At 36.1% G+C, this 144,179-nt stretch overlaps 1 protein-coding gene and 1 long non-coding RNA gene across 2 annotated transcripts; one reads left to right on the top strand and one right to left on the bottom strand.

Moving 5' to 3' along the window:
- The first annotated feature begins 37,087 nt into the window (after nt 1-37,087).
- LOC134742398 (G-protein coupled receptor dmsr-1-like) lies at nt 37,088-103,546 on the top strand. Its single transcript, XM_063675525.1, has 4 exons — nt 37,088-37,557; nt 84,168-85,039; nt 85,638-85,818; nt 100,248-103,546. The coding sequence occupies exons 2-4, from the start codon at nt 84,245-84,247 to the stop codon at nt 100,415-100,417; spliced, it is 1,146 nt and encodes a 381-aa protein (XP_063531595.1). The 5' UTR covers nt 37,088-37,557; nt 84,168-84,244; the 3' UTR covers nt 100,418-103,546.
- On the bottom strand, nt 68,686-68,978 carry LOC134742546 (uncharacterized). The gene is made up of 2 exons (XR_010127944.1): nt 68,862-68,978; nt 68,686-68,815 (listed from the first exon to the last, which is right to left on the bottom strand). It is a non-coding gene; the product is annotated as an uncharacterized LOC134742546 (long non-coding RNA).
- Nucleotides 103,547-144,179: the final 40,633 nt, after the last annotated feature.

The following is a 144,179-nucleotide window of genomic DNA, read 5'->3' as shown; positions in this document are numbered from 1 at the left end:
CATACACAACCAGCTAGAACAACATCACAGACAACTGCACAACAAGTACTGGAATGAAATGAAGACATGCAGGCAAACCAAAGAAATTCTACCGAAACTGAACCACAAGCTTACCAAAATATTACTGAAAACACCAAGAATTCAACTACGTAAAAAAGTAGGATTAATAACAGGACATAACACACTAAGCAAACACCTACATAATATGGGTAAAACTGACAGCCCCATGTGCAGAGCGTGCATGGCAGAAAAAGAAACAACAAAACATATTCTCCTAGACTGTAAACAGGTAGAAGTATATAGGAGCAAATACCTAGGGAATCCATGCACACTAAAGGAGGCAACTAGCAACCTGAAGACTGCTCGGCTTCGTGGAGGAGCTGGGGTGGTTAGAGTAGCGCTACCTCGTTTCACGCAAAATAGGCACATTGGATGTCGAGTTGCGGAAAATGCCCAGCAATACTAACTAACTAAAACGTAAGTTTCAGTTTGGCTATATTTGTTTTTAATCTAGCTAACCACTGGTTTTTTTATTAAGCTGGGCTAAAATTTGTACAATTTACCTCTTATTAGTAGTTCACATTCAACATAAAAAAAATATCAGAAGTCGTATCCATACTAATGTAGCCCTGGTAAAAAAGTGTTAGTAATAATTTTTTCGATTTTTGTCACAGTGTTATGCAGTTTTCTAATAAAAAAAGGCATTGTGTTTATAAATTTTTGTAATGTTATTTATTGTAGTTGTAAAACCTACAAATTGTAATTTGAACAACTTTAGGAACTTGGTATTATGAAACAATGTACGAAGGTCATCTTTCTACTTTAGCTTTCAAGTGCCATATTAATCGACTCATTTTTTTTTGAAATTGGAAGTTTTGTTACTAAAGTCGATGAAAAATACATATTTTATGAGGCATTCTGCAAAATAAATATATAATTTGAAACGCTTGATTAATAAATGATAACAAAACAAGATTTGAAAGATTACTCAGTTTTTGACTGATGTTTTACGTGACAGATTTCAGATCCAACTTTGACATGCTTGTAATGTATAAAAGATTTATGCAAAGGTATAATTTTATTACCTTTCCTTGTATATACATGTGTAATACTGTCAATAAAATTATTTTTCTTTGAAATACTGCTTTTATTTTGTAATTCTAGACTCTTCTATATAAAAATCCGGAAAACTTTTGCTCGGCCTAAGTTAAATGAGGACTAGCGAATTGCACATATATCGAAAATATATGTTTGTCAACGTAATCAATAGCCTATCTAATTCTTATTATAGCGCCATGCGTTTTATGTGTAACCTTCATACAAAAATAAACAATAATCGTCAAATTTGTAACACCCGCCAATTTCTTATTGACCACCCGTCAGACTACGTCAGACCCTCTGACACTTAAGCATGAATCTAGTATAACTGGATCGGTCATGAGGAGTGGGGGAAAATGACCGAACGGGATAGTCTTATGTATCTTTCAGTAGGAGTAGCAGAGAAAGCGCTGTTATTGTTTGTCCTTGTCATAGTTTCACTTTTCCACCGCTGCCACAACCGAGGTTGTGGCAAACAAATAAGTACGTGACATGTCATGTTTGTTCGTTGCTTGTTTAATTATCGTTGTTTTGTATGAAATTGTGCTTTCTTTTATGAAATATAGTGATGGTTAGCGTTTTGAATGCTTGAACTTTGATAAAATACTGGTGAATTGTTCTGTAATCGGCTGTAATAGCCGCTCTGAGCAAAAATATGAGATCATAACCTTTCACACGTAAGTACGGTATTTTACACCTTCCTCTTAACGCAATATGTGAGAATAACATCGTAAAATTACGTTACACTCAAAGCAATGTAGAATCAAACGATTTCAATAAAAATATCACAATTATTTACGCAAATTAACAAAACATTATTTGTTAAATTATCCGCCCAAATTACGTAGGTAGGTAGGAGTCTGAGGTCAGCCATTTTTAAACTTCTTCTTAATTTAGCTGCATAACAATCATGTTAGGGATACCAGATGAAAATATCATAATTTTATGGGTAATTTTGACCTCGAAGTTTTTTCGTACTTCTAATTCCAAAAAATAAATAAACAAATGTTGTGAAGATTAAATGTGGTGTACATTAATTGGTGTGATTGCGATTTGTGATTTCTTTAAATTAAAACCCATAATACATTTTATTTTACGTTTTATTTACTAAACATGTTTAGTTTTGTACCACCTGCGCGAATTATAGGAGGTATTTCATTATTTATACGCCTAAAAAGGTCGGCCCATTGACATTTTATTTAACAATTTTTTAATACCGTCAAACAAGCTAACTTTGCCTCCAGGGTAATCGCCCCAACGTGATATCAAATATTGGGGTAATTTTTACCAATATGGTATCCCCACGTTTATGACGTCATCTATGTCTATCCCTTACGGGCGCACGCGTATAGCTGGTCTATATAATGCTAGGTCTATGCACTTAAGCATTTTCGCGCAAAATGGCGCCGCCACTTGACAGCTTTTTGATGTAACAGTGCTGCCACCCGAAGGGATAAATCTCGGGGGATAATTGAGAAAAAAAAAGTTTTTTTTTTCAAATGATCGTGTTACATATTAAATGAAAGAGCTCATTTTGAGAATCTCAAATATATATATTTTTTAATTGTAAAAATAAATAGTTAAGAAGTTATATAAGAAAAAAGACAAAACATTACCACCCTTCCTTTATCTCCAAAACTACTGGGTCTGAAATTTTGAAAAAAATACACAAAATAGTTCTTTACCTATAGATAGATGACAGGAAAACCTATTAGAAACCTGCAGTCAAGCGTGAGTCGGACTTAATTACTTAGTATTTGATCGTACCCCCACCGGGGTGTTTAAAGACATTTCACTTACGTTTCACACGAAAAAAATACATTTTTTTTATATATATACGGAACCCTTAGAACGCGAGTCCGACTCGCACTTGGCCGGTTTTTTATTGTAGTCCATTTGGTAAGAATTTTTAAACAACGTCGCAAATAAACACCAATTTAGTTATTATTTACTCAATTTTTCTTACCTAGTGCTTATGCCGATTCTTGGGATTAATTATCAAGCGGATTAATTAGCAAGGAATTAATTAGCCGGGCCGGAACAAACGCTAGAGGAAGAAGAAGAAGAATCGTCTACCAATTATAGGTAACATAACATTTCTAACAGTTAACTATAGGTATGTATATTCCTATGTATTAATACTTCCTTAGTGTAATTACTAATCACACCTGGCTACAATTATAACATTGTAAACTTATCCATCCATAATCCATAATATCCATAATCCATAATATCCATAATCCATACTAATATTATAAATGCGAAAGTTTGTCTGTCTGTCTGTCTGTTACCTCTTCACGTTTAAACCACTGGACCGATTAAGTTGAAATTTGGTATAGAGTTAGTTAGTAGTTAGTAGTAGTCCCGGGGAAGGACATAGGGTAGTTTTTATCCCAGAAGTAATCCTTTAAGGGGGTGAAATGGGGAATGGGGGTGAAAGTTTGTATGGGATATCGATAAAAGGCAGATTGGATAAAAAATAAACTACCCAAATTACTAACTCCACGCAGACGAAGTCGCGGGCAAAAGCTAGTATTATATATGTATAGGTATATGCACGTTGTATATGTATTATGTAAGTAGTATGTAGTACTCGTATGTATTGTCATATTGTTGTAAATTTAATATTTAAAAGTAGGTATTTACTTTACTGCTAGGTATTTAGTTTCCAATTTAAATAGTTTTCCAATTTAAGTAGTCTTAGATTACGTGCGCAAAATATAAATATACCAAAATTACGTATTACTAAGTATGTAAGTACATATTTTAGTATCTGTTCTAATTGTAACAGGGAGCACATGGCGAGAGAGTGGATATGGATATCGATGCAGTAAGCTTGCGTGATTGCTAGACTAGAAATTCAATTTTCGGTGCCAATCCAGGTGTTATTGAATTTGAGCGACATACCACATGCGTGTGCGTGACGCTGACGCTGCTTCCACGGATGTGCTGGATAAATATTAAATACATATTATAATCTATTTATACCGTAGGTAATATTATGTACTAAGTTTTTTTTAAGATTAGAGTTTTTCAAACCTCAAAAGTAGTGGTAGAGTGCAAGTGTTATTTATACGTCATAATTTCATACAAGGTTGACGTTTAAAATAACACTTGCACTGCGTGTGCTATCAAAATCGTTGCAGACTTATCTTGGTGTAACTCTTATTAACTTTTTCTTCCGAAATGCTATTATTAGGGTTCCTATGATATCTACAAAAAAGTTACCAAGACTTTTCAGGTTATTAAATTTGTAATCTGAAAAAAAAAACCGGCCATGTGCGAGTCGGACTCGCGCACCTAGGGTTCCGTACTTTTTAGTATTTGTTGTTATAGCGGCAACAGAAATACAACATCTGTGAAAATTTCAATTGCCTGGTGACAGACAGACAGACGGACAGACGGACAGACGGACAGACGGCCAGACGGACAGACTGACAGCGGAGTCTTAGTAATAGGGTCCCGTTTTTACCCTTTGGTTACGGAACCCTAAAAACGGACTATAGCCAAAGAAGATGCACTAACGTACTTAACTAGGTACCGTCAAATTGGCTCTAATCTATCTAGAAATCTAGATGTTCAATCAACAAATAAAAAATTTGATAGTAGGCGATCGACTTGGCATTGTCGTTAAGGGGCCCACTGATTATCAGTGCGCCGGACGATATCAGCCTGTCAGTTAGAACAAAAATTTGACAGTACCGAACAACAACTGACAGGCCGATATCGTCCGGCGGACTGGTAATCAGTGGGCCCCGTTAGTTATCAATTTGCTCGTAGGCATAGCTTCTATACAGGTTGGCTAAAAAAGGGCAAAAATGCATGAAACAAGCATTATTAAAACATTATAATCATACCAAATAGGATATAATAAGATAGAGCGGTACTGTCATAGTAAATTTTGTAACCACAGTAAATTCTTTGCCATCTATCGACACACTTCAAAACTAAATATGAAGATGTATAAAAATACCATAAAATGTATTTATATATGGATAAATGATTTTTTTATTTGCATTAATAATTTTATATGATTTTGACCCATGTTCTTTCACTGATATGCGTTAAAATTGTTAAATAACAAACGAAACCGTCAACGCCCTCTATACGAGAGTAGGCCAAAGGTAGTGGCGTCATCTGATCGAGAATCAAATTTTCGTGAAATTCGAGGCACGTTTTTTCCTTAGACCGTATCCATCTATTACGGAGTTATATCTATCTTTAATCATATTTTAAAAACGCCAAATTTAGTGTTTTTGTAAACATTTTTAATCTTTGACTTTGGCCATAGTTTCATTTGTATGAAAATCGTCACCGCCGCGCGTTATAAATGATTTTTTTCCTACAAAAAATGTATTACTGCCTCCTTGGAAATGATATTTCCAGAATGAAGAATAAATGGGCTACATTGTCCAATTTTTTATTTAGTGCAAATCTTCACACTGTGATTGTAATAGCCAAAATCGTCACATTACATTTTCATTTTTTGTACAAATATCACTTTTTTTGTATGGAAAGATAATTATTATTTCATAAATGAATTCCTCGTCCCTAAATTCTTCTGGAGTTGCAGGCGTACATAGGCTACGGAGACTGCTTAACATCAGGCGGGCCGTATGCTTGTTTGCCACCGAGGTAGTATAAAAAAAATATATATACGAAAATGATATATAACTTGCCCTAGTTGCTAAGAGCAGGAAGAAATATAACATAGATTGGACCTGAGGAGACGACCCTTTCATCCTCCCTTTTTGGGGGGTATGCACGGTAGGATATCGTGGCTACCGGGCCAAATCAGTTTTGTTTGACCTGAGGAACAATCGTGCCCAGCGGCATCGCCTGAGACAAAAGTGCATACTCAAGACGCATTTACCCTACTATGTATAATCGGTAGGAATGTGTAAGGATAGAAGAGTGTGATAGCCCAGTACTAATATTAACTGCGGATTTTTTTGTGCTTATTGGATACGAAACGTAATAATATGAGCCCCGATGCGTATGGTCTTGTCTAGTCAGACTTTTTTTGAGGTTCTCCGTTCGTACAAAAATAATGTTTTAGTTAAAAAATCACTAACGTTTAATGGTAATTTTATAATTTTATATGGAAATATTCTACAATAACTAAATCTAACTAGTGGCTCTGTGAGCTGTAGACCTCAGAAACCCCTGCGAATTAAATCTGCGCACAAAATTTCACGAGAACTGGTTCAGAAATGCGACCTGTAGAGGAGAACATTCGGATATATGAAAGCACTAGCTGTTGCCCGCGACTTCGTACGCGCTGATTTGTATGTTGGTGGTTATATATTCTACATGAGCATAACATAGAACATTATGCAGCAAAAGATATCAGTAGGGACGGTTAATCATTTGTTAATAATTATACAACGCATGAAATTTGTCTTTCACAAACCACGAAGATTCAAGACCCTAACTGAAAAAAATTGTACCCGATATAATCCCTCTCGCTCTCGACCCTCTTAGAAGATTTACAAGTACACTATTTAAAAAAATATAAACTTCAAAAACGGTGTCAGTAATCAGTTTTCGTCTATTTGAATATAATGCCCTTTTTAAAATATTTAGATCAGTACGGTTTTTTCTCACTATTATTTTTAGTCGCTTTTAGCGACATGTTTCGGATCTAAATATTTTGAAATATGTCTCACGATAGTTTAAGTTCGATTAATGCCCTTTTTACCAAGTTTCAAGTTACTAGCTTAAAAGAAAATTTGTACCACATATAAACTTACATCCCCTTTTTAACCCCATTAGAATTTTTAAGAACGTTGAAATAACTTTTTTGGAATCTTATACAATGCCTTTCTAAGAAGTTTCAAAGCATTTGTAATAGATTCAATTTCAACCCCTTTTTAACCCTTTTAGGGGATGAATATTTAAAAACGCTTAAATTACTTTTCTTGTATTCTAATAATATGCCTTTATACAAAGATTCAATTCCCGCACTCAAAAAAATATTAGATCTCCATACAAACTTTCAACTCCATTTTTACCACCTTGGGGGATGAATTTTCAATAATGCTGAAATAAGTTTTTTTCTCTTTTAATTATATATCTTTCTATGAATTAGCTTAAAATAAAATTAGGACCACGACAAACTTTTAACCCCTTTTTAACCACTTTAGGGGATGAATTTTTAAAAACGCTGAAATCACTTTTCTTGTATTCTAATAACATGCCTTTATGCAATGATTCAAGTCGCGCACTTACAAAAAATGTTTGACCTCCATACAAACTTTCTACCCCTTTTTCACCACCTTAAGGGATGAATTTTCAAAAACGCTGAAATTAGCTTTCTTCTCTTTTAATGAAATACCTTTTTACGAAGTTTCAAACTCTTAGCTTAAAATATAATTTGGACCCTATACAAACTTTCAACCCCTTTTTAACCATTTTAAGGAATGAATTTTTGAAAACGCTGAAATCACTTTTCTTGTATTCTAATAATATGCCTTTATACAAAGATTCAAGTTCCACACCCACAAAAATATTTGACCTCCATACAAACGTTCAACCCCTTTTTCACCACCTTGGGGGATGAACTTTTAAAAACGCAGAAATAAGTTTTCTTGTTTTTTTATTATAATTAATAAACATTTATATTATAAAATTTGAACCCCAAGACAAACTTTCATCCCCTTTTTAACCCCCTTAGGGGTTGAATTTCCAAAAACGTCAATATTAATTTTTTTTGGAATCGGCTATTATGCCTTTCTAGGAAGTTTCAAGTATTTTTAATGGATTCAAACTTTTAACCCTTTTTTAACCCATTTAGGGGATGAATTTTTAAAAACGCTGAAATCACTTTTCTAGTATTTTAATAATTACGAAGTTTCAAGTCCCGCACTCAAAAAAATTTATGATCTCCATACAAACTTTCAACCCCTTTTTCACCACCTTAGGGGATGAATTTTGAAAAACCCCTTCTTAGTGGATACTAGCGTCATAAAAGCTACCTAATGTGAAAAATTCAGCTCTCTAGGTTCAACGGTTTGGGCTGGGCGTTGATTTAAGTGAGTCAGTCAGTCAGTCAGGACTTTTACGTTTATATATATAGATTTTTGTTTAAGCTGAAACGGAGACCTTAGCTAACGCTCGGTCAATTACAATAAATACCATTTGTACTGAGAGAAAAAAAAAATAAAGATTTTTATTTTTTCTGGTAGGAATATCTGCCAATCAGTGGCGTAGCTAGGCGTGGGCGAAGTGGCCCGTCGTCCACGGCCTCACGCCGCAAAGGGGGCCACGCGCGAGGCCCCTTCGGGCACAGTGAAAGAAAAGGGCCTCGCAGATGCGATTTCGCCCACGGTTAGATTAGTTCACGCTACGCCACTGCTGCCAATGTACATGCGGACATGATTTGGACAACTTTTAACAATTAAAATCTCATGCAATTTTATTATATGATCAAAATAAACTAGATTAAACATTACACTACACATCAAAGTAGATTATTGATCGCAATTTGTAATTGTATTATTTGTTTGTACCTGATTGTTATTTGTAATAATGTGTATGTACTTGCTCGTTATATATATTAATTTCAAGTTTCATGGCGCATCGGAACTGTCTGTAAGGTAATGAAAACATATTTTCAAATATAATAAATTAAATAAAAATAAATATATTATTATTATGGTTCCTATTACTGATCCGTTTGATCTACATATGTAAAAATTATAAGAATAACTAAACTATTTGTGTATAACTAGACGAACTCCACTGCATCAGGGCTCGTAATATTTTTTAACCCTTCGTATAAATAAAATAAATAAAAAAATATTATAGGACATTTTTTACACAAATTGTCTAACCCCACGGTAAGCTCAAGAAGGCTTGTGTTGCGGGTACTCAGACAACGATATATATAATATGTATATAAATACTTAAATAGATAGAAAACAACCATGACTCAGGAACAAATATCTGTGTCATCGTCACTAGGCCAAACCGGTCGTCAAACCGTCGCATGTCTAAGCACTGATCAGTGCGCAACTGCGCACGAATTCAAGTGCACGAAATCAGTGCTTATACAATACATACGAAGGGTTAAGTCTATTTATAAAGCTATCCCTCGTTATCGAACCACGTTTTGAGCAATTACTAAACAAAGCTTTGTCGTAAAGATAATTTAAAGTGACATGTTGCCCACGCATTTATATTAGGTAACGGAAATTTGTTAATATAAATAATAGAAATTCACAGTGATCAGTGAACCGCGCGCGGTATTTACAACAATTAATAAATGGATATTTTTTTTGTTGAAATTGTAAGTAAGTAATATTAATTATAATATAACGCACAATAAAGTAAAAAACATACAGAAAATGCAATACATAGGTAACAACAGACAATTTTATTGAAATCACGAGTTCTTAAGTAAATACCTTTGGGATCTGGCTACATTAAATTAATGTATATATCTACCTGTAAATTAAAAAAAATCTATTCGAGTGAGAAAAAACTCATTTCCGTTCTTACACCAAATACCACGGTAAAAATAGCCGCATTAATATGCCTTCCTTTCTTCCTTCCTTTTAAATTTTCAAGAAGCCAATGGATGTAATCGTTTTATTACAGGTACAAAATGAACTTAATAGCAAATTATAATGATACATTGAAATAGTACACAACTACCTATTCTAAGATCTCTGTTAGCTACACATTCAATGTTTATTTATATGAAATTTTATCAAGGTATCAAGATGAACAAGAAAACTAAGACATGTCAAAGTTGGCCCAAATGCCCTTCAAAATCCAAGGACTTATACTTAAAATAGAAGTTTTATAGTTATGTATATAAATATTTTGAACCCCGTTTCCGTGACATTCGAGTGTGGGGAGGTGATAAACAACGGCCTGTGGATAACGAGAGACGGTCAGGGATTTGGCGGCACTCGTACCTTTCACTGTCTCCCCGAGATTGCTTATAAATCATGTTTCGGATTCATCCAATCACAGTACCGAATACCGAAGCCAGAGAGCCTACAGAGCATATCGAAAATGGAAATTTTGTTATCTGCCTCTCTATCTTTCAAATAAGCAAGAGCGAGAGAGAGGCAGATATCGATATTTCGATTTTCGATGTTCCCAGTAGATACTCAGTTCAGATACTAACTACGGGTTGTTGTTTGCTAATTTGACACTGCGATGATTGAGAAGGATGGTCGTATGCTACGTTAAATATACCTGATCCATCAAAATAATATTACGAATGTACTCAGCAGAGCCACCTGCTAACGGAATCATAATACCGGATTTAAAGGAAAATAGAAAAATTCGTCTCCTTTGGCGAGTTTCGATTTCTCCCCAGTTGTTTGGTTATTCCAGAGCCGCGCTTTCAAGATTTTCGAGTCTCGCTACATTACAAAAACCTACCTTACTCAAAGGATAAATTAAACCATTATGAAAGAAAAATGCATAGGAATTTTCTAATACTGCAAGTATGGCTGCTATTTCTGCTACCTATATGTATTTCATTAGGATTACAAAGAACTCCAGCAATAATAATATCCTCATTTTTACTTCTGCGCAGTTCTTATTAAGGTCAGAAAACACCATAAATACTAGCTAACTAGGTGATAACTAATTATCTAAGTAGAAAAAAATAGTAGATTGTACAACAAGGGCACAAAGCGATTCATTTCCATACGAGGCAATTTATTGGTCCGAGCGGCAGCGAGGACCAATATAGCCGAGGATATAAATAGGCGTTTGTGCCTGAGTTATACACAATGCTTTTCACTTCGATTGTGAGTAAAATAAAACAATGGCAAACAAATAAAATACATTTACAGTACATATGGTGCTACTTTCTCGCACTAGTGCGGAAAAGAGCACTTTTCGTGCATATGTCGAAAGTTTAAAGGGCCATATGTACTGTAAAACGTTGTACGATACACGTGCGAATAGGTAATTCGCAACTCGTGTCGATTTAAAACACTCCCTGCGGTCGTGTTTTAATTTATCGCCACTCGTTACGAATTTCCTCTTTTCCGCACTTGTATCGTAAATAACTATTTTTTTCTTTTTTTTTTAATTTTTAACACGTCATATTTACCTTAAGCGCACTGCACAATCGTGCGCGAATCGCGGCGCAAAGCCGCGAACGCGAGTGTGGTGTCGATTTCGCTGATTAGCGAACTGTCCACACTCGCGTTCACGGCTTCGCGCCACAATTCGTGTGGAGGGAGCTTTAAGTCTTTATTCATACTGCCAAATTATAACTACATTTTGTAGTTTATTTCTATAATAACTATGCTGTATTGTACGATTTTAATGATTTAGTAATATATAAAACACGGAATATTAAAAAAACGGGCCAAATTAAGTGGAATAACAATATTATCCGATTATGTTTTATTGTGTACTATGGCAGTGATTTGATTGTTAGTCTTTAAAAAAAAATTACTTTGTGCACTAGAGCATAAAAGTAGCATTTTGTGCAGCCTACATCTAGCACAAAGGAGAACTTTACGAGCATGAGAAGTGAAAACGCTTTTTTATTATCTGAGCATCAAGTGCTATTGATAGTGATAGAAACCAAAAGCAAACTCGTACTTTAGTCTATTTATTTATTTAATTTTATTTGAGTGAGTTATTTAGGAGTGAACACGACCCGGCGGCAGTAGTTTGTAATTAAATTGAAATATACTTGACGCGCTTGTTTCCAAGCCATTCCGCTCATTACAAGGGTTGTCTGCTATACGTCGTTAAGGAGAAATTTTGAAGTTAACTTGAATTAGCACCTAAAGAGGAAAATGCAGATAAGCAATTCAGATAAAAGAGCGAGAGCGTTTAACGGATTGATTGTTTCAGTTTGGAGCAATTATTAGATTCACAATCCTATCAAGGTGCGTCTCATGAGTCATGACTCATTAATTACAACTCGACACACAAAAAAATTTAAAGAGTGAGTGCGTTTAATCTTTACGCGCGATTGAAGTAAAACTTCTTTGACTATGACGTTTATCGCTATGTTGGCACTTTGAGGTGTGTACTATTGTGCGTGTATCACTATACTGAGCGTTAGTTACTTTCATCAGTAAAAAATCTGAGTTACCCTCTAGTCGCGCCTAAAGAAGTTTTACTTCAAAAATCGGTATACCTTCGAAATCAGAGGCCAGGATTTCTTACTTTGGGGCGTCTGTTGCCGAGTGGTCGGGTCGGTAAGCGGAATAAAAGACAGCCTGTCAGGTGGTTGTCACGCGCGGGCCAGCTCTCCGATACCGAAGCCGCGATAGGTACGAAAACCGGGACCAACAAAATGTTATGAAATATGCCAGCCAAATTTAGCAAAATTTATGGTACGACATTTCAACGTCAGTTAGATTGATGCTTTGGTATTTGTATTCGTACTTCCCTACATGACTATAATATCTGTTGGTGTTTGTATATCCTGAACATTTGATTCCTCCATTAAGAAACATCATGTGCGAGCGAAAGACGGCTAACGACAAGCTTCTCGGGCAGCTTAATATTAATAGCGAACTGGGTTAGGTTACTCCTTGAAGCGATCTCACTCCTGAAGATATGATATAGATGGCATAATATAGTCGAGAAATTGGGACTGGTATTACGTGACGGAGTGGGCTCTAGGGGTTCATGGCGTTAGCCGCGATTGCTAAAGACGCCGGTTCGAATACGGCCTCCATCAATGGCTTCGTCACTTTTTTTTAGTAAATCACATCTATTTCAGTTGGTTTATAATTTATGTATACATAATATACATATACTTATATTTGATAAAATTGATTTTCATATCTCATGCTCTGAAAGTGGGTCGTTGTTGTTCTAAAAAGTGCGCAGAAAGTGATACGTTTCTGCTCTAGTGCAGAAAAGTGGTGTGCTCCTTGCGTCCCCTTCCCACGAGCAACTGGGTGGAAACAAAATAAAAAAAAATGTGTCTTTATTTCCCCGCCTGGAACAATTGGTAATTGTTCTAATTTTCAAATCCCGCATTGAATCGTTTTTTATCAAAAATGATGTAAGTAAATTGTTAAAATAAATTATTCTTGATTTCTTTTGTTGAATTGTATTTACTCGATTTCATAAGGAGGGAACCAAAAGGACTAGGTACACAAAAATATTTTTTTCCCCTCACTAGCTCGGAAAGTTGTCTTTTAACCTTCAAAACAAGCGGGGAAAACGCGTTTTATCCACTAGTGGGGAAAGTAATTTGACCTTGGATGGAGCGTGTTTAAGTAGCTTGACAGATAACAAAACATAAAACGCTCATGATAATGGTTCGTTCAATATTAATTATCATTAAATAAATGGTTTGAGAATCTAATAAAAAATATTAAAATTAGCTTTATTTAATGATTTTAAGTCATAAACCTTAAAATTCCATAAGAAACGTTTGTTTTTTTATAATGATGTTAAATATAATTCTGAACGCACAAGTTGAGTCGATGCAATTTCAAAATGCATCGTTGACATTTCATACGTCAGAAATGTCAACATTGTCAACAAATTTTTTACTTAAAAACTTTTCTCACCGACCCCGTAAAAATACACAACTTCCAGTTTTCTGTTATAATATCGTAAAAAAATGAGTGATTCCAGTGATGAAGATGATCTAACGCCTGTGGATGTTGCACTTTCCTCGCTATAGTGAGGGGAAAAGTTTTGTGTTACACACGGGTGCAAATGTATTTTACTTCTCGTGTGTTGAAGCACTCGCTACGCTCAGGATTCTATTTTAGAACCACTCGCTTCGCTCGTGGTTCAACTATAGAATCCTTTCGCTTGCTCGTGTTTCAATTCTACACTCGCGGGTAAAATACAACTTTGCACCCTTGTATAACAAATAACTATTTTTAACCTTACACTTGCGTAAATGAGCAAAGACAGAATCTTATACATTGAAGTATAATGTACTACGTACGTAGTAATAATAGCTCAATGATCTTATACAGCCATGGTTAAACGTTTGTACGATATTAAATAGGTTTTAGTTATTTAGCACTATATTCATAAAAATAAAATAAAATATAAGATAAATTGCTTATTATACATATTCATTAAATTGTAATTTAATATTTTCATTTTTTTTAAATACTTTTGTTATGTTGGCTAAATGACTGGGATGCCATTGACTATTTGACAGTTTTAAAACAAAAAAGTAAAAAATTAAAAAGTAAGAGGCAATTTTATATAATGAACCTCTAATGAACAAATCATTTTAAATTACTGCAGTTTGTTAAAATATGTGTGTTTTCGTAAATATTGCAATCTAAATGTTTTTGGCTAGGGGTTATTTATCTTCACACATGAAAAGTCTCCGATTGCAAGTCCTAAGAAAAAAAAACATGGCCGTAGGTTTATTAGGTACTTTAATTACTGATTTTGCAAAATTTCCTTGTCTTGTTTGGTTTCCTCACATTCGATATGAAAAGTAGAGTGAAAGGCACCATTTCCGTCTCACACTATGGCGCTCTCACTGCGTTCGAGCGCCAAACTACCTCGACAGAAATGGGTACCATTTAACCCTTGGTTAGCAATCTACTATTGTTACCAAAGTTATATGGGTGGTAGCACCATCTCTTTCGCTATATCGTAATCCCGTAAGAGATTCGTATAGGAGGTGCAAGCATGTACTGCTCGCCCTTAGAGTTGGTCAAAGACGCCTAGTGTTTCTAAGATGGCATATAGTCGAGAAATTGGGACGGGTACCGCCGTGGCGAGGTGGCCTAGGGGTTCATGGCGTTAGCCGCGATAGCTAAAGACGCCGGTTCGAATCCGGCCTTCACCACTGGAGGGCTTCGTCACTTTTTCTTTAATATATGACATCTACTACAGTTTTTAATTTATATATAGTAGTGTGACTACGTAAAAAACACAAATCAAAATATTTAATAAAATAATTTGATTTGTTCCCAAACTTGTTGAATTACTCGTTGTTATACATTTCTTCGTTATTTTTCAAGCTATTATTTGTTAGGTAAGCTTTGTTAATGAGCAATCTTTGTGATGCAAGTTGAGGAAACTAGTTTTTCCTTTAATTATAATATCTAGATCTAGAATAATGGTACAACTATAATTTAAGTTAGTGGTGTGTGTTTCTGAAAGCAGTTAAGCAATTTTTCTTAAGAGAAAACCTTCTCTACGTCTACCTTAACTAACATGAAGACACAACTAGATTTACATTAGGTACTTCGTCTCTTGTGGTAAAAACACCTTTTCTGAAACCTTTTATAATATATTATTAAAAATTGCGTTTCAGTGTGGCTTTAAAATTAAATTCGGCACACAATTCCAGGGGCCTGGTGCCGCGGCACAAGACCGATTACGTCCCATATATCTCGGAATGGGATACGTTACGTACAGCCGCATATTACATTTCTACGCAGGCCAACCCAAGCAACACAAGGCAGCTGAATATTGTTTGAATACTATATGCCGTACTGTAAGCTGAATAAGCTAGCTGAATAATGTCTGTAACAGCGCTGTTACAGACGTTATACAGAAGGTTTGGGCACAAATTAAACAGCTTACAACTGAATAACAGCAATATAATAGCTGTATAAGTGTGTTCATAGTGGTGAATCAGCTGAATAACACTTGTATAGAAGCTGTCAAACGCTTCTATACCGCTTTTCAACCAGTTATCCAGCTTTGTACACAATGAATCAGTTATTCACAAGTTATTCAGCTTTTGGTTCATAAGTACATCTTTACAGAAAATATATTCAGATATTTATTTATTAAATCAATGAACTGAATTTAATTAAGTCCTACTTACACGGTAGAATACAAAGGGTCGATGTGAATGGAAAACGATCACCGGGGTCATTGGTCTCTATGGGTGTACCGCAGGGATCAATATTGGGGCCGTTCCTGTTCCTTATCTACATTAATGACCTGCCATACCTTGTAAAGACCCACCATGATATAGTATTGTTTGCAGACGATACCTCACTTATTTTCAGTCAAACGACAGCAACAATCTTACAGTGATGTAAACGATGCTATTTCAGAAGTAGTAAATTGGTTCAATGTTAATAACTTATTCCGTTATCATCGGTTTGCCGCTGTCTCTGTCACATTTCGCAAGAAAGAACGGGAAAGATCATGCGCGCCAAGTGTCAATTTTGATCGAATTTTGTCGATTTTTATTAATTTTAAAAACGTTATCCTACAATATCGAAATTCGAAAGCTATGAAATTATTATTTGTTAAGATTGTTTTTTCTTCTTTTTTTGTTTATAGTATCACATAATAAATAACCGAGTAAAGTTGGATTAAAAGTCCGAGTTAGAGGTTACTTTGGGAATTAATTGTATCGAGCGAAGTATCATAATTCGTGTATCGGAAGCTATGATATTAAAGATAATATAGTCAAGAACTACATATATTTTTTCCACGTCTACGAATATCAACGCCTCTTAGAAAAACAGGATCATATAAGGAGATTTTTCGCCTTCTGGCTCAGGGAACCGCCTTAAATGAGAAAAAGACTAAATGTATTAAATTTGTCACTAGTAGTAACGTAAGGCATGTGCAAGTGTCATTGTGAAGGACGAGGAATTGGAATTGGTTGATAGTACAGTTTTTCTTGGTATAACTTTAGATTCTAAACTCTAATGGGGTCCCCATATTGATACTCTTTCGAATAGACTGAGTTCTGCAGCTTTTGCAGTGAGCAAAATCCGTCAGTTAACTGATGTGAAAACAGCTCGATTAGTATATTTTAGTTACTTCCATAGCGTTATGTCATATGGTATTTTACTGTGGGGTGGTGCTTCAGAGATAAATACCATTTTTGTTCTGCAGAAGAGGGCTATTCGAGCAATATATAAAATGAATCATAGAGACTCACTTAGAGATAAATTTAAGGAAATTGACATAAGATTAGATTCGATGATTAGATGATTTATTTCATGAAAGACAATTTTACATAATAAGTTTGCATTTAATGTCAAAAATATAAGAATTTCTATCATGATCGTCAAAATAAAAATAAAAATGACAATAATAACAATACTAATGAAAATAAAATTATAGCTCCAATAAGGATTGTCAACACAATTACAATAAGAGTAAGTAGATAAATACTTACAAATCCAAAATATAAGTAAATTTACTGTGTCAAAACTTACACTAAAACAATAAAAACACAACACACAAGAACAATGACAATGCACTGTCAATATATTTATACAGTTATTATCAATAGATTAAGGTAATATTTATAACTTGACAATTTAAAAGTGCTTGTTGCTAGGCCTATTTGAATAAAGAATATATTGACTATTGACTAATGTTTTTTGTCTTCCATTTTAATTTGTGAACTTGTGTCAAAGTTTTATAATAGTTTCTGAAGTGAATACAAAATGAGGAGGAGATTTAATGTTTACATAACTTTAATTTCATAACGCATGCCACTTTACTGTAAATACATATATATTTCAATGAAAATTTTAAAGCGCCGCGTAAATAGGTAATGCACTGTTTAAAAAAAATATAGACATTTTACTAGTCCACTTTTAAATTTGTAATTTTTTTGCGGTGTTCAGATGTTTTAGTGATAAAAAATGTACTTTAACAAGTTATGCTACGATAACATTCGTTTTATAAATGAATAAACGTTGGTTTTTCAGTTCAATTTGAATTCTTATTTAATTGTAGAGGTTATAATATGAGCAACCGTAATGGCGTCCGACCGTGCTGAATATAAGCTGCTGCCACAGCTATTATTGTGCTAAATTTCTGAATAAGCATTCACATTAGTCGCGTTACTGAGCTACATTTTAGATAATGATGGTTTTAGAACAGCAAGTTTTGAATAACATCAGTATAATACAAAATTGTTTTCTCAATATTAACGACCATTAGGGTTCTATACACAAATAGTAAATAATAATAAATCCATTGATCCTCTTACTAGTTTGATGAGAAACATTGTAGGTATGTAACACGGGCGATATTAAATCCTACTTCCTACTAATATTATAAACGCGATATAATATTTACAAATACAAATGAGTTTATTTCATTACTTTTTACAGCTTTTCTTAGTTATAGTATAAGGGTTAGGTAGGTAATTAGTCCATCTTAAGTGTAAAGAGTTAAGTTATTATATGAATAAATATCACAGAAATCACACAAGTCGGTACGGCACTGTTTTGATCATGCTTTTTAGGGTTCCGTAGTCAACTAGGAACCTTTATAGTTTTGCCATGTCCGTCCGTCCGTCTGTCTGTCTGTCTGTGTGTCCGAGGCTTTGCTCCGTGATCGTTAGTGCTATAAAATTGCAATTTAGCATGATTATATTAATCTGACAGTCATACAATAATAGTATTTTATACAATCGTGATATAATAGAGAGCTTTTCAGTCGAGTACCGTGTTTAAGCAACGAAGCTTGCTGAGTTGCTTAAGTTAAGGTACGAGATTGAAAAGCTTGATTATATCACATTTGGTAATTTCTACCGCTTATACACAAAATTATGCAATCTTAATTTGAATAAGATGATAATTGTACTGTATTATCCCGCTTGTGTGTTGCTTGGGAACTGTGTGGAAAATTCTTATACACAAAAGTACGCGTGTTTGGCAAGCATCTGGAATAATAAAAAGTGTTTGTGTAAAAAACGAGATTATTGGAAACACAGAAATGTACGCAAATATAAATACCTAAACCATAATACGCCAATTGTAAAAAAAACATAAGAACTTTTTACTCGATTTTGTAATTATTTTCCCTGAGAAAAACCGCACATGCCCACCGAGGGTTTTATTTATTTGTTATTTTATTACATGTCCATTTTTATCCTCGACTATATTGGTCCTTGCTGCGCTCGGACCAATAAATTGCCTCGTATAAAAATGGATCGCTTTATGCCCTTGCTGTACAATCTACTATTTTACGGTAACTTAAAAGTTCGATTTTTTCACAGCTTCAAGGGAAGGGAAGGGTATATGGTTTTAATTTCAACTCGATACCTCGATTTCCCGAGATAAAGGGTCTTATTGACAGACAGACTGACGGACAGACGGACGGACGGACAACAAAGTGATCCTGTTCTCCGCCATATTTCCACACTTCCGATGGTATGCCATCAATTCCTGGAGCTTTATTATTCTTAAGTCGCATGATAAGCTTGTCGAACCTCATCGAAAGATAGGGATCTACTTCCGTATGGTTATCATTTGTGGTGCGGGGGATTGTCTCATCCAGTTCAGGGCAGTTAAGCAGTTGCTGATAGTAGTTGTACGCCACGTGTTTTTTATCTCTACATGATCTGTGATGAGGTTGCCACGGTCATCTTCTAGCGACTGGGAAGTGGGTTGGTAGCCTTTCATAATAGTCCTCAACTCCTGGTGAAATTGTCTTAACTGGTTGGCCTTTATAAGCGTTTCTATTTCTCTGACTTTGTTGTCCATATACTGTCTTTGCACTATTACTAAGACTCCGCTGTCCGTCTGTCTGTCTGTCACCAGGCTGTATCTCATGAACCGTGATAGCTAGACAGTTGAAATTTTCACAGATGATGTATTTCTGTTGCCGCTATAACAAAAAAAAACCGGCCAAGTGCGAGCCGGACTCGCGCTTCAAGGGTTCCGTACATTACACAATTTTTAAAAATGCATTCTTTTATGTGAAACGTGAGTGTATTGTCTTTAAAAACCCGTAGGGGTCGGATCATAAACTAAGTAATTAAGTCCGACTCACGCTTGACTGCACATTTCTCATAGGTTTTCTTGTGATCTATACTCTATAGATGTCTATAGGTAAAGAGCTATTTTGTGTATTTTTTTTATTTTTTGACCAAGTAGTTTCGGAGATAAAGGGAGGGGGGAATGGTCATTTTATGTCTATTTTCTTGAATAACTTCCAAACTGTTTATCCTAAAATTATAAAAAATATATATATTTGAGATACTCACAATAAGATCTTTCATTTGACATGTAACACGATATAGTTTGGAAAACTTTATTATTTAATTTTCTTATTTACCCCCCCCCAAACCTGGCCCGCATGTTTAAAATTCGTTTGTTTACGTTACATGTCCATCTTTGGGTCACAAATTTACATATTAAATTATGTGTACCAAATTTCAACTTAATTGGTCCAGTAGTTTCGGATAAAATAGGCTGTGACCGACGGACAGATAGACAGACAGACGGACAGACGCACGAGTGATCCTATAAGGGTTCCGTTTTTTCCTTTTGAGGTACGGAACCCTAAAAACAATTTCGCTACGATGAATTTTAATTAATTAGAAATAAACGATGAGTGACAGGATAGTTAATGCTTCAACTCACTGTATTTAAAATGGAAAATAGTTTTGTTTCTGTAAATTGCTTACTTCTGTACTCAGTGGTTCAGTCCATTCCTATATTGAGCCATTAATAAACAGGGCACTCCAAAGCGTCATTGCTTTTTGACGTACGACAATTTGCCTGAGACAAAAGTCATTGTGCGGTTTTTTATTATTAGATAACTTAACGACAATAAAACGCACTTCCTTTGCAATCAAGGATTTTCCAGAATACAACAGAGAATATGTAACTACCATTACTTTTATATTTGTTTTTATTATTTTTATGACATGTGTAAAAACTGATTATGAGCCTTGCAGCTTGAAATAAATGATTTTTTTTTAATTTATTACTAGATTACTAGATATATAGTTCTGCACTTTAGGCTGCAACAATTTATTATTCTACGAACTAACGTACCTGTCTAACGAAGATAGTTGAAATAATGGTTGCTTGCAATTTGGGATTGTGCAATTGTGCATGTCTGCCGAGCGCATCAATCCCAGAGGATGTGAGCTCATTTGAAATCCAGACTCGCCGCTATATAATGCTAAATCCAAATTTTAAACGGCAAACGGAAGTCCATTGCACACCTAGGTACTTTATTTATTTCTTCCATCTTTAATTCATAGCTATCTTTAATTTCACTAGCTTTCATGAGAACTCTTTCGTGGAACATCCGTAGAACAGCACTGAAAAAAATTAACAGAATTGTAAAGTGTGACGATACGGCTCGAAGATTTTCTTTTCATTACGAGTAGCTAATACCGGCAAGATGATAAATAGCACGACACGTGAGAATTAAGCGGGTAATATAATGTGTCCTAAAACATTCTACTTAAAAGAACAAGCACTTCTAATTTTTTCATGGTGGCGTGGGCAGAAGTAAACAACTGATTGCGTTGCGAGTTTGCGAGTCGCTAGCCGGTCAAACATGCTATCTATCCTCTATTCGTAATTTGCTTGTTTTTCAACAAATGTTTCAAAATAAACTCCATACTTTTACAATATTGAAAATAAGAACTATTTATAAAATCGCATTTATAATTAATTCTTATTTTCAATATTATAAAAGTTGAGTTTTCCGGTAGGCGTCTCGGGATATGGATGCGATCTGGTATACCTAGTGATATATAGCGCCTACGGGCGTCGTGCTCCGAACGTCTGAGCCTGATCGGATGTGATAGCATCCCAGCCCAGCCTCATGAAATACGACGTAGGATTTTTAGTTTCTTCGATTGATCTCGCGGCCTTCATAAAGTAGACTCAAAACGTACGAAACATACATTTTGATAAAAGAAACAGAAAATAACCTCAGAATAAGAACGTCATGTCACATCATTTAAAGGCTTTGTTCGGATGGCGACTGCAGCATCGTTACTCCTGCAACGGTCATGTGGCCGATGTCACTGTCAATTTTCTTGATAAATTACGTTATTTCGTTGCCACTTTGTTGTCGCTATTAGAACATTCAATCCGTCACTCATTTTATCAAGGAAGTTGACACTGTTGACAGTGATATCGCTACATAAACGCAGCAGCAGTAACGCTGTAACAGCAACGCTGCTGCAGTTGCGATATGAATGTAACCTTAAGGCTGAAAGCATAAAAGGCATATAGGTAAGTAATTTGTTCACCCTGACGGATGAAGTTGTGTGTATTTATTCTGACAAGAGTGACAAGTTACAAGTTGAGATTAGTGTCAGTCATCTGGCTCCTAAATAAGGACCCCAAGAAACAACGGTTGCCGGTGGTTAACCAAGGCTGTAGATGGTAGATAGATGTCTAACTTCATTATGAGGCCAAGCAACTGGTTGCTAGTTTTGGTAATAATTATTCAATCAATCAATAATCAAAAAAGGGCCTATTAAATTATTTCATGTTATATTACATCATTTGTATCAATAAAATGCTTAACTCACTACACACACTACAGTCAGCCTTAAAAATAGATAATCATTATGTACCTACAATACTAGTAGCGAAGCTTATGAAAGCGGAAACTCGATCAAGAATATACGTAATCTCGGATCTAGTATAAGAGGAGAGTAAACTGACATGATATGAGCTAGCGTGTATTATATGAATTATACTTACCTACTATTTTACTTATAAAAATACTAGCTGTGCCCGCGGCTCCGCCCGCGTGGAATTCGGTCTGTGTCAGTAAGCGGCTAATTCACCCCTAATTTCTCTCCCTCTCCCCTGGAGGCGGAACTTGACATAAAGTAGACAGATGGATACGCTAGAGGACTGTAGTCCAGTTAAAATATTTTACAATTAGGTACCGCTAAATAAAACTACACTCCAAAATCAACAGTTTTTTTCGCCCTTATTCAAATTTTTGACGTGATTTAAACGACATAAAGAAGTAGGTGTATATCGGACGATACAGTACTTTTGTATTTTTACGTCCTTGACTGTACCTATCAAAATCAAGTCCATGGCAAATATCATCCAAATCGGTCCTCCAGTCAAATCAGTCTTAAGCATGAAGAGGTAAGAAATATACACATAAATATCCATACTTCGTAACAAACTTTCTAATTTAGGTCTAGCATTAGTTAGATCGGTTCAGCTGTTATTGATTCCCCATACAATATTACACCTTCCTTTTTAGTTTTAAGGGTTTTTTTTTCGGATAAAAACTATCCTATGTAGATTCAAGTTCCGCACTCAAAAAATTTTTGACCTCCATACAAACTTTCAACCCCTTTTTACCACCTTAAGGGATGAATTTTAAAAAGCGCAAAAGGTAGTTTTCTTGCCTTTTAATATAATAAAATTTGCACCCCAAGACAAACTTTCATCCCCTTTTCAACCCCCTGAGGGGTTAAATTTCCAAAAACGTTGAAGTTACTTTTTTTGTAATCGTCTATTATGCCTTTCTAAGAAGTTTTAAAGCATTTGTAATGGATTAAAAATTTCAACCCCTTTTTAACCCCGTTAGGGGATGAATTTTTAAAAACGCTGAAATCACTTTTCCTGTATTATAATAATATATATGCCCATATACAAAGTTTCAAGTAACGCACTCGAAAAAAATATTGAGTTCCATACAAACTTTCAACTTTTTGTTCACCTTAGGGGATGAATTTTCAAAAACGCTAAAATTATTTTTCTTGTATTTCAATAATATATCTTTTTACGAAGTTTTAAATTGTTAGCTTAAAATAAATCTTGAACCCCATACAAACTTTCATCTCCTTTTTAACCCCGTTAGGGGTGAAATTTCTCAATTTTTTTAGCCTATAACCTAGCCGTAAATTTTTTCGACAGATTAGTAAAGTTTGCATCCAAATCCGTTCAGCCGTTTTCACGTGATGCGCGGTCAAATAAACAGACAAACAGATAAACAGACAAACAGACAAAAATTCTAAAAACTGTTGGAACGTGTTCTGTTATCGATTCTAAGTATCCCCGGCTAATTTTTTTGGAATAGTTTCCATGTACAGAATTTTGACCCTCTTCCGCTTTATTACTCGTATAATGCTCGTATATGTATACATAGATAGATACTTTAGTCAAAACATTTCTTTAAACGTATTACTCTTTCTTATTTTGGACATAAGCTTAGGAATGCTTTTAAACTCGGAAAGATTCGGGCACTTTCAGCAAAGTTTGTTCATCCCCATATTATATTATACCCATGTTTTATTAATGTACCCGTTGAAATTTTATTCGCTCCATCATTTTTAAAACAATATGCCAGGGTGTTTAAATTATCATGCATTCGGCATTGACGCCCACGCTAAGAAATCAACGCCGGTCTGCCGATTCATGTAGCTATAAGAAAAATGTGTACAAGTGTCGCTGAAAATCATTTTCTGCTTCTCATTTAACGTATGCCAAGACAGAAATAATCGTAGGTACATTAATCTTTTTTATTTCCGAAAAAAATAATTTGTGTTTTGGATACACTCGTATCCAGAACTAGAAAGAGTAACTACAGCAGCGAGCGTGTATTTCATGAGATTACCGAATATAATAATCGTATACTTTATGTACTTTTTATGAAGTTAAATACTTTAATTTGGTTTAGGTTGAAGCGGTGATGGCCAAGTGCCAAGTGTATCTTGTTTTAAAGTATATAAGACACGATATGTCGGGTACATACATACACACACACATACACACATCATACATAGATACATAGATCATACATACATAGATCAAGTAAAGGAAAAACTCAACGTCGTGTCGTATCAGGCTGTCAAGGAGAAGGCAGAGGACCGACACTTATGGAAATCGCTCCACCGACAAGAGTATAACTCTTAAATATATGATAATGATGATGTCGGGTACACTACATAATTCCGAAAAATGTTATGCCGAATTTCAGAATGCCGAATTTTATTATTCCGATTTTTAAATGCTCGACCTATCAAAATTCCGACTGCCGTAATTACGAATGATGAAAATCACGAAGATTTATATTTCCGAAAAGCCGGAATGTCGAATTTTGTAAATTCCGAACCACATAATTCCGATTATAACAATTCCGATGGTGACAAACATCGAATTTAACAATTACGATTTTTGAAATCACGAATTCCGAATTGCCGATATTCCGAAATTTTAAATTCCGAACCACATAATTCCGATTATATCAATTCCGACAGTGAAAAACGCCGAATTTTTTTTTTCGTCAGAAAACGCTTTTACGCATACCCGGGCTTGTAGAGGGAGCCCGGGTTATGCAGGACTTGACGGGTGTATGTTGCCCGTAATACCTGCTAAAAACTGACGTTGGCCGCTTCGCTGGCTTTAGGTGGGAACACGGGTCCACTTGCGTATTCTCCGCGGACCCACCAGCAGCTGACTAGTAATGACTAGTACAATAAAGGGGGGAGAAATCACACTTCCCCCGGGCTGACCTAGCAGAAACGCGCTTTGCCGAGCTTCCACGCGCTTTCCGCTCGAGGGGATAAGCTTGGAGCGACGGAAACCCTCCATCTCCGCCGCCCGCATATGGAGTCAAGAGTATTTTGTGATTAATATTTAATAATTTACAAATTAATAATGAGAGAAATAGAGAAGACAAAAAATACTATGCGTCCAGATCTGATTGATTGATTCATAGAGAAATAAACCCTTTTGAAAAGACACTCCTCAACTGTAACACCGATTATCGTAGGATGGATAGATAAAATGGCTTAAATGTAAGTGACTGACTCACTTTTATTATTTTGGGGAGACTGAGATTCATTTTTTTTGCGGTCAGCTATTCCTGTTCTGAAACGATGGGAATCTATGCACCTAAGATCACGCGCAAAGTAGGGTATGAAAACGATAAAATCAAACTACTGAAATATAAGTATAAATCATCACGCTCTAAAATTAGACCTCATTAATTTATTTAATTCTTTTTAATTTTGCTGTCACTCGTTAAGAGCTCTGTTTTAAATGTATCCGCATTTAAGATTTTTATTTTGGTCGACTGTGCTTAAGGAAACCTGCAATATTTTATATTTAGTTGTTCTCTCGAACTTTCGCATTATCTAAAAAAGCGCTTACTGGATTTAATTCTAGTTTCCTATTTTTCTTACGTAAAAGTGTAGTTAAAATTAAAACTATTTTCATTAAATAGCGGACGGAATTTCCCGTAGCTATTGCTGTTAATTGTTCAAGTTAGTGATCGTTAACAAGTTCTGTTGTCGTATGCTTTGTTCCGGCTCGAAAGTGGATGACAGTTAAAAGAGCAGTTAATGGGTGTTAGTCCGATTGTTTTAACTTTGAGGGACTAGTAATATCAAACATCATTCAAACGGGACCCTATTACTAAGACTCCACTGTCCGTCCGTCCGTCTGTCTGTCTGTCACCAGCGGGCTTAGCACGGTATTATCATATTGCGCATGGAATCGACAGCTGTCTTCTAACGTTATCGTACATTTTGGTTAGCACGGTTAACGGGCTACGATAACAATATCACGTCGGTAATGAAAAAAGTTATCGACAATCATTCGAAAGTGACGCTCTTTTTCCTTAACAGCAGCCGCGAGTAGGTATAATAAAATTTGACTTTCCTCCAAAAAAAAACATTGACAATATTATATGTATACAGCGGAACATTGTCAATATTATCATAGATAATTTTTAAGAAAACAAAACCGACTTCAATGGGAGATGCCGCTGAAAGTTCACTTATTATTGATGGTGCACTCTTAGATTCCAGACAATGAAATGAAAAAGACAGCATCTTTTGCCTAATTATGTAGAAAAGGAGGTAAAACCACTCATTTTTCTAGTAGCATTTCGTTTTTGTAAGGGTCGCAGTTCTAACCTAACCTAACCTACTTTTCTGATAGCATTTCGTTTCTGTAAGGGTCACAGCTCTAACCTAACCTACCCTACTTTTCTGATAGCAGTTCTGTTCTGTGAGAATCGCAGTTCAAAACCCACCCATCCACCTAACCCACTTTTCTAGTAGCATTTCCGGGTCCGGGTCTGGGTCCGGATACGAGTCCGGGTCCGTGTCCGGCTGTCCGGGTCCAAGTTTGAGTCAGAGTTCGGTCCGGGTCCGGGTCCGAGTTGGGGTCCATGTCCAGACCCGGGTCCGGGTCCGAGTCCAGGTCCAAGTTTAGGTCTGGGTCCATAAGGAAGAGAACAAATCGCCAAACGTGAACTATGTGTCATTGAAGATTTCCATTCTGATCATCATCAGCAGTTCCACTTCATCAAATGTCACTTTTTTTTATGTAAATGCTGGATTTGTTGATGAAAATACAAAAATCACTATATGTATGCCTTTCACATTTGAGGAGTTCCCTCGTTGCCTCGTGGGTCTCATCATCAGAACTCGAGCTTGACAAAAATATGTCTTAAAAACTTAAGTTGCTTAACAAACATAAAGAAGAGGACAAATCGCCAAACGTAAACTATGCGTCATTAAAGAGTTCCATTCTGATCATCATCAGCAGTTCCACTTTATCATATGTCACTTTTTAAAATGGAAATGTTGGATTTGTTGATAAAAATACAAAAATCACTATATGTATGCCTTTCACAATTGAGGAGTTCCCTCGATTCCTCATGGATCCCATCATCAGAACTCGAGCTTGACAAAAATGTTTCTTGAAAACCTAACTTGCTTAACAAACATAACGAAGAGGACAAATCGCCAAACGTGAACTATGCGTCATTGAAGAGTTCCGTTCTGATCATCATCAGTTCCACTTCATCAAATGTCACTTTTTTAAATGTAAGTGCTTGATTTGTTGATGAAAATACTAAAATCACTATATGTATGCCTTTAACATTTGAGGAGTTCCTTCGATTCCTCATGGATCCCATCATCAGAACTGCTTTTTGACAAAAACGGGACCAATCTGTATATATATACTTACAATCAAAAAAAGAATTTTAAAAATCGGCCCAGAAATGACGGAGTTATGGAGTAACAAACATTAAAAAAAAAAAAAACAAAAAAAACATACAACCGAATTGAGAACCTCCTCCTTTGAAATCTTGAAGTCGGTTAAAAAACTGATTCAATAATTTTGCTTTCACGACAAAGCTTATCGTCACCTAAGGAAGCACTTAGATAGAATTAACGAATTTGAACTGCCAAAATGGGACAATGTGTCAAAATATCCAACGACCATGTTATGCAAATTGTCTTCTGTCAAGCTTCTGTCATCTACCGCTGTCAGATGTGGATAACTGTCATCTTATTAAGATGATTGTCACGATTTCGCGTTATCACCACGTTATCACGCTACCATGCTGAGCCCGCTGGCTGTATCTCATGAACCGTGATAGCTAGGCAGTTGAAATTTTCACAGATGATGTATTTCTGTTGCCGCTATAACAACAAATACTAAAAAGTTCGGAACCCTCGGTGGGCGAGTCCGACTCGCAATTGGTCGGTTTTTTAAAAGTCTAAGCGCGTTTTTTTTATTTACAGGCCATTTCGAGGAAAGTTGGTTAGATCACATTAAATATTTAATTAGGAAAATTTTATGTTATTTCTACCTAATCAGAACGAATCACGAGTTCTTTGATCCTTATAGCCATTTATCTTGTTAATCTTTATTTCATTTTTCCAACGGTTAAATAGGTCAAGTTTATCGGCCACCTCAGAGATATTACATAGCATCATTTATTTATAGATAGGTAGTTCGAAACAATCAGGAGCCGTACACAAGTTTCTTACACGATTTCCTTCAGCCGGACCCTTCGAAGTTTTGTGACGTTAACGCAAACTGTTATTGTTCTTAATGCTGCCCGCGCCCGAAGGCTACACTCTTGTTAATGTAGCTGGACTTGTGCGATTATCAGCCTCCTCTTCATTGCATCCCGAAGCCAGAGTTCTACTTTAGCTAACTTAATAGGTACCCTGAATCGGCAGTTTAAGGGTCCATGTATAAGATTTTTTTTGCTATGGGTCATGCTTTACGAATTATTTACGAAAACCTAAAAAAAGGAACCTTAGACTTGATTATAATTAACTTTCCCTCTTTAATATCTTTTGAAATATTGATCCCTGCGAAAAGTGTACCTACTTAATTATTTTGTAGAAAATTTCGTTTAACAACATTTTTTGCTATTAGCCATCGTTTACGAGTTAATAAAAAAAAAGAATTGATTTTAATTCTTTAAATATTAATCCTAGCGAAAAATTGTCCGGAATTTCTTGCAGGAAATTTTATGCAGATTACTTTTGTATCAGAAATTTTTTTGCTATGCCGTTTATGCCGTTTAAGTTATTTACGAAAAACTAAAAAAGGGACCTTTAAGCAGCTTCAGCTAATGTTGACAAATTTGCCTGGCTTATGAAAATAATGCAGTTACCTAACGTAACAAAAAGCAAAATGTTATATAGATTCTATGCATGTTATATGAATTATATGGGTTTTCTTGTTTGTTAAGATGCTGATATATTATTAACCAATATATTTAAGTTGTCTACAATTGTGCTATTGAAACCTATTTAGTTATTGAAAAAAAAAACAGCATGCAAAATGCAGACACTTACTATTATGATTTCATGCTAGAAACCGATCCCAAAATATATTCATATTATTCAGACCCACCAAATTGTACGGCTAGAACGTGTAACAAACTCAAGTAGGTAACATAAGGTGAGAACGAAATCTTTTTATACGAACACCCTTAATTTGCGTGCGTTGTCATGCTTATACGGGTGTGGCCGGGACGGGTCCTTTTCCGTTATCCTTCCTAAGTGACTCGTTGCCCTCTTTGAGTCTTTGGGTTAAGCCTTCTGTTTTCTTATTGCATTACAACAACTAATGGATTTATTATTTGTGGAAGCCCTCCCTACAGGGATAATAAATGTTACATTTTCTATTATAAATCAAAATCTCACTGTGGACATACTAGCATTTGTTTTTTAATAAACTATTATTAATATTTTATTAAAGGTTACATTTCGTGACATCTCTGTGACCTTGGATTTGGAACATGGACCCATACTTAGATGACTAATCTGGTGGTCTATGATGTGAATTTATAAAAAGTTATGCAGTACGTTAAGTTATACTGCAGGCTGGTGAAGTCACTGAAATTATCTGTCTTGAGTCTTGGGTTGGGTGGGGTATTGGGTGCTGATATTCATGAATTGTTTTCTTTACTTTCTCTTACGTTTTCCGGTACATGGTTTGCTGGCTCGTTTTATTGGTAGTTTATATTTCTTTCAGTTTATAACTTCTTCGACATTATATTAAATAAGTACTTCTAGTGTAAGTATTAAAAAAAACTTTTTTAAAACTACAATATTCTAGACCTTAAAAATTACCCCACGGGAATTGTGCCGCGAGCAGCTCAGCTATACATCATGCATGTTCACAACGTCGAATATTTTTACTTTTTTGCAATGCCGCGTAGGTTTGACATAGGAATATGATTTTATTTAAGCCAATTGTATAATAAAACACAGCTTTTAAAATATGCGAAACATAAGTTTGAAAAGTAAAATTTACATATTGGTCAATTCATAATTGTTATGAAAAGACAGTTGTTTTAGGGTTGTCACATTAAAACTAAATAAAAAATGTGGCCAGTTTGATACATACTTTTTCCTACACAAACTATGTATTAAAAAATTATCTTATGTTAAATATATTATATTAAATAGTTAGCGAGGGCAAAGTACATTAACAAGCATGTAGAAGCATAAATTAAATGCATTAAAACTATAAGAATGTAACATAAAAATGTAAACAATCTATTAATATTACCTTACCTTATAACAATAAAACATTGTTTACCAACTGCTCCGTTAACTCTTAAAATAATTAATTACTTCTGTTTAGCCTTACGACAGAGTCTGAGTCTTGGGATCGGATATTAAGCCACATGAACATAAGTAAAAACAGCTTATATAAGATAAGTTTAAATGGGTAAAGAGCAGATCTTTTGAAGTGATCTAGTGTAGACTTTATTATTCATCTTCACCTCAATAACTGTGACCCTACCATCAGGTCCGGGGATTGTCTTAACGATTCTCGCCATAGGCCATTTTAAAGGAGCAATATTGTCTGTCCTAACAATTACAAGCTCGCCTTCTTTTAAATTGGGCTGAACATGCTACTATTTAGGGCGATTTTGAATCTGTGTAAGCTTGACCACATCCGCCAGAAATCTTGTTTTAATTTTTTTTACATATTCCAAAACCTTAAGCAATCCATACATTTTTTTGATAAATCTATTTAAGGATAACTTGTCATAGGTTTATAAAAACCAATAAAAACTTTTATTAACCAAACAATAGTTATTTGTTATACAAGAGTGCAAAGTTGTATTTTACCCGCGAGTGTGGAATTAAACACGAGCAAGCGAAAGGATTCTATAGTTGAACCACGAGCGAAGCGAGTTGTTCTAAAATAGAATCCTGAGCGTAGCGAGTGGTTTCAACACACGAGAAGTAAAATACATTTGCACTCGTGAGTAACACAAAACTTTTCCCCTCACTATAGCGAGGAAAGTGCAACATCCACAGGCGTTAGATCATCTTCATCACTGGAATCACTAATTTTTTTACGACAATACGATATTATAACAGAAAACTCTGGAAGTTGTGTATTTTTACGTATCGGAGTCGGCGAGAAAAATTTTGTTGACAATGTTGACATTTCTGACTATGCGTTTTGAAATTGCATCAACTCAACTTGTGCGTTCAGAATTACATTCAACATCATTTATAAAAACCAATGTTTCTTATGGAATTTAAGGTTTATGACTTAAAATAATTAAATAAAGCTAAATTTGGTATTTTTTATTAAATTCTCAAACCATTTATTTAATGATAATTAATATCGAACGAACCATTATTATGAGCGTTTTACGTTTTGTTATCTGTCAAAAGCTACTTAAACACGCTCTATCCAAGGTCAGATTACTTTCCCCACTAGTGGATAAAATGCGTTTTTCCCCGCTTGTTTTAAAGGATAAAAGACGGCTTTCCGAGCTAGTGAGGGGAAAAACTTTTTTTAATAGAGGGAAAGTGTGTATTGATTTGGTAATAGTTAAAGCTGCGGGTGGGGTATATTTATGAAGAAGGGATAACGTTCAGTGATGTGTCAGATAGGGGTAAGTTATATTGACCGGTTTTTCAGGCAAAAATGTATCGAGAGCTTCGTCTATTATTCCGTCGCTAGTGACAATTGTTTATAGAAAACACCAATCTAAACTAAAAAAATTAGAATGGAAATGATGAGGTGACTTTTCGTCGCATTTGTCGTCCCGATACATTGTTACTTTTCGGTGGGCGTTTGTCGATAATCGATTGTCATCGTGGCAACGGTCCCAGGTAAGTTTCAACAATCTTATTTGGATACATGAAGCTTTATTACGTCGGTAGCAACTAAAGGCGAACAAATTGTCCGTTTATTTTTTGTCCGACGCACTTCGTCGGTGCGGCGATAAATTGTGTCGAGACACGGGGCCGAGGGACTACAGAGATCCTCCAAATCCCGATATCGAATTTATGGACTTTTTACACTCATTGATAGGACATGCGAGTAGTTTTTTACGAAACCGGTGACACATTTTTTGTGCCTTAATGTTTCAAACTAAGACAGGTAAAATTAATAGCAGAAGTTCATGAGCGGTGCAGGTTTCAAAATGATCTTTATTGTTAGGTACGGGAGTTAGAGCGTACAATATGCATTAGTGTATTGTATTGTATGGAGATGACTTTGAAGTCGAAAATAGTGGGTATAAATTGGAAAACTTTTTTTCTTCTAAAACAATCAAGAGTACTCATAATTCAGTGGTAATAACATAAAATTTTCCCCATTCCGAAGCACACGCACGTGACTTTATAACGATTTTAAAACACCCAAATTGGAATATTCACGCAGAAGCGCCTAATAAAATTGAGTGAAAGATCTTTTATCCTCAACTATATATTCCATAATTCGGGCCTTTGAGTAATAAGTATCCCTACTTTTATTTAATTATATGAACGTGTCTACCGCGATAAAATTTAATTGTTTTTACCTTAAACCCGAAGTTTCACCCGTAGACCCGTAGAATTAAATATGTGTACCTATAAAATGTGAGAGTTCAAAGTGTTATATCCCTACTATTAGTTTTAAGTCAAAATTGACCTTTTATTTAGGACTTTATTACAGACGGTGATTTGATGGCACAGGTCAGCTTCCAGCAGACCACAGCCCTGTGAGTCTGTGACATTTTAGAATGTGCTATTAGAATTTGTAACGGTAAATTGAGAGTATTTCAACCTCTAGATTTAATGGCACATTCCAATCTCCTTTAATACTTGAAAGCTCAGGGTCACTTCACCAATTCATCTTCATAGTTCCGTATTAATTTAGTCATATTATCGACGCGGGGCGGGGAACAATATCCTATGAAGGTACAAGTAATTGGATAACAGTTGTAAACTCGCTAAGCAAGTTGTCGGCAGCACTAAAACTTGGCAGAAATTGCCGACAGCAGGCCGGTGTCGATTGGAGGGGATTGAGGGAACTTACACTGTTCGGGATTGGGGTTTACGGGGCAGTTGCCTAATTTATATAACGTTCTATTTTCACTGTGAGCTCGAGTTCTTGATAATGAAGTGATTGTCGAAAGTAAGAACTTAGGTATTAACTGACGAGTATACGGGTATGTAGGAATGAAAATGAACTTTTTCTATTCGTCGATTTTAATGATTGAGTTAAGACTCGTATACAAAACTGTAATCTCATACTTTTCACTATAGGCTCGCGACTCAACTATGATGACTTCTTACAAAACGCTTTACTCAACCTGTAATCAATTTGACCAATCACGTGTCGCCAAAGGATAGAACAAAAGACATCAACGCGCTACTATTTAATGAATAAGAAGTGCGTTGATGTCTTTTGTACTATCTTTATCTACTAAGATACTTACCTAATTTTGTTTAGTTATGCAGGTTTTATAGTAGAAAAAGTATTATTTTAGTTGACTCGTAGAAAAAGTATTGTATACAATGTAGTGATATAATCAACGTTTTCAATCTCGTACCTCACTTCGACTGAAAAGCTCTCTATTATAATCATGATTATAAAAAATACTAATTAATGTCACGACGCACATACACACTTAGGTAGAGTCAGACAAAGATAAGTCTGCAACGATTTTGATAGCGCACGCAGTGCAAGTGTTATTTTAAAAGTCAAATTTCTATGAAATTATGACGTATAAATAACGCACTGCGTGTGCTATCAAAATCGTTGCAGACGTGTCTAGGTCTAACTCTAGCGGTCACAATGGATGCTTGGTTCTTTTACTTACTTGTATTTAGTCTTCTGGTTTGACTATTAGTAATCAATTTTGTTTACTTTTAGTTTGGCTAGGTATTACGTTACTTACTGTGCGCTGAAATTGTATATGGTTTCCCGTTGTCTTTTGTTGCTCGGTATTAAAACAGGTTGGTAATTTTAGTACTTACTTTATATTACTTTTTTATGTGAAAATTACCGCGAAGTATACTGTTCGAGTTTCTGTTGCTTTTCGGATAAGAAAAACATTTTATGGAACCCAAAATAATGTCAAAAAACCTCGCTGTTCTCAGGCTGGGCACATCAGGTGACAGGCATTTTTGAAAAAAAAATTTTGCCTTCGGTAATTGTCGGGAGCAGGTTGCGGGTGTCCGAGAGAATTTAGGGATAGCTTGAGGAGAGCACAACAAAACAATCGGCTTCCAGCAAAAGCTTTATAACAAATAACAACTAAACAACAAACAAAAGTATTATAAAAAGTGACAAATAAACATAGACATAAAGAAAAAAAAATACAGAACCTACTTAGACCTCGACACTGTGCTCCTCTAGGACGCAACCAGAAAAGCGCTAAGATAGATATCTATTTTAGTAAAACACTGATTTAAACTTTTACGATTTTTACTCATTATTATTCACAACGAAGGGACGTAATAGTACATTTCGATGCTAGTGCGGAAAGTATGTCATTACTTGACAAGAATGACATATCCGCACGTGTATCGAACGACGTTCTTTAATACAGTTGCGAAAAAATAAGAAAAGCAACAAGTAAGGAATGGAATTCGAAACTTTTATATGATTAATTCTGTGACACTGACATCATTGACATTGACATTATGAAGAGGTGTTTTTCTAGCTTTTATTCGACTAAAATAGATTTTGTTATTATTATTGAACCCACTTCAATGAAATTTTTTTTTCAAATGCATGTTCTATAAGACAGAAACAATTGTAAATATTAAAACATTGTACTATTATTACCTAAATATCGTTATTTACGATTATTTGTGTATCGTATATTTATAAAAACAATATCGAATGTTGCCTTTGGAAACTTAAAACATTCTTGCAGTAAGAAAATACGCCTCTTTTTTGACAGACGTTCCGTTCGATTCAGACAACTTATTAAGAACGGTTTTTCAACATTAAAAATAAACATGTTATAATACTTATAATGATGAAGAGGTAAGTAATAAAATATGAAATATGCATATTTTTCGAATTCTTACATTAACAGTAGGTTTTTATGTTGATTACGACGTTTAAAGGAAACTAATATTAACACTCATCAACAGAGGCGTATTTACATATTTGGCGCCCCGGGCCATTGGGTCTCTGCCGCCCCCCATGACCCATGAAGTAAAAACAAAAGCTAATTTTATTGTTGCTTTCGCACATAGAAGGTAGGATCCTATAGAAGTGGCGTACCGCGTGCACCCGTGAGGGACAGAATTTGTAGCCCACCAGGCCACCATAAACCATACAAATCGGTGGGGAAAAGCATCTATATTTACTTCAAAAAGCACGTACGGCGAGGTTTGTTCTTATGAGGATGTTAAATGATGTCGGATCTTTAAGGTAAACGGTCAGCCAATGGGGTTGGCAACTGTCAAAGGTTTGCAGAGATGGCGCCATCATAGCTTGCCCCTTTTTCTATAAGATTTGGCTTAAAGGGCTGGCATCCAGGGCATTAAAAAAAACAAAAAATTGACACAATTATAGGGATTGACAGGGCAAGCTATGCTGGCGCCCTCTGTTAATTATTTCGACCGGCCAACCCCATTTTCCGCATCGGTCCGCGCCCTTGGTGCAGTGCAGCATAATTTTTACTCAGTGTCTTTCTGCAGAACTTGGAATCGAACATATAGCCAATTGTGAGCGAGGCCGACGGCCGAGCTCTGCATAGGCCGGAGGCCCGGGGCGTCCGATTGCGGTGTGCTGCCCTGTGAGGCTGAAGGCCGAATTGCAAAAGAGCAGAGCTAAAGAGGGAAGAGGACGGCTGCTTCTCCATACAAACGTAGTCCTTATTTTCCTCTCTGGATATTGACATAATGGAAAATATTTTTGCGTAATTTGATGTATAATAGCCATAGCTATGCCCCTACGTTTGACTTTTTTAGATTTCTGATTATTGTGAAAATTAGGAACAAAAAACTGATTTCATACAAATTTGTAAATGCTCCTAACTCCTAATCTTAGTAATTTAAAATTAGAAAAAAAACGAATACCACCACCACCACCACTAATAGTTACTTACTTTAAATTAAATTATGTCTAATACCAGTAACACTACAAAACAAAATAATTAGGGCGCCACTGAGGCACCCAAAACTGAAAGCCAGCGGCGGCCTGCGCCGCCCCCCGCAGCCTGCCGCCCCGGGCCATGGCCCCCTTGGCCCTAGGGTAAATACGCCCCTGCTCATCAATAAGTAGTCATGAATTGGAACAAGTTAAAATTTAAAAAAATTGGAAAAGTAAAAAGCACTAGTTCGCGAAAACCAACTTTCCGCACGCTAAACAGCCACGAAAAGTAGCACTTTTTGAGCAACTGTATTAAAAAATAAGTTTTAAATTTACATCCGACGTTTCGAGGACGGCGTTGTCCCCGTCGTGGTCTCGCAGAAGACTGGCTAAAGTTGACATCAACATCTTCTAGGCGCGCGAGTTTGTGAACTACCCGCACTTGGTCTTATTTTACGCGATTAAGTCCCGTCGTTGTGAATAATAATCTACCTATTTTAGTACTCAGTGTAACTATCAACTCTTCACTTCGATAAATTTATAGCTAAAATAAAACAGTTAATTGGCATAAATACTAAGGGGAAACTAATACTAATCGTATTGCCCACATTATACAAAATATAGACGTAGGTACTTTGATAAGCAAGAGGATTCACTTGGTTTCTATCAACTTTTCATTCTAGTGCACTTTACAGTTTTGATTGTTTCAGTTTTGTTAATTAATGGCAAGGGATTTTCAGGAAAAATGGGTAGCAATGGAGGCGAGCGTGGTTTGGCAAGTTTGTTGGCAGAACGGACGGCGGCGTGGCGTGAGCGTGACGAACGAAGTGTAGTGCGGCTGGCAAGCTCGTGGCAACGGCACTCACTTGATATCGGCCGTCGCGCGGCGTGCCCGCTCCGCCGTCCGTCCGTCGCCTCGCCAGCACTCGTACTCGTAGCGTAACGTGAATAATTTTGGACACGACACTGTCGCGCCAACAAAATTATGAAACGTTGTCATCTACCCAACTTTATCCCAGTGGCCTCGTTAACATTCGAAGCGGGATTTTCGAATAAACAAAGGGAAATTAACTTTTGCCGATGTTGATGTTAATGCCTATGTTTGTCTTGTGATCCCAGTGCGAAGACAGTTTGAGTGATGTTGAAGTAACATTGTGAAGAAACGAAACGTGCTACATTGTTTATTTAATAGGTAAGTGTAAAAAAATGTACTAGCTCAGTTACTGGTATATTTTCCTCTTATGAATTTTACATGAAACATTCCGTCCACGCAGTATACTCTACAAAGTAAAATAAGTGGGTAGAATTTTGTTGTTTTTGAAAATAATGCTTTTAATGATCATGATCATATCATTATTGGTTTAGTTCCGAGCCTGTAAATGAATAAGACAATCTGTAATTGTAATCAATGATAGTTATCATTATTCAAATTAAACGCAAACTATTCACAGTAGGTATTGAAAAAAACGGGAACCTCACTTTTGGTTATTCAGCGTGGCAATGCAGCTATTTGGGACGTTCGGGGCTTAATTGTTAGAATAGCATTTTTTTTTGTTTTGATTTTGGTTCTTATTTTTCATTTTTGACGAAGCGTGTTGTGGATACTATTTTTGTGTGTAGCAACTATGACGAAGCCTGCGCTGTGGATTGATATTGTGTTTAATTTGTATATAAAGGATTGTATCTTTTGGATTACTTTACATAATTAACTTAAATAGTTAAACTGACAAGGCGTTTCCACCTTTCTATGTATTTCGTTGGCTTTCTAAGGTTGGATAGACAGATCTCGGTTGTCATGGCGCAATCCACTTACCTACCTTTAATATTTTACTGGAGGTAGAACCTTTTCATGAACTTGTCTCGTCAGGGTGCACTCGCGTGGTTAACGCTACTTGACTAGGTTTTTGATAGAAATTGTGCCTGCTGACTTGATGAAATACGGAGCCGGGCCGGGTGCGGCGAGCGATGCGTTCAACTTTCAGATTATTTATGTGTAGGACAGGTATGTGCATATTTGATGAAATTTGTGTCACAAGTGATATTGCAGTTTGTCCTACCTATCCACTACAATAGTGCACTGGGGATTACTTGCCGAATAACATTTATAATCAATCTAAACACGTTATATGTATTGTTACACAGAAACAGAAACGTAAAAAAACGAAATGAAAATAAAAACGAATGTCAAAGTAAACAAATTACTTATACTACCCTATATACCACTTTTGTATCAAATTAAATTTATGAAATAATAAAACAAAATAAACTTCAAGTTTTATTTAAGTACAACGGTAAATTGCTTTGTCGTTGAGCAGAATAAAGCTATAAATCGCAAAGTGCGACGCTACGCGCAGGGTACCTTACTTGCCGTAAGTAGGTACGTGGTAGGTACTCAGTTAAAGTGTGGTTTCTTAGAAAAGACGTACGCCAGCTATTTAAGCTGCATAAAGCTAGTATGTTTCATTTATGAAAACAATTTTTTCAAATAACCGTGCCGAAATCTAAGCAGTTTTTTGTGTTTAGATGAATTTACTTTTTTTACGTGATTAAAAATTTGAATCTAAAATGTGTGGCACTTCAATAAGATAATTAATTCTAGGATTAAGGATTCCCAGTTAAGTTATAGAGATACGCGATCGGTACAAATAAATAGTACATTATTGCAGAGGCCGGGAAAGGGCAATTCGCGCAGCGGCGTCCGACAAAGAAGACAAATCCATGAATTGCTATTCCGGCCGAGGCTTATATAGTTCCTTTCTCCAAACATGCGTGGAAATAGGGTAAAATACTTAATCATTATTTAAGCATCAAGCATAACTCCAATCGAACCTTCACATCAAAAATGTCAAAAACAATCACGTACTCAACATAACTTTTAACAGATCACAATCCTGTTCAAAATGTCAATTTTATTAAAATATCGTATTCATTTGTAAAACATTAACGAGAATACCAAGCGTCGTTGAAAAACTTGTTGTATTATTTGAGACTAGCGACCCGCCCCGGCTTCGCACGGGTTACACGTTAAACCTTAACAAATTATACACCTAAACCTTCAATTTCAATTTCTTTATTGTTTTATTATTAGACATCTAAACACTTCTCACAGCTCTTAACGAAAAGGAATCTTGAAGAAAGGAAATTTACGGATATAAAAACCAACCTCGTACACCTAGGTTGGGTCATTTTATTCACATCACTTGAGAGCAACGAAAACGGGTCCATTGTTTTGTAATTTTCATAAAAGGTGACTCCTTTTTTCATTACTATTGAGTAAGATAAGTTTGCTCGGGAGTAAGGCAACAATTTAATATATCAGTTAAAAAAAGAAGAAGAACTGCCCGCGCAGCATGGTTTCCCCTATCACTAAGTTCGTCACTTTCGCACTCACATACTTGTTAGAACGTGACAGGCATGGTGATAAGCGTACCGTGCTACGACTCCTGTTTAACATCAGGCGGGCCGTATGCTTGTTTGCCACCGCCGTCTTTAAGTTGTCATATAATTGCAGCTACCTAATAAAATTAGAAAAATTGAATGAGTATACTTCTACTTCTTCAGAAGTTAGAATACTAACACTGCTAGTCGACATTAGTCAAGTTTTAGTCAAATGTTAGCGTTCCTTCTCAGTACCTGTATAACAAAATTCCTGAAAACAATATATCTTATATGATAAATACCTAACCAACCATTATTTTTACTACAACTGACGTTCCGTTAACAGTATTTATATATTCATACTTTGTCAAATTGATTGCTTGGTCTCAAATATATTTTCATATTTATATGCAAAAACTACTCTTGATCATTGACTCCCACTTTCATAGCAACGGTCAAAGGCCAGCACTCACTTGATGAACGATCACTCGAGAATAGTTCGAGAGTTCGGCAGATAAATGTTTTGACCTCGTCCCATCCCGTAAAACCCTATTAGAGAAGTGTGCACATTTATCTATCGCAACGATTTCTGCTAGGGTAAACCTTTTCTTACTACAGCCACATTATTTAATCAAGTGAAATTATCACATTAAATAGATTCATTTCTTAGCGCCACTGGCCCCATCCCACTAGCCCGGGGTTAACCGATTAAACCGTTAACCCAGTGTCAAATTGTACTGGTAACCATGGTAATTCTAGGTTTAACCGGTTAACCCCGGGTTATTGAATGGTGCAAGTGGCCTTTAGCTACTTAAAAGTTTATATTATTATACTGGTAGGCAAGGTACGCTTAGGCATTAGCATGACTCAATAACCTATGTACAATTTAAGATTTTCCGTTCAGTGAACTATTATAAAGTTATACATTAGTAGAAACTAGAAAAGATCTCAATAGAAAATACCACAATTCGGTGAGGGTATATTTCGCCTTTATGTATATGCCACCATGTTAAGACCAACGCACGATGTTTTGGACGAGAGGCATGTGAGTTGGATTTCCACAAATTTTCTGTGAATTTTCGCAATTTTTCTAATAAATTAACCCCACAGGATGTTACAAGCAGACGGATAGAATGTAATTACAAAAGTTCCCTGTAATTTAATTAAGCCAACGCCGCAACCTCTTCAAAACATATAATAATGCGTGGCTTCATCAAATAAAACTTGGTATGAATCGGTCTGAAACGTCAAGCATTTTCACACACGCGTTAACCGGGTCATTATTAATACATCTCAATTCAGAGTTGATTCAAATTAGAAGATTAAAACCAATTGTTCCACTAGCAGCTGATCTTTTATGTCTCTAGGAGATAAACAAGCGACTTAATTAAAGCAAATTTATTGCCGACAGCATCCCCGAGATTGCCTTGCATGCGTCAGTTAACGCGCAAAAAAGAACTCGAGACTGGCTTGATGTAACCAGTGTTTGGCTACACTATTCACTGATAATTAAAATTCCCGTACTAATATACCATACTTATTTTGATCTCTTTGTTAATTGAATTAAAAAGAAGGAGGCCATGAATTTGTAAGAATTTTTTTACACAAGTGCACACAAAAAGAAGTGTAATGTTTAGCGATTTCTCAAAGATCTACACATTAGGACCTGATGGATTTCTGGAGCAATCGAGGGACCCTTCAAATATATACTTATTTATAGAAATAAGTATACAGGATGTCCCTAGCCATTGGACACAGCCAAAATGTACTTATGCATTAGGGTATTTAGAACCAGTATACAAAGTATCATAACAACCGGTGTAGCGGTTACGAAGAAATTAACAAATTACGATTTCTTACTTTGAAGCAGCCTGTATGTGTTATTAGCGCCTGAGGTAATAAATATTAAATAGTATGAAACCTTCTTCCACCTTTTTGATTTTTTATTTATTTATGACACTAATAAAATTGTGATCTTTGACAAATGTCATCGTTGCCGCACATTTTTTAACAAATTGTCAAAAGCGCTGCCAATGATTAATACAGTGTGTGTCTTATTGTTGTCGATTATTGGAAATAACTTTTGTTTGAAAATTTATTTTTTTATCTTTTGTTCTAGTTAAAAAAATATTAACGTTAGAGCATTCCTGAGAAGTAACCCTACGTGGGATTTCAGGGTTTGTCCAATGGCTAAGGACATCCTGTATAGTGATTTGGGTACTTTTTACTAAAGGAAATCTTACATTCACGAAAAGCGGACGAAGTGAAGCTTCTGCTGAAGTGGACCTGCTGATGAAGACCATAAAATTATGGCATTTGACGATTTTTTTTGTTAAAATTTATTTTTTATTTTGAACACGTACATGTGTTGATTAACAGTTTTCAAATAATAAGCATACCTACCTAACTATGCTGTCAATCTTTTAGAAGGTGCCTTATTTAGCCTTAGATAGTAGTACTGATTACGCATATCTAATTGATACTTTCGGTCAGAAAGCTGTATATTGAGTCCTTAATATAAATATTAAAAACGGTAATTTAGGTAAATCCCAAACAAACTTTTAAACTGTGTTTCATCTGTATCAAATCCTAAAATTAAACAAATAAACAATAAGATAATAATTTGAAGTTATCGATTAAGCAACCTACAAAACCTGTTGATTGAACATGTAGGTAGGTACATGTACATGTACTCATATTCATTAAAGTAGGTAAACACAAAGCGTAATATAAATTGATTCCGACGCGATGGATACGATCGGAATTACGTACAGTATTTCAAAAGCTCGAGTACCTAGTAATCCGATTACCAATCACGCTTTTTCAATAATATGTCTGCGTTTCCGGCACCTGGCGTAGCGAGTACCTACTTTCCGAATTCGCTTACGCGTGACTGGGCCCGGGCCGTTATGAAAAAGGAATTGAACGGTAATAGCGATGCTTAAGCTTCGAATGGGGAAAATAATTCTTTGGAAATGCATACAAGTGTGTAGCGAGCTTACTTGATTACAATATCTTAGTTAGGTATTGAATATTACTCGGTGCGGATTTATGCTTATTTTAAACATAAACTGCTTACATCATATGTAATTAATGTAATTATTAATCTAGCACTAATTATTCAATTTATTTACTTAAAATTAATTTCACACGCAATTAAGGTAGGTATGATATGACAGGATATGATAAATCAAATATATTTACGTGAATATTTCCGGAAATCGCGAGAATGGCCTGTTATAAATATACTTTATTATGTCTGAGTTTCACGTTAGATTAAGATTTTGCCTAAAATTAGGCGTTCTAATTAGGAAGAAATACATTATACCGAAATATTGAAAATGTATTAATAAATATAGGTAGTTTCATGATTTTGTAAATAAATAAGGAATTTTCATCGGTACATATAAAAACTTGATAATCATTTACTTACTTTACTTGTCTAATGTGTCAAATTAGACAAGTAAGTATCGTGTCTTTATCAAAGCATTAGCTTATTGCTAAAACGTGTTGAGGTCACACGCGCACAGCAACTTGTCATGTAATGTAATGACAGCGAGATTTCGAAATTAGTCTTATTTTTTGTAGCAATAGCATGTTCAATTCATGAGCCAGCTGTAAGATTGAACAAAAAGTTTCTTCAAGGTATTTAGCTTACTTATCGAACGTGCAAATACATCACATTGACGCATGTGTTCAATAGTTATCTACCTTTTTAGGGTTCCGTACCCAAAGGGTAAAAACGGGACCCTATTACTAAGACTCCATTGTCCGTCTATCCGTCTGCCCGTCTGTCTGTCTCTCACCAGGCTGTATCTCATGAACTGTGATAGACAGTTGAAATTTTCACAGATGATGTATTTCTGTTGCCGCTATAAAGTACAAATACTAAAAAGTACGGAAGCCTCGGTGAGCGAGTCCGACTCGTACTTGTCCGGTTTTTTACTATTAGTACTCTATGTAGCGTGTATGTAATCAATTTACCTTAACTCTCTTGGTGAAACCGGAAAATATTTTGTAATTACAATTCAATACGTACCTGTTAGTGCACTGCCTTATGGGAATATAGTTCAGATCCGGAAACCGCTACCAAATTTTGTGTAAGTATATCAAATAAATAATAATTTCGTGTCCAATCCCGATACGACATACTGGTTTATCTTCTATGGATAATGTAATAGGTGGTTCGTTAAACTTGGATATCACTAGCGGCTTGATGTGTCTCATGTGTCCAATCTCCCATAAACAGCTCTATTGTGTTTTTATTTTTGTCCTGCTTGAAGACCGACCTTCTCTACCATAAAGTATGATATTACCGAAGTAAAAGTTCAATTAAGACTGCACTAGAAATGTGCTTTTAACTCTACCTTTTATCAAGATTTATAAAAGATTGCAGATATCGGATTAATAAAGACTAATTGCTCACTACACACTACTACTACTACTACTACCACTACTACATATAAAAGTGCGTAAGAATTACTCATTGAATTTGATATTAAACTGATAGCAAATAATTAAATTAGTTCCTTGTCATATTTTATTTATTTATTTATATAAACTTTTTTGCACAAATATAGAAAAATGTACAAATGGCGGACTTAATGCCAAAAGGCATTCTCTACCAGTCAACCATTGGGTCAAACCAAACAGCAAGATCTTTAGACCGATAATACGGTAATAATTTGCTAGCTTGCTTAAACATTTAATGATCTTCTGGCAACTACATAACATAATAACATATCACTGGGTAGTACCCAGCGATATGTTCGTCTCGTTCGCTCATCTCGCTCGTCTCGCCTCGGTCGTCACGGTACACTTCTGTATTTTCTGACAACAATAAGTATAAAATGCAAAATAAAACTATATGCTAGCCTTGTTCATAACTATTCCAAATTCAAATCGATAGCGTAAGTAGTTCTCGAGATATCGATTGGCGATGTGACAGACGGACGGACGGACATAGTCGCGGCATAAGGGGTCCTTTTCACCGTTTTGGGACGGGACCCTAAAAATACATGCAGTGTCGCGTGACATCACATTTTACTCCGTGCTCTGCAAGTAGATGCTCTTACTTCCGCTCGCGAAAATACTTACAAATGCAAGCCATTTCTTCAATTCTAAAAATCTACTTCACAAGTTTCAACTGCGCAAGAGAACCAAAAAGCACGAGTGTCTATTTATTTGTGAGGTCCTAGGTGCTGCAATTAATGAATCTGGTGACTGACTGCGCAAAAGTCATTAATCGATACTGTCCCCTCGGCGACGATCTCGACAAACTTTACAATGTTAGCAATACAGCCTATGCCTATAAGAATACCAACCCCGGTATTGCGAAACAAATTAACTGTTCTACTGAAAACAGCGATGTATTAAATTTTCGGCGTTTTCGGATGTGGTACCGTGGTAAAAATAATATTTACCTGTCAAAGTATGGCCAGAACATAATTACACGGTACAGTAGGGTGGTCCAATTTTTTTATTTTATTTTTAGTCCAAAATGAATAAAAATATATATATTTTTTTAAGAACGATCAAACATTAATAAGAGGTCACTCAAAATATAACAATTCTGCAATACTAAAATGTATGAAATGAATTTGAGCAAAGAAGATATCTTACCTGAACGCGTTTTAATGATTTTTCAACACACTTGCTCAAAACGACGTTTTTATTCCACCGATTTTTGGCTCATAATCCTAGATATTAAACACGCGTGCTCTTTCAGTGTATTATTCCACTCGTGCTTTTTCATTATATTATCCGACTGAGTTAAAAAGCTAACTGATTGCTAATAATATGCATGGAAAGGGAGCCTTCTTTAATTGGTCGGACTGGCGGGCACGGGCGCGCCCGACCGCCTGCGCAGTGCGCGGCCGGCAGTACGAGTATGACAGATAAAACACACTATACTAACTGTTTTAACTATTAAAATTTGATTAATATGAAAGTTTCTTTTTTTTCTCGCAAGTGTGTTGAAAAACGTCGTATGAAACGCGTGTGCATTGGTCATTACGTCATTACACACATCGGCTTTCTTATTGCGCGCTCGCTTACAGCTCGCGCGCACAATATCGCCTCGTGTGTAATGACCAACTTAGCACACTTGTATCATAATGTACTATTACATCACACTTGCTCTAAAAAGATCGTATTTTACGCAGGTAAAGACAAAGGCATAATATGGGAATTAAGAATTGTAAAAAAAGCGCTTTTTTTATTATATCGTTTCATACGTACCAAGTAGATATATATTTGAGTTTTACTTTTAAAATACTGACGTTTATAATTTATTTTTATTGTTTATGTGAATAGTACATTATGATACAAGTGTGCTAAGTTGGTTATTACACACGAGGCGATATTGTGCGCGCGAGCTGTAAGCGAGCGCGCAATAAGAAAGCCGATGTGTGTAATGACCAATGCACACGCGTTTCATACGACGTTTTTCAACACACTTGCGAGAAAAGAAAAAGATACTCATATTAATCAAATTTTAATAGTTAAAACAGTTAGTATTGTGTGTTGCATCTGACATACTGCCGGCCGCCCCTCGCCCCGGCCGCGGTCGGCGCGGCGGGCGGGCTGGCCGGGCTGCGCACCGCGCAGGCGGTCGGGCGCGCCGGTGCCCGCCAGTCTGACCAATTAAAGAAGGCTCCCTTTCCATGCATATTATTAGTAATCAGTTACCTTCTTAACTCAGTCGGATAATATAATGAAAAAGCACGAGTGGAATAATACACTGAAAGAGCACGCGTGTTTAATATCTAGGATTATGAGCCAAAAATCGGTGGAATAAAAACGTCGTTTTGAGCAAGTGTGTTGAAATAAATATTTAACTTGACTAAAGAGCAATGTTAAGCGACCATTTATTTCGTATGGCTTTTTGTGTAACTCTACTTCAGAGATTTACAGTTTTACCAGTAAATATGTAATAGTAATAAGCGAATGAGCCAAAATTTGGCACATATATCCCTAACCCTTAAATGCATGATTTTTTCTTTTTGCCCGAAATTAATATATAGGTATGTGTCACGTAATTGTTTACTGATTCTGGGAAAAATTATAAATAAAATTAAAACGTCGATACCATCAGAAATTTACACTACTTGGGATATAATGAGCAATAATTGTGTTACCTATAAGTGGAAACTGTTCTGGCTGTTGTGTCAACTCAATTTGTTAAACTACCTATATATGTGTGATTATATGCTGTTTGTTTCCCTTTGCAATAAATAAATAAATAAATAAATTGTAATAAAGTTTTTAAATATAAAATAATTGCAAACCCCGAAAAAAACCGCCTAATTCACATACTAAAAATCATCAACTTACGGCATTTTAATTTTTTTTCTCCATTTTGTCTTAAAACAAATGTAATTTTTTTAAACTAAAATACTGCGCAAATTTAAATAAAAAATCGGAAAATGTATTAATTTACTATCAAAATAATTATACAGGAGCTAATCGATTTTATCTAATTATGCATAAAGTTATATGCTTTTTATTGTGTAGGCTGCATCCCTATGCATTTAAGGGTTAAATTAGTACTTCAGAATTATTGGAACAAAGGTAGCCTTGTGGATTTAAAATATATTTTTTATTCCATACAAACGTGGACCGCCCTACAGTCAGCATTAAAAGTAGCGGATCAGACTACGCGTTAAAATTATCTACGATTCTCTAATATTTTAACAAAAAGGATATTAGAATCTAAAAACACTAACTCTTCTAGGTTCCATAATTATTACCTACTAGCGACCTGCCCCGGCTTCGTAGGGGTAGTTCAACGAATTTACACAAAACCTTTACAAATTATTCATATAAACCCTCCTGTAGGCCGAGCACATGATTGACGCGACAGTATCTCGCCGCGAGATAGACTACCCGTCTTTTACTAACTGTATGAATTAAAGGGGGACGGGTATTCTATGTCGCGGCGAGATACTCTCGCGCCAATCATGTGCTAGCCCGGCTGTTGAATCACTCTATCTATAAAAAAAACCGGCCAAACAGTGCGAGTCAGACTCGCGTTCCAAGGGTTCCGTACATTACACAATTTTTAACAATGCATTCGTTTATGTGAAACGTGAGTGTATACCAACTAACAAGCGAGATTTGTCAAATTTGTATGCAATTGACATTTCATTTCGAATAAAACGTCATCTCGACTGATATTAGAATAGAGGTCAAATCATATTTATTTGTTTTTCAGAGAAGTTCGAAATTTGAATAAAATAATATTATCGAAATCGATGTTATTATTTAGCAATAATAACATTTTCACAGATAAAAAATTTGCTGTAACAAAACAGTTTATCTTAATGTTGGCCATTATGTACGGATTTTGAAGGCATCATAGAGGGTTTATGATATGTGTGTAGATAAAGTTTTAAAAGGGCCCATCGTTTGAACCGTAAAGTGAAAAGACAATGACCAGTCGTAAGGGTTTTTATGCCGGGTCTTTGTGAACTGCTTTTATCGTTCATCTCTGTAAATTTTTCTTGGTTCCGTTTAGCAATACGTCCCGACCCTTGAAAATGTTTTTTCACCGAAATAAATCAGTATTATCTTATGTTTTCTGTTTCTATTCTATGTGTAAGAAATAATTTTCAAAAGGGTATATAGCTATAATAAAAACTATATTATCTTAACGTTAACGTTACCGTTTCCTCGGTAAGCTAAACGAGGCCGAGTTTCAGTTGGCTACTAAATAAATCACAAGGATTGTCGTAAAGTTTTTACGAAAGTTTTTCAAGGCTAGTGCCATCTAACCAGACAAAACTGGGTTTTGTCAAGCCTCTACGAGTAGAAGTCTGCTAAATGCTACATGGGTAAGAATTTACATAGGATGAAAGTTAAAAAAGTGTTTCTGCAAAACAAAGGGTAGGTTAACGCTTTAAATGGTTACAACCATTACAACTCATTACAAGTCGAACTCGCGCGCCGAGGTCCAAAATATTTTTTTATTATACCACGTCGCTGGCAATCAAGCATACGGCCCGCCTGATGGTAAGCAGTTACCGTAGCCTATGGACGCCTGCAACACCGGAGATATTACACGCGCGTTGCCGACCCTTATTAGGTAACTACTTAAAAGTACCGAACACTCCTCTAACAAAAAGATATACGGTACTGGGGGACATACTTAACCTTACCGTTGAAAAACTTTTGTCCTCATACATCGATATAGGTCGTGGTTAGTTTCAACTGCAAATAAGTTTATAATCATACAATAAAAAATAAATGTTTTAACACAAATTTACAAATTTCGGACTTTTTTATTGTCCTACATGGCATTGCTTACCTATTGCCATATTTTTAACCGACTTCAAGATTTCAATTTTTTTTTCTTGGTGGACTTGAGGGCAAAAAGGAGGAGGTTATCAATTCGGGTTTTTTTTTTTTTTTTTTTTTTTTTAATGTTTGTTACTCCATAACTCCGTCATTTCTGAACCGATTTTGAAAATAATTTTTTTGATTGTAAGTATATACATACAGATTGGTCCCGTTTTGTCAAAACGCAGTTCTGATGATGGGATCCATGAGGAATCGAGGGAACTCCTCAAATGTTAAAGGCTTACATATAGTGATTTTAGTATTTTCATCAACAAATCAAGCACTTACATTTAAAAAAGTGACATTTGATGAAGTGGAACTGCTGATGATGATGATATAATTCGTAATGAAACATTTGATAGAATTGTATAATAACAGAAAGATGAATATGTAGAATTATATTAGAGTTAGTGTATAATCACATGAAATTATTACTAACAACACTATTAGCACGTAAGGTTTATCTGTAAGTGCTGATATGTATAATAATAAACAAATAATAATAATAATAGACAATGTCTTTCAGATCTATCTCTGAATCAGAAACCTATAAATACCTTGGTATGTCACAGTCGTTGGGTATTGAGGGCGAGGGTATTAGACGGTCGGTGAAGGAGCGCTTTTTCAGTCGGCTCACAAAAGTCCTTAACAGTCTTTTGTCAGGAGGCAATAAAGTGCGCGCCTTCAACGCCTGGGTAATGCCCATACTCATATACTCCTTTGGCATACTAAGGTGGACTCAGATCGAGCTGGACGCCCTGGATCGGAGGGTCCGTCTACTACTCACCACACACCGTATGCTACACCCACGCTCGTCAGTTATGAGATTGTACATCTCACGGAAGTGTGGAGGTCGAGGCTTCCTTAACGCCAAAGATCTCCACAACCGCGAGGTGTGCAATCTCAGGAATTATTTCCTTAACAACGAGTGTGGGATGCATCGTGATGTGGTGGCAGTGGACAGGAACTTCACGCCGCTCTCCTTGGCAAACGAGAACTGGCACAAACCTGTGGTACAAAGTGCTGTGGGCCGCAAGGCGGTATGGGAGAGTAAGGTGCTACATGGGCGGTTCTACAAGGCCCTCACGGGACCCGATGTAGACCTGCTCGCGTCGGTGAACTGGTTACGATTCGGGGACCTCTTCGGAGAAACCGAGGGTTTTGCCTGTGCAATTGCGGACGAAGTTATGATGACGAACAACTATCGGAAATATATCCTGAGGGACGGTACGGTCGACATTTGTCGGGCATGCCGCCGTCCCGGAGAGTCACTCAGGCATATCATTTCCGGTTGTTCTCATCTTGCTAACGGCGAGTACTTGCACAGACATAATCTCGTAGCCAGGATTATTCACCAGCAGCTTGCTCTTCTATACGGCCTTGTGGACTGCGAAGTACCGTACTACAAGTATTTACCTGTGCCAGTTCTCGAGAATGGTCGTGCCACGCTCTATTGGGATCGATCTATCATCACTGACAGGACTATTGTAGCCACCTGACATTGTGATAATAGATCGATCGCAGCGCCGGGCCGTGCTCGTCGACATCACCATCCCCCATGATGAGAATCTCGTGAAAGCCGAGAAGGACAAGTCCAGTAAGTACCTAGACTTGGCTCACGAGATAACCGCCATGTGGGATGTTGATTCGACGATCATTGTCCCGATAGTCGTTTCAGCGAACGGTCTCATAGCGAAGAGTCTCGACCAACACCTTGAGAGACTCTCGCTAGGTGGTTGGATCAAGGGTCAGATGCAGAAGGCGGTGATCTTGGACACGGCGCGGATAGTCCGCCGGTTCCTCTCTCTGCGGCCCTGACCACCGGCAGCTTGGGCCCTGCCCCGCTGCTGGCGGCACCCTAGGTTAGGTTTTTTATAATTTGTTTATATGTATTTTGTATTGTTTTGTGTTTTTATATTTTACTTTTATATGCATATTATAAAAAACCTAACATAAGAAAAAGAATAAATAAAGAGAATAATAATAATAATAAACATAGTTCACGTTTGGCGATTTGTTCTCTTCCTTATGGACCCAGGCCCAAACTTGGACCCGGACTCGGACCCGGACCCGGGTCTGGACATGGACCCCAACTCGGATCCGGACCCGGACCAAAATTAGTCAAAAGATGGATTAGGATAATTACGCAAAATATGCTGTCTATTTCATTTCATTGTCTGGAATCTAAGAGTGCACCATCAACAATAAGTAAACTTTCAGCGGCATCCCCCATTGAAGTCGGTTTTTTTTTTCTTAAAAATTATATGAATCTAGTTCAATGGGTCCCATAAAAGTTTTGATTCCCTTGCAAACATTAACGGAGCATACGCGACCTTATCTTTAGTTTGCGTTGACATAGAAGTTTGATTTTTTCATTGGGCCAAAGAGTAGCAGACCTGAGTATTTGATATTGATTTCAATTTGATATCTCCACGCGTTCCTGAGAAAAAGGGTCTTGACAAACGGACGGACAGACAGACAACAAAGTGATCCTATAAGGATTCCGTTTTTGCCGAATGAGGTACGGAATTCTCTAAAAACTCACTCCACAGCAAAGTTATTAGTAGTTGTTTTGTGTACGAGTATCACTGGATGCAGAGGTGTGCAGGTATGCAGCAGATAACTTTTCTAACTTTTCCGTAATAAAACCTAAATCCGTACAATTTCTAGTTGTATTGTAAAAGCAATCGTATGAGTTATTTATGAGAATGGTAATATGTATACAGGATTTTATTTGCTATTGCACCGAACGACAAGCCTTGCATTCGATGAATAAAATATACTAGACATTGTGCACGTAAGTCTCAGTATAATCCTCGCCCATATTTACTTGTATAGCGTATACGTATACGTACGTTCTTAGAAGTTCTAAATAGATTTGTAGTATTTTAGAGTGACTGTAAACTGGCAATCTCTTGTCTAGCCTCCATACAAAGGTAGTATAGAATTTAAACTGGGAACACCAAAATATTCCGAAATACAGTTTTCCGATTTTTATAACCACGATTTTCATAATTCCAATTTTTATAAGTCCGAAATATCAAAATAACGATTTTTAAAAACACGATGGAATAAAATCACGAATTTGCTATTTTCGAAAACTTAAAATCCGATTGTCATTTGACCGAAAGCTTAAAGTTCCGATTAAGTATACACTTTTCCGAAAATATTTTATTCCGAATTCTTAAATTCCGAAAAATCATTGTCCGATCGGAAATAAAATAATTTGGTATTGAGAAATTCGGCCTTTTGTAAGGTCGGAAAAATTAAATTCGTAATATTCAAATAAAGACTCACGTTTTAGTAATTCGGTATTCAGAAATTCGGTTTTTTTTAACGTCGGAAAAATTAAATCCGTGATATTCAAATGAAGACTCTGGTTTTAGTAATTATTACGGGTGCCTGTCGTGCCGCATCATGTTAAATTCGGCATAAAATATTTTTAACATAAAAATTCGGCATAAATAAATTAGGCAGAACTGCGACCCTGCCAACCCGAACTGTTGCCAGAAGTGGGTTAGGTTAGGTTAGAACTGCGGCCCTCAAGAAAACGAAGTTTAACAATATATTCGGAATATCATCATTCGGAAATTTAAAAATTGGGATATTTAAAATAGGAATCACGTCAATTCAGAGTAAGGGAAGTCACTGTCGGAATTGTTATAATCGGAATTATGTGGTTCGAAATTAAAAATTTCGAAATAATGGCCATTCGGAATTCGTGATTTCAAAAATCGTAATTGTTAAATTCGGTGTTTGTCACCATCGGAATAGTTATAATCGGAATTATGTAGTTCGGAATTTACAAAATTCGCTGTTTGGGTTTTCGAAAGTATAAATATTCGTGATTTTCATGATTCGTAATTACGACAGTCGGAATTTTGACGGGTCGAGCATTTAAAAATCGGAATGATAAAATTCGACATTCTAAAATTCGAAATAAAAAATTTCGGAATTATGTAGTGTACCCCGTTGTGTAATCCCGAATACTTATAGACCAAGTATTATAAATAAATAAACTAAAAAATTCTTACTCAAATATTGTTGTAGTTGGCATCTACTAAAATTATTTATGTATTTAAGCACACAATATTTTCTATCGAGCATCACTGATATGATATGTTCATGTAAATTGTACATTGTAATTGTATTCGTGTTCTGAATTGGCGGTAATTAGTCTGATACATGACGAACACATCCATTAACAGTAACTGCCTACTGCCAGGCAAAAAAAAAGCAAAAAGTTATACCATCATATATTCTCAAAATTTGTAAAACAAGATCCAACACAATGTAATATAAATATTTAGAAAATAACCTTTTATTTAAATATTCGTTTAAAAGCATAATTAACTAAAACTACAAATAAAATACAGAAAAAAAAACAATCCGGAAAAGTAAAGATTTTTACATTTATGCCCTTTAGCTTACCGCCGTGGATATACTTACCTATTATAGTGCGACATAAAATAGTAGAAATAAATAAAATGAAACTTAAAAAAATCCATACTAAATTGTTGCCATGTTGAGGCATTTTACGTCAAAAATGTGACAGTTACGTAGTAGGAAGTGGCGCCCTCAATAATTTTCTACAATATCTTGTCGGACTATACGTGCGCCCTGCGTTGAACATTAAGGCTAGGTTCACACGTCATAAATTTTTCCTGTGTACCGTATACGTAATTTTATCAAATACCGTAGTGACAGCAAAATTTTTAAGAAAACTTTCAAAGTCGTTCACACGGCGTCTATGCGGGAAAGCCGTCCAGCCGTGTGAACGATTTTGAACGTTTCTATTTCCGATTTGTAGCTCTCGCACATAAGACATTTACTTCTATACGCGTGCTTTACTTTTATTTTAAGGTGCAGTGAGTTCAGCTAGCAGGGTTTTTAGAAAGTCGTAGCGCTTTTTAGATCCTAATATGGTTGCCAAAAAAGTATGAATAGCAGTTCTTTCTAGAAGTGTGAAGTTATTCATGGAATTACGCTTAATACTTAATAAAAAAATGTCGAACGTAGATCTAAAACGTGCCATTAAAAATTTGTACCTACCGTAAAATCAGGTAACTATAGTCCTTATGCGATAAAATTTCAGGTTTGATATATTATTTAGGTATTATATTAAATTAAAACTTCTACTCATCCACGCAAATGGGTTTAATTTAACCCTTAAATGCATAGTGATGGATGCAGCCTACACAATAAAAAGCATATAATTTTATGCATAATTAGATAAAATAGATTAGTTCCTGTATAATTATTTTGATAGTAAATTAATACATTTTCCGATTTTTTATTCAAATTTGCGCAGTATTTTAGTTAAAAAAAAATACATTTGTTTTAAGACAAAATGGCGGAAAATCTGTAAAATGCCGTAAGTTGATGATTTTTAGTATGTGAATTAGGCAGTTTTTTTCGGGGTTTGCAATTATTTTATATTTATAGTTGGTCAAACCAATTTGTCAGTCAGTAACAACCAGGAAAATTATACTCATCCCTTTCTTTTGGGTGCTAGTACTAGTGTAAGACAAAGATAGTATGATTCTCTCTGTCTATGTTTGAAATGAGACAGTCCTTTGACAAACTATAAAAACTTTATTACAATTATATCCCAAGTAGTCTAAATTTCTGATGGTAGTAAAATTTTTCATATATCTTTTACCAATAATTGTATATTTATGAAATAAAACTATGAAAACGAATTATATCGCGTATATTGAATTTCTAATACATCCCGACGTTTAGAACCCTTTACAGCGTTCGTGGTCAACGGGTGACTGAGGAAAAACTACAAAGTGCAAAAATACCCACATACTAAAAATAATGAACCATCAGACTATAAACTTTAAGGCTGGTTGTACATGCAAAATCCGTTCATAAGGCTAGTTATACAATACAACTATTTTCAAGTTCAAGTAAAGATATACGCGATAAAAACTACGCCGGCGCCAGCCCTACACCCCGGACACGAGAAGATTTAAATAAATAGGCTATTTGACTAATTTTTGAAAATGGTTTTAATGGATTGTTTATGACTTAATAATTACACTACATTGATATTTCCGTGAAATTTACTGTATTAAATATAAAAAAACAATGTTAAAGTTTATTTATTTTGAACGCGCCTTAAACGCTGTTTTTGCAAAGGGGCTAATCACGTGACACGTGTGACGTCACACGCGAGTAGACTCAGTCAATGACCTTAGTAAATCTTATGGTTTATGTGCATTGAATTGATTATTTCACTGTGAAATGGTATATAAATGGTGTATAGTGCCGCAATGTTCAAGTACGACTATAAAAAATCCAGACAAATTGTTTGTTTCCGTTCCAACGAATCCCAAAAAAAGAAAAATGTGGTGTGGAAAAAACTAGCGCGAAGAGACCCAAAGAGCATTTTAGCGCATACAAATGTTTTTATGTGTGAAGACCACTTCGATGTAAGTAATATTTAACTGTAAATAAATATGGTAGTTAAAGCAGCGGATTTTGTTGTATTTAACGAAACAAGATCTAGGTATTTAATGTATTACTACATAACCTCATAACATAGCTCTTTCAGCATTAGTAGGTAGTTAGTAGCATACTTTTTCTTTCAAACTAAAGTGCAGTATGGAGATACTATTCTCGTCATCGTATTCTATATATATATCGTCGTCGTATTCGTATCATCGAAATCGAAATGTTCGTAAATAAACAATTTCTACGTATACTCACACAGCTGTTTTTACATTTCTAAGTTCCGCAGCATAGTAATCCGGATTATCTTTAAAGAAAAGTGCAACCATTAATGCGTCTAAGTCTGGTAGGTTGCCGCTATCAGCTTTCACATATTTCGGCTCCATTTTGAGATTCTTATGAATATTGTGCTACTAGATATACGGATAAATCGGAATATATCAGAAAACTGTGGAACAATAACTAAAATTAACTAAATACAAATAAAACAGTTAAAACACTCAAGGCAATCAAGAATGTTTACCCGCGTGTGACGTCATCCGAGCGTTGACCAATCACAGAGCGTTCACGTCCCTGATGAAATTTCAAAAAATATTCAATTTTCTTTCGTTTATTTTCCAAAAACTAAACATAATTTACATTCAAATATAGTGAAATATACTTTATTAGTTTATTATCTTTCAGGATGACAGCAATTCGTTATATATTTTTAATGTTGTCAAATACCCTATTGTAGGAGGGTATCCTAATATGGAACCGGCAACAAACTCGGCGGGACACATCTTTTCAAAACATATTATACTCAGGATGTCCAACATCATCCAACACTAAGGTATCACAGTTCCATATCCGTTCCGTTCCGTCCGATCCGTTTTCATAATTTTATTTCATGAGTAACTATCGCGGTAACCGAAGACAATATTAATTGTATATTTAATTAATTATGAATTACCCTATGTAACTTCTAACACTGAAAATCTGTAAAAATCGATGTTTTAATTTTATTTATTATTTTTCCCAGAATCAGTAAACAATTACGTGACACATATATTAATTTCGGGCAAAAAGAAAAAATCATGCATTTAAGGGTTAACTAAGGCCCACTTGCACCATCCCACTAACCCGGAGAAAAGCAGTTAAACCGTTAACCCAGTGTCAAATTGTACTGGTAACTCTAGGTTTAACGACCCCGGGTTAATGGAATGGTGCAAGTGGCGCTAAGTGATGCACACACACATGGCCGACTAGCCAAACCAATAATCGAATCAGCGTTAGGATGGCGAGTATGGCGACTAGTCGTTTTGATCCTTGCGTTGCGCTATTTGTCATATTAACTATAAGATGTTCCCTGCTAGTTCAAAGACCTAATGATTGATCGTGTGGAGTCCCAATTCAACTTTTTTCAGTGATCTGGACCCGATCAGCAGTACACCTTGTTTGGGGACCAGAGGTTAGTTTCCCCTACGTAGTGGTAAGTCAAGAGCATTTTTCCAGCGGACATGGGCTCTACTAAAAATGTGCTCCGCCATTACACATAACATTAATAATTCCCGTGCGGATTTCATTCTCAATTCGTTTTCGCAGGGAACATCAACACAATTTATCTCTATAGCCCTTTGAGCATAGACTTCATTTGAAACCCATGCTTTGTGAGGTCCCAGCATCTTCATTAAAGACACCTCAAATAATAAAAATAAATATAATTATTACCCTGTAATATTAGATTGTAATTGTAACCAACTACAAAATATTATACGGACCGCGACGACATACATGAATTCAATATCATAATATGAACAATAGGTATTACCTATTATGTATCCATTTGAGTAAAATGGGTATAAAACATACGATGGGTATATCTTGTATATCTATTTATCTGTAACAAATAATAGGCCGAGTAATTGGCCTTTTACGCCGTCATCGACTATTCGACTAATCGCCGACTACAAATCTGGTCGGATACTCATAGTCAGGTTTCCCGACTACACAGTCGGCAACTAGTCGGTACATCCCTACAATATACCAACCTTATAGTGGGAATGGTTGTATATACGGACGGGGTGTTTTTTCAACCCTTAGCCAAATTTTGCGAGGTATATTTGCTCAGTACTTATGACCTAAATAATCACCTCGAAAAATATGGCGACGGGTTGAAAAAACAGCCCCGCGTGTACAGTCAACAATACCATGCGCTTAGCACCTTTGCATACAAACTTCTATGCAGGGGGGTACCTTTTATCTGCAGCTGACTGTACAAGATGACCCTAAAATACGTTAACAAATATTTTTCTTACTTACACGTATTTTACAAGATGTCATTAAAAAATTAAAACTACAATCATTTTAATAAAAAATAGTAATTGTGTGGTTGTATGAAACCACGATGCAAGTGAAACTTTTTTTCGGATTGTAGGCATTTAACTGAAGATTTTCGGAAAATTATTCGATTTAGGGCATTAAAATCACATTTTTCATCTTAACTTAATACATAATCCTCTTTAATTATCTTACAAAAGCCCGCCCATCGCCAATGTAATTTAGCTACTCAACACGGAATGGGGCTGTAATTATGCCAAGTTGATGTTGCATGCCTTGATTTCAGGAAAGCGTTTGACCAGGTTCACAACGATATCCTTTTAGAGAAGCTGTCCGAGATAGGTTTTGACCCAACACTCCTTGGTCAGGGCCGCAGAGAGAGGAACCGGCGGACTATCCGCGCCGTGTCCAAGATCACCGCCTACTGCATCTGACCCTTGATCCAGCCACCTAGCGATAGTCCCTCAAGGTGTTGGTCGAGATTCGACTCTTCGCTATGAGACCGTTCGCTGAAACGACTATCGGGACAATGATCGTCGAATCAACATTCCACATGGCGGTTATCTCGTGAGCCAAGTCTAGGTACTTACTGGAATTGTCCTTCTCGGCTTTCACGAGATTCTCATCATGCGGGATGACATGTTTATTATTAATATTATTATTTATAATCGAACCTAGATATAAAAAATGTAATGACTTAGGCTAGTCCTGTAACGTTGCATTTTGTTTTAAATAAATAAATTGAATTGAATTGAAATTATCATACGCGAGTCAAGGACTAAATAAACCGGTATGAGTAACCTCTCCACTTACGCATAGGTTGTACAGGATCTCACGGTCACGTTACACTGGGGTTTTTGAGATGTCTACACGCTTGCGACTCTTGAGAGTAGCCAACCGTTGGGAATCGTTTGACGGAATCGTGACGACCATGACGTTCGAAAACAAAAAGTCGTATGTGACTGTAAACTTCCTATTATGATATGACTATTTGCCATTCACCGTAGAATTTGATAGATAGAAAGAGTTTGACGTATTAAAACTTACCGTATTTAAGTACTAAGTAACTAGAAACAAAGGAGAATTTTACTGATGATGTAGTTCTGAAATGCGACATCCTAAAAATTGAGGCGATAGAATAAAAGATTCACTTTAAAAACGTACCTATTCCTATCTTCAAAATATTCTCCTGTAGCTTTGATACACAAACGGAAAACTGTTAAAATTATCAACAATATGCCATAGTGAAATATTTTGCCAACGTTGTTTTTGGGCCACTCTGTACTGTCACACTTTCAGTGGTGTACAACTTTGACCCGTGGTATCGCTAACGTCTCAAAATTAAAAGTTTCCAAGCTTTGACATCTTTGCCATGGAAGGTTGCTAACGAAGGCTGTAACCCGAATAATTGTAAAGAAGATGACAAAGTTTAGGATTAAATTACTTACTGGTTAAAAGTAGCTTATAGGAAATTCAATAGATTTTGAGCATAAGAAGTAAAATGTTTAGGGGTAATGGCGTGAAAGAGTATGAAAATAGATTTAAGTAACAACAAGATTTAAACAACAACACAAAGTATGATTTTGTAAAATAAATTCTGCATACATATTTTGGAATTATTCATTTCATTAAACATTTTAACTAAAAGATTCAAAAAAATAAATATAATTACAGATTCAGTAAAAATTAAATGTAATGTAAAAGCAAAATAATTTTAATATTTTTCATTTGGAACTCCTCGTCAAGCAATAAATCGTCTAAAAGCCGAAAGAAATGCTGAGGTCTGTAACACTAAAATCAATTCTACGTGAACTGCCTTCGTTGTCATTCATGTAAAAATAGCTATATAACATTTATAGGTTTTGTATCCACGTCCCCTCCTGTCCCTGACCGTGTACGGACCACCGTAATCCAACGTCATAAACACAAAGGGAAGCGCAGGTGTAACTCGCGTCGGCGGCAAGTTGCCCATAATGGGAAACTGTGACTTTGGTTTGGCTCTGAAGCAGGTTACGCATTTATCTACTATTTTATTTGCAATACTTACCGTTTATCGGCCAAAATCGTTCACAAGAACGACTTCCTGACGAAGTCCTGTAACGGAGGCAATTTACGGGAGTTTTTTTTCTCCCACTTGGTGTGAAATTTTCTGTCGAGTTTGGAACAGGAAAAATCCCAGTCGTTGGTATGGACCTTTACTGATTTAAGTATGCGCAAATGCTTGGAAATGTTATTATTTAAGGATCTAAGGGCAGGTAAGGTGTCAATATTAAACAGAGCCCTCAAATAATAATATAATTCGTATATTGTGCTTAGCTTATTGCGTGTGCATTTGTTTAATAAAATTTTGACTGTTTATTTATTTTTCAAACGTATAACAACAACTATTTAGCAGGAAATAACAGTATTGCGTGCTCAATTCAATAAATTCTTATGTTTACTTCGTGACTTCATTTGGAAATGAATCGTTAGACCTATAAATAAAATACCTGAAATACACTCTAATAAATATCAACGTAATCACGATAATGTATCGACGAGTTGTCATGAAAGGAAAACAAATTTATCATGGCTAATAGTAGCGTTGAAAAAACCGGAAAAATCAAGGGAAAATTTCTAAACGGCTCGTTTTTTTTTAAGTTTCTTTCGAAAAAAACAATGCAAATTTCAGTACCTCCGAAAAAAGAATAAAGCTGAAAAAAACAAGTTTTTTTTCAAAACCTGTATTTTTTAATATACTTAATTAGGAATTTAAACAGGTAGGTTAAGGTTGCCGTGCATGTCTAATGTGTTTGTTTATGGCATTGACACTCTCATCACTCATCAGTGACGTATTTAATTTTTCTGAATAGAACTGGAAAAAAACCGAAAAGAACGAAATTTTGTAAAATTCCCGAAAAAAACATTGATTTTTTCCGGAATTTTCATCTCTAGCTAATGGCCACGTCAAATTAAGCCGAAAATGGGCAATCTGCGGAAATAATTTGTGTAGTTTTGAAAATTGGTATAGTTATACCTTGTGGTGTCCAGATGAACATACTAAAAGTCCTCCGGGGTGGGGGTTGTGCTGAGGGTGTAAGGGGGGGGGGGGGGGGGGGGGTTGAAGGTACTTTTTAGAGTAGGAAGGAAATTGAATAGGCTTTTACATATGCAATAGAAATAGTTGTTAGAAGTCCGGCCATAAGTACCTACGAGGTTTCCATTTTCCAGTATCGGAGATAAAATGTCTTCATACGGTGTTATTAGTGAATCCTAATAAATGTAATCGTCAGTATAAAAAAAAGTCGTCGTGTTCCGGTATTTCTAATGTCAAATGAAATTTAAACTTTTGTAAACATTTAAATTTGATAATCTAGTACCTAATTGATAAAAAGTCATAAAGTCATAAGGTAAGTCATATTTTTAGTAAGTAGATAAAGACGAGTAGGTAGAATTTATAGAGCAAGAACTGCAGACAATTTTAATTCTGCTCTATTCAATCCCGCGCCATAAATATTATCTTATATATATAGTGTTGCGCTACCACATATTTCGTCCCTAATATATGACTAAGAAAACATCTATAAATAAAAAACATCTATAAAGCACAAACGACAATATTTGTCCTATTTATACGTACACGGGAAAAGAGTGAGTCATATAATATATTTACCGTAGTATCAAAAGAAGCACTGCTATAAGTATCACCGCTACGCATTCCCCGTAGTTTTAGTTTGCCTTGGGATCGAAGGGACACTGAGAAGATAATAAGTGTGGTTTTTTTAATAAGCTAGATAATAATAATAATATAATCAGTCATTATTCAAAATAGAATTATTCATATTATTACTCTGGCGATTTTTATTTAAATACGTTTTGACCAAATAAAAACAAATATAAAATTGAATTTAATAATGAATCCACTCATCGAATGGGCATCACTATTAACAATACTTTCAATTTCGCTGCCAGGAGAATGAGACAAAAATACAGGGGAATAAAATAAACTAAGTACAAGGAAATGGACGTAAATGAAAAAAAAATGTCCAGGTGAATAGAAAATTGTATGTTTTTTGTTCATTATGATTAGTGCATTTCTTTACAAAAAATGCAGAATCAGAATCAGAATCAGAATGCTTTATTTGTAAAACATAGGTATACATGGGTCTTAGGTGTAGGTATACATTGAGCACTATGTTTTGCCGGTTGGCATACAAATGTCAAAGAGAGCGAGAATCTAATTAATATTGAAATGCGCAAAATGTTATCTTATAAAATAAATAAATTACAATTAAAATTTGCAATAAATTACATTTAAAATTAAAATACAATTTTATTAATATACAGTTCGAACACAATTAAAATATATCATCAGTCATGGTTATAAATGTTTTAATTAATGTTTATGTCATATGTCGTAGTCATCTAGGTATTCTTTTATGGAGTAATATGCTTTATTTACTAGGAATGCAACATTTCTTATATTATTTCTTCTTAGAATCATGAACTCTTTTCCTCCCAAATGAGAAAAAAATGCCCATAAAAATCCCATACATTTTCTGAATATCCCAGTAATGCAACAAATAATAGGAAAATGTTTATTCACGTACCTATTATCGTTTACTCAATTATTGAACATTTAACGAATGCCAAACGTTATTAGGTAAGTATTAGATTATATGCAGTATTTAGTGCTCCGAATCTAAAGTGTTACCCCTTGTCCCCGTCTTATTATATTTGACATTACTGTTGTTACCGAGCAAAATGTATTTTAACTTCATTTTAAATATAGGTATCAATATCAACTCTCAATTCCGTTTGAAGGAAATTAAATAAATTGTGTCTCAAGTTACCAAGATTTACATGGCAGTGTAAAATTGAAACATTTAATTTAGATACATTTAATTAAAATATATTAGGCGCCACGCCAGTTATAATTGATTTGGAGACCGAGCAACATTGTTGAATAATAAATACAAACGATGTTGTCAGTTATTTACCTAAACTTTTTTGTTTGACAGGTTTTGAAGCTTTAAATACCAACGTCTGTAAAGATACAATTTAATTAACAGCTTATGGTATATACCTGATTATATCATGTTAACCTGGCTCACTCCGCGATTTCGTCGCATCGCTACAAGTACATGCGGCCCACACCAATTTTGGTGTATAGCAGTAGTAGTTGCCGCGCAGCGCTACGGAACGGACGCCTGCTCGCGCTTGCGCTTACATCTCTCGTAATAGACGCGTTTTGTTAGAGAGTGAACCTTCTGTACCTAGTACTATTATTTATTCTGTGCCTTTAGAGACGCTTAGTGAAACATGAATTAAAGGGTTACAGTGGAATTAAAAGTCCCTACTCCATAATTTAAGTAAATCAGAGCCGCTTTAAATATTCCATAAATGCATCTTTGGTGCGGATCGTGTTTGCATTGAGATTTAGGCAAAATGGCTATCAAACACGGTTCTGAACTTAAAAAAGTGATTCTGATCCTACCCAAAGAATGCTAAATAAGTTTTCTGTGACCCAGGTAAACTTAAGTTTACTTAACCTAATAGCATTAGGTACGCGTAACATTGTCAAATTGGATATTATGTTGGCGACAAAAAACATAATGCAGTGGTTGTATAGTTTTATAGTAATTGTCCCATTCTGTACAGTCGGTAGGCAAAGTAAAAATATTTTATCTATTTATCGTTGATCATTTGGCTATACACCTTCTGTTCTTAGACAAAGGAGACAATGCCTAGGTTATTGTTTAGAATGACACGAAGAGACTTCATGCAAACTAACGCCTCAACTGTGTTGAAAATAAATTATAAATCATATCCTGCCTGAATTGAATATTATAGACATTATATAAAACAATTAGGTATTCTATAGAATATTGGATTGGACTGCCGATAACAGATGTCCTTACTGCTGAAAATTTTCGAGGCGACGGTCGTACAGTAGGGATTTGTCTTTGTTATTTGAAAAGGTGAATCTGCTTGACCGACTATGCAAATTGGAGGAATTGTTTGTAATCGGATAACAATTACGTCGTTAGCTTTTGGTCAGTCGCTGTAAGATGTGGCGCCTGCCTTCTGGGCTGTTGTACTCTTGTTGGTGGTAACTACTGGAAAAAATAATTCCCAGCAGTTACTACCAACTCGGTTTGTTAGTTTGTTTGTTAAATGTTGTTAGTGTTTAATACTAATAAAAACAGCATAAAATAGTATAGTATAAATATAGAGTGCTTTTTAAATAATTATAAGTCGATTAGTGTTTCAGCAAACTGCCTTAAAAGCGATCAAAAATATTAAAATAGTTTAACCGGAACAAGTGCAAAAACTAAATATATGTAAGGATAAATATAATCATCCATTTAGATTACTTTTCAAGTGATTATATTAGGTAATTAAACAGTTTGTTTTAGTATTTTTGATCATTTTCCAGGCAGTTTACTGAAATGAAACACTAATCAATTTATAATAATTTATTAGAGCAAAATTAATTAAAACAATTGCTGTGTCATATAATACATTTTGGCTGGTCTGATGTTGATATTTGTATTTGTCAATTTTTTTTTCGCGATTTCGGTATTGGTTCCATATTAAAAGTTGTTCAGTCTGACCTACATTTCAACATTCAGTATTGAGCTCTAACAAAATTTTAGTGGTAACTACTGGGGAAAAAAAATCCCACCTTTTACCAGTGGTAACTACTGGGAAAGAAAATCCCAGTAGTTACCACTGGTAACAACTTGGTGGTTACTAGTGGGAATAACCCGTATTTAATTGCCTGGGACGAACCAGTACAAATTTAGACTCAGGTTACTAATAGATGACACGCATCTGAGGTCACTGTTATAATAGTTATGGGCGTCGAACGCTCGCTAGCGCTCGGTGGCAATACAAGGCCTAGTTCTGTATGAGACAAGCACACGTGATAAGAATACATTAGAGCCTCGTCCAACGGTACTTTTTAGGATTCCGTACCCAAAGGGTAAAAACGGGACCCTATTACTAAGACTCCAGTGTCCGTCTGTCCATCTGTCCGTCTGTCTGTCTGTCTGTATGTCATCAGGCTGTATCTCATGAACAGTGATAGCTAGACAGTTGAAATTTTCACAGATGATGTATTTCTGTTGCCGCTATAACAACAAATACTAAAAACAGAATAAAATAAATACTTAAGTAGGGCCTCTATACAACAAACGTGATTTTTTTGCGTAATGGTACGGAACCCTTTGTGCGCGAGTCCGACTCGCACTTGGCCGGTTTTTGATCTAGATGACGGGCGAGCGGCTCAAGGAGAGTTCCACTCTCTCTTTGTAAACCGATAATGCTATGAAGTGCTCTCAAAACTTAGTAATCCATTTCTAATTAAGAATGGTGGAGTGGTATCCATTGAACTTACTTTCACCCTACTTTCAGTTTGAGAGCGCCTCTCAGAAATGTAATTAATCGTGTTACGTAGGTTAAAGTAACATTCAATTTCCAACCACTACTGTCCCGGCACTACTGCAGCGGCCTGAACGCGTCGGTGATTGTCAATTTCCATAGTAAAATGAATGACGATAGCGAATGCCCGTAATTTGTCTGCACAATTCTTAGGGCCAGTTGCACCAACATCAATTAACAGACTGATAAACGTCAACCAGCAGAGCTATGAAATTTCCCATACAATAAAATTTTGCGAACGCTAAAACGGTGACTGACGGTTTGGTGGACGGACTCGACCTTTTATTAATTAGTGTATAATTATTTCATATAATTATTTATTATTTTTTTAGTTTTTTATTTTTACTTTCGTTAAAATAGTATTTTATACAATCGTGATATAAGAGCTTTTCAGTCGAGTACCGTGGTTAGGGCACGAAGCTTGCTGAGTGGCTTAATGAAGGTACGAGGTAACGAAGGTACGAGCGTAATAAAAATTATATTTATAATTTATTACGACATTAAAATTATAAAAGATTTTTAAAAACGAAATAAAATAAACAAAATATAGGTAGGTATTTGACATTTTACAAGAAAGATTACGGGTTACCACTGATACAGTACATTTTAATCTCTATGGGGACTTAAATCGATCAGTTAAGGGCCCCACAGACCTTGCAATAAATTGCACGCGGTTTTCGATCCTTTGCCGACTAACGTATGCGGAGTGAAATCTGGACAAAATTCAAAGTCGTATTAAATAAAAACGACATGGTTATTTTTATAAATTTACATGTATTTAAATTATGTATTTATCAACGATAAATGCAACATAAAAGTTTACTCCAATGCGAGATTTTTAACGGAAGTTGTGATACTTTAAAGCCATTGGTGTCGAAAACACGCATGTTGGCATTTTTGTAAGTTAAAATTTTATTTTATTTATTTATTTAATCTTTATTGCACAAAAGAAAATACAATCGTACAAAAGGCGGACTTAATGCTATGAGGCATTCTCTACCAGTCAACCTTCGGGCAAAGCAGATAATTTGTAGGCGGTTTATCTTCCTTAGGAAAACTTTTTTAGAAAACGTTGTATGTTCGACACATTTCACATTCTCGTCCGTTGGACCATTGGTCTTCTCAAAATAATAGTTACCTTGCCATAAATTTCCATTTTAAATGACATGATTAGTCCTCCATAAATCCCATTACGCAAAAACAGCTGTTTTTTACACATTTTGGTCGGTATGACGTTCCCACATTTTCAAAGTTATTTATTATTATTTTCAGATAAGGTGACCTTAACTTTTCTTTGATGCCCATATCTTCAAGATATTTTAAATAGTTTTACTGCCACATTTGAATAATCTCATGACCTCTCTGTAAGATTTTGTGACTCGGCGGGCCGTCATTTTTAACCGACTTCAAGATTTCAAAAGGAGGAGGTTATCAATTCGGTTGTTTTTTTTTTATGTTTGTTACTCTAAAACTCCGTCATGTCTGGACCGATTTTGAAAATTATTTTTTTGATTGTAAGTATATACATACAGATTGGTCCCGTTTTTGTCAAAACGCAGTTCTGATGATGGGATCCATGAGGAATCGGGGGAACTCCTCAAATGTTAAAGGCATACATATAGTGATTTTAGTATTTTCATCAACAAATCAAGCATTTACATTTAAAAAAGTGACATTTTATGAAGTGGATCTGCTGATGATGATCAGAACGGAACTCTTCAATGATGCATAGTTCACGTTTGGCGATTTGTCCTCTTCGTTATGATTGGTAAGCAAGTTAGGTTTTCAAGACACATTTTTGTCAAGCTCGAGTTCTGATGATGGGATCCATGAGGAATCGAGGGAACTCCTCAAATGTGAAAGGCATACATATAGTGATTTTTGTATTTTAGCTATAGCGGTTAGCAAAAGAAACTGCACTTTATGCAGAAAGCAAGCCGCTTTGCCCAGTGATACTAGAGACCAATCTGAATGATTTCATCCGAGGAAACACAAATTTCATCCACTAGAATTCAAGATGGCGGACCTTTTCCAAAATGGCGGCTGCAAAATTTAAAAAAAATTGTAGACACAAAACGGGTGCACCGATTTTAGTCATTGATATATCAATCAATTCGCATTGACACCTGTAATTGGAAAAAAAAATACGATTTAAGAAATTAAAGATGGCGGCCGAATATTAAGAAAATTATGTTTTTTTTTCTTTTTTTTTTCCTTCTACTGAAAATAACAACTAAATGTTCTATAGTATGGTCACATATTCTTTCATTTAAATGAAACCTGATAATATTAGCTACAAAATAAAATAAAAAACTTGACAATCCGTTGAGTAGTTTTTTAACTATACGCATTACAAAAAGCGCGTAACTCCCGTCCGAAACGGCCCCCTCGCGTCTAAACTGACAACTTTGATGATATTTCTTTATATTTAAAGGTAAAAAAAGAAAAAAATACATATTTACTTTATTTATTGAGCTATAAATAAATGTATTGCCGCTTATTATTTGTGACGTTCCACGGAAAAGGAACCTTATGGAGGCTGGCGCTTACGTCGTATAGCACCGCGATAGTATTGGAGCGGCGTTAATAATAGCTTAAGCGCCAACCGTCATAAGGTACCTTTACCCGTGGGACGTCACATTTACTCCTCTTTATCATCTTCGTCCGATGTGGTTGAACTGTAAAAAAAAGAAAATTCATATGAAATCAGAAAAAAATATACCTACCTAATAGAATTAAATTGAATATATAGAAATGAACTACGCCAATCTGTCCCGCTCCTCCATTACTATTTCAATGTCTGTAGCATTGAGGTTTCATGATGAACCTGAAAGTTTGAAATAAGCAACGGAGTACATCAAGGGTCAATAATGTCAATATTAAGCCCGTTATTATTTAACGTCACCATAGATTACCTAACAAGGGCTCACCAAAAAGCAGTGCCATGGAACATATTATATGCTGATGACGTCGCCCTAATATCAGACAATGTCGAAGACCCCAAAATCATCTAAACATTTGGACTAAATCATTAGAGGAAAATGGTTTGAGAGTAAGCCGTAAGAAAACAGAAAACATGTCATGTTTGTTTGACGGTACAACAGATCCCAACTCAATCAAGCTCTACATAAATGATGTTCCACTGCCTACAGTGAAAGAACTTGAATACTTAGGGTCGATAATCAGCAACGACGGTAAAATTGATAGAGACGTAACTCATAGAACCACAGTAGGCTGGATGAAGTGGAGGCAGTTGACCGGTGTTGTGTGATAACAGAGTGCCTTGAAAAATAAAGGGTAAATTATATAAAACCGCAGTGCGACCCGCCATACTTTATAGAACCGAATGCAGGGCATCAACAAAACAACACGTTCAAAAGCTGCATATAACAGAGATGCGCATACTTCGCTGGTCAGCTGGAGTCACCCGGAGGGATAGGATCCGTAACGAATACGTGAGAGGCAGTTTTAAAATCGCTCCTATTGAAGAAAAGCTGAAGGAAAAGCGACTACGCTGGTACGGTCACGTACTCAGGCGGTCTTCAGATCACATGGTATGAGTGGCATTGGATCTACCAACGACGAAACGGGGCCGTGGAAGACGCCCTGCTACTTGGCTGACAACGGTCCAAAATGACCTGAAAAACACAAATATTGACGCCGGAACAGCACAAAATCGTCCTGTGTGGAGAAAGAGGAGAAGGAGAGCCGACCCTAGATAATCGGAAAAGGCTTAGGTAGAAGAAGAAGAAGAAGAAGAATGTGTGTAGTATTGAAAAAGTAATGGAGGGGCGGGACAGTTTGGCGTAGTTTATCTATGAGTACCTTTCGTTTTTGCAGTTGCCTTTGCATATGCTGCATTCTGCATTGCATTGTGCAGGGTAGACCCACCCTCCGACACGTGCAGCACATTGTTTCGCAACCTTTTTTACAGCCGCAATGGTCCAGGTATGATAAACGCCATATCTCCCTGGCTTCAGACCATTGCGGTTCCCAACTATCATTAGATGACTTCCAACCCCAAGAGGATGGCAATGGAACAGAGGCATCATCAAGAATAAGGGCATTGCCCCATAAGTTCACCTGCTACCTATATGACCCTCAAACAGCGCATTCGTCGGTGAACTTGGTACGCAAGGAACTATTTGCTACTAAAAATAAATTGGTAGGTAACCAGCATCCCACCAACATCGGCACTCGGCAGCATTACATAAACACGCGCTCCGTGTCACATATGAAGCGGGCCACTTATGGGGCAATGCCCTTATTCTTGATGATGCCTCTGTGCCGTTGCCATCCTCTTGGGGTCATCTAATGACAGTTGGGAACCGCAATGGTCTGAAGCCAGGGAGATATGGCGTGAATTATCATACCTGGACCATTGCGGCTGTAAAAAAGGTTGCGAAACAATGCGCTGCACGTGTCGGAGGGTGGGTCTACCCTGCACAGTACAATGCAGAATGCAGCGCATGCAAAGGCAACTGCAAAAACGAAAGGTACTTATAGATAAACTACGCCAAACTGTCCCGCCCGTCCATTACTATTTCAATACTACACACATTGAAATAGTAATGGAGGGGCGGGACAGTTTGGCTTGGCGTAGTTCATTTCTATATGTGCCATTTTCAATCAAAAGGGTACTTATTGTCAGTTGTCAATAAGGCGCTATTTCCATAGAGCTTCAATTTGAAATCAACCTTATTGACAAGCGACAATGTGGTACCTTTTGGTTGAAAAGGTCACATATATTGAATTTAATCTCCCGAATATCTCAAATCTTTCTTCAACTACTATGGTGTTTCTCGTGTCCGTCAACTTCGCTCTACTGGCAACCTTTCTTTGTCCATACCATCTCACCGAACAGGTTTCATGTCCTATTCTTTCTCTATTCAGGCAGCTCGCCTTTGGAATAGTCTCCCTGTTAAAATTAGACAGTGTCCGAATAGATTTGCATTTAAAAAATTCTTACGTGAGTACTTTGCTGGCAGAACGATGAATTCTTAGTGTTTCTGTTTTGAAAGTTTCATCTGATATCTTATGTATTTGTATGTATGTATATTGTATGTATTTATATGAATATTATATATACAGATATATGTATGTATGTCTATGCCTATCCATTATTTAATTGTATATATGTAATCACTATGTTGCACCGCCTACAAATTATCTGCTTTGCCCGAAGGTTGACTGGTAGAGAATGCCTTATAGCATTAAGTCCGCCTTTTGTACGATTGTATTTTCTTTTGTGCAATAAAGATTAAATAAATAAATAAATTTAATTATGTTAGGTAGGTATATTTTGTTCTGATTTCATATGAATTTTCTTTTTTTTACAGTTCAGCCACATCGGACCAAGATGATAAAGACGAGTAAATGTGACGTCCCACGGATAAAGGTACCTTATGTCGGTTGGCACTTAAGCTATTATTAACGCCGCTCCAATACTATCGCGGTGCTATGCGACGTAAGCGCCAGCCTCCATAAGGTTCCTTTTTCAGTGGAACGTCACAAATAATAAGCGGCAATACATTTATTTATAGCTCAATAATTAGTAAAGTATTATTTTCTTTTTTTACCTTTAAATATAAAGAAATATCATCAAAGTTGTCAGTTTTGATGCGAGGGGGCCGTTTCGGACGGGTGTTACGCGCTTTTTGTAATGCGTATAGTTAAAAAACTACTCAACGGATTGTCAAGTTTTTTATTTTATTTTGTAGCTAATATTATCAGGTTTCATTTAAATGAAAGAATATGTGACCATACTATAGAACATTTAGTTGTTATTTTCAGTAGAAGGAAAAATAAATAAAAATAAAAACATAATTTTCTTAATATTCGGCCGCCATCTTTAATTTCTTAAATGGTTTTTTTTTCCGATTACAGGTGTCAATACGAATTGATTGATATATCAATGACTAAAATCGGTGCACCCGTTTTGTGTCTACAATTTTTATAAATTTTGCAGCCGCCATTTTGGAAAAGGTCCGCCATCTTGAATTCCAGTGGATGAAATTTGTTTCCTCGGATGAAATCATTCAGATTGGTCCCTAGTATCACTGGGCAAAGCGGCTTGCTTTCTGCATCAAGTGCAGCTTTCGATGCAAATATCGCCGTAACCGCTAGTACTATTTTCATCAACAAATCCAGCATTTCCATTTAAAAAAGTGACATTTGATGAAGTGCAGCTGCTGATGATGATCAAACTCTTCAACGACACATAGTTCACGTTTGGCGATTTATTCTCTTCGTTATGGACCCAGACCCAGACTTGGACCTGGACTTTTTTTGAACTGCGATCCTCACAGAACCGAACTGCTGTCAGAACATTGGGTTAGGTTAGGTTAGAACTATGACCCTTACAGAAACGAAATGCTACTAGAAACGTGGGTGGTTTTACCTCCTTTTAGTTAGGCAAAAGATGCTGTCTTTTTCATTTCATTGTCTGGAGTGCAGCATCAACACCTTAACCTTTACCGCACCGTAACCTTTCAACGGCATCCCCCATTGAAGTCGGTTTTTTTTTCTTAAAAATTATCTTTAATCGATCTCTCTCAGGAAACTGGCTAATGCTGGAAGGTTTACCTAAACCAGACTTTATACCCGTAGTATTTTTTAAGAGGCCGGTGTCGATTTTAGTCGCAAAAATGTAAAATTGATAGATTTAGTCGGTGAAATTGTACACCATTTGTACACCTAATTGAAATAACAAGTACTGGTTTCTACTAGCACGTCTTCTTATCTTACCTTTTATCAGATCAATTTTTTGAAAACAGACACTAAATTAGTAATGTTTGCTTTTCTGATGGACGTTTAGGTAAACGCGCGTAAATCACTGATTTTGTCGCTCTTATTTGTAAATTTCGTAAAGTTTGGACAGCTAAACATGGTAATTTTGTATTACACATATCCTGTACTTGACGTTTATCAGAATACATTTTTATTATTATGACTTTGAAGTAGTGTAAATGAAAGTTAGACGAAATCAATTTTCTCCAGAAATTACTTCAAAACAAGTGACAATTTCTCTGAAAATCGACTTAATTTCAACGTAATTTTGATACTTAAACAATCTACAACATTTGCTGAAACTATTCTTATACATCAATTTGTATAATTTACCACCATATTTTTTTGATGAATTTTTAAAAAGTGCCCCTTCTCGTCATATATTACCAGTGACGCACGCTCGCGACCTCATTATTAAAAGGCAAGACGAGAAGACGTGCTAATAGAAACCAATACTTGTTATTTAGATATTACGCAACAAAACGTGTATAATTTCAACGACTAAATCTATCAATTTTACATTTTTGCTCCAAAATCGACTACGGCCTCTTAAAGAAAAAGTATGTAAAAATAATATAAACATATCGTCACCACGTAACTCGCTTCCACAAAATGTTCCACTATCTTCGCTTTCAGCCATAGGGAAATAGTACTGGAGAAATTACATACAGTTTCGCGATGGTGTTCTTCTAGATTGACCACAATTTCAAGAGAAAGAATCCAATGCCCATGTAACTTACCGGATTAATTGACAGATATACAGACTTTAAATTGGCAGTTGGATATAATTTCAGTTTCATTTTTTGTTTACATTTTAGATGTTCAAAACTTTGTGTCAGATTTCACTCCGCATACGTTAGGTAGGTGCATTCAATTGATCTAACTTTTTGGCGAACCACGAGTTCTCAGTTCGGGGCGAACTACTGGTTTATATTCGAACTTAAACTATCGTGGGACATATTTCAAAATATTTAGATCAGTACTCACTGTCAAGGAAGGATTCCCAAAGAATCCGAAACATGTCGCCAAAAGCGACTAAAAATAATAGTGAGTGAAACCGTACTGGTTTATAGTTACGACTTTATTCCATGGTACGGATTGATACGGGTTGATACGGTAGTACTTACGGTAAGAATGGCCAGTATAAAAGATGCAATGGCGCGTGGCGAAATAGTTACTGGGCTCTTTAGTAGCAATAAATCGTGCTCGTAAGAAACGAATACCGTGTAGATAGATATTTACCTATTACCTCGGCCACATACTCGACGAGTGGCATGACGTAGGAAGTAGGCAGAGACGTAGCGTGTAGTGTGGCCGGCACAGAACTATATCAAGATAGAAGTAAAGAGCTCGGCAAATTGTAGGGAGACCGAGCGTGTAACATTTTGCGTAGGTACTTTGACGTCTCGAGCGTAATTTAGTGATGAGAAACATAAGCTGCACGAAACGATTCAAAAGCATCGATTCACAGATCGATTAGAACACGGCATCGATTCTAAAATATCGATAAGAACCGACAGAAGAAATGATAATTATTTTCGACAGAGGAAATGATAATTCACGTTGACGATTTAACGGAGCCACGACGTTCTATTGCCAAAATAGTGTTTAGTTTTTAAGTTTATGAAATTTATATGTATGTTAGTCTATAAGGTATATGTAATATGGGCCTTGTTGCCTGGATTAAATTTTAAAATAAAAATCAAAGAGCTATATCAAGATAGAAGGAAAGAGTTCAGCAATTTGTAGAGAGACCGAGCGTGTAACATTTTGCGTAGGAAACCATTTTTTACGACCAGTTGCTTCAATCCATTTATTTTTAATATTAGGATCATTCGGAAAACTAAAACAAAATTGCAATATAGAAGTAACCATAACCTGTTTGTTAATAATATTTGCTTTGCACTACGTACATTATATAGCTGCATAATAATATAAGAACTTAATTATCATTTCGTCGGTTTTCAAAATCGATTTTAATAATCGAGTAAGAAAATCGCAGTGTACAGCACTATTCTTACATTTGACAGAAAAAATGAGAAATCGACCTTGAACGTGACTCGACAGTGCTCGACAGTTTGAATAGCTTATTTTTACATCGCTGGTTTTGAACGCACGCCAAGTCTGGCTCGTCAAATTTAAGCCGCAATGGAAAGCTAGCGTTGGCACACTATCGCCCGCTCTGTTTTGATGAAAATAATAAAATAAATAGTTTTTTTAATGAATAACAGATATTTAAGGACAAATTGCACTTACCAATGAAACGAAATACCTCCATTAACAGCTCCAACTTTATTGGTAGTGTTTGAACAGTTCATTATTGCGCAAGAAACCGTTTTGTTTTTAAAACCTGACGTCGCAAGCAGACATCGATCGGGAGCAGACTGAAGTTCGTGGCGAGCAATTGAGCCACCGGGTCGTAATTTCGCCACTCGAGGTACATACACTCTTTTCTTCTATCTTGATATAGTTCTGTGGTGGCGGTGTGGCCGCGCTGCTAGTCATCGGCCGCCATACTGCCCTGCATACTTTCCACTATAGGTACTTCCCATACCACTCGTCGAGTGTGTGGCCGGGGTATTTTACTGTAGCTGCTGTATTTACAAAGGAATTTGTTTTTATAAGGCTACAACTTGCTATTTTATGTTTATTGATCTATTGACGTTCCGCGTTCTATTTATAAAACGGAGATGATCTTTTCCGTAAGCCGATTAAGTTGCAAGTTTGTACACAAATAAACTAAGTAATCGGAGGATTCACACGCCCACAGGTCTATGTGTCTGTTTGAACATGAACAGAGTGCCTGGTGCGTGCTTTAAGAGTGGGTTTAGGTCGGTAATATAATTGGTTACATAATTTTGTTAGGTGCCAAGTCACGAGAGCTAAGTAAATTGTTTGAATACCTCACAGAATCAATTAGTGGAATATTCGTTTATAACTATGTCAACAATGTCAGCGAAAGTGTTTGTAGGCCCTTTATTTAAGGATTTTAAGGTATTAAGGAGGAGCTCTTAGGTTACCCATTAAATTAAATTATATTTTTAACTCGATTTAAAGATACTCAACTAAAGTAAAAATAATATGCTGCAAATGGTGAGGAACGTTCTGTTGTTTTTTTAGAGTACAATATGTACCTCATCATCTTCCTCGCGTTGTCCCGGCATTTTGTTGCGGGTCATGGGAGCCTCATACTCATACTCGTACTCATTTAATCATTGCTTTGTGTGTACAAAAAGATCTTATGATTATTATAATGTTTCAACATATCGCACTGCAATAAAATTACAAACTAATCAACTACTTAACTTAATAACACTATTAAATAGTTATGTTTATAATTTACATGTTATGGCCTGCCGTATACATATAAGGGTGGCAGAGAGGACGACACGAGTAAATATTAAACATTATCGCAGGAGTCCAGATATTCACTTACAGAGTAGAATGCTTTGTCTACGAGGAATGCCTTTAAATTTTTCAGAAACTTATTATCCTTCAGCTCATTTTTAACATGGTTAGATAGGTTATTAAAAATTCTAATTGACATTGGGTAGGGACCATTTTTATGAATAACTAATTTTGAGAAGGTTTGTATCAAATTATTTTTGAAGCGAGATTCGAATCGTCGGGGCATATCTCCAAGTTTCGAATATAAATCAGGGTGCGCTTTTACAAATTTACACAATTCGAAAATATATATGCAGGGTACCGTGAGAATTCCAAGATTTCTTGTGTGGCTTACTACTATCGGATAGTGTAATATTTGCTAAGATACGAATGCATTTCTTTTGTAAAATTAGTAAATCTTCTGCGTTTGTACTGTTTCCCCATAAAATTATGGCATAGCGAAGCCATGTTCCGTACCCAAAGGGTAAAAACGGGACCCTATTACTAAGACTCCGCTGTCCGTCTGTCCGTCTGTCTGTCTGTCACCAGGCTGTATCTCATGAACCGTGATAGCTAGACAATTGAAATTTTCACAGATGATGTATTTCTTTTGCCGCTATAACAACAAATACTAAAAACAGAATAATATAAATATTTAAATGGGGCTCCCATACAACAAACGTGATTTTTTTTTGCTGTTATTTTCCGTAATGGTAAGGAACCCTTCGTGCGCGAGTCCGTCTCGCACTTGGCCGGTTTTTTAATTGTCCCAAGACGTAATTAAATTGGCTAAGTTTGGTTTTAATTTTTTCTATGTGGTCTTTCCAATTCAAGTGAGAGTCGATCGTTATGCCGAGAAGTGGCAAGAAGGGCACGCATACTATTTTGTTATTTTGGAATTCAAAATGTATGTCTAGCTCTTGTTTTTGGTGAGGCCTGAATTGCATAAGTTTTGTTTTTGAAAGATTAATTTCTAGATTGTGGTCATTTGTCCAGTTTACGATGCTTGTTACAACTTCCGATAGTATTACAAGTGCATGATAGTAGCAATCAGAAATCATCCGCAAACATTACGCATTTTTCATTTAGTGATTTTGGAAGGTCGTTTATGTAAATAATGAACAGCAGGCAGCCAATCACGCTTCCCTGCGGAATAGAGTCAGACACGGACTTGGTTTTTGACGGAGCCTGGGGTCCGCTTGGCAACTAATCCCAAGAATTGGCGTAGGCACTAGTTTTACAATACAACTATACAATACAGACTACAGAGAATACAATACGTACCTATCTACATAAATAAATAAGAAAAGATATATATATTATAGGACACAATATTACACAAATTGACTAAGCCCCACAGTACGCTCAATAAGGCTTGTGTTGTGGGTACTTAGACAACGATATATAACATCCATGACTCGGGAACTCCGTAAATAAATATCCGTGCTCATCACACGAATAAATGCTCTTACCAGGATTTGAACCGGGGACCATCTGCTTCATAGACATAAATAATACCTACAGTAACATCAGCAAACTTTATAGGATATCAATAATTCTCTGGCTACAGACTGACCGGCATTTACTGTATCGAGTGAATTTCGATGCAGCATACTACTACTCGAATCTCTTTGTGTAGTTGTACAATGTTCTTACTTCAAATGCAGGCTGCACTTCAGTGCACTAACAATTTAATCAAAAACTATAGACGCTTCTTAGTGCTAAATTAAATTTACTATCTCGTTTCAGTTAAATTAAAGCGGCAGTATTACCAAAACGTACGAAAATTGTGACAATTGAAAACGAAATGGCAACAAATTGTAACAACTTTTGAGGATAATGACTTGGATACAATGGGAAGTTGATTTAAGGTTAAAAATGAATTCAAAAAAGTATTTCCGTGGACTACAAAAAATGTCGAGCAAAAGATTTAGAGATAGAAGGGGTTATGAAATGTTAATATTATTTCAAAAGGTATCATTTAATAAGGTATCATCAAATAAGGTAATCATTCTCCTGCTGCTCCTGCATAAAACTAGAACGCAAAGCACTTTCTGCACTTTATTTAGACCTACATTTGTCGTGAACCGCCTCAAAGCCCTTTTCATTTATTAATTCTACACTAGCGAAAAATAATGAAAAAATGTACGAATCTTTAGAAAACGGAGTTTCGTTCTCATTTTAAAACTACGTGTTGGATTGTAATGAAACTTTGCACATACAATAAAATGAGGTATATCTATGCCTGTAATGTTTATATATCTCTAGTTTATAAAACAAACGGAATAGAGCAGAATTTTGTATGAAATACTTAAATTCGTTGTATTTATTTTACTATGGTATATGAAGCTAAGTACATAAACTAATTACAGGCATAGATATACCTTATCCCATTGTTAATACAAAGTTTCAGAGCAATTTCAATAATTAAATATTCCATAGGTACGTGCGTTACCAATAATATTAAAAAATAAACATAAATACACTACAATTGGCGGTTTTCCGTGCAATGTAAATGAATAGATAATTTCTTTATTCATATCCACATACAACCTGGTATTAAAATCAAACAATTTAATTTACGGCAATGCAAAAATTTCAATCGTAATTTCAAATGACATTAATGACAATGCTTTTATGAATAATATAAATCTTGCTATTGACTCTATATGTAATTGGTTGGAAGACAATGATTTGTTAGTAAACATAAATAAAACTAAATACATTCAGTTCTGCAATATACGAACACGAACTCCGAAGTTAGATATTCATTGTAGAGATGAAATTATTGAAGAGGTTTATGTCACCAAATTTTTAGGTATTTTGGTAGACAGTCATTGTAATTGGAGATACCATATAGACAACATTTGCACCAAATTAGAAAAATTCACATATGCCTTAAGACAATTAAACCGGGTTGCTGGTGAAAAAGTTGCCCTTACAGCATACCATGGTTATGTTGCATCTCAATTACGGTATGGTCTAATAATTTGAGGTAATGCGAGCTATATAGGGCAAGTGTTCTTAGTCCAAAAGAAATGTGTAAGAGCCATAAGTGGGAAAGGACGTCTCATTTTTATACAACGGTTAGTACACACCCTAAGCTCCGACCCAGAGATCCTACAAAATTAGTTATGCCGAGATGTAGAAGCGCGTTACAGAGGAAAAATTGACACTCAATGTCAATAAAAATATTTAACAATTTACCTCTCGTAATAAGACAACAACCATCGATAACCCATTTTAGGCGGCATTTATTTAAGTGGTTGAAAGAAAAATGTTTTTATACAATGATTGAATTTTTAGAATCTTATAACGATGAATAAAATGTGTTGTCCTTATTTATTTATTTAGCATTTAACATGAACAATACGTTTTGAAATTTGTAATAAAATGTTGAACATATTTAATTTTTAAATCATGGCATGTTTGTAAATATTTTAAATACCTATAGTTGTTAGTCTGTAGTTTAGGCATTAAAAAAAAGTTTATGCATGCTTATTATTAGGTAAGTGTGTGATCTAATTTTACATATTATGACCATGAATGTTACCACTAAATTTTATTTCATTTCATTTAAATTGGATTTAGTACTAGATACAGAATTTCATGGTTGAAGGTTAGCAAATCTCATCTGCAATGCATCAGTATAAACTATGAAGATATGCTTTTTGTTACGGGAGGAGCGTACCTAATAATTTCAGCATAATGCAAAGTTTTCTGTCTGCACATAATGATTTTAGGCTTTGATTGCTTAACCCTTATCTTGGCATCGTAACACCCGTGATACATGGAACATTAAAAAATCTAGCAGGTTCACTTTATTAACAAACAATTATGCTATAAATATGTCGATCAACCCTCCTTTATCATAGCAAAAAATTATGCACACAAGTATCGTTGTGAATTAATTAGTAATAATCAACATGGCGCCGCGGAAACAACAGTTTTCATTTCGTACTGTAAATTTTGCACTTATTTCTTAGTATATATTTTTGCATAATCACCATTTTAATGCACTTACTATTTGTAAGTATTTAAAAACATTTAACACACAGAATATTTACATGAAACTGTTATGTATCATATTTGATACATTGCCAAGAACTCATAAAAGTACATGTGTATTACATTTAATACATTGCCAAGTTATCGTCAAAATAGGTGTTCATGATTTATTTTAATTTTTTTAATACTTGTGGGGGGGCAAAACATGTTTCAAATATGTCATATTAGTTATCATAGTTATTAGTTAGTAGTGAACTTTGATTTTTCAAAGTACTAGATATTATTTACTGTATATTCGTACGCTGTTGCCTTATTGCTACGCCGTAGACCGTAGCGCGGCAAATTTTATTTATGGCAAAAAATGTTCCCTAAGTTAAAAAAAAAAACTTTCTGCACTTTATTTAGACCTACATTTGTCGTGAACCGCCTCAAAGCCCTTTTCATTTATTAATTCTACACTAGCGAAAAATAATGAAAAAATGTACGAATCTTTAGAAAACGGAGTTTCGTTCTCATTTTAAAACTACGTGTTGGATTGTAATGAAACTTTGCACATACAATAAAATGAGGTATATCTATGCCTGTAATGTTTATATATCTCTAGTTTATAAAACAAACGGAATAGAGCAGAATTTTGTATGAAATACTTAAATTCGTTGTATTTATTTTACTATGGTATATGAAGCTAAGTACATAAACTAATTACAGGCATAGATATACCTTATCCCATTGTTAATACAAAGTTTCAGAGCAATTTGTTATTTCAATAATTAAATATTCCATAGGTACGTGCGTTACCAATAATATTAAAAAATAAACATAAATACACTACAATTGGCGGTTTTCCGTGCAATGTAAATGAATAGATAATTTCTTTATTCATATCCACATACAACCTGGTATTAAAATCAAACAATTTAATTTACGGCAATGCAAAAATTTCAATCGTAATTTCAAATGACATTAATGACAATGCTTTTATGAATAATATAAATCTTGCTATTGACTCTATATGTAATTGGTTGGAAGACAATGATTTGTTAGTAAACATAAATAAAACTAAATACATTCAGTTCTGCAATATACGAACACGAACTCCGAAGTTAGATATTCATTGTAGAGATGAAATTATTGAAGAGGTTTATGTCACCAAATTTTTAGGTATTTTGGTAGACAGTCATTGTAATTGGAGATACCATATAGACAACATTTGCACCAAATTAGAAAAATTCACATATGCCTTAAGACAATTAAACCGGGTTGCTGGTGAAAAAGTTGCCCTTACAGCATACCATGGTTATGTTGCATCTCAATTACGGTATGGTCTAATAATTTGAGGTAATGCGAGCTATATAGGGCAAGTGTTCTTAGTCCAAAAGAAATGTGTAAGAGCCATAAGTGGGAAAGGACGTCTCATTTTTATACAACGGTTAGTACACACCCTAAGCTCCGACCCAGAGATCCTACAAAATTAGTTATGCCGAGATGTAGAAGCGCGTTACAGAGGAAAAATTGACACTCAATGTCAATAAAAATATTTAACAATTTACCTCTCGTAATAAGACAACAACCATCGATAACCCATTTTAGGCGGCATTTATTTAAGTGGTTGAAAGAAAAATGTTTTTATACAATGATTGAATTTTTAGAATCTTATAACGATGAATAAAATGTGTTGTCCTTATTTATTTATTTAGCATTTAACATGAACAATACGTTTTGAAATTTGTAATAAAATGTTGAACATATTTAATTTTTAAATCATGGCATGTTTGTAAATATTTTAAATACCTATAGTTGTTAGTCTGTAGTTTAGGCATTAAAAAAAAGTTTATGCATGCTTATTATTAGGTAAGTGTGTGATCTAATTTTACATATTATGACCATGAATGTTACCACTAAATTTTATTTCATTTCATTTAAATTGGATTTAGTACTAGATACAGAATTTCATGGTTGAAGGTTAGCAAATCTCATCTGCAATGCATCAGTATAAACTATGAAGATATGCTTTTTGTTACGGGAGGAGCGTACCTAATAATTTCAGCATAATGCAAAGTTTTCTGTCTGCACATAATGATTTTAGGCTTTGATTGCTTAACCCTTATCTTGGCATCGTAACACCCGTGATACATGGAACATTAAAAAATCTAGCAGGTTCACTTTATTAACAAACAATTATGCTATAAATATGTCGATCAACCCTCCTTTATCATAGCAAAAAATTATGCACACAAGTATCGTTGTGAATTAATTAGTAATAATCAACATGGCGCCGCGGAAACAACAGTTTTCATTTCGTACTGTAAATTTTGCACTTATTTCTTAGTATATATTTTTGCATAATCACCATTTTAATGCACTTACTATTTGTAAGTATTTAAAAACATTTAACACACAGAATATTTACATGAAACTGTTATGTATCATATTTGATACATTGCCAAGAACTCATAAAAGTACATGTGTATTACATTTAATACATTGCCAAGTTATCGTCAAAATAGGTGTTCATGATTTATTTTAATTTTTTTAATACTTGTGGGGGGGCAAAACATGTTTCAAATATGTCATATTAGTTATCATAGTTATTAGTTAGTAGTGAACTTTGATTTTTCAAAGTACTAGATATTATTTACTGTATATTCGTACGCTGTTGCCTTATTGCTACGCCGTAGACCGTAGCGCGGCAAATTTTATTTATGGCAAAAAATGTTCCCTAAGTTAAAAAAAAAAACTTTTTTTTTACTATTATAGTTATTTGTTCACTGGCTACTTTACACAAGTTTTTGTTAACGTGTTTTTTGAATCTCTACGGGATAAAAATTTTCTACCAAGTGATCAGGTTTCCGTAGATATTATTAATTTTTACAGGTGTAGTAGTCATTTTATGCTTTAGATTGCGGTTTCATAACAATAAATGATGATTACTGTTTCATTACATGTTTTATTTTTATTAAAATCCACATTTTCTTCTAAAAGTAGTAAATATAATACATATGATTTTCCGAAACTGGAAAAGCCTAGATTGTCTTCATAATTTTTTAATAGTCTATTATGATCAATAGGTGACAAAAAACTAAACAAATATTAATATTTTGATATAATAATATTTTGAGCCTTGCCAATTGACCCAATAACTTAACATTACTCAGACTAGCAATGTCCCGTATCAGGAGTCAAGAGGCCTTAATATTTAGAATTACAAAAGGACACAGTTGTACCTTCACTCGGCTTCGCTTAACAGCAGACCCGCAAGTTTGCTAACTCGAGATTACGCAGTCGGCCAACTTAGTATAATTAATTTAGTCAGCAAGTCGTTAAGGATAACTCTCGCCTTTGGTTGATTAGCTTTGAGGCCCATCTTAAAATGTTATCCAGATTAAATAACGTTTTAAATTCGCTTGAGAACTTGACACCGTCAAAAGTTTATAAATTGGGCACGGTTTGTGCCTTTTTTATTTACTTTATTTAATTAATTTACTTTCAATCCGGAGGTCGCGGGTTCAAACCCCGGCTCGTACCAATGAGTTTTTTTTGGAATTTATGTACGAAATATCATTTGATATTTACCAGTTGCTTTTCGGTGAAGGAAAACATCGTGAGGAAACCGGACTAATCTCAATAAGGTCTAGTTTTTAGTTTCCAAAGGCAACATTCGATATTGTTTTTATAAATATACGATACACAAATAATCATAAATAACGATATTTAGGTAATAATAGTACAATGTTTTAATATTTACAATTTGTTTCTGTTTTATAGAACATGCATTTGAAAAAAAAACTTTCATTGAAGTGGGTTCAATAATAATAACAAAATCTATTCTAGTCGAATAAAAGCTAGAAAAACACTTCTTCATAATGTCAATGTCAATGATGATTGATGTCACAGAATTAATAATATGAAAGTTTCGAATTCCGTTCTTTACTTGTTGCTTTTCTTATTTTTTCGCAACTGTATTAAAAAAGTCGTTCGATACACGTGCGGAAATGTCATTCTTCACTCGTCCCTAGTCTCGTATCTCGGTACTCGTGTAGTAATGACATACTTTCCGCACTAGCATCGAAATGTACTATTAGGGTTCCGTACCCAAAGGGTAAAAACGGGACCCTATTACTAAGCCTCCACTGTCCGTCTGTCTGTCTGTCACCAGGCTGTATCTCATGAACCACGATAGCTAGACAGTTGAAATCTTCATAGATGATGTATTTCTGTTGCCGCTATAACAACAAATACTAAGAAGTACGGAACCCTCGGTGGGCGAGTCCGACTCGCACTTGTCCGATTTTTTTACTACATATTTACGTAGTAGACGAAATAACTAGTAGAAAGTGGTAATGTAGTGCTCCGCTTCAATATGTATAGAGGGACACAGGCTTGAGTAATTGCCGACGGGAAAGATAATATAGGACGTCCGCACAACTTGTCAGGACCCCAACGCGACTCCATTCGCATATAAAGTTGTTTCTTACGAATAATGTTGGTCCCTTTTGTGCTGTACTATCTGAATGTGTAATTATTTCACCAAAGTAAACGAGCTTTATAAGAGAAAATGTCCTCTTTGCTTTACAAATGATTTAACATTTGAATGTAAAATGCTGGTTAACTCTTTTGACTGGTGAAGTTTGCCTATTTATATTATACCTAATAATTTTTTACATTATCCAGATAATAATATAATATTTTTCGTTTCAGATAATAAATACAACACATGGGTAAGAAAAGTTAATGCGCTGCTTTGCTGCTCTTAGCATAGCAGAAGCGTGACTAAAATGTCGGACGAAGGCGGGAGCGAGTTTCAGCTCGGTTACTGTGACCCCTGGGGAAGCAGTTTCCAAAAAACTTTTACACAATTCCACGGCTACATCGCGCTGGTCATCTGCCTGCTGGGCTCCGTCGCCAACTCCGTGAACATCGCCGTGCTGAGCCGTAAAGAGATGGCCTCGTCCACCAACTCCATCCTCACCGGCCTCGCCGTCGCGGACCTTCTCGTCATGATAGACTACATTCCCTTCGCATTTCTTATATACGTGAAGGTCGGAACTGAACAAAGTAGAAACTCCTACGCCGCCGCAGTGTTCGTGTATTTCCACTCGATCTTCAGTCAGACATTTCACACCGTCTCAATCTGGCTGACTATCACGCTCGCGATATGGAGATATATCGCGATCAAATTTCCTCAAATGAATAAGACGTTTTGTAATAAAAGAAACACTAATATAGCTATCGCATTAGCGTATATTGTGAGTCCAGTATTGTGTCTTCCTATATACTTTGCTATGAATATCGATCCAGTTCCGGGCAAAAGTAGTACAAATGCCATGATGAATAACACGAGTGACATGAACGTGACCTCCAGTCGGGTCGAGCCCGCTTCCAAGTTCGCCATTACCATGACCACTAACGGCGACCTTTTGACTGCGATATTTTGGATATACAGTGTATTTATAAAACTTATACCTTGTATAGTACTATCAATTATAAGTGTTTCTTTAATTGTGAAAATGAAGTCAAGTGATAGAAGAAGACAAAAACTGTTGAAAAAGTCAGCTATTACAACGAATGAGGTAAATAAAACCTTTTTTTCGTTAAATTATTCGTACATGTATATTAAATATAAATTTGAAATTACATACATGTACGAACGAACAAACGAACTTTTATAATGGAATTATTCAACTTAAATTATGTTTGGGAACCTAATGGACGAGCAAACATATTGCGCTTGTTATTTTGTGAGAAAACGTTAACAAAAATAAATATTTAGTGAGACTTGTATTGTAGGATGAGTACAAAATAATTACTTGCCAAGTACTTATTCTATTCTATACATATTATAAATTAGGTATTTGTGGTGATTTATGTTGATCATTAAAATGATTTATTATTTTGAATCGGATAAGGAAGGCTAAAATTTATGCTCTCTGGGGTGCGAGCTCAAATCGCACCTATTTAAGTGGGAAAGGTGTATCGGCATACACGGAGTGTATGGAACAGCATTAGAACACTTTAACATTATTCGATATATATAAGGGTCGATATTGAATAATCCGACACGATATTATGTTTGAGGTGTATAAAAAAATACCTATTGTACGATTGTATGTTGGTTCCGTTTCTAAAATCGCGACCGATCATGAAAAACGTGTATTATGATGTGTGCAGGGTGAGAAGGCCCGCCTGAACGAGGACGGGTGCAAGCGCGGCGGCGGGCGCACCGACCGCACCACCCGCATGTTGCTGGCCCTGCTCGGCCTCTTCTTGGCCACCGAGCTTCCACAAGCTCTCTTCGGCCTACTGACAGCGACGGCGCCTCGATTGTTTCAAGTCTGCTACTATACGTTCGGTGAGTATCTAATCGATGGTAACATTATATGTTTGGTCATTGGCTCTTATTGACTATATGTTATATCCCTGATTTATCGGATCAGTGCACCGGTATTCTATTTTATACTATACTATTGGTCTTAATTACCCCACCAAATAGCTCCTTTAATTTTACGGTGAGTAGTAAATTATGTATTTTGAACAATTTATTTGCTACGATTTGGTCATGTCCATCATAGGTAATGTACCTATTATAGGCAAGATAATAGGTGTGAGGTATTTACACTAAAGATTATATTGTAAGATATTTTTCATAGAATATAAAAGCGTTGTCACAGGTCATTAGGAATATATGTATGTACCCTATTAAATAAAGGGTAACCTCTTACACTGTGCCTGAACACATTATTATTTTATGAGTATTCGCAGAAAACCGTAAAGTTTTAAAGGGTAGAAATAAATGTAACAGTCGAGTAAATAAAAAAAATAAGTTATACAACTAAACATATCTTGACTTCGACAGTACACTGTGATCCACTGAGTATGTACTTATACAGTCGGTCTAGTAGGAGACAACGGTGCTGTGATACGTCGTAAATCCGACTGATCCGCAACTCCCTTAACAGCTTATGTCGAGCTTAACGCGAATACTAATCACAATCTCTTTCTTTATTCAATGACAATGGTCTTTGTGAATTTGCTATGAGTACGTCATGATGGGGTTGGTTGGCCGGTCGAAATATTTACCAGATAGCTTTTGCCCTGTCAATCTCTAGAATTGTGTCAATTTTTGTTTTTTTAATGCCCTGGATGCCAGCCCTTTAAGCCAAATCCCATAGAAAAACCGGCTAAGTGCGAGTCGGACTCGCGCACGAAGGGTACCGTACCATTACGCAAATAATGGCAAAAAAAAACACGTTTCCTGTATGGGAGCCCCCCTTAATTATTTATTTTATTCTGTTTTTAGTATTTGTTATAGCGGTAATAGAAATACATCATCTGTGGAAATTTCAACTCTAGCTATCACGGTTCATCATATATATTTATTAGGCACTAAACTATTAAATTTATATCAATTGACATAAAAAAATACACTTGATACATAATTAAGCACTTTAAAACCGAAGCCACCTGTTTTTATTCCAAGCCGATACTGAATAATTAAATCTTATCACAAATATATAACCGCACCAGCCAATAAATCATTAACAGACCGATTTATTAACTTCATTTCTAATAGGCCAAGCAATAAGAAGGTATAGAGGGAAATGCTAGGAACACAATTTTTAACTTCGTAGCTTTGTTTGGACTAGTTAGGAGATGAACATATCAAAAGTCCCCGGCCGTAACCCTGGTGCTGTGTGTGCTATATTATATCCTGTCTCGGGACTTAAATCACCTATTTACCGAATTTCAACTAAATCGGTTTAGCGGTTTAAGCGTGAAGAGGAGTTTAAAAAAAAAGTTATTTGTTTAAAGTTTATATGTTTTTACTTCGGAAAGGTGTCAATGTTGATACCATAAATGAATCCAGCACCCCCGATTTATACGAAAACGTTACCAAACCCGGCCTAGCAGTTTATGTGATGTAGGTAATCAAGATAAAAATGAGAGCCCTAAATAAACCTTCAAGAGCGGATATTTCAAAAACTATACAAGATATCGAAAAACTTGACTGAATAAAACTTGTAACAAATTAAATATCTTTTCATTTTGTATAAGTGGCCAAGTCGCTCAGACGCATAGTTACCGAGATATAATCGAAAAACCGAAACATGGAACCTTCAGACCCCCCTCTCCCCCCCAGCACCAGGGTTATGGCCGGGGACTTGATATGTTCACCTCCTAACTAGTCCAAACAAAGCTACGAAGTCAAAAATTGTGTTCCAAGCATTTCCCTCTATACCTTTTTTTGGGCATTTATTTCCTGGCCTATAATAAGTTTGACGAATTAATACTAACCAGGAACGGGTAACGTTTTGTTTGAATTTAATTAAACTGATAAAATGTATGTGTGGTTCAAGTGGGATTTAAACTCTTAATTTGCGGTTTTATCGGACTGTCCGAATATTCGTAAATCCGTGATAAGATCCTATTCATTAATATTAACTTTTACTTCATGGAAATTAGTTTATTCCTACCACTAAGCCAAACGGTCAGGTAATTTCACGTTGACACTGTACAGTAGTGTGTACATAGCAGCTTAGCTTGAGGACTAAGTTTAGTTTAAGTACATACTTCATACTTCAAGTACTTACTTCATGCTAATCGCATACCCTAATCTTTTTATACCCACTCTTCAAAGTCAGTGTCAGTTTAGTGGTATACTAATATCTAATATAGTACCTATCTATACATAATTATTTACGTAAGACAAAGTACATACATAAACGGCGCTGAAGTGTAAGATCAGTAGGGTGGCTTTAAATTGAAGTCAAAGTTATGCGAATTTCACCTTTCAGGTGGCTGCTCAAGTGCTCAAAGCCTATGGTTGAATTATGAAAAGCTTCGAAATTTCATCTGCTGAATCATCGGTTGATATTATGTACTTGCCGTCATAGTAGATCAACCGAGGCGGTGGATAAAAGTTATTATTATAAGTCAGTAATAATGTAATATGTATATATACTAGTTTTAGCCCCAAAACTTTGCTACCTTCTACTAGAAAATTACCACGCAAATTCTTTATTCTTCACCAACCGCCTGATAAATGATTGGTAGACCTTACGTACCTATCCTACGTACCTATCCTAACTAACAGCGTTTGGCTTTCCATTACTCCCCACTTAGTTCCGACTATGCATCACCTAAGCACTAAGTGGATGGTGATCAGCACAGACCATATATTGTACGAATATTCCGTGGTGATCAGCATTTGTGTAATCTTTTTGTATCAGAGTTATGAAAAAACGCTAGTGAGTTCTGTTTTATTAGTACTTAATTTTAAGGGTTACATTTTTGAGGCAAGCATTAAATGCGCAATTATGTTAAGTTTTTATCTATTTATTGAAAACACTAATAATTGAATGATACTCGTACATAATTGGATATTAGTTTCATTGCTTAACCGTTTCATATCTTGCCAAGGCTCAAAATATTTAAAATTTTCATATTTTCTTAGTTTTTTGTCACCTATTGACCATAATAGACTATTAAAAAATAATGAAAAAAGGTTTTTCCAGTTTCGCAAAATCATATGTATCGTACTTAAAACAATGCCAATCCCTCGACAAACTAGTTGTCTACTTTTTGGAAGAAAAATGTGTCTGAAACGGCCTTTATGTATACGCGCCTTAAAAAAAGGTAAACTGAATGGATGAATGTAATTATAATATTTTAAACATTCAGCGTCATTTACATTGATTTATCAACAAATTCTTTTTTAATAATGCAATGCAATTGACATTTAATTTTGATAATATTTGGTCTGAAAATGCGGAAGGTAATATGAGAGCTTTTAACTGAATAATATGGCATATATGGCTGTTAACCGTTGCTTGAGGTACAAATAAAAAAAAAAACCTAATTTCCACCCTAGGGAGTGAAATGCAATTTTCCACCCGGCTATCAGCCTATGAAAGGTGAACTTTCCGAATAGGAACGATGAAAAAATATAAGTTGTCGCGAGAACAGGCTGCTTACACAATCAGTATAGGTATATTATGTCATAAATAAGGTACTGTGTGACAAGCAATGTTTTCCATGATTTAAAAACATTTATTGTATGTTACTTAAGCTACATAGTTATTCATTCATGATATATTTTATGCTGTGATTGCTGTTTTTTGAATTAAAGTCAAACTAATTTATAAACTTAAGATATATACAATTAATGGAAATTAATTTTCCAAAGTTAAAAAGCCATCGGTCAGCATGTTTAAAAATAAATTAAGAAACTTTAATTACAAAAAAAGGCAGATCATTCACATAACTATTAAAGAGCAACAATACGGTTTAGAAGTTGTGCTGATATGTTATCTAACTTATCTATCAGTCGCAATGTACCCGTTCGTATGACAGACTAAGGTAATTTGCAATACTAAACAGATGCTGGTAGCACTTTTACTGACTGCGCAATAAGGTTTATAAAACTATCATGCCTGCTTTTTGCCCGACTGACAAATAAATGATTTATATGTACCGTAAAACCATCCAATTACCTATGATCCAAAATCTTCCAACTATGGTCCAAATCTATTTCAACTACCTTTGTTTTGTTATTAAGTGTGACTAGTATTGAAATGAAAGCAAGGTCTTTTCATAAATGAAAAAAATAACTGACAAAACAATAAAGAACTTGACGGTATAAAAGGAAGTATCAACGCTTAATTACGTTTTGAACCTGTGAACAATAGTTGTAATATTAAGTGCAGATTAAGTGTCCCAGTTTAAAATAGCCATAAAATTAAAACAAAACTTCAAATTTCAATATTAAACTTGTTTTTATTTTCTCTCTCTCTTCCTTGTCGTAACCTCATGGCTGAGGGACGTGTTTTATTTTAAGCATACTCTATATTTACAAAATTAATTCATTAGCTGAAATCGCTCTCCTTTGACCTCTATAACTTTACACATTCTACCATAGAATGAGTTGCACGCGTACGCGGCACGCACTACCTCATCTGGTATATCGTCCCATATCTTGACCAACCGATGCTTGAATAAACTTAAATTCATTCCCTGTGTACTCCCAAACCTGCTGATTATGTATCCCCATATAGAAAAGTCCAACGGATTCAAGTAGTCCACGGTATAAAATCTGTCAAATTTGTTCGACACCAGTCTTGTGTACGTTTAGCTTTGTGAGATGGGACACTGTCTTGTTGAAAACAATAAGTCATCCGTCATCCCCATACAATTAACTTTTCTAGCATATGACCGTGCAACACGTTCTGAATATAAAAGTCTTGGTTAATTTTTACTCCCCGATCCATGAACAGCAGTGGTAGTTTGCCCCTAGGTGATATGGCACCTCATGCCATGACGGCCGACGCACTTTGAAACCGCTGTACGGCTAATTAGTCTACTAGAATATCCCCCAATGAAGCACCGTAAACATGGTATTTTGTTCATGGTGGCTATCTTGCAATTGAAACATCTTTTCGTCGGAAATAGTACATTTCGATGCTAGTACGGAAAGTATGTCATTATTTCACGAGTACCGAGATATCAAGACTCGGGACGAGTGACGAATGTGAATACCTCCAAGTGCGAGTTGTTCCCCTGTGGACCACAATCATCTTCTCTCTTCTCTTCCCGGCCTCAAGGAACTTAACTCTGATTCTTTCTGCCTACTTGGTGCACCGATTTTTCCTTCTGCAGTTTCTGAGGCACTCAAAATTAGTCTCAAAAGTCGTCTATGATTTTGGAATTTTTTTCCGATCAAAATGTAAATGGCACCAATTCCAGTCCCTAATTATCTTAACCGTCAAAAGAAATATACCTATATTAAACCTGCATTTTTTGTGTTTGACTTTCCTCATAGTCGAAAATGTCGAAATGAAAAGTAGAGTCTCTCACTTCGTCTCACTCTCGAGTCTCGTCGTCGTCGTCTTCGTCTTCGTGTCGTCGTTAATTAGAGCCTCACTTCGTTCGAGCGCCGAAATATCTCGGGTGATATGCTTCACTTTCCACCCTTGGTTAACAATACTACCAAGTACATAGTACATTACATTGGTACTATTAAGTACATAGATTGTTTATTCTGCCGCCATGGGGTGGATTTGTACACCTATTTCACATTATCTTTTGACGTCGGAAAACGGCGGGAGTTCTTTTCCGGCCGTCCGAACATAACAGGACCGTCTGTCACGAACATAACAGGATTGAACTTATGTAATAGTAGGTAAAAGGCATGCTCAGGCGAAAGAGATGAAATACATTGTTGTTACGAAAAACTTTTGCCAAACACTGATTATGATTATTGATTTACTATCGTGGTTAGTGGACGAACAGAAAATCAGAAAATAATGGTATTAAAAAAAATCACTCTACTCCCACCGAATAAGTAATAGTATTATCATGCTACTCCAACCAGTGTTGCAGTATATGTCCACGTTTTGTTTTCTATGTTTACGAGTATAAAGGATTTTAAGACGTGTAGTTTCAAAAGATGAGTAAGTACCTTGTTAAATATTAACATTGTATTGAGGGCTGCGCAGTTTGACCCTTTCGAAATTAAGTAGAACTACGTATGAATAAGTGATGTGTCTACCGCGATATTTTAGTTTCATTATCATCAACACAGTTTTATTTTTTATACAAAATACTTTTTTAATACAGTTGCTCAAAAAGTGCTACTTTACGTAGCTGTTTAGCGCGCGGAAAGTTGGTTTTCGCGAACTAGTGCTTTTTACTTTTCTAATTTTTTTAAATTTATACTTGTTCCAATTCATGACTACTTATTGATGAGTGTTAATATTAGTTTCTTTAAACGTCGTAATCAACATAAAAACCTACTGTTAATGTAAGAATACGAAAAAATACATATTTTATAATTTAATTACTTACCTCATCATCATTATAAAATGTTTATTTTTTAATATTGAATATTGAAAAACCGTTCTTAATAAGTTGTCTGAATGGAACGGAATAGCTGCCGAAACGCCTGTCAAATAAGAGGCGTTTTTTCTTACTTTTACTACCTACTAAGAGGCGTTTTAAGTTTCCAAAGTTTTTATTCCTTACTTGTTGTTTTTATTACTTTTTCGCAACTGTATTAAAAAACGTCGTTCGATACACGTGCGGAAATGTCATTCTTGCAAGTAATGACATACTTTCCGCACTAGCATCGAAATGTACTATTTCCGTTGACTGATTTACACTTGACGGGTCCATTGGGAATAAGTATAGAGTAAGAACAGTTTCATGTAAAAGTGCATGTAAGATGATACATGTTTCATGTGCATGTTCTAATACAACTTATCCATTTTCATTTCTCATGCTCTGAAAGAGGGACATTGTTGTTCTAAAAAGTGAGCAGAAAGTGATACGTTTTACTTCACTAGAGCATTTTACTTTCCAAGTATGATTATTTTTAATTTTTTTACGATAAGCAATTGAAATTCTACATTTATTCAAACCCATTAGCTTGTAAAAAATAAAAACAATTCAATAATAACTTAAGACTAAATTTAAGCCTAGTCAAAAAGTCCCCCCCGAGTTGTCCCTGGCGCAAAGGTGCCCATCACACTAGCCGCTTTACCACGTTGAAATTGGGTTTTAAATGGATTTTATTACAATTTCCATTCTGATATTTACTCCTATCCCATAAATAACGATACTTTTACCTAAATGGTTAATTGAAAGTACTCTCAAGAAATGCTATAAAAATATATACTTAGTCATGTTTAAAAGAAAATATGTATTTTACTTTCCTCGTATTCGAAATGAAAACTAGAGTGTTTAACTTGGGTGAAAGGCATCATTTCAGATTCGAACTATTGGCGCTCTCATTGCGTTCGAGCGCCAAACTACCTCGGCAGAAATGAGTACCTCTCATCCCTTAGTTAACAATCTACTATTTCGACACAGGTCTTGAACGCTGTAATTTTTTACTGTTAACCGAGAATAAAGGAAGTCACAAGAAGTTACAAAATGAACTGTTACAAAAGATTCTTGGCATAACTTGCCCTTTCAGTTGTAGATATTCGTCTTAACCGAACTTTTGATGGGTATCTAGTCATAAACTCAGGCAATTAAGCGAGCTTTCTTCCGAGCTTACAGGCGTAATTAATCAAAGTAACTTTACTAAACTGACTCACGTAGTTGGAAAATTGATATTTAAGGCCTCGAGTAAGGTAAATTTTGTGAAATATTACGCATTTCTGATATTATCTATTTATCATTAATAAAGGCATGATGAATTTAATATCAACGGGCAGAATTCTAACTTGCCGTTGTAATTCAGAATCAAACGAAAGCTAAAAGTGCTTAAAGTCGTAAAGGAAAGCGAATAGCGTAACGTGATAAATTAATTAAATGGTTTAACGTGATAAATTAAATAAATGGTGTAATGTGATAAATTATGAAGGGTCTGGATCGTTTGTGAAGGTAAAATTGTTATATAAAATATCATTTGACTGAAATAAATTATTCGCCAGGAAGCATAATATGTCCGCTAGGATTTTAAATTATTGATTCCCGTATCGTAATGTTAATCACAGTTAGATACCTACAGTAGGCCGAGCACATGATTGACGCGACATTATCTCGCCGCGAGATAGACTACCCGTCTTTTACTAACTGTATGAATTAAAGGGGGACGGTTGGTCTATTTTATTTATTTTATTTTATTTATTTTATTTTAAAAATAGTTGTACAGCATAACAGTATGAAATATACAAAGTCACTGCAAAACTATAAACAAATTAAAAACAAAAACAGGTAAACTAATAATATTATATACAATAAGCACATTCAAACAGTTGAAGGACGCTCATCCATCTTCTCACAGAACCTCAACAATTCCTCTCGCACTTCGCTCCACCTGCCAGCAAATAAATCACACTCGGGCGCTGATGCTAAGAGCGCATTCAGGAGGGGTAAAGGGCGAACAAGTGGGGATTTTCTGCGAGACACGATTCGCGATATCGGGCCTACAAGTAGACCACGGTCCCGAGGCCGGAGGTTGATTCTGGTCGGCGTAGGGACAAAAAGACGCAGTAATTGCGCCACCAGTTCGGCACAATCCGATTCACCTCGCAAGACGCAACAGGCTGTCGTAAGGAGCTTAAAATTTCGTCTTACCTCCAAAGAGTTCAGGCCTAAAGAACCCAGCAAGTATTTGGTTGGGTATAAAAACGGGTAATACCCGAATATTTTTTTATATAAGAACCGGAGAAATACTTTTTGTACCCTCTCCAAAAGCAAGACATAGGATACCTCATGAGGATTCCAAACGATGGCAGCTGACTCGAGCTTGCTTCTGACTAGAGATGTGTATAGAAGCTTTATAGTACCCGAGTCCTGGAAATCTCTCGCGTTCCATATATCCAATAACAAACCCTAACCTCTTATAACAATCACGAGCTAACGATATCATATGTTCATGGAAGTTGAGGTGGGTGTCAAGAATGATGCCAAGATCCCGAATAGTATTGACCCGGGATAATGGTTCCGATCCTAGATGATATTCGTAGTAGAGTGGACGACGGGCCCTACTGAAAGTCATGACGGCACACTTAGAGGCATTAAAGGACAACTTATTTTGGCGACTCCATTGGTGCACTTTATCCACGTCCTCCTGGAGAGATACACAGTCGGATACTTCTTGCACACCGTAAATAACTTTGAGGTCATCAGCATAGAGCAAGCATCTGGCAGATTTAAGAACTGATGCAAGATCATTGATCATGATCCCAAAAAGCAACGGCCCAAGTATCGAACCCTGGCTGACGCCAGAGCGCGTATGATAGCTTTTAGATACAAAACAGCCGTGTTGCACATACTGTTTCCTGTCGCCCAAGTAGCTCGCGAAAAATCGGAGTAGCTGAGGTGAAAACCCAATATTACACAGCTTGGACAACAGGACATCGTTATCTACTTGATCAAAGGCTTTTTTAAAGTCAAAGTACAACACGTCCACTTGTATGCCTTTGTCTAAATGATCTGCATTAGAGTCAACCAGGGTTAGCAGATTGGTTTCTACCGATCGCCCAGACCTGAAACCATGCTGGGAATCACAAAGGTAGGGCCCGATTTGGTGGGCAACAAGTCGATTTATTACAGACTCAAAAAGTTTTGCCATCGACGAGAGGATAGCGATAGGTCGATGATCCTCAACCTGGGTGGTCTTGTTAGTTTTGGGAATAGGCTTGACTCTCGTTATTTTCCATTTGTTTGGATACTGCCCGGTACTTAAGGCCAAGTTAAAAATGTGCATCATGGGCGCCATAAGCCACTCTTTGCAGCCTTTTAAAATAAAGGCAGGAAGATTGTCGGGACCAGGGGAGCTTCGAGGTTTCAGATGACCCAAAGAAATTTCGATATCCGGCTGCAAAATCTTATTAATATGCACATAGTTTGCATTAAAACTTCGATCCTCGCGTAAGATTCGTTGGTGATCAAGATGAGGTTCCTCGGAGAGAAAGACCGACGAAAAGTAATTAGCAAAGGCCTGAGCCGCCTCACTACCCTGAAATTCATTACCGTCATAGAAAACCAGGGACTCGAAGCCTCCTTTGGCTTTAAGACTTGCAATGTGTTGCCAGAAAGCACGGGGATTGGTTTTAAGCTTTCCTTCCATTTGAGAAGTGTAATTCTCGTAGGCAAGATTTACTCGGGTTTTGATGTCTGCTCTAAGCCTCGAAAAGGAGTTGTACACAGATCTGTCTCCGCTGCGCTTCCAGTCTCGATGCAAGTTAGCCTTTCTCTTAATATCACGAATGATATCCGAAGTGAACCAGACTGGATAGCGTCTGCTAGGTTTGTTAGATCTCAGCTTTCTAGGTATGCTCCTATCGAGGACACTGTGAACAACTTCGTAAAAGGTCTCAACAGCAGTATTGACATCATGACTGCCAAGAACTTCCTTCCACGATACTTCAGAAAATAATTTATATAAAAGGACGTAGTCTCCTCTGGCAAAGTTCCAGTCATGGCTGGAGTCAACATTGCTGGGTTCAGAAAACAGAGGGCTATTGTCGGACACTTTAAGAGGCACATCTATTTCGAGCGGAGGATGGTACGCGTCCCGATGAGGTACCATACCCCCGCCATCTATCTCACTAACCTTTACTCCGTCGGAATGGCCTCGCACCAGCACAACGTCTAATACTCCTCCAAACGCATTCACCACATCATTCGTCTCATTCAGATTACAAACTGTAGTAAAGTAACCGAAATAGCTAAGTATGTTAACAGAAGAATATTTAGCATTTAAGTTTAAGTCACCTAGAATCACAACTACACCGTTTAGAGAGTCAATGATAGATTCAACTTTATGGAAAAAACGCATGTAGACGTCGTCGGCAGCTCTGGGTGGTATATAAATGACGCACACATGACATGTAGTTTGTTCCAGCGAGAATGACGCCCAGAGGTCTTCACATTCAGAGGTTTCTAACTCAGGTCTTCGCCGCAAAGCGATTCCAGGCCGCGCCACCAAGAGCACGCCTCCACCTTGTTTTCCGGTAGCACGGTCACGCCGCAACACACTCCAACCATCACCCACCAGCTCGGAATCCTCTACAGAATCAGACAGCCAAGATTCAGCTACGCCCATAATGTCACAGTCAAGTGTAGGAGTTGTGTTTCGAAAACTTTTCAGCTTTGTATTAAGGCCCCTGACATTTTGATATATTATGTTTAGTGATGGGGAAGCGGGATAATTATTTGGCTTGTACTTGCGCGGTGTTAATACTTGGTTTCCTTGGTCTATGTCGCGGCGAGATACTCTCGCGCCAATCATGTGCTAGCCCGGCAGGTATACAAAATAAATTTGATAGGTATGTAAAAACGCCGTCCAATGATGCATGTAATATTAACTTTTAAATAACTTAATACTAGTATTAAAACAAAGTAGAAAACTAGAACTACAAATTTATAAAATGTATGGGTACATGAATATAATAAATTGTCTCGAATCTTGCTACTACACAATGACAAATTGAGTTAGCATGTCTGCACAGTGAAGAAGTCATTATAAGTTAAATTTTAGTCTATTTTAATGCCCTCTTAAGCTTTTGTTTTATAGGATATACATAATTTAACCCAGCGAGGGCTGACAGGGTGGCACATAAGCTTTATTTGGGTTTAGAAGGATGGCTCGGATGTCTAGTCCAACAGATCAGACTTACACAGATCTATTGTTAGAGAGTTTAATTTATCAAACCTTAAGCCACAAAATGATGCATAGGGCGGCTTGACACTGTTTTGTTGTCGTCTCGGACACCGGATCGAACTCTGTCAGAATTTATCCTAAATTATAACCTTTTACGAGGTCAAAGCTGTTATTTTTGGTGGCTCATTATCTTTGGCTAATGGGACTCTGTATAAACAAGGTGTAACTAGATTACTGATGCCACGTTTAAGGCATAATTTTTGATATCGATTTCTGATTAAAGTAATTAAAGAAATGCAGGGGAAAAAGTTCTATAACCGACAATGTTTGTCACATCTTTGTAAAAAACAACCTAGAGTTATTTCTGTTACCTATTAATCTATTGACTTATGTGGCTAGGAAAATTGATTATCAATCAATATATATATTTATTTCAGACCACAGTCCATATTTGTTAGTTAAGTACAGTTAAAACTATAGGTACTTATATCTATGTTAGTTTACCCTAAGTATCCTAATAATAATAACTTATTTATTTACAGTCTTGGTACTTTGGAGCATGCAGCGACAGCCAATGTCGTTTAAAAGGGCTATCTAGTGTCTCTCCTATTGCCGCTAAGAAACTGTTAACCCGGGCCAAAATGTTCATATAAATGATCTCACAATCATCTACCAACATTGGCAATTTTAGATAGCGCTCGATATCCAATTATCCATACTTATATGAGGTCTTTTTTATAGTATAGGAGGCAAACGAACAGACAAATCGTCTGATGGTAAGCGATCACCGTCGCACATAGACACCCGCAACACCAAAGGGCCGGCCTTTAAGGGAGTACGCCACAGAAGTACGCACTTTTCTTGAAATGAGTCAATTTTCAAATGAGCATTTTTTGCTGTCCCAAGGCTAATATTCCAAGTACATTGAAGTACACAGTATTGATATTTTAATTATACTTATATGTTATAAACTAATAAAAAAATGTTCCTTTGTTTCTACAGTATTGTTTCTGATAAAATCGACTTTCAAACACTAAAAACGGCGAAATCAAACGCTGTTATGGCGTGTCCCACGACTCCCACGTGCGGTTTGGTTCGGAAAATATTCATAACTTTTGACGTAGGTACCGTATTACCAAATACTTAATACCTGTATAAAGATATAGAGAAATGACTTAATTATTTACAAAAACTAGTGCGTTATTTATTTCAACCAGGAAAGCCTTTTTGTGGTTGTCCCGCGCGGCACTGTTTTTGTTATGACTTAAGGACACCTCTCTAAATCTGGTTTGTTTATTTATTTATTACATTTAATTAACGATACAATAGTACATTGCTTGGGCTTCAATCTCCAACGGTAGTGGACACAGAAACGGTTTTTTTGATTGAAGAATAGTAAAGTTAATTTTCTTGAACGGCGTATTTTGGTACGGTCACTACGGCATTTTGTATGCGTCCTTATTTATTAATATATAATTGAAATAAATGGTGTAAGAATATTGTGTTTAATAATTACGTGAATCGGGTACATAATGTACGAAAGATGACCAAAAAACATTTTTGTTCTGTTTTTGTCGAAAAACACATTTGTATGGTAACACTTGTACGGCTACTTTGACCATAAAAATGTCGAATATGGCGTTCATATGTCGGAAATGTGCCATACAAATGTTATCAGGTTCTTACAAATGCCACAAAAATACAATGTCCAAAAATGCATTATATATATCAAGCGCCTTTAAAATGGCTGAAAAGTACCACTGCCATACAAATGTCTATATTTAAACGTCCATATCTAGCTAACTATAAAAAGTAGTGGTGCCTCGTACAGTATATTTTTCCTGTTAAAAACCTTCCTAAAGCGATGATTATAAATCATATTTTCCAAAAATAAAAGTGCGAGTCGTACTCGCGTTCCAAGGGTTCCGTACATTACGCAATTTAAACAATGTATTTTTTATGTGAAACGTGAGTGAAATGTCTTAAAAAAACCCGTACGGTACGGATCAAAAACTAAGTAATTAAGTCCGACTCGCGCTTGACTGCACATTTCTAATAGGTTTTCCTGTAATCTATAGATAAAGATCTATTTTATGTATTTTTTTCAAAATTTTAGACCCAGTAGTTTCGGAGATAAAGGGGGGGATGGTCATTTTTTGCCTATTTTCTTAGATAACTTCTAAACTGTTTATCCTAAAATTATAAAAAAAATATATTTGAGATTCTCACAATGAGCTCTTTCATTTGATATGTAACACGATGTAGTTTGAAAAACTTATTTTTTAATTTTCTCATTTACCCCCCGAAAGTGGCCTCCGTGTTTATAATTCATTTGTTTACATTACATGGCCGTCTTTGGGTCACAAACTTACATATGTATACCAAATTTCAACTTAATTGGTCCAGTAGTTTAGTAGAAAATATGCTGTAACAGACGGACGGACAGACAGACAGACAGACAGACGCACGAGTGATCCTATAAGGGTTCCGTTTTTTCCTTATGAGGTACGGAACCCTAAAAATTGCCGTACAAATGTCGAAAAAACACCCTCTTCAAAAATTGATCCTGAACTGACCTTGAATTGATTGTTTGATTGAATTAAATTGACTTGAAATAAATTTAATATATTTTTCTTTTTTTCTAAAATATAAATGTGCGTTGTCAGGCGAGGTGATGGACCTGATGGCGCTGGTGGGGTCGGCCATCAACTTCGTGCTGTACTGCAGCATGAGCCGGCAGTTCCGCAGCACGTTCGGGCGGCTGGCGCGCAAGCTTCTGCCGCTGCCCGTGCCGGCACAGCCCGACGCCGCGCCGCTCACGGCGCGCAAGGCGTAGCATTCGCGCACCGCGACCACCTCGGTCGCCCATCTATGATCCAAACAACCCAAAATGCCTTCAGGAATACACATATCCCGGAATAAGATGTCACGCGGTACGAAACTATGTATAACATACAACTAGTGTGCTCTTGTGATTGGATTGGATCGATGGACCTTAGGGAATAAATTCTAGTTAGTGGTTCTTTTTGCACATTACTTTGTGCGAAAAGGCGATTGGCAGATAACTGTTGTATAAATATGAGGTTGGAACGGAACGTGTATGTCGTATTCAGAGGACCAGTAAAATGTAGAACCAAGTTATCAACACATCTTTGTGTAATTTATCATACTTAAGTAAGTATTGTTAACCTAACGTATCAACGAAATCTCTTCATAAGTCCAAATTGTGCTAAGAAGTGCAAATTATAGTTCATGTTTGTTGAAATAAGTGACTCTGGGTCTCTGAGAGTCTCTGGTTTAATACTGCAAAAATTAAAATTAAATATACAATATAATAGTCAAGGACTTGAAGTAAGAGACACGTAACTCCCACGATTACGTTCGTATGTAAAATTGCCTAACATTAAACTCACACCCTTACTCAAAACAATTTAAACTTTCATACCCAGTTGATTGTTTTGTTGGTATTGGCAATTTAATTAACGACAAAACAATCCAGTACGACACGCTTTTAAATATTATTTTTCAATTATGTGGGTACTATACAGCGTGTATTGTACAGACCCAAATGAATTAACTTGCCTATGTTTCAATAAAAAACACGAATTTTATTTTTCTATATAAACTAATTCAGTAGGCAATGTATCATTACTTTTTTTTTAAATTATGTACGATATAAGTATTTGCCGCTACAAAATCTCAAATTAATTGCACTTCGTTACTTAAGGCTGAATTAATAACTTCTTTTGATATCGTGTCAAAACATTAAAACCTACTCCTCGTATCAATTTGCAGTTGTATTAAAAATACACGCTACACCTATTGTTTCTTTTCGTTGCGAAAGCTCGTAGACAGCTTAATGCAATATATAGCATATAAATAAATAAATAAATATTATATGGATATTCTTACACAAATTGACTAAGTCCCACGGTAACCTCAAAAAGGCTTTTCCTATGTATTTAAGTATTTGTATATTACATAGGTATATACCTATATAATATACAAATACTTAAATACATAGAAAACATCCATGACTCAGGAACAAATATTTGTGCTCATCACACAAATACACGCCCTTACCGGGATTCGAACCCAGGACCATCGGCTTCATAGGCAGGGTCGCTACCCACTAGGCCAGAACGGTCGTCAAGCATATAAGGTGAGGAATGTCACGGAGAAAAAAACAAAATCTTATCTGAGTATTTCACGGCAGAGCGGTGGACATTGAGAGGACTGCGATAAATGGATAGCAGGAACTTAATTCCTCAGCACACGGGTGATAATTTTCTTGCTTATTAAATCGTATCGCAAGTATCACAAGTGATGAAGGTGCTTACTAGAATCAACTAGAATTTATATCAGATGTTGATGATAGGTGTCAACCAGTGTATATTTATTAAGTATATATGTGAGCCGATGAGCTATAATATTAAAATTGAAAAAAAAAAACAGTTTTTCTGTGGGTATTGTAACCTGGCACACGCAATAATAGAATTTGTATTATTATTGCAATACTACAAGTTTTGTTAATGTGTGTGTCATAAGAGAATCTAGGGCAGTACAAGCCTTGCGCATGTTCTAATAAAACAATCCAAATACATGCAGTATTGACATAATTATGAACTAAGGTTCTTACTTAGGCCTCAATTTTATATAGATTTAATTTTTTTGTGTTAACTAGTCAAACAATGTCCTTAATTCCTCTCATAAGAGTAGGTTGATATAGGATAACAGAAAGAAGTGATTCGGGCGTGTTAGGTACTACCGACAAAATTGACATAGACATCTGTAACCTTGAACTATGAATAACAGTCCGTAAAACGTAGTTCTGCCACTATTGAATTAGGGAACTACGTGGCCGCTTTTCCCACTCCCAGGGTAATAGTTTAAAAAATTATGACTTATTGTAATGTAAACATTATTGACTGTGAACTGTAACGTTGCATGAGAATGAACATGTAAGTAATGATGTTTTCTTTATTCGAATTGTTTTGTATGTTATTTGTTATTGTTACTTTATTCAATGTTTAAGTAAACAAATAGTCTGAGTTTTTGCAATTAAGTAAAAAATACATAATTAAATGTAAAAAATATATAGGTGAAAAATATAATACACACATAATAGCATAATGCGGGTTTCCTTAAAAGGACTACCATAAAATTTATTTGAGTGAAACATACAACTATGTTCAAAAGTGATTTAATCAAGTGTATACAAATTTTGAGTTGTAAGTATAATTGTTTTTGTATTTATTTAATACATTTTATATTAGAACTAAGATATAATGTTTAATATGTTGGTAAATGTTATCTAAACTATGTTATTATTAATATACATTGTCAATTACTATAAGAATTACATGGAAGAATTTATCTTGGATTTAATTCGCCTGAATGTTAGTGCTTCTGGTCACGACTCACGTCGCATTTATGTATTCCGATTCCCGACCCAAAAGTTTGCTTGACAAATGCTTCATCTCGCATACAGCCTATCGCCATGCGAAATTAGATTGAAAGTCACCCCAACCGATTCACCAATCAGGATTTCATTTTAGTTCGACTATAATATTCATTGTCCTTTATTACTTCATAATTTTAGCTCTGCCAACTGTTTAAGTTGCAAAATTGTAAGTTAAAAAGTTAAAACCGAGTTTAATATTCACCGTACAAGCTCCTGAAATATTAATATTCATATGTAAATGGATTCAGTCACCTGCCTGTGAATACGAATTAGAATGAAAATAAGAGGTTTCACTACCAGTACTAAAGTAATTGACGAGTATTTCGGAGTAGGCATAATTTTGATTACGGGATATTTTTAGGGTAAAACTACCCTACTACTAAGACTCTGTTGTCCGTCTGTCTGTCAACAGGCTGTATCTCATGAACCGTGATAGCTTAGACAGTTGAAATTTTCACAGATTATGTATTTCTGTTGCCGCTATAACAATAAATACTAAAAAGTACGGAACCCTCGGTAGGCGAGTCCGACTCGCACTTGTCCGGCTTTTTTAGTACAGGTTAATGTTTATAAAGCACCTACCTGGGCCCCCTGTGGGCGACTAAATAAGTGATCCAGTTCATCCAGTGCTTCGTGAGTGTGGTCGGCGTCGGCGCGCTGCGGCACTGTCCTGTAAATTACATAAATTAATGTATCTTAAATATGTAGTAATCTGTATAAATCTGGAAATAAGACGTAATAGTGAAATGTATTAGATTGTAAAATATACACTTAGATAGTTAGTCCGCATTTGCTAAAGACTCGGTTGAGAGCTGTAAACTTATTAAATAGACACCTTAGTGTTAGTATCGTCTGTCGTCTGTATGTTTATTTACCGAAAATTATTATATGTCGTTTAAAACATGGCACATGATAGTAAACAAACATGCAATTTGTAGTTGTTTTATTAAATCTAAAACCTTCCATTTCATAAAAGTGCTTAGGTACTTGTGTTTAGCAATTTATTTATACTGCTAATGAATTGCAATTACAATTATGTCGGTTGTCCATTCTTGTTTATTTTCATATCTCATGCTCTCAAGGTGGGTCGTTGTTGTTCTAAAAAGAGCGCAGAAACTGATACGTTCCTGCTCTAGTGCAGAAAAGTGGTGTACTCCTCTATTTACGTCCCCGTCCCACGAGCAACTGAAAAAAAAATGGAAAAAAATAGTGCCCCGCCTCGCCTGGAACAATAGGGATGTTGACAAGTTTTTAGAACTGTTTTCATTTTACAGATATACACGTAATTATTCCAAAAAAATACGAATTATTGCAAATTCCCTATTGGTAATTGTTCTAATTTTACTAATCCCGCATTGAATCTTATTTTAGGTATCAAAAATTATGTAACTAAATTGTTAAAATAAATTATTCTTGATATATCTTTTGTTGAATTGTATTTACTCGAGTTCATAAGGCGGACCATAGACATAGTATTATACAAGTAGTTATAGACGCGCCACCGAGCGACCGGGGGTAAGAGAAAGAATATTCATATAAAATTTGGGCAGCATAGGATTTTTTCTCTTTCACTCTTATAAATTTCGGTATTTCGCCATCGCCTCCTACCTATGATGCCACCCGGTCGGTGATAAGGACAAAGCATGGCACTATTTTCTCTTGCCTCTTATAGGAATCGCAATAAGACTATCTTTCTCTATCAAAGAGTGTCAGGCCCTTGGCGGGAACCAAAAGGAATACACCTAGATGACGCAAATACCACGATTTGTATTGAAACCAAGCGTGCCGACTTTTTCATACAAAATTTAGGCATAATATCATTTTAAAATTACTTATCTATGATAGGAAATACGTTCTTGCCGTTGGGTGCTCGCAATTTTTGGGCTGTAGCAGTTAATTATCATGCAACGAAGCATTTTTTAAGTTTTCACGGACATCCGGCTCCAACAACTGACGCGTGTGCACTGTAAAGAGCGACGACGGTCAACCTCGACGCTTGGTCGGGGTTCGGACACGCGAAGTATAGTTTGTCAAGGGACTGTCTTATTTCGGGCGTAGACGGAAACAGTCATACTTTCTTTGTCTTGCACTGGTGCTGGCGCCCAGAAGAAAGGGATGCGTATAGTTTTCTTTGTTCTTATTTACTGACAAGATTTGCTTGACCAACTATAGATGCATTTGCGTCTTCTATGGTATATTTATTTTTGAGGTATACACTAAAAATATTTTTTTAAACCTTACACCTGCGTAAATGAGCAAAGGCAAAATCTTATACAGCCACAGTTAAACGTTTGAACAATATTAAATGGGTTTTTAAAGTTATTTACCACTATACTCATGAAAATAACATAAAACGTAAGATAAAGATTGCTTATTTTATTAATAATATTGTTATTTATTTAATATAAATTCTTTAAAATACTTTTATTATGTTGGCTGAATGACTGGGATGCCATTGACTATTGGGAGTTTTAGAACGAAAAAGTAAGAAATTAAAAAGTAAGAGGCAATCCCGCTGATTTTGATACTATAATCAATGAGGATATAATAAGATAGAGCGGTACTGTCATAGTAAATTTTGTAACCACTGTAAATTCACTGCCATCTATCGACATACTTTAAAACTAAAAATGAAGATTTATAAAAATACGTTAAAATGTATTTAAATATGGATAAATGATTTTTTTATTTGCATTAATTATTTTTATATGATTTTGACCCATGTTCTTTCACACAGGCCAAAACTAGTGGCGCCATCTGATCGAGAATCAAACTTTCGTGATTTTCGAGGCACGTTTTTTCCTTAGACTGTATCCATCTATTACGGAGTTATATCTATCTTTGCTATAATGGACAAATCATTTGAAAATTACTGCAGTTTGCTAAAATGGGTTTTCGTAAATATTGCAATCTAAATGTTTTTCGCTAGCAGTTTAAACTACCTAGACAAGAATGGGTGCTTTTCAACCCTTGGTTAACAATCTACTATTTCTTATATTAAACTGTAAACAAAGTTGCAATTCTTATAAAGCCCTGGATACTTCCAAGACAAGGACATCGATTATTCTAATGGAACGAACGACATCTTAAGCGAAAAGTGATACATCGTTGTTTTAAAATGGTTCTCGGGCGCGCAGCATGGCCATCGACGTTTCGATACTATGTTATAGTATGTAGTTAGGTATGTAAGTATGTACACCAGATATTCTCTGGGCCGACTAATAAGCAGCTGTTTTTCTTCCCTTATTTTCTGCTGCTATATTAAGAGTACGAAAAAGAACAATTGAAAAATAATAACAAATATTTAACTTTGTCTCTAGCTGCTCACTGCCCACAGTCTGTCAGTTACCTATAATTCCAAGTTGAGTCATTCAAGTCAAGAGGACGCACTTTATAAGTATTTTTTTATGTCCCAAAAATGTACTCGAAATTTCGATTTCGAATGGTGAATCACAAAACTCGCAGTACTTAGTATAACTATCCGGAGAAAAACTGACTAAAGTAGATATTCTCATATTTTAGCGGGTTCTTCAAACTACCCTCTCAGGACCATTAATTTCAATACTAGAAATCAAAGCATTCACAACAACCGAGATTCTACTTAATTAAAAACGTATGCATGTATGTATGTATATTCTTTATTGTGTATAAAAAAACAAATACGAGAAACACAGTTACAAAGAGAATAACCCTTTCGTATGCTTAGGAGAAGATCTGCTCCATATATGTTCAACTTAAACATGAAGTTGTCACGATTGCTATTTATATGGCAATTTTTTGACATGCTCATACGAAAGGTTAAATGAAGGGTACACGGAAAGAACATGTCTAGTCACTTTTAGCCACCTTTTAGCGGAAAATTAGATTTTCATTTAAAAATGTAGAGCTCTTAATGAACTTATTAGGTTATATCTTTTACCACCTACCACTGTATACCTCTGTATATGTCTGCTACCACTGTATAATACTGTATATGTAACACAACTTTTTTTTAGTTAAAAAAGACCTGGTCAGGGAATCACCATACATTATGACATGATTCCAAATTTTAAAACCGCGATTACTCAAAACGTTACTAAAGTGACTAGACATGTTCTTTCCGTGTACCCTTCAAATACAACAATCGCGAAGTTATCAAGGCGAGGCGAGGTTAGTCAGGTGTAATCTGTCTCATGTAATTAAATTTTTGACGTGTAATATGTAATAATAATATTAATAAATGAGTATGAGTATGAGTATCCCTATATTACACGTACCTAGCTACTGTAATTGGATTTTTATACATTTGAAGTATGTTAGCACAGTGCTGGACACATAAGGTTTGTATTCTGTTTTTATACTTGCTATACAGATTTTGGCCCTCCTCCGTTGGAGTGTCTCTATATTTCTTTCGTAGTAGTATTAAATCCAGAATTTCCTGAGTGATCCAATTTTTCCTGGGTGTCCTTTTAGTCTTACCAAGCACAGCGGATGAGGATTTCTCTATTGTTTGTGTAATAGTTTTCCTTTGGCCTTCCAAAGTCTCTTCTGGTGTTGGCCATTCTTGTAATATCCGATCCGTCATTTCTCTATATTCTTTTCTGTACTTTAGTTTTTTGCTTTTCTAAATTTGATGTTTAGCTTTTTGGTCTTCTTCTTGTAGTTCTTGGGCAATTCAATTTCGCATTTAGCTAAAACTAGGTTGTGGTTGCTATCGATGTTTGGGCCTGGATACGCGTGGCTGGAGCGTATGTGTCTTTTGCTGTTTGCTCTAGCTATAATGTAGTCTATTTGATATCTCGCTATGTCTCCGGGCATTTTCCACGTATATCTCCTCCTTTTTGGCATTTCGAACGTGGTGTTGGTTATATACAGATCATATTGTTTACAGAAACCAAAGATAGATATACAGAAACTAATAAGTCTCTCTCCTCTTTCGTTTCTATTTTCTAGGCCCCATTATCCCGTAACGTCTCCTTCTTTTATATCTCCCACTATTGCGTTGAAGTCACCCAAAATATACAGGTTATGTTAAGATTTTACCGACCGTAGGAGTTCGTCTAGTTGTTCGTACATATCCTCGATTTCCTCCTCTAGATAGATATAAAAGAAGGGTGGCTGAATACATAGAGGAACTACGAACACGAAGGAACAAATCTTAACGGCGACATATTGGAGGAAGAAGAAAAAGTCCCGGATGACCTCAAAGGCCCGAACATACTCTGGAGAGAATTCGAGAATGCACTGGAAGCATTAGCAGATAAGAAAGCGCCGGGAAAGGACAATGTGCCAGCGGAGCTCCTAAAATGTTGCGGCCCGGAAACTAAAAAATACCTGTACAAGCTAATCAACCGTTTACGACACAGGGCATGTACCAGAAGAGTTCTCGACTAGTAAAACAAGTACCATTCCTAAAAAAGGTAACACAGTGGAATGTGAAAACTACCGAACGATTAGTCTTCTTAAAAATCATACAGAACAGGCTCTACCCAAAAGTAGAAGAAAATCTTAGCGACGATCAGTTTGGGTTAAGGAAGAACGTGAAGCTATTTTGGTTTTACGCAATAGATTAGATTAGATTCATTTATTTCTCATTGAAAATGTACATTATATTTTACATGTCAAAATAAAATGCATTCACAAAAAGATCGTCACAACACAATATCAATATCAATAATTAAGGATGAAATTTAATAAAGAATAATAATCAAAAATCATTTTTCAATAATCAAAGTTAAATGCTATTCACGAATTTCACGATCCCGTTGGACGAATGGAGCGGGCTTTCAAAAGTTTTGAGGTAGCGAAATAAAAGGCACACTTTAGCGATAAATCTCTCTTGGTGATCGAGTTTACACTTAAATCAGAATTTGATTCGTAATGTCAGTAAAAAATTGTTCACAATAAAATAAAAAACCTAAATTGAAATATATAAAATCATATATAAAAGAAAAAGTGACCAAGTCCACTAGCCGGTCGTAAAGAAAAAATATTTCATAAAATAATTTGATTTGTCCCCAAATTGTAGAAGAACTGTCTGAAACATAAGGGCCTGTTTACACATTAATTAGTGTTAAGAGGCCGTAGTCGATTTTGGAGCAAAAATGTAAAATTGATAGATTTAGTCGTTGAAATTATACACGTTTTGTTACGTAATATCTAAATAACAAGTATTGATTTCTATTAGCACGTCTTCTCATCTTGCCTTTTAATAATGAGGTCGCGAGCGTTCGTCACCGGTAATCCATGAAGAGAAGGGGCAGTTTTTAAAAATTCATCAAAAAATCATGGTGGTAAATTATACAAATTGATGTATAAAAATAGTTTCAGCAAATGTTGTAGATTGTTTTAAGTATCAAAATTACGTTGAAATTAAGTCGATTTTTAGAGAAATTGTCACTTGTTTTGAAGTAATTTCTGGAGAAAATTGATTTTGTCTAACTTTCATTTACACTACTTCAAAGTCATAATAATAAAAATGTAGTCTGATAAACGTCAAGTACAGGATATGTGTAATACAAAATTACCATGTTTAGCAGTCCAAACATTACGAAGTTCACAAATAAGAGCGACAAAATCAGTGCTTTACGCGCGTTTACCTAAACGTCCATCAGAAAAGCAAACATTACTAATTTTGTGAGACTGTTTTCAAAAAATTGATCTGATAAAAGGTAAGATAAGAAGACGTGCTAATAGAAACCAGTACTTGTTATATGAATTAGGTAAAAAAAGGTGTAAAATTTCACGGAATAAATCTATCAATTTTACATTTTTGCGACTAAAATCGACACCGGCCTCTTAAGTGCAAGTTCATACATTTGCTACTTGCCTTTAGTAGTAAGTACATGTACTCACGCTTAACACTAATTACCTAATGCAAAAAAAAACAGACCATTATTAGATAGACTATCCGTCCCTCTTTAATTGAGACAGTTAGAAAAAGACGGGTAGTCTATCATAAATTAAATTACAATTATTGGGTGAAAATAAATTCAAAATAAATTCGCGATAGACCCGATTGTAAATGTGATTTAATATGTGTTCAAAGCGCGAAGGTTTTAAATAAATATTTTTTAACAATAGCATAGCAACAATTTCAGGACAAAAAAAGCGATAAAATAGCTTTCGGTCGCAATATATTAGGTGACATAGTTAGTCGGAGTACCTACAGCAAGCCTACTCATAAAATAAAAGAAGGGAATCGTATACCTTTAAACGAGCAATAGCTTGTATATATCTATCTATATATACTCGTATTTATATATTTCGGGGATCTCGGAAACGGTTCTAATGATTTCGATGAAATTTGCTATATGGGGGTTTTAGGGGGCGAAAAATCGATCTAGCTAGGTTTAATCTCTGGGAAAACGCGCATTTTTGAGTTAATATATGTTTTCCGAGCAAAGCTCGGTCTCCCAGATATTAAGTACTAAAAGCGATACCTTTATACGATTTTAACGACGATAACTTATCCCTCGATCCCTTATCGATGGAATTGTTGCCTTTTTTCACGTTGTATTTTTAGAAATGGTGATAACAGTGGTCCACGAGGGCACTTTCTTCAACTGTCCTTGATATTTTCATCATGCGCGGCACAGACCTTACATATGTAAATGAAAAAAAAAAATGTAGGTACCTATGCGGAAATGTGCGAGTTATATTCAGAATTAGAAAAAGTAAAAAAATATTTTTTTCATGATTAAATATGAATACTGACTCCACTATTAGTGTAATATTTGTGGGTGTGTCACGGTGTCATTATGGGTACATATCAACATCATATTCACTAAATATAAATATGAAGCCTTATATGCAAACACTGATCCGTTCAATCTGCTTCTGAAATGTCCACTCGAATATCTAATATCGCTCAGATCACGTTATGCTGCAGCTGTCTGCGGCGTGAACTCTGTCTGAGCTAACATATTAATATACTATTGCCGTTGGAATTTTTCTGAACTGAATTATTGATACGGAAAAAATGCTATTATCATCTGAAAGAGGTATTTTGCCACGGCTGAAATTCTTATAGAACTGCGAAGCTCGGAAGAGTTTTCGCCTAATGAACCAGTATTAATTTTATGATTTATGATTATCAGAAAAGACACTAATGACCGATTTCGACCTTAAATAGGTAACACCGAAGGCCAATTCAAGACGTGATAGCAACACAATATTTTTTTTATAATTAGATGACTAAGCTGAAAGACGACCAATTCCATTATGGCGGAGCGGTTAAGTGCTGAAACAAGTGACAAGCAGTCGAGACCTACTACCAGAAACAGCCGTTTGATACCATGGTGACACCTGTACTAAGTGTTAAGAGCCTGGTATCGATTTTAGTCGCAAAAATGTAAAAATGATAGATTTAGTCGGTGAAATTGTACACCTTTTGTTACGTAATAGCAATAACAAATATCTACTGGTTTCTATTAGCACGTCTTCTCATCTTACCTTTTAATAGATTTATTTTGAAAACAAACTTTTTTTTCTGATGGACGTTTAGGTAAACGCGCGTAAAGCACCGATTTTGTCGGTCTTAATTGTAAATTTCGTAAAGATTGGACTGCTAAAAATGGTAATTTTTAGTGATGTACCGACTATTGATTTGGCCGACTAGCCGACTAATCGGCGCCCGGATGGTCGACTAGTCGGCCGACTAGTCGGCTAGTCGGCCAAATCCATAAATCATTTTCTCTCTGAGTCAAAGTCTGCATTCGGATAGTCACTGCAGCAGCTTTTTCTAAGTTCGGATGCTTTGAAAAACATTTGTTGTTCCTTGCGTCGCTTTAGCTTTTCGCGCGCAATTTTTGTAAATGAAATGCGCAATATAATGTAACATGATAATACGGCAACAAATATCCAAATAAAAAATATTTCGTTCAAATACAGACTTCATGCATATGAAGCCCTTTGAGCATTTTGAGCAAAACAGACTTTCCTTAAGTGTCCCGCGTTTTGTGAGGTTAATCATCTTGTAGTAATTTAATTACAGATACTTGAAAAAAAAAATTAAATAAAAAAACAAGGTGCTGTACATAATAAAACGTTTGCAAATGTAACCAACTACATAATAATGTACGGACTGTGACGACATACATACTTTTTAGATACTTCGACAATACGTAGGTTTGCCCTAGCTATACATACACATAGCTATGTCTTCAAGAAGAAACAAAATCAAAAATGGACTTGGATTTCGCCTGACAGAAAAACAAGAAACGAAATTGACTATATTTTATCAAACTCACCACACATCTTCACCAATTTCGAACTTATATCCAATAAATTATTTTCTTCAGATCACAAGCTTTTAAGGGGAACTATACGACTAGACACCGTAAGAAAAAGCAGAAAAAAATACACAGAGAAATGCAATCAACTTATAACGGAAGAGAGTCGTAAATCATATTTAAGCGAACTTACAAAACTGAAATCTGACCTCAACATACATCAGAACGAGGACGCTTTGACGTACTACAAAAAACTAGAAAGCTCCATACAAACATGTCTCAAAAAAGCTCAAAATACTAACACTAAAAAAGAAAGTATACTTTCAGACAAAGCCAAAGAGCTCTTACAACAAAGAAGTTTACTACAGCACAAGAAGCTTTCGTCGGTGGAAAAACAAGAGCTTAAGATACTATACAAAACAACAAATAAAGAAATTAAACAAAATTACAAAGAATATAGACTAAAAAAATTGAAAAACACATGCTAGAATCCGGAAGTATGAAAAAAGCAATGAAAGACCTCAACCGAGAAAAACAATGGATAACATCTCTAGACACCACAAGAAAACATCAATCTCGCTCCGATGTCATTACATCAGCAACAACTTTTTACAGAAAACTCTACAATAACCCACAAAGCTCGGTGAGTCGCAATAATACTGGCACGAGTAACAACATAGCGAGAGACATAGCTATATGCGAAAATATCAAACAGCTAGATGAAATAGAAATACTCAAACAAATATTAAAACTAAAAATGGGCAAGAGCTCGGGACCAGACGGAATCTCCAACGAAGCCATCAAAATTGCGAAAGACATTCTTTTAACACCCCTCGCACATCTTTTCAATAAAATAATAGTCGAGGAAAAAATACCAAAATCATGGACTGAATCAGAAATAATTCTCTTATACAAAAAAGGAAACCCTAACGACGTAGAAATCTACCGCCCCATCAGCTCGATGCCCTGCCTGTATAAACTATTTGCAGCATGCTTGCTAGAAAGAATATCCAGCGACATAGAATTGCACCAACCTATCGAACAGGCCGGCTTTAGAAAAGGCTACAGTACAAATGACCATATTCAGGTATTAGACCAGATCATAGAAAAATATGTAGAGTTTAGAAAGCCATTATACATCGCCTTTATTGATTATAAAAAAGCGTTTGACTGTATATCGCACAAAAGCATATGGGAGGCACTGGAAAACCAAAATATTAACAGCAAGTACATACGAATAATAAAAAACATATACTCAAATAGCACAAGCATAGTCAAGCTAGACCGAACTGGCAGCAAAATAAATATACTTAGAGGAGACCCACTCTCTCCAAAACTATTCATATCAGTCCTCCAAAACATAATGAAAGAGCTGCCGTGGTCAAGCAAAGGCGTCTACACTGACGGCAAATATCTCAGCCACCTTCGTTTCGCGGACGATATCGTCTTGTTCGCGGAAAACGCCGTACAGCTAGAAAGTATGATGACGGAACTTCAAGCTGTCAGTAGCAACATCGGATTGGAGCTCAACGTAAACAAAACGAAAGTTATGACAAACCACACCCAAGACCCAATTCACGTAGCTGGCGCCTCAATTAACTACGTCGACGACTACATATACCTCGGCAAGCAAGTGTCATTCCACAAGGACAGAAACCAAATAGAAGTTGATAGACGAATCGCTCTGACATGGAAGAAATACTGGAGCTTTAAAGAGGTAATGAAGTCCAACGTACACCCATCTGTAAAGAAAAAAATCATGGATACGTGCCTACTACCATGCCTTACGTACAGCTGCCAAACATGGATATTTGATGCAAAAGCCAGAAATAAAATATTAACTACTCAGAGAGCAATAGAAAGAAGCATGTTAAAAATAAAATTAAAGGGTAAGATTAGACACAGCAAAATTAGACAGCAAACAAAAGTACTCGACGCTCTATCCTACGCCCAAGGCCTTAAATGGAAGTGGGCCGGTCACGTGGCTAGGTACCAAGATGACAGGTGGACAAAGAGAGTGACTACATGGAAAGGGCCAGACGGAGACCGCAGATCTGGAAGACCAAAAGGAAGATGGAAAGACGAGATCGTAGAGATAGCCGGGGAAAATTGGACGGAAATAGCGTCTAACAGAGACAATTGGAAATGCCTGGAGGAGGCCTTTACCCGCCGAGGGGTCCACACCTAAAGAATGTGTTCAAATTAAAAAAAAAAAAAACACTAAGTAATTAATAATTATTCTTATCTAAATATTTCAATGAACAATTTATAAATAATGAAAAATTATAATATGTAATTGCACGAATGTGAATTAAAATAATAAATTATATTCAATATTATTTGCTAGAACACCACATAAATATTTTAAAGGTAAACTATCGATAATAAAATATAGCATGTTATGTATCAACTGAATTGGAATAATAAAGGCTTTTTTATTTTATTTATTTTATTTATACATACACATTGTTTTTTAGTGTAACATTGTTCATTTATTTATTAATATTTTTCTTTTAAAATTTTACTTCATAAATTGCTGTTTTATTGTTTTAATTTTAAGTTAACAATCTTTTAATGAAAGCATTTTGTTTTATCCTTTTGTGTAAAGTACTATGTGTTTTTCTTTGAAACAAATGAATCTATCTATCTACTCCCTACAGACAAATTTAGTATAACAATATGAACAAAAATATTCATATGCACCCTCAATAGGTATAAAGTATAATTTTATTAATTTGAGTAAACTGGGTATTCAATATTTGCTGTTTATTTCATTTATGTGCTATTTTTTTGTACCTACTAAGTGGCCGACTAATCGCCAACTACAAATTGGCCGGATAGTCGGCTTTCACGACTAGTCGGTACATCCCTAGTAATTTTCTATTATACATATCCTGTACTCCACCTTTAATAGACTACATTTTTGTTATTATGACTTTAAAGTAGTGTAAATGAAAGTTAGAAAAAAATAATTTTCTCCAAAAATTACTTCAAAACAAGTGACAATTTTTCTGAAAATCAACTTAATTTCAACGTAATAAGCGCTGGTTGCCTAGCGGTAAGAGCATGCGACTTTCAATCCGTAGGACACGGGTTCAAACCCTGGCTCGTATCAATGAGTTTCTCGGAACTTGTGTACGAAATATTATTTGAAATTTACCAATCGCTTTTCGGTGAAGGAAAACATTGTGAGGAAACCGGACTAATCCTATTAAGGCCTAATTTCCCCTCTGGGTTGGAAGGTCAGATGGCAGTCGCTTTCGTAAAAACTAGTGCCTACGTCAATTCTTGGGATTAGGTGTCAAGCGGACCCCAGGCTCCCATGAGCCGTGGCTAAAAATTTTTGACGAATTTTTAAAAACCGCCTCTTCTCGTCATATATATATGGGTCACTGCCACGCTCGCGACCTCATTATTAAAAGGCAAGATGAGAAGACGTGCTAATAGAAACCAATACTTGTTATTTAGATATTACGTAACAAAAGGTGTACTATTTCAACGACTAAATCTATCAATTTTACATTTTTGCGCTGTTAAAATCGTTACCGGGCTCTTAACAAAGATTTCGAGTATACAGTTAAACTGGAGCTGAATCAAGCGTTCGCCCGTGCTATTTTATTAATGGGAATATGTGACCTGTCGTCGTCTGAACATTGCTGACGACATCATTGTTGTCGCTACATGGTTTCCCTTTTCACTATATTTACCGTAACGCTGCGTCTTACGTAAGCGAACAACTCGCGAACGCGGAGCAAAGCGACGCGGCGCGGCGCGGCGGGCCCACGGCGTTCGCGTTCACAACGAGATCGCCCACATAGGACACTTCTATAGGTATCAAAGGGTTGATTCACCCCGCGCCGCATTGCTTCGCTTCGCGTTCGTGTTGTTCGCCTATGTAGTACGCTGCGTAAGCAAAATTTGAGTTTAGTATACTTATTAGACTTTCTATAAATACAAATACTTTTTTCTAGATATAAATGTACCTATAATTTTTTTAATGATGTAAAAAAACTATTAAAAAATATGTATATGTAATAGTAGCCTCCTGTATGCTTACGTCAAATAATTGTAATGATATTAAAATGACTGAAATTGTTGAAACTGTTATTACTTTATAACGGCGCTTCATAACATCGTCGATTAAAAATAAATTGGTTGCGAAAAATTTATGATTACTCCGCTTTGAACATACAACGTCAAAGTCAATGTCAGTCAAATTAGCGATTGAACTTGTATGAATTCGCAAAAAAAATAATTAGGTACCTATACCGCTATTGAATTAATTACATTTTGTAAAGAAGTAAATTGTATTGAATTAAATATTTTGAAGTTGAAAATCAATTTCAGATAACTATGTAGCTACTAAAACGTCTCGCACTTAATTCTATTGTCCAGAGAAGAAGCTTGTATTTCCATTTTCGCTAGAACGAAGAGAAAATAGGTACCAATAGCTTAAATGTAGTAATACATAGCGCAGTAAAAATGATTTATGGCCCAAAATATGTTATAGTGCTCCCACACCGCACATCGTAATATAACTTTATGTAGCAAGAATAGCATAATGTTACACTGTGATATTAATAAAATACAGATCGTATAATATAATATTTCATAACATTAGCACCAGTAAAGTTTGATAACTCCTTCAAATTATATGAAACAAGATTGCACACTGTCATGATTTTTATAATTTGACTGTATTATCAATTATTATTTACTATTCAATTTAAATATAATTATAAAATTGTTTATATCGTTTGAAAGATACCTACAATTTCAGCTGGTATAAAATTATTTAATAAACATAACCAATGATTACTACATATGTAAGTATCTACTTATACTACAACATACAACATAAGTACTCCATACGAAGGAAATTTTTAGTCGCATAGATCTGGAGGCACGCCACAAGAATATTTACCGAGTTTGTGTTGATATACGGGTTTACACTAAATAAACGACGTGCCGAGTAAATAATGAACAATATGGCAAGGTGAAATGTTTTAATTTAAACATATAGGTAGGTACCTATTTCGATTGACGTTTATTATAGGTATGTATAGTGCAATAACTCTTTCATATCTCGCTCAAATAACACTCATACATTTATGTACGAGTAGAACATAATAAACGATAACTAAACGTATAGATAGGTGCCTAAAAATAAAGCAGCAATCTGTTCAAAACAACTTTTAGGTAAATATGTGCCTACGTAGTGGACTTCGTTGAATTTAAAACAAACCATGTTGATGTAGAAATTAAATATTGGTATGACAAAACATAAAAAATATTATATATACATATTTACATACAACTTACGTACAACAATGTACGAAATAGTTACAAAATTCCACTCATTATCATTCAACTTCCTCGCGTTTTCCCGGCTTTTGCCACGGCTCATGGGAGCCTGGAGTCCACTTGGCAACTAATCCCGAGAATTGGCGTACGCACTAGTTTTTACGCTAGCGACTAACATCTGCCCTTCAACCCAGAGATTAAACTAGACATTATTCGGTTACCTCACGATGTTTTCCTTCACCGAAAAGCGGCTAGTAAATATCAAATGATATTTCGTAGGTACAATTCGTACATAAGTTCCCAAAAACTCATTGTACGAGCCGGGGTTCGAATGAAAGACGCACGCTCTTACCGCTAGGCCACCAGAGCGCTTCTAGTTACAAAATTCAACTATGTCCTGAAAAATAAAGCAATAATAAAATAAAGTTTTAGTCTTGGTTGTCGTAATAGCATGCAATGAATAATGTATCATTATAGTCAATAAGCTAAGCTGCCCAAGACCGTAGTCAATGGAAAAACAAGATTCGAGCCCTACACCCCAGCAGAGGGTAACAGGAAAAGAAGAAGAAGAGATAGTCAATGTTGGTACAAAGCTACTCAATTTGTATTTTAATTGTCAGCCATTGTTTATTTACCTTTTTTACAACCAAAACACAGAGCTTAGTTGATGGTGACAGCAAACATGAACAATTGGGGTAAGTACCTGGTTGAGTTGAGGTGTTATTCCTCTCTAACCTCGTACGCGAGTCGATTGACCGGGCAAACCAATGAAGGCGTGCTTCCATTACCCCATTTAGGTCTAATCATGAGCTCATGACACAATAAACCGTATTCAGTTTTTACAATTTGTTAAGTGTTGATATTGTTATGATGTACGACCATGGCACGACTCGCAGTTCATCTCGCATGCACCAATGAGTGCGAGTGATATGTCTAAAGACGTAACTCGCAGTGCATTTCGCGTGCACCAGTAAGCCGGAGCGGAGAAGAGGAGAGATGATGTTATTATCAAAATTAGATATGCCACGAATAGTGGTTTTGGCCGAAAACTGAATATTTGGTCACACTCAGCCGAAACGACTAATATTCGGCGGAAGAATATTCTGTAGAACATGTGTAAGTACTATTTTAAGTCAATTTTATTATAAAAGCTGGACGCCTACAAATAATAATGTTTGCTAAGATTTATATTTAGTTGTCATTTGCAACGCTCATTATGGTTTTGGCATCTACGAAACATTATCGCTACATACCGAGAAACCAATGTTATCCGCTACGACGTAGTAGCATTACGATCGTAGCTAAGCAGTGAATGAGGTAGGCAAAGAGGATATAATAAGATAGAGCGGTACTGTCATAGTAGATTATGTAACCACAGTAAATTCACTGCATCGACACACTTTAAAACTAAAAATGAAGATTTATAAAAAATACGATAAAATGTATTTAAATATGAATAAATGTTTTTTTTTTATTTGCATTAATTATTTTTATGATTTTGACCCATGTTCTTTCACTGATATGCGTTAAAATTGTTAAATAACAAACGAAACCGTCAACGCCATCTATACGACAGTAGGCCAAAGCTAGTAACGCTCTCTGATCGAGAATCAAATTTTCTTGATTTTCGAGGCACGTTTTTTCCTTAGACTGTATCCATCTATAACGGTGTTATATCTATCTTTGCTAAGACTCCCATGTCTGTCTGTCTGTCCGTCTGTCACCAGGCTGTATCTCATGAACCGTGATAGTTAGACAGTTGAAATTATTACAGATGATGTATTGCTGTTGCCGCTATAACAAGAAATACTAAAACCAGAATAAAATAAATATTGAAGTGGGGCTCCTATACAACAAACGTTTTTTGCGTAATGGTACGGAACCCTACGTGCGCGAGTCCGACTCGCACTTGGCCGGTTTTTTGGTTTTTTATATCAAATTTGGAGTATCGCTCGCAGACGTATCTGCTTGTTAAAAATTGGAGAAGTTGGACTTGTTCTGCTCACTAGTACGGCTACCACCAGTATGACACTGACATGTTCGCTAACGTCTGCGTAACTTCCTTTCTATACATCTCGCTCGCACTAATTATGCGAGTACGAGCGTTTGACACTGCTAAGGCAGTCGTGGAAGGCTACTGGTCACAGTTAGACTTGTTCCCCTCATCAGACTATGGGAATAGTCGACCTGCATACGAGTATGTTACCCAATCCAATTCGGCCATTACGCGGAATCAATTATTTAGTGCAATGTTGCAGATATCTGCCTCATATTCCAATCGCTTCGCTTTAGCCCATCACATATAACAACCACCTAAGGCTGACCTTGAGATCCAATTATACCTTACCAAAGCCCTTTATCAATTTAGCAATTCATTGAAAATTACGGTTGGCAAAATTGTCCACCGTAGGGGACCCTAACTTCACCATAAATGGTAATTTTACTAAGAAATTTTAAAATAAATAAATAAACTAAAATAGGTATACCCTAACTTCGTAACCCATACTCAACTTAGCCTAATCATTTTTTTATTATGCAAATTGTACTAAATTTATTCCATATCCTAAACGTTGAATCATTACGGTACCAATACGGTTTCGCCTGAGGCAAAACGTTCGCTTAGCCTTAGGGATAACATTCACGTGGTCCATAAATATGAGCTTATGTATACTATTAGAATTATAGAGGGAATACTAACGCGGAAATAATCACTCAATATACACAACATTATTGATTATTCACAGATCACAGATTGAACTTAACAAAAAATTAGATTTTACAATTAAGCTAATATCCATCAGCCCCAAGCTAGGCGCAGCCTGTATCTCGGGAACCGGGTAAATACAATTTACTGAGAAATTTTAACAAAACTGAATATGATGGCCGTTGTTTGAACGAGAGATATCAAATATAAAATTAATTTAACTACAAAAAAGTGCATGCGGGAAAATATATGCAAACAAAAAAAATACAATCAAAATAAAATAAAATTATTAATTTAACTTTCGATTACGAACACATTTCATAGTGCATTTTATATTGTTTAAACGGTATTTCATAGCTTGGTTTTAGCATTTGATTAAACAATATTTCTTGTGGGGCTTGTTTTCCTCTTTTTAGTGTGCAGTCGGGTTTTATTTTTATAACAATTATTTTTTTATTTATAACTTTTTAGTTGAAAAAAAGAACAAGTTATTCCTTTATAATTTTCGCTTCGGACGAGGAAGTATCGAAAAAAATCACAGAAAAGTCGACCGTCAACGACGTGTGCCCTCATGTCATGCGTGTGCGTGTTCGGGTTGTAGACTCGAGAATATCCCCCTCCGTGGCGCGCGGTGGCCACAAGGCAGGCCACGCCCTTCTTTGCCCGCTACCAGACCGCTACGCGAGAGGTGCGCGGGAGTTGCAGAACAAGTTATTTGCTCATTGCTTGCTGACGCGTAGGTGGTTTGCGTTTACGAAGAAATAACATGTTCCTGTAGGAATTTCGGGGTAAAATGTATCCTATGACACTCCCGTGATCAAGACGAATCTAACGATACCTCTTACATCAAAATCCATCAAGCCGTTTAGGCTACAGGAGGCCACAAAGAAACAGACATACATACATACACACATACACTCGAAAAACATTACCCTCCTCCTTTGGCAGTCGGGTAAAAACAGAATAAAATAAATATTAAGTGGGGCTCCCATGCAAAAACGTTTTTTTTGCCGTTTTTTGCGGACACCTTCGTGCGCGAGTCCGACTCGCACTTGGCCGGTTTTTATGTAAACAGTGGTAGAAAATATGTAAAAGCAAACATGAGTTGTTTGAGTTGTTTGTTGCAAAACTAACTTTTTACGATCCGAATTGTGACGCTGACGAGTGTGGGATGTTCTCTAAATTTGAAAACAGTAGGTTTAATAATCGAAAGAAGTGAATTAATAGGTAGTGTCCAAGACAGCGTTTGTGAGACTTCAAGTTGAAAGTAAACTGGACGCGTAGCCATTTAGCCAACATGTCAATTGCTTAAGTTTGTAGATAATACGTGCAAATATGTCACACGATACTTTTAAAAGGATTACAAATCTCGAATTCGAAGCTTGCATATAATTTTGTTCGGAGATCACCTAAATGGTCGCGTACTGTGCGGTTTAAGAGGAATTTCCTCCCGCGTACGCTTCGGCTGTGGAATGAGCTCCCTGCCGAGGTTTTCCCGAGGGGCTACAGTATGGGGTTCTTCAAAAAAGGAGTGTACAGGTTTTTAAAGGGTCGGCAACGCGCGTGTAATATCTCCGGTGTTGCAGGCGTCCATAGGCTACGGTAACTGCTTACCATCAGGCGGGCCGTATGCTTGATTGCCACCGACATGGTATAAAAAAAAAGCTATACAATCTCCAACTTTAAAAAAATATCCGCTAAAAATATATATAAAAAGGTGTAAAAAAAAGTTTTGTTCTAGCGTAAATCGCTTCATTGTCCGTTACTAGCTAGATGTTTCACATACTCTCTACGTATTCATGTAGATTTAATTAAAGATCACTGATACTACTGGGATCATGGATAACAATTGACATATTTAACATTTAGTTACTGTAAGTTAATTACTTATATGCTTTGTGGACATCCTTTTTTGGCTTATAAGTATTTTACCAAATTTTACTTTATTTGTATTGCTGTCTTTATTGCGGTTAATGCCATAACGTACTCAAATAGGTACGTTTTGTGTATGCCTCGAAGACCATTCGGCTATATTTGGCATACAATTTCTAAATGGTATTAATGATATCCGGAAAATACTTAAACAAAATGCTTTAATTCAACTCAACTTTTTATATTTGAATTCCGTAGTGACGAGTAATTCAATTAACTCATTAATCATGCCACTCATCTAAATGTTAAAAACATCAATATTTAACGATAAAATCTCTCCAAAACGGCCTTATCCGCCGGCGTCTCAGTTTCACCGCAATTTCAGCATATTCCGGCATTTCCGGCTCATTTACTCACGAAAACGTACGAGTACTAGTACCTAAGTACACGTTACATACTAACTTAATTGATGGGGATCTGCGTGTATGTAGGAGGTGGAAATCAAAACATACATATATCATAGTAGGTAAGCCTGGAGCTTCCTAATGTTTGCTTTTGCAGTTAGCGTTGATAAAAGCAATGTTTTATATTACCACTGAAATCTTTCCTCGCGTTATCCCGGCATTTTGCCACGGCTCATGGGAGCTTGGGACCCGCTTGAAACTAATTCTAACAATTGACGTAGGCACTAGTTTTTACGAAAGCGACTGCCATCTGACTTTCCAACCCAGAGGGGGAACTAGGCCTTGTTAGGATTAGTCCGGTTTCCTCACGATATTTTCCTATTGAAAGATGTATTGAAAGTCGCACGCTCTTACCGCTAGGCTACCAGCGCTTAAGCGCAACAAATCGAAGGTGGTGAAACAAAACATAATTTTCAACTATCAACTATGTACTTACCTAGTTCACGCATTCATTGATTTTAGCTCGCATGAGTCGTAATACCCAACACCCACGACGCCATGCAGCTGTCGTACTCTATATAGGGTGGCCTAAAAATACGTTGACAAAGTTTTTTCTAATTATTTCATTAAGTACTTACGTAACTAGTTCGAAATAAGTAAAAAATTAAAACTACAGTCTTTTTGAAAGCTACGTAAAGCACAACTCCTTGAGGATAAAGATAAAAAAGTTCGCTTTGAGAGATGTCGGTTGATTAAGCAACGTGCCGCTACTGAAGTGAGAAAATATACTTTTTACAGATGAAAAACTTTTTTGTATTGAACAGGCCCATGATCACCAAAATGACAGAATTTACTCTTCTAGTCGCCTTGGAGAAGCCGCAGTCATTCCTCATCGCCAAAAGCCGGATTCAGTTATGGTTTGGGGTGGTATTTGCAGTAGTGTGCAGCAGTGGTGCAAAGATACTCGTAATTATCCCGGATTCATAAGTTCAAAAGAGTGGCCACCCTACTCGCCTGATGACATGAAAAATGAAAAAACTTTGTCAACGTATTTTTGGGCCACCCTGTAATTAGGTTTTGTTCGACCACAGTTCGATTCATAATTTTTCCATTATATATAATATATATAATATTATTATGCCTTTAGTTTGCTATGCTAAAGAACGTGCTACGGTGCGACATAACGCTATTGCGCACTAAACGAGTATTTAAACGAGCCTTTACTGTACTAGCATAATATTATATTTAACACATTTTGAAGGTTTCGGTGTAGAAAGTGTATCAGGGAATCCTTACTCTTTTATGTCTGTCAGACAGACCAACAAGCTTCTCAGTTTATGTTTATACTACACAGTCAATAGTTATAGCCGCGTGTTGAGAAAACACCTGTATATTAAGATACACTTGTATATTAATAATTCACAACCTTACTTATACGGAATCAATTTATAACTTCATCGCCAATAATTTATGCAACTCCAGAAAATAAATGAATTGGAGCGCAACACAGCTGCTCAAACGCGCGGGCCGATTCTGGCTTACAAATTTGACATGGTTTCAGCTCGTTTGATACGACCTTGAGTCGAGGGGCCTTAACTAAGATGGCAATCGTACCTACATAGAAAAGAGAAGAACCTTAATATTTAATGTGCCTACCTAATTTTAATTCATAAATAATATTATATTCATGTCTTAATGTGGTGTGGATAAATTACGTACCCGCTTCACCCGTACTCGTTTTAACTCTACTTTTGAGTTAAATAATTACCAAAATCAAAAAAGAAATTAGATCGTTCGTAAAAGTATAATATAAAGTCAGTTGACGATATGTAATAATAATAAGTTATAAAAATATATATCAAAGCTGATATCACAGCTGAGATGAGACGCGGCAATTGTAAACAGTTGCTCAACTTTTCCATTACGAGTAGCAGGATTCTTGTACATTTTGTTGGAGAGTTGTTGCTTATCGCAAGTATCGACGGCGGTTCGTTATCTTGCTCTACGAAAGTTTTTCAGCAGAGTACCTGAACTAGCTACTTGGAAAACTAATTTCCGGTAGGTAATTAAGTTTTCCAGTTTGTAACACCTACGTAAGGAATATTATTTATTGGTTTGTTTTGTATTATTTAGTTGTGTTTGTCAAACTGATCAGATTATCTAATAGCTTTTAACAATAAAATATAAGTACCAGTATGTAGAATGATTAGACTGTGAGAGATATTTTAGAATGCGAACTATAAAAAAATCCAGGATGGTAAATGCCTTTGGAGCGCTACTTCATCCGCTCCCGTTGATGCTGACTGTAGAGGTAATATCCTAGCAAGCTTAAGTAGTTTTACCTACTCATACTAGATAGGTATTACTAGGTAACATAGGTACCTACTTCAGAAAGCCTACCCTAACGAGAACCACTTCCTTTGTCTATTTGCCTCTCTATGGCTATGCGAGAGCGATAGAGATGCAGATAACGAAGTTTCACGCCTAGACAGTAGTTATTTGACTGTCCTCCGCAACGAATACCTACTATTATTTAGGATGTTTACGGATTTGATATTTAGAAAATTTGATTTTTTACGGCAAATTACACAAATTGAAACTTCGCTTCAGAACCAGTACCCCTAGTGTAAATTTCATTCGATAGCGTGACGTGACGTACGCGTTTGCGTTAAGTGTCATTTTGTATGGGATTTTGAGTTTGCAAAACGTCCCGCTTGGCGCGCTGTTCAAAATCCCATACAAAAATACTAAAATAGACATAACGCAAACGCGAACGCTCGTCACGCTATTACTAGGGGTTCAGAATGTCAGCGCAACAAATCTACGTATTTTATACCGAATTCGTGCTTCGGCTTCGTAAAATATATTGGGGCTATAGACAGAGATAATAGAGACTAGAAAATGGCGGCAAATTTTAAAAGAAAGCGTATTTCAACACCGTGATGTACCTACCTATTAAGGCCATAAAATAATAAAATGATACTTCAACATTTTTTATGCGAATTTGACTCTTATTTGCCTGCAATATTTTCATGGCTACGCCAATAAGCCGATTTTGATGGAAGAATATCAGTGCTAGGGTGTGAGGATGAACACCCTGCCGATGGCGAGCGGTGCGGTGATAGAAAGCGGCCGTTGGCATCATGTCAAACAATTCTTCAGAGCACAGCTCATTGTACAAGACATAGCCTGAAAAGGGGATGATGATTTTCACAGTAGGTATATTATAAATGTGAATGTTTAAAGTTCTGCGAGTTGATGGATGACAGGCTGTCCAGCACTTATGTTTAATGTTTACATTAATTGTCTCTTATATATAGTTCATGTGTTTGTACCTATACTGTGTAATCTGCAATGTTTAATTTCTCGGTGTATTGGCTTGTCTGTAATGCCGGGTAAATATATTGTCAATAATAAATATAAAAAATATATATACATATATATATTGATTCCAACGATTTAAACGCACTGGACTGAATACTAATACTAATTTTTGTAAAAAAATCACTACTGCTCTCTAAAAATAAGAAAAAAAAACCGGCCAAGTACGAGTCGGACTCGCGCACGAAGGGTTCCGTACCCTTACGCAAAAAACGGCAAAAAAAACACGTTTGTTGTATTGGACCCCCACTTTAATATTTATTTTATTCTGTTTTTAGTACCTATTTGTTGTTATAGCGGCAACAGAAACTCATCATCTATGAAAATTTCAACTGTCTAGCTATCACGGACATCACGGTTCATGAACCGTCTGTCTGTCACCAGGCTGTATCTCATACAGACCGACAGACGGACGGACAGACAGACGGACAGCCGGACAGACGGACAGACGGACAGACTGACAGACGGACAGCGGAGTCTAAGTAATATGGTCCCGTTTTTACCCTTTGGGCACGTAACCCTAAAAACCATATCTAGATGGCGTAGTCTTTCTTAGTCAATATTTTCATGGACAGTAATGGAATGGCATTCAAAAGATACAAGGTGGATTCAAAATACGAAGTCGTAATGTAATGGTTTCGTTAGTATAAATTGAATTGGCGCTATTGAATCTGAATAAAACATGAACAAGGAGTTTAGGAAAATGACATTGTTCGAGGTTTGTGCACGCTCTTGACTTTACAAAATGGTTTGTAACTAAGTACAGTCAGATGCGCTTTTTTCCAAAAATAAATATAAAACTAAATTTGAAACTTGCAAAAACTGCAATGTATAGAAGTTCAATTATTTATTTTCACTAACATAAATAAATAAAATATTATAGGACATTCTTACACAGATTGACTAAGTCCTACGGTAAGCCTAAGGAGGCTTGTGTCATAAGTACTCAGACAACGATATATATAATATATATAAATACTTAAATACATAGAAAACACCCATGACTCAGGAACAAATATCTGTTTCTGTTGTGTGTGTCATCACACAAATAAATGCCCTTACCAGGATTCGAACCCAGGACCATCGGCTTCACAGGCAGGGTCACTACCCACTAGGCCAGACCGGTCGTCAAACATGTAAGTTGATAGTTGGGTGTTAAAATGGTAGTACCTACTGCGAATTCAGTGATCTAATTTCAGTTATTTACTATGCGGCTGAGTGTACCTACCTAATACAATATTCATAAAAAAGGTCGTTTGGTTGTTTTGGCCAACAAACCTTTAGAATTAGGAAGCTGACGTAAGTGCCTTTTTGTGATATTGCAATTTAATTAATGGAAGCGAATAAAAATATTTTGAGACCTCTGCTTAGAAGAAAGACAAGACAAAGCTACTCGTAATGAAGATACAATATTTTGTATAGCTTACTGGTACGACGACGCCTCAGTGAATTTTCTACTCAACAGTTAATTAGTCGTTTTACGTAGCCCGTGTTCTAACAATGAATTTCCTCATTTGAAATAAAAGAGGTCTATTTCGTTTACGGCTTTTTCACCTGAAAGATGAGGCTCAAGGAAATGAAAGCTGGCAAACTTGTCCCCCGGCAGTCGGGATGTTTAAAACAAGATTATTGCTCGTGGGTCCAAAAGTAACGACAATCCTCAAAAAATATTTCCCTGTGGTCGTATTTTGAAAACTGAAATGGCCTGTTTAATTACGATGTTTAGGCATAAATATGCGATATAATAACAATTATTGAAAACAAACGCGGAATCTAGAAACATTTTTAGGGTTCCGTACCCAAAGGGTAATAAAAACGGAACCCTATTACTAAGACTCCGCTGTCTGTCTGTCCGTCTGTCACCAGGCTGTATCTCATGAACCGTGATAGCTAGACAGTTGAATTTTTTACAGGTGATGTATATCTTTTGCCGCTACCTGTTGCTGGTACCTACTGCGTGCAAACTGTGTTTTTTATTGTTTAGGACGATAACATTTAATAAATGTAGTGTACCGCTAGTTCGGGTACCGTTAAAAATTTTCATAAAATTGTTAGAAGTAATTAATATAAATTAATTGAAATTATTCCTGGATTTTTAATTTTTTAGTATTGGGTATATTCCTAAAATGTGTTTGCTGCTTAATTTACCACGACTTTGTAAGTATCAAAATAATTTTGGTAACGGCGGCATTATATTCTTATAATTATTTTCAGATAATAGTCGGATTGCTTGTTTTGTTTTATAGGTTCAGAACCATAGTCACACACACTACACCTTAGTAATCATGTATAAAAAATAAAAACCTAAATATTGATACTTCGACTTACGACATATTTTTTCTCTTATATAGCTTGTCAAAATTTGAAATTTTTTTTTAACTTGTAGGGCATCGCGTAGCAGCCATTCGGTTAGGTTAGCGACCCTTCTGAAAATACCACCATTAAAAAAACTAGTGCGAACAAACCAAAAAACAGGAAATAAATATTGGCAAATATTCTTTGCAACTTTTGCAAGTATGATAGGCAACCCCCCAGAAATTACAGGATAAGGAATTGGAGCTGCCACTTGGGAGGTCTAAAAAGCAAATATAATCCTCATTTGAATAACATTGGGTTCTACTTAGCACCGCAAGGTCGAGGCCGTGCCATGAAGCCTCCGATGGGAGGTTGAACGTCTGCTAGGCATCTTAAACAATGATTAATGAAATCCAACTGTGGTGGTTTTGAACGCATTTTAGAGCACTAATGATAGTGCGTAGATAAACTAGTTTTGCGTATGCTAAACTACCACGTATAGTACCACTTTTTGGGCAACTGTATTAACATTTTGGAATTTGGACGCCAATAACCGATATAATACGCACCGTAGGTTCAACGCCAAAGACTGATTAATCGGTAATAGACCACAGAGCAACATAGACCTACATGTATATGCATAAAGTTCAATTTCAGTTTTGACACTTCGGGGACGTGGCGTCTGGACGACTGCTTTTGTGTTTGACCTTAATCGTCCTATAGTTAAAAAAACATATCGAACCTTTGCCAAGGAGGGTAGCAAAATAAATACTTATGTAGGTATTGAACACTTACTTATACAGATTTGTTCAAACAAAGAGATGAGGATATTAAAAATGTTTAGGTACTCCATTTAAGCAAAGTTCATTGAACACTTTTTAAAGAAAATAAAACCAAAGCAAAGCTCTAATTCAGTTAGTATTTTATTCAAAAGAGTACAGACACTACAAAATGGCGTGATAATGGAATACTGCTCTGAAAAGGTTTGTTGGAGCGAGAGATCTGAATGTAATTTGGCGTAGAAAAGTTACAGATCCCTGCTAAGAGGCATTAGGAGGATCTGTTTCCTAAAAAAAAAACACCGTCCATTTAAGGGAAGTATTTCCTTATGTCGACATGGCAAAAACAATGATTGTTCTCTGTGACAAGATGTGATTATGTTGATTGAACGTGACATAGTTTGTTCTTATTTTGGCCCCTGCCTTAATATTTTCCTACCTCGCTCTTGTGTATTTTTTTATTTACATATTTTTTTGATATGGTAGGTACCTACTCATACTCATTTAATCATTGCTTTGTGTGTACAAAAATATCTTAAGATTATTATCATGTTTCAACACAACTGCAATAAAATTACAAACTAATCAACTACTTAAATTATTAAATACTTATGTTTACATGTAATGGCCTGCCGTATACATATAAGGGTGGCAGAGAGGACGACACGAGTAAATATTAAGCATTATCGCAGGAGTCCAGATATTCATTTACAGAGTAGAATGCTTTGTCTACGAGGAATGCCTTTAAATTCTTCAGAAACTTATTATCATTTAGCTCATTTTTAACATGGTTAGGTAGCTTTTTAAAAATTCTAATTGACATCGGGTAGGGACCATTTTTATGAATAACTAATTTTGAGGAGGTTTGAGTCAAATTATTTTTGAAGCGAGATTCGAATCGTCGGGGCATATCTCCAAGTTTCGAATATAAATCAGGGTGCGCTTTTACAAATTTACACAATTCGAAAATATATATGCAGGGTACCGTGAGAATTCCAAGATTTCTAAAGTGTGGCTTACTACTATCGGGTAGTGTAATATTTGCTAAGATACGGATGCATTTCTTTTGTAAAATTAGTAAATCTTCTGCGTTTGTACTGTTTCCCCATAAAATTATGGCATAACGAAGCCATGCCTGGGCAAAAGCATAGTAAGCTGTTAGGGCTGTTTGTAAGACTGTGGTCTTTCCAATTCAAGTGAGAGTCGATCGTTATGCCGAGAAGTGGGAAGGAGGGCACGCATTCTATTTTGTTATTTTGGACATGTTATTTTATACCTATGGACAATCATACGACGAATAAATAAGTAAACGAATCTAGGAGGATATAACCAAGCGGAGTAGCCATTAACAGGCGTTCCCCTCTGTCGAAAATAGTCGAATGGTCGTACACAATGTATGGACTGACGTTTATCTGACATGACTATTTTGACGTTACGTATACATTTGACGTTCCCCTCCCCCGCAAAAATTGGCAGACTTTTTTGTACAGCAAATTACAGACATGGCGTTTCCGTTGGTTATATCCTCCTAGAAAAGAATTAGTTGAACTAAGCTCGTTTTTTTACAATTTCTAAGCCCATACAATGCTGCAAGATGAGCATACCTTGATGATGGCTTAATTGAAACTGTCATTCATTAGCCACGATTTCAACATGTTACATTTGCAACTTGTTACCTACTAGTGGAAATTATTATATTTTATGATATAAGTTTCATTAGCGCCCCGCCCCGGCATCGCACGGGTTACACAAAACCTTAACAAATTATACACCTAAATCTTCCCCAAGAATCACTCTATTGATAAATGAAAAAAAAAAAATGAAAATGAAAAAAGTTTATTGTGTAAATTTGAGTATACAATAAATCACGGCCCTTTGTCCTGAGCTAGGAAACCCTGTGTTATAGGACCCAGTTTCGTTATACTAGTTTCTTAATCTAGGTATATATTGGTACAAATTGTACAGAGAGTTACTTTGAAACTTACAGATAGCTGTGCATACTTTAACATATAATAGGTGAAACCGCATGAAAATCCATTCAGTAGTTTTTGAGTTTATCGCGAACATACATACATACAGATAGACGCGGCGGGGGCCTTTGTTATATTTATATAAGATGTAGTGATTTCACAAAATGTGTAAGGAAGTGAATTATACTTCGTATCGAAATCCAAGACAAAAAATATGATTTACTAAGCAGCAGTGCATGGAATCATGCCGTCGTTGTAGTAACTATTTATTAATCTGTGTCGTTGTCACACATTTTAGAGATATAATATTTAAAAAACAAGTTCGCGCTGTCCCTGTTTTACCATGCCATAATCCCCTGCCTTCCCCCTCCAACCAATCTCCACAGATACCCTTTACATGTGTGTGTGTGTGTGTTTTTGTGTCAGTCCGAGTCACACGTATTTTCGCCAAAATTAGTGTTCCTCTATAATTGCTGTGTGTGTGTATTTCGATTGATGAATAATTATACCTAAATTTATTATACCTATACTGTGCGCTGAATGATAATTAATAATCATAGAAGTATTTTTACTGCCGACCGCCCCCGAACGAAAAATAAATGTTTTTTCAGCACGGCAAGTCTTGTCTCGTTTGCAATACTTACGAGTAATCGAATATATGGCTGGTAAACTTTCATTTGAAATTGTATTTTCATTTAGCGTAATAAACTCTTCACCTAAGAAATCAACTAAGTAAGTAATCTTTGCTTTCGTACGAAATCACTTATTACAACTACCTTCTTTTTCGAATAAAAGAATTACGGAAAAATAATTACGGGGCAAAATGAACCTTAACCCAGTTATTATGATTAATCCATAATCCAAAGATTATAGTTATATGTACGATATTACTAAATTAACAATTAAATCTACGAATACAAATAATTACATAAGGTAACTATTAGTCAACCCCGTTCGTTATCGCTCCCGGTGCAAAAGTGCCCATAATGCTCACGGCATTACCCCGCTGAATGGCTATGGACAGCCTCTGCACCAGGAACGATTCGGAGCGGGGGTCCTCTCCCTTTTGTCTAAGTCGACGGCCTATGTCACGCACAAATTGTTTCGCGTCAGCATCCCAGCAGCCCGCTGTTTCCACCGCAAAAGGGACGAAAATATATCCCGAGCCCAACGGAGCATACTTTTGGCGCTTCACCGCCGCTTGTGACTCGGCCGCCGCCCCGGCCGCGCGTGCTGTGCGACTGATGTGAGAGGCGGCGAAGGTGCTGACGCCCGTGGCGTCCCAGACCAAACATCGTCCTCTCTCCCACGGCACCAAAGTTAGGCCATCAGGCCGCTTGCCATCCGTGCGGCTTAGACCCGGAGGCTCAAGCACGGATGGAACACCAGCTGACCTGAGCGCCCTCTGGATCATGTCGTTCAGGGCATGGTGACGCGGGTGCCTCCCGACGCATCGCCGGCAACTCAATGCATGATGGCCGTCAGCCCCCACCGCAGATGCATACGTGTGGTTGACATACATCGCAGCCCAGGCGGAGAGCGACGGACACCCGCAACGAGTCACCGTCGAGTAACGTGCTTAGTTGAGGGGAGGGTAACGCCTGCAGCCAAGCGCCTGATTCTGGCCGCGACACTGCCAGAAGCCTTGCGCGGTGTACACCCGAAGCGTTCCCAACCAGGCCTTCCAAGGTGGCCTTACACCCTACGTCATCCCACGCGCGCTGGAGTCTTGGGTTCTCCGGGACGGACGCACCTGGGTTGATAGCCAGCCACTGCCTCACAGCGTCGGCGACATACGGTATGCTTACCCCGTCGCCATTAAATGACAACATCTTAGCAACTAGGTCCGCAACCCCATGGGCCGACGCCAAGAAGGCCGGCAGGCTAACATCTCCCACACGCCGCACCCCAATGCCTCCATGACGGATGGGCAAACCTGCTTGTGTCCACTGAATATCATTCAGGGACACATTGACCGATATTACTTACATTTCATGATTCGAATAATAGTACATTTTACAACTAGTGTAAAAAGACATTTCACACGTGTTGTAAACGACGTATTTTAATACAATTGCGAAAAAATAATAAATTAATATATCATTAGTAGAATCATACCACCAAACCAAACCAAAACCAAAAGTACCTATACAGCTAAGATACGCGAGCTGCCGCAGCCCGCGATACCTTCATACTCGTGCGCGCCCCGGCCGCGGCCGCCGCGGGCCCGGCGCGGGTTGGTCAACGACACCTCCTCATAACTCATGAGGCCCTGGTACCTGCTCCGCGCTAAATTCAATTTTAACTGCGTTTCGAAAGTATAGTTTGGAACTAAAAAGTAAAAAGCACTAGTTCGAGAAATTGAGCTTCTCGCACGCTACGCAGCCACAAAAAGTACCACTTTTTGAGCAACTGTATTAAAATAGTTATTTACGATACAAGTGCGGAAAAGAGGAAATTCGAAACGAGTGGCGATAAATTAAAACACGACCGCAGGGAGTGTTTTAAATCGACACGAGTTGCGAATTACCTTTTCGCACGTGTATCGTACAACGTTTTACAGTACATATGGCCCTTTAAACTTTCGACATATGCACGAAAAGTGCTCATTCCCGCACTAGTGCGAAAAAGTAGCACCATATGTACTGTAAAATATGTTACATTGTATGATTGCATACACTGCAATGTTCGCTCACTAAATTGTTTACGAATGCGAACACCATATTATTGTATTAAATTGACATGCTTTACCTACAGATTTTATATACTGTATACACTAGTATACAGTACTGTAGTACTAATACAATACCTATCTGAATTGAATAAAGTTTATATAAGCAGGTATACATGTAGGTAATCGTTTCACCAAAACGGCTCCTGCCATGTCCGACCTACCCTATCATATAATAAAATAGATAGGTAACAATATTAATCCTTGCCGATTGATAATAAGTGCCTATGAACGATAGCAAATGCGTCTTTATGCAAATAGTACATATTCTGTATCCAACAAGTTTAATGAGCATCTTATGAGGATACCTACAGGTATAAAATTATAAATGTACATGAAAAATGGTAATTTTTGGATATTTTCTTAAGTAACTTCTGAGATATTTATTTTAAAATTACAAAAAAACATATATTTGAGATTCTCATAACGAGCTCTCATTTGATATGTAACACGATATAGTTTTAAAAACTTTATTTTTTAATTTTCTCATAGACCCCAAAAGTGGCCCCCATGTTTAAAATTCATTTGTTTACGTTACAAGTTCGTCTTTGGGTCACAAACTTACGTATGTGTACCAAATTTCAACTTAATTGGTCCAGTAGTTTCGGAGAAAATAGGCTGTGACAGACGGACAGACAGACAGACGCACGAGTGATCCTATAAGGGTTCCGTTTTTTTCTTTTGAGGTACGGAACCCTAAAAAAATTCCAATACAATTAAAATGGAAAATAGGTAATTTTTTTACAAAAAACTTAATGGTGTTATTATGCTTACACAAAATAAAATAATATTTCCTTTCAGAAAATTGAGCTATCTCGACGATTTCCCCTGGAGGGTCCGATAAATTATTTCACTCTGTATACCTATTAATAAATACCTAGTATACAGTGTGGAAAACATTTATAGCCCTAGAGTGCCTTAAAACCTTAAGTTAGCTCATTTTACTTAAAGGAAACACTCTTATATTTTTTAAAAGAAACAAAACTGCATTCAAATATTGTTTTAAATTCGCTTCCAAGTTGGAACTCAGTGAGTTCCAACTAGCTCACTCGCCACGGGAATCGAATCGACTAAAAATTCCAAAAAATACACACGCTACTTTATTCTACTCGTACTAGTCGATACAGTTAATGTTAATGATAACATTTCTCCAAGAAACATTAGGTCTTACACTCGTCTGTCGTACAAAATACCAATAAAGTTGAATATAGCGAATTTGAAAATAAAAAATATATTAAAAACCTTTGAATGCAGTTTTCTATCTCTTTAAAAATAAAAGAATGTTTCCTTTAAGTAAAATGAGCTAACTTTAGGTTTTAAGTCACTTTCCCTCTAGTGCCCATTAATTTTTTCCACCCTGTATAGTTATTTCTTATTTCCCAATGTAATGGTCGATAAAACATTTAAATTGCTCTGTTTCGTGATAAAAAGATAAAGTTAATTGCTTTGTATTTATTAATCAAACTGAAAATTTATAACAGCAAAGGTTTTGATCATCAAATTAGAATTAGTACCCATCGTATTCCGAAATATTCGTTTATACTTTAAGTTGGATATTAAAGCTCATTTAATTTTATTGAAAGGTATTTTTTTTCTTTATACTATTCTTGAATGAAAGAAATTGATTATGGTCCATTTCTTCCATGCTTGCACACCGGTATAGCCTGCTGAATGTTTTTCTGCTCGTGTAGACATATTTGTATGGTAGGTTTTGAATTTTTGTCGGGTTAAACAAATTGACAGCGCGCATGAGCCTTAATTTTAATTTTGCTATGCTATCAAGTTTACGGTCGCTTGTAGCTAGCTTAAAGGATGGCCATTGCTTGAGAGTGGCGTATACTTGGCAGTGTCTGACACACAGTTTCTGTCTCTGTGGGTTTGTTGAGGCGTCGACGTTATCCGGAACTTGGCGTGTACCCACATTGCGATCAAAATATTTTACCTTATGCGCGCTGGTAGTTCTGTTACTTTTCTCGTAGAACGATGTGGGGCACTGGATTGACACTTCGAGAAGTTGAGATATAATTCCACTACCCGCCTGAACGCATTTCGATTGTAAATATTTAGGACTCGCTGCGAATGAATCTTTCTCTTTGAATCCATCACCACTCGCACGTTGCACGTGTCTTTTAAATCTTCCTATTAAGTATGATAATGAGTCATTAAGAAATTCCTTCACAACCCACACATATATCGTCATTACTATAATTCATTTGACTGGTTTCCGAAATATATTTTGCGAAAATAAGCGATTCCTAGTATGTTTTAATCATAACACGAAAGTTAACGCTATAGCCAACTGACACAGAACTGTCTCATAGACAGTTGATAGATTTATAAACAAATGACACGCTTTTTTTTCATAAATTCAAGATTTTAACTATGGAAGGTAGAGGTAAGGAAATGAATCTTCATGTATCAAAAAGTGACCGTAAAAAACACAGTAAATAGGCGGCGCCACCATACACTGAAGTACCTAAACCATACACCTAGTATTTATATAGATGTGCACCCGTGCGACCGTGTGGCACAGAACATACGCAATGCGACAAAATAAAAAACATGTTTTAACATTCCTGACAACATACCAGAAACGACCTACGTAATTTGGTCGGGTTATTTGCTGCCCCTCCCCCATTTCATCTCTACATTAGTATACCTCTATGGTTCATGTCATAGAGTCTCCTATATATTAAAATACTCTTTGGTCTCAGAGCCTACCTAGCGCCACCGGAGAGATTAGGAACTATTATTTAAAGCTGAAAGCGGTCACTTTTGCAACAATGGCATCCTTTCTAACGAATCACTACATCCTAGGGGTAGGTTTATCCCTAGGAGGACATAACCAAACGGAGTAGCCATTAACAAGCATTCCCCTATGTCGAAAATAGTCGGCCAATGGTCATACCAAAGATAGATATAACTCCGTAATAGATGGATACAGTCTAAGGAAAAAACGTGCCTCAAAAAACACGAAAATTTGATTCTCGATGAGATAGCGCCACTACCTTTGGCCTACTCTCGTATAGAGGGCGCTGACGGTTTCGTTTGTTATTTAACAATTTTAACGCATATCAGTGTAAGAACATGGGTCATAATCATAAAAATAATTAATGCAAATTAAAAAAATCATTTATCCATATTTAAATACATTTTATTGTATTTTCATAAATCTTCATTTTTAGTTTTAAAGTGTGTCGATAGATGGCAGTGAATTTATTGTGGTTACAAAATTTACTATGACAGTAACGCTCTATCCTAAATTATTATATCCTCTTTAGTCATACACAATGTATATGGACTGACGTTTATCTGACATGGCTATTTTGACGTTACGTATACATTTGACGTTTCCCTCCCCTGCAAAAATTGGCAGACTTTTTTGTACAGCAAATTACAGACGTGGTGGCTCCGTTTGGTTATATCCTCCTAAGGTCTGTTTTTTTTATTCCGTAGACCAAAATGACGTTTCATGTGTAAGACATGACATTTCTTAGTACCACATGAAATGTCATTTTAGTCTACGGAATAAAAAACAGAATCCCAATAGAGCGTGAAACGACCATCAGAATCATGGGGTTAATAATATGAGCTTGTAATAAAATAGATCCTAAATCCTGCTCCATTATTTCAGCCCTTTCGAAATCAAGCAGGTTTTGGCCCTTTAGAAATCAAACCTGTGACAAGCACTGACTGCACTGCGTGCGCAATCGCGCAGGCCTGTGCTTGGCCTGTGTGGCAACGATCTGTCACTTCAATTAATTGTATTATTTTTAACCGTTTTTTTTTGTGCTTTGTACTGCTGCTCCAGCTATCCTCTAGTGCATCGGGAAGGCCTCGACCTTGGAGGATATAACCAAACGGAGTAGCCATTAGCGGGCGCTTCCCTCTGTTGAAACTCTATGACCAATAGTCATACACATTATATGGACTGACGTTTATCTGACATGGCTTTTTTACGTTACGTGTACATTCGACGTGCCCCTCCCCCGCAAAAAAACGGCAGACTGATTTGCACAGAAAATTACAGATAAGGCGTCTCCATTTGATTATATCCTCCAAGGCCTCGGCGGATGCCTGAATATCATAGACTTAGTATCATGGAGACTTGATGGAGACAATATAGGTATAAAGGAGCCAAATCTCTTTGTATGAAAAGTGTTCATCAAAAAACAGTAATTAGGCGGCGCCACCATACACCGAAATACTACCAAAAACAACCTACGTAATTTGGTCGGGTTATTTGTTGCCTTATATGGTTCATGTTATACTCATGTCCCAGACACTAACTAGCGCCACCGGAGAGATTAGGAACTATTATTTACAGCTGAAAGCTGGTCACTTTTGCAAAAGTTCTGCCATAAGAGATTGTCGTCCTTTATGCCATAACCCGACCATGAAAAAATGCCCGGTCGATGATAAAGATAAAGCATGGCACTATTTTCTATTTCTTATAGGAATCGCAATAAGACTATCTTTCTCTATCAAAGAGTGTCAGGCCCTTGCTGAATATCGACGACTTATTGTTATATACACGGTGTTTCCTGTAACAGGAGCAATAAATTAAACTAGAGGCTTGCTTTGATGAGCAACTTTTTATGATTAAGAAATTTTTAGATTATACCGTTTTCATTCTAATTAAATATTATTTTCAATGTACGCTGCCATCTGTGTGTTTGACGTTGCTTGTCACCCTTAAAACATAACAAATTTTGCAATACATTGCGTCTTAAAATAAACTTTATAATGAAAATAAAAACACAAGTAATTTTTAAAAGTTGCCGAACAAATGTTGGTCAGTTTGAGGTATACAGCCTACAGCTTAATTTAATGCTCCTGTTACAGAACGCACCCGGTATATCTAATACACTTGATGTTGACAAAGTGACCTAGTAGCAGAGAAGCCATTAATACGAATAAAAAAGCCGTTTTCTTTAATATTTAAATACTACTAGCTCAATTACTGCGAGTAGAGTTGTTCATTTTCTAATGGCTTATTAATATTCGGGCAACTAAAATATTCAACAGGAACTTTCATTGGACATAAAATAATACCAATAATTTGAGTATTGAGTATTGTAATATAAATTCCGTTTAAACATATTTTTGATCAGATTTATGTTAAGATATTAACTAACATCGTTTATTTATATCACAACCAACCTTGTGAGTTGTGCTCTTACTCATTCAACCAAACCAACGCAGGCAAGATGAAAAGCAATGGCGGCCGGGCCGCGCCGAATCTGCGTACCTTCTTGTATGTACATCGGTACAAGGACAATGTAAGTAAATTTTCGAGTATATAATATATATACACCTCCTGAACATTTATTTATTATTTCATCTTTATCAAAAGCTTTGATAGAGGCTTCGGGCAAAGCATATTTATGAAATGTTGGCGATGGAACATGGAACATTGTAACATTTCAAATAACAACCGTTGAACTAGCAACATTCTTAGTGCCCGTAAGGCCCGTCTTTTGATACACGTTGCTCTGATTATCATAATTAAGATACTATTTTCCGTGCCTAGGTCTTAATCTGATAAATCAACTACAACCTGCCAAAATTAGAAAGACCTCATCTATTGACAAAATCCAACCACAATACGTTACCTTTGTCGACATTTTACATGAATTATATCCTGATCCACTGATTTCTTCTTACCTAACATTAAATGTAACAATAGCACACCCTTAAAATGCATGCTCAACATTTGTCCTGTTTCGCTATAAAATAACCTTTTTATACATTTGATAAGACCTGAGCAATGCAAGCCTTCAAGTTGGACTTCAAATGAATCGAACCAAAACTCAAGTGATGACCAACAGCAGGAAACGTACGGTTACGGTAGACGGGCAGACTATACACTATGTTGACGAGTATATTTACTTGGGCCAGTTAGTCTCTTTCAGCAACAGGCAAGACAAAGAAATCGAGCGCCGTGTCGAAAACGCCTGGAAGAGCTACTGGTCCATGAAAGAGATGATGAAGGTTAGCTTTCCACTGTCACTGAAGCGAAAACTCGTCGACATGTGTATCCTGCCCGTCCTAACCTACGGTGCTCAAACATGGTCACTCACAGAGAGTCAAAGTCCAAGTTGAAGGTATGCCAACGGGCTATTGAGTTCAGCATTTTAGGTGTGAAGAGGACCGATCGTATCCGGAACACCACGCTGCGCGCAAAAACCCGCATTGCTGACGTCGGTGAGAAGACTGCTAGGCTCAAATGGGACTGGGCCGGTCACGTCTGCCGCATGCATCCAGACAGATGGGCTAGCATAACCACCAAATGGATGCCAGAAGAGGGGCGCGGACCCGGCAGGCCCAGACGGAGATGTCGGGACGACCTAGACACCTTTCTCAACAACTGACCGGAGGAGGCACTATATCGGGAGTCGTGGAAGATAAGGGGAGAGGCCTTTAATTGCCCAGCAGTGGGACACCATAATAGGCTAGTAAAAAAAAATACTTTTGATAACATCTTAACTGTAAATATATTTTCAGGTATTAAAAAGCTTCCAGAATAAAGTTGCGACACGGCAACGGCTCCCGCGTTTTCCATCTGTCACTGTCATTATTGTCAATACATGCATGATGATGCAATGTACAATGTTCTTGTTAATAAATCTTATATATCTCAATAAAAGTATTATTTAATATTACATGGTGCCGAAACCAGGGAAAACCATCAAAATATGGCCGAAAACAAAACAGACGTCAACATAAAGCCGCCCAAACAATTCATAATAAACGCTAGTGAAGATGTAGCAAAGGCATGGAAGCTGTGGCTCCAACAATTCGAGTGGTATGCCATCGCTACAAACCTGGAAGAGAAAAAACCAGCGGTGCAAGTGGCGGTATTCATGGCATGTATCGGACCTGACGCGGTGGTTATATACAATACGTTCAATCTTACTAGTGAAGAGCAGTTAAAATTACAAACCATTAAAGACAAATTTACAAATCACTTCACTCCAAAGATCAACGAATCATATGAAAGGTATATATTTAATACCATAATATAAAAAGAGGGCCAACCATTTGACGAATTTCTCACAGAACTTAAAAGTAAAGTGAAAAACTGTGATTATGGTACCTTAGAGGACAGCCTCATTCGTGACAGAATTGTAGTAGGAGTAAGGAGCGACTCCCTTAGAGAGAAGTTGTTAGCTGAACAAGACCTTACACTGCAAAAAACGATCGATCTCAGCCGCTCAGCGGAGCAAGTTAAAATGCAAGTAGAAACTATGAAGCAGGCTCCTACTGTCGATGCGGTTACCTGGAACAGTAAAAACACAAATATTAAGAAAAAAGAAGAAAACGTCAATATGAATAATAAGAAAAAAGAAGATAAAAGTGAAGAGACATTTCATTGTGGTAGATGTGACACTATACATGGCCGGAGAAATTGTCCTGCTTTTAAGAAAATATGCCTGAGATGTAACCGAAGAAACCATCTCACCAAATGTTGCAAAATAAAAACGGTGGATTCACTTCTCCAGAATGATGAATATGATAGTAAAGATGGATTTATGGTGTCATCAATAGATACTGATGATGATGTGGGTACAGAAGACTGGTATGAGCCATTAACCTTACCTAATGGAGTCACAGTGATGTTCAAACTTGATTCAGGCAGTCGGTGCAATGTTATTAACCGAGAAATAATGGATAGAACAAAATCACATGTCAGTCCATCAACAACCAGGTACCTAACATCCTATTCAAGGCATAAGATGCAAGTCTTAGGTGAAACCAAACTGATGACTATTAGTAAAGGACAGCAAAACCTGATTAAATACTATGTTGTTGATGAAAAAGTGACACCAATTCTTGGCAGGAAAACATGTGAAAAATTAAATTTAGTAAAGAGAATTGATGCTATTACAATAAATGATGACTTGTTTGAAGGAATTGGTTGCCTGAAACTGTACAAATATGATATTGATTTAGTAGACAATCCAAATTTACCAATATGCCCGGCACGTAAAATTCCCCACACCATAAGACAAAAAGTAAAAGCTGAGTTGGATAGCATGGTGGAATAGAAAATAATAAAACCAGTGACAAAGCCTACACCAGCTGTTTCACCTATGGTTGTGGTGAAGAAAAATGACAAAATAAGACTGTGCTTAGATCCCTCAGATATAAACAAAAATTTAAAAAGGAGACATTACCCACTTAATACTCTTGAAGAAATTGCGGCCAGAATTCGTGGCTCGAAATGGTTCACACTGCTAGACTGTAGAAAAGGATTTTGGCAACTGCAAGTGACACCCCGCACATCAGAGTATCTCACATTTAGTACACCCTTTGGAAGATATTCTTGCTTAGGAATGCCCTTCGGCTTAGCATCAGCTCCAGAAGTCTTCCAGCAAGTTATGAGCTCACTCTTAGCGGGCCTGGAAAATACAGAGGTGTCAATGGATGATGTACTTCTACATGCTCCCAGTAAAGACGAATTAGAGAAGACTACACAGAGAGTACTAGAAAAGTTTAGGAACGCAGGTCTTAAACTTAATAAGGAAAAGTGTGTGTTCAGTACACAAGAAGTCAAATTTCTGGGCCACATAGTAACCAGCGAAGGCTTAAAGCCCGATCCGGAAAAAATAGAAACCATCACAAAAATTAAGAGACCAGAAAACGTAAAAGAACTGCAACGGTTTCTAGGATTAATTACCTACTTGTCAAAATTCATAAAAAATATGGCAGACATTACCAGCCCCCTGAGACAATTATTACACAAAGATGTAGAATGGGTTTGGGATCAACCACAAGAACAAGCATTCATCAAATTAAAAGAGCTGTTAAAAAACCCACCTGTTCTGGGATTTTATGATCATCAAGCACCAATTTTGCTCTCAGTTGATTCTAGTAGTTATGCCTGTGGTGGTGTAATTCAAAAAGAAAAACCTATTGCTTACTGTGCTAAATCTTTCACTAAAACTGAGCAAGGCTATAGTCAGCTGGAAAAAGAGGCCAATGCAATCTTAGTGGCTTGTAAAAAATTCCATAACTATATCTGGGGTTGCAAGGACTTAACAATAGAATCTGATCATAAACCTTTAGAAACAATTTTCAGAAAACCACTTACCAGTGCACCACCAAGACTACAAAGAATGTTATACCAGATTTTGCCATATAATCCCAAAGTGACATATAAAAAGGGTTCGGAGATGTATGTAGCCGACACTTTGAGTCGAGATTGTGAGAAGCTAAACTGTGAAGATGTTAACTCAGAAAACTTACAAATATGTGCTATTGTGCCATTTTCAAAAAACCGCAGAGAAGAAATCAAACAAGAAATTGAGAATAGCAGTGAGTTGAAAAACTTAAAACAAATTATACAAGATGGGTGGCCTGAAAAAATGGGGCAATTACCAGATAACTTAAAAAAATACTGGCACTATAGAGAAACACTCAGTGTATACAACGACCTCATTTTCAAAAACGACAGGGTACTAGTACCCATATCAATGGTACCACTAGTGATGAAACAATGGCACCTGGGTCACAAAGGTATTCAAGGCACAATACGGCTCGCCCGAGATAACGTATTTTGGCCAGGTATGACTACGGATTTAGTCAATTACACGAAATCTTGTACAGCATGTGCAAAAGTACAAAATGATAATCCAATGGAGCCTATTGTTGTACAAACAGCACCAGAACGCCCTTGGAGTCTCGTGGCGACGGATTTATTTCATTTGAAAGGCAAAGACTATATAGTGATAGCAGATGGCTACTCAGGTTTCTTTGACTTTAAGGAACTGAAAAGAGTTACCAGCTTGGACATAATTGACAATCTGAAATCTTGGTTTGCAACATTTGGAATTCCAGATATACTATTGACTGATGGTGGTAAACAATATGACTGCCAAGAGTTTAGACAATTCAGAAAGGAATGGAACTTTGAACACAGAATATCAAGTCCACACTTTCCACGCTCCAACGGATTATCGGAACGCTATGTTCAAGAAGCTAAAAACTTAATGAAAACATGTATGGAAGACAACACAGACTTACAATTAGCGTTACTACATCACAGGAACACACCCCGACTAGATCTTGGGTCACCGGCACAAAGGATGTTTAATAGAAGGACTAAAATCTTACTTCCTACAAACAGTAAACTCTTTATACCAAAAATAATAAGAAATGTCACTAAACAATTACAAAAAATTAAAGAAGAGGAAAAGAAATATGCAGACAGAGGAAAAAAGAAAAATAAAGAATTTGTTAGTAATGAAAACGTGATGCTACGAAAAGGTCATCAAAACTGGGTCCCCGCAAAAATAGTGACGGAAGAAGGTCATCGAGCCTACAAAGTAGAGACTGATGATGGTGCAATTTATAAAAGAAACTCCTGGCACCTAAAACCGACAGCCAATTCTACAGAGCTGGCCACAGAGGCACCAGAGCCAGGAACAGAAGATCCAGACACTGTTGGGCAGCCATCACCTATAGACCAGTCACCAG

The sequence above is a fragment of the Cydia strobilella genome, chromosome 6, assembly GCF_947568885.1.
Source record: "Cydia strobilella chromosome 6, ilCydStro3.1, whole genome shotgun sequence".
In the NCBI taxonomy this organism is placed as follows: Eukaryota; Metazoa; Arthropoda; class Insecta; order Lepidoptera; family Tortricidae; genus Cydia; species Cydia strobilella.
Note: the sequence above shows the minus strand (reverse complement) of the source record. Positions and strands in the feature narration are given on the sequence as shown.

Excerpts from the sequence above, each read along its gene's own strand:
- LOC134742398 (XM_063675525.1), top strand. The coding sequence starts at position 84,245 with ATGTCGGACGAAGGCGGGAGCGAGTTTCAGCTCGGTTACTGTGACCCC. Across the intron at positions 85,040-85,637 it reads CAGCTATTACAACGAATGAG|GGTGAGAAGGCCCGCCTGAA; the intron begins GTAAATAAAACC and ends TGATGTGTGCAG. Across the intron at positions 85,819-100,247 it reads AGTCTGCTACTATACGTTCG|GCGAGGTGATGGACCTGATG; the intron begins GTGAGTATCTAA and ends GTGCGTTGTCAG.